Genomic DNA, 101,787 nt, shown 5'->3' with positions numbered 1-101,787 from the left:
AATTTTTAATAGTAGATCCGACTCTTTTTTCAAAATGACTGCATGACGCTTACGTATTCTACGATTATATATAATATTACTCATTATTTACAAAAATATATAAAAATTAGCGTCAGTTCGAGTTTGATTGATTTCTTTTGTTGGATTTGACCCTCATGGCCAATGAAAGGTATATGATAGATTCCTTAGTAGATGGAATTTATGTAAAGGGTCCCCCAACCAACTAAAACAGAATATAAATGTAGCCTTGAATGACCTCCACTAAAAAGATCAAGAAAAAAAAATAAGGATTTGGTAAGAAGCAAGCTTAATATCTCAGCTCACGAGTGTAAAAGTTGTTTGTATGCAACCTTATAAAGTGATTATCATTTGCCCCATCTTAGTAATGATCGATTCTCAGATGTTTGCTCGTGATAAAACTTGCCACATGATGTGAAATTTTAACCTGATGCATTAAACAAGCATGTGATCATATATACCCTCAAGTTTGACTACTTTGACCTCAAGTTCCAGCCGTGTCGATCCCCCCGGCCTGCCTTCTTTTGTGCAGATATGTTGGGCCTAAGTGCCGAGTCTGGTTGTGTTTGTGTTGATCCGATTTGATGACCCAATCCGATAAAGATCAGTTTATTTTTTATAGATTTCAACACGAGGGCCCAGCGAGAAACCAAAGACTCCATAGACAGAAGTACGTTGCTGAACCATGTAAATATTTTGTGAGTGTGTAATTGATTGTACTTTTGGTTTTACTTTTTCTCTTATCGTTCTTAACAAAATAATCTAAGGGAGTATCATTGTGTATACACTATACATGGGTCTGCATGTGATTTTGCAAGAGAAAAATATCACAATATGGCTTACCTGACAAAGAACCCCAACATATTTAAAGTTGTCAATGCTCGCAAAAATATATTGGAGTTATAGTAAGATAGCACACGACCCATAGACAGAAAATCCTTACATTTACGAAAGAAATACTTCTAGAATCAACCGTAGTCGAGATCCTATGGAATTTCAAACGCAAGCACTGCATATAGGAGGCTAATGTGTACTAGTACCAACTCAATAACGAGGAAAAAGTGACTCGAAAAGAGATGGAGGATTGGGATTTAGGAACATTGAATGCTTTAACAAAGCAATGCTTGCTAAGCGGTGCTGGAGAATGTTGAGTTCCCCTTCCCTTTTGGTGGCTAAGATTATGAGGGAGAAATATTTCTAGACTGGAAACTTGTTAGATGCAAAGGTGGGGGGCGGGGGGGCGCTGGTCCTTTTATTTGGAGGAGCCTGTGATCTTCTTTAGACTTGGTGAAAGAAGGCTTGATGTGGAGGGCTGAGAATGGAAGTAAAATCAAGATTCGGAAGGACAAATGGTTGCCGACTCCCACTTCTTACTGTGTACAATCCCCTATCAAGAATCTGCACTGTGAAGCTAATGTGCAACATCTTATTGACATTGATACTGCCAGTTTGAAGGAAAACCTGGTCTATGACACCTTCAATGATGTTGAGGCTGAAACAATTTGCAGCATCCCTCTAAGCAGGTGGGGATCATAGGATAAATTGGTATGGGGTTCCTCAAACAATGGGAAATATTCAGTTAAAAGAGCCTTATATTATCTAGAGAAGGAAAGAATGAAAAGGTTGGAAGGGGGGAAACATTAGCTGTGGACAACTTGGAATTTGTTTGTAATCTGATGTGGGGTTTGAATGTTCAGGGTGCAGTGAAGCATTTTACGTGGAAAGCTGTACATGACTTACTCCCCACCAAGCTCAACCTTTTTAAGAAGCACATCATAGACTCCACCTTATGCCCAATATGTGAAAGAGAGGTTGAATCAACCATCCATGTTTTGTTGAATTTTCCTGCTGCTTCAGATGTGTGGGCTGAGGAGGATAGCCTTGTGCACAAATGGAGTGGTTCAGAAGTCGATTTCTTGGGGCTATGGAGAAGAATGAACATGTTCTTGAAAGTGGAGGATGTGGAATTGGCGGCCTACACCTCGAGGAAGATCTAGTTGAGGAGGAATTCATTGCTATTTGAGAAGAAGTATGATGGCCCGAGAAGTATCCTTAAAGTTGCAAGACAATCTATGAATGAGTTTTCTATAGCTCAGCAACTCCAACAGAAAGGCCAATTGAACAGAGGCAAGAATAGAAAGGGGTTCAAATGGGAGAAACCAGCTAATATGGGTTTTAAAGCAAATTGGGATGGCTATGGATGTTCATGCAAAGAAAGTTGGAATTGGTGTTATCATCAGGGACTCAAATGTGTTAATCACCTAATGAAACCAACTGCAGTAGAAGCTCTGGCTTTAAGAAGAGCAGCAATGTTTTTGTCTAGAGCTGGGAATCTCAAATGTGGTATTGGAAGGGGACTCTCAGGTGGTAGTGAAAGTAGTAAACAGTGATAAAGAGGTGTGGACTGATCATGAGAATGTGATAAAGAATGCGAAAATGATTCTTCCTGGGAATTCAAATTGGAGCATTAGGTATGTGTACAGGGAAGCAAACAACATAGCACATAAACTTGCTAAACTTCCTTCTGATTTTTCTGAGGAGAGGGTGTGGATTTGAGGATGATCCTCTACAGATTTCTAACTCTATTCTTAGTGAAAAATACTGTAATGAGTAAAGTTTACTGATTATTCAATAAAGGAAATACTTTTGACTTCAAAAAAATAAATAAATAACGAGGAAAAAGGAAGATTTGAGAGCACCCAGATGGCATGGATGAAGATGAGTTGGTTATGAACAGAAACCAATGACTCCTTCCATGGAAGGGGCATTATGGAACCAATGGGTTGGGCCGGGTCAAACCCGACCAAATGGGAAATCTCAGATGAGGCCCAACTAACCACATTCCACCCGCCTTAACTCTTGATAGCTAAGGCTTTGTCTACCAAATCACCCACGACTCTAGCCCATAATCTGCACATTGTCCATCGTTCACAAGTGATTAACACGTCACATTATATCATTACAACTCTTATAAAAATTGAAAGCATTTCCATTCTTTGAATGAGCTCTACAAGAGGGACGTTAGGCGCTCGAGAGTGTTTCATCTTTGCTAAGTAATTATTTATTTCAAAGTTTATACTGATAATTTAATATTAATATTTTTTCTCGTGGAAATGCTGGATGAAATGTAGAGTAAGGATTCAAACTTAATATCTTTATTATAATATAACGTCAAATAATCATTTATTCAAAAAGTTTAAGAAAATGAAAAAAAAAAATTATTTATTTAAATGATAGCCTAATACTCCACCATTACCAAGCCTCTCGATCTTCCTTTTTGTAGAGACACTCTATTGGGGATTTGATTCATTTGATCCACATGACCAATTGTTCAAAAAACAAGAAATAAGAAATCCAAGTTTAAGTGGGAACAAGTGTAGGCAAAATGCTTCTTTGTTTATATAATTATATTATACATGGGCATTGAATATCAAATGCTTCTTTGTTTAAGGCTGTTTCTTTTTTAGAAAAAATAAATATTTTAATTACATAAAATTAATTTTTTATAAATTACTGTAGTTATAATTTATTATATTATAAAATTATTTTTATTATAAAATAAATTTAAATTTATGACTTATAGTACTCGTCTTTCTAAAATACATGTCAATATCAGCTTCTTTCTGGTTGGTATTCATGTCAATGTCAAAGTACGCCTCATAAATTTGACAAATGCTGCATGTTTCGCCATCTCGGGAATCGTTAGATATCTCTTATTGTTACAATATTATATTTTTCTATGCGATAATAATTAAAAGAAAAATTATATTCCTAAGTCTCATACACCACACATCATCATTTTTATAATTTCTTTAATTTTATTCTCTTATTAAATATATGGTATATGAATTATGAGTAGAATAATTCAATTATTTTAAGAATAATAAAACCAAAAAAAAACTTTAAAAAAATAAAAAAAAATTATGATGTGTGGTGTATGAGCTTATGAATAGCAATGCTATAATTAAAAACTCTTTAACGACAATGTTCATAAAGACAATTCTGTGCATACGACTATTTGTTTAGAATTGTTTTTTGGAATAATATTTAGAAATAGGGAATAATTAACGTAACAGAGCATGAGTAATGCCACGTACAATAAAATTTACTATGAAAAAAGTTGAATCTGTTATAAATAAATAAATAAATAAAGCATTTTTTTTTTTTTATGTGAATCCCAAAATTTCCATACTTATTCTAAAAAATATTATAGGCAGAATTGTACAAATTATTTTTAAAAAAGTTCCTCTTCGAATCGGTATCATCTAAAAACCTCATTTAATGAAAATCAATTAGAAGCTACCACGTAGGTATTCCTTTGTAAACCAAGTAGGGCGTATGGCAGGGGATCACGAAAATCCTTTCCCATTCGTCTCTCTCCAGACCAGACCGAAAACTCATCTCTTTCGTCTCTCTCTCTCTCTCTCTCTCACGAAAACCCTAAGACAAAAAGGTTCATAATTTCAATCGAACAATGAATCTATGCAAATGCTTCGTAGTGCTGTTATGGCTCTTCCCCTCTTCATTTCTTTGCAAATGAACAGAGGTAAAACCAAATAATTTTTTCTTCATAGCTGCCATCGATGGACCTAGAGGAGGTCATAGAGCTCTTTGATTTTTACTAATTCGGTCTCAAAATCTTCAAGAAACAACTTCCAAATGTACAGAAATTTGTCGGACTTCAAAGCAAACACACATCATCAAATTCAAAAAAACTTGCAAAAACCAGAGATTTCTCGCATCCACAAGTGGGAGACAAAAAACAAACGAAATGAAAGCGGGGAAATATCTAGTTTGCCTTTGTTTATTTGCAGAAAAATCTGGTTTTGCCTTTGTTCATTGCTGATGCGTGAGGATCCCTAAGTACAATTTTAGCCCTGTTTGGTTGCTGAGAAAACCTCAGAAATGAAAACAAAATCGTGATTTTTCTCCCAAATGTTTTTCAAGATATGGAAATGAAAAAAAAAAACAAATATAAGTGTATATGAATATTTTGGTGAGAGAGAGGGAGTCTTGATTATTCAGAGAGGGAGGGAGAGCAGAGAGGGGGATCGAGAGTCAGAGAGCAGAGAGCAGAAAGGGGGATGGAGAGTCTTTTGGCTTCAGAGGGAGGAGGGGTTTCGATCTAATGCGCCTCCTTAGTTCTTTCGTGTACCGCACACGTGGCAAGTTTTGATTGGCCTCCGATAAATGAGGATTGCCGGTGTCACCTGCAGGAAGGTTTTCTCTTTTAAAAAACCTCAAGAACGGGATCTCAGAGTCAAAATGTATGAGCATCCACAATATTGATTAATCAAAGTTAAATGACATATTTTATGAATATAAAATAAATTTAACTTTTGGCTAATCCATTCACACAAGTCCCTATATTGGAAAAACTATTTTTTCTTTATATAACAATAAAATAATATAAGATGAATTTGATTTATCTATTCACATCAAATCTCCACATTAGATTATCTATTTATTCATTATATAGTAATGAGTAATTAATAATTAAAAATAGATTTAATTTTTTAATTATTAATTTATTTAATTTTATCATTTTACCTATTATATGTTAATTAGTAATTATATTCTAATTAATTTATGTTAATTAGTAATCATATTCTAAATAAAAAAAAGAAAGTCTGGTACCATGCGAGCCCCCAGCACATGAGCCGTGCATTACTGGTTTTTTTTTTATATAAATAAAATGAAGTCATGCATTAATAGTTATTTAGAAAATATACACATTTAGTTGAAAGTAGTTAATTTATTTAAAACCGTGCCCCTAAATATTAGAAATAAATGATAAAATATATATTTTATATATCTATAGTAACTAGCAAATTGGAAAATGATTTTGATGTTCATTGTAGTTAAAGTTAGGTGGTTTGGATTTAGAGATGAGTTGAGATGGTTTGTGAATAGTAGAATAAAAGTTGAAGTATTTATTATATTTTGTGTGAGAATTTGAGAAAGTTATTTTAGAATTTGAAAAAATTTGAATTGTTTATTATATTTTGTGTAGTAATTTGAGAAAGTTGTAATTATGAGTTGAGATGAGTTTTAAATGCAAACGAATATTTGGATTTTAGCTAATCTATTATGATAATATTTTAAAATCTAATAGCTAAATATATTATGAATATAGCTTTTAACTAATCCGTTAAGGTGCTCATAGGAATCCATCCGGTCATATATAATAAGCCAAGATCAGGATTGATTTATATATAATAAATGCAGCAGCACAATTAAAAAGACAGCTTAGAAAAACTACTAAAAAAATGAAATCTTGTCTTGATATACAAGTAAGTAAATGAAGTTATTTACCTCAATTGGATGTTCAAATTTAAAGAAATATAAGACCGACAGATATATAACCTACAATATATATTTAATGCTATGTTAAAATTTCAAGCAATGTTAATCGATTTAGAATTTAATACCATGTTAAAATTTCAAGCAATGTTATTCTATTTTAGAATTTAATACCTTGTTAAAATGCTTGAATATGGAAGTTCGCAATCTCTGGTACGTTTGGAAACTAAACCAAACTCAACTCATCTCAATTCATCGTTATAATTTTTTTAAATTTTAATATAAAATATAATAAATAATTAAATTTTTTTTAAATTCTAAAATAATAATAATATTTATTATTTCAACTCAACTCAATTTAATATCTAAATGCACAATCGAATATAAAGATAAAGCAATAATACATTAAACACAACACAAATACGGGGAATTTAACCCGAGAGTGGTAGCTTAGTTGATACGAATTGATGTTTTATAATTTCAAGGTTAGAAATTTGAATCCGAACATAAGTTGAAACCATAATAATAAAATCTGACATTTGGAGAATAGATTTTAAACCAGCTGAACACTTTGAATGTATTGTGATGACAGACTCGTCTAATTTAATACAATAACTATAGCTCAAACCGGATAATCCACGACTCCATAGCGAGAATGAGTTTCTATAGTCACGTCAGAATTACGAAATAAGAAACAAAAAAAAAGTAAAGGGAAGTTCAAATCGGACAAGCGAAGAATCAGGGATTCGGGATTACATATTTTATTTAATTCCAGCTTAGGATTTAGGAATAATATAAATAAATATACAGCATGCACATGATGACAACACCCTATCGTGTAAAGAACCCCAATTAATGTGGAACAAGACCCTCGTAAACTGTCTTTAGCCTGTGATTGGTTGTCGTACTTTGCGTGATTTGGTTGGCCTTGCAGTTGACTGCTTTCGCAAGCCTCCTATTTGTAAATGGTAATAAAAACAATAGTAAAATAATAATAAATAATAATCATAATAGTTTAAACTCAAATATGCTTTAACTAATATAATTTTATAAAATCTCTTGTTAAAAATAATGAATCCAATTTTGAAAACTAAATTTAAACTGAAATAGGATAAGGGAATTTTTTTTTTTTACACCATCTCATACTAAAAATATTCGCATTCTCTATTAAATAAAAAAAAAAAAGACCTTACATCTTGTTAAAAAGGTAATGTAGGGTTTGGGGTGTCTTGATATGCAGAATTACTCAGAAAGAAATCGAATAAATGTGGGAAAAGAAGGAAGATATCACTGCCATATCTCTGTCTATCAGATGGATTTGATTCAGTAAGCCAGAACAGTAACAAAATCTGTGAGAATAATTGCCAAACATGCACCCAAGCTAGTCTCCATGCAGTGAAACCTGAGAAGAACGTACCCGGTACCCTTCCTTCCTACAAAGCTTTATCATGAGTCCCTAGCATCATGAACCACTACAACACCTAAAACACCCATCCACCTCAATCAAAATTTTATGTATTTCACATGTTGGCAATTGGCATGGGTGTTTTTTATACAAAGAAAAATCAACAACTTCCGGCGCCATTATTGTCGGTGCTAGTGATGTTTGTCTGGCTTTGCTTCTTTGAAACTGGGTATTTGATGGCGTTGAGTTTGACCTTTCGAAGTGCGGCTCTGCCAAGATCAATGCCACAGATGTCAGAGAGCTGCACCAGGTAGAGCAGAACGTCTGAAAGCTCTTCACCCAGGTGCACTTTCTCCTCTTCTTTCCAATCGGGCAGTCCCTTTGGAACCTCACCTTTCCACTGGAATATCTCAGAGAGTTCTCCAACTTCACCCACCTGGGAAATCCATTCAAAACAGCAAGACCATAATATTACAGTTCCCATGAACAAGAAATAATCTTTGACCGTTAGTTTGGTTGTCATTCGAACCACCTTACGACGTATATTACAAAAGCAACAGGAAAATCAGGTTAAAGTGGGTTCCAAAGATCGATGATAAGGCAACAAAAAAGGAGGAGATATCGCTTTTGCGAAGTGGGTTAAGTTTGACTCTGGTTCAAAAACATTAACCTTGATGAATTTATGATTAAAAAAAAAAAAATGGAACCCAGCCCACTTGCAAATTACCATATTAGAAAATTAAGTGGTTGAGACAGGAAATCATTAGAACTTCTCAGTCAATCCAACCAGTTTCAGCTGTATTAATTTGTTTGGTCAGATCTTCCAAAGTTAATAAACAAAAGGAAAAAATATGCATGCCATAAGCAAGCTGAGTATTATAAATGATACGACAGACATGAATAAGAAGAAGAGAGGAAAACTCATCAAGGGTTTGGTGTGCAAAAATATAATACCAGAGCCAAAAGGAGGTTTCGAGGGCTGTGGTACTGCTCCCAATCTCTTTCTCTGGCGAACTCAGTCATCTTCTTCTTGAGAAGATCAAGGGTAACACTTTGACCTTCTGGAGCCGCAGTCATCTCTTAAGAAAATATAATTTCTTCTCAGTTCTCTCCAAGAACAAGCAGCAAAAACTAATTAAAACGATAAACAACAAAGGAAATGGAGAACAAAACGCGGGCCAAGACACAAGGAGGAGGAGGAGGGAGGGGCTGATCAGGGACAGCTAGCTCAATCCCAGAAAAAGACGAAAAAAAAAACTTCTCTTCAAACTTTCTTCGGGCTTTGAATATCTTCGGGCTTTGAATATATTGAGCTAATATAATAGTTGCGGAGCAGCAGTATTATAGGGGGGAATCGAGTGTACCTGTGCTTTTGGATTCTACTGCCTACCGGCCATTGCCAGTGCACTTTCCTTACGTGGAGAAAGACAGGTGTCAGTTTCCATATATTCTCGTCCCCATCCTAGGTGGTCAGTCGGTGAGCCTCGTGGCTATGTAGGGACCACGTGTTCTGCTTCTTCTACCCTAGTTTTTGGTTAACTAAATAATTATTTATTTATTTTAAAATAATTATACGATAATTACAGATTAAAAGTATATTTTTTTATAATATAAATTATATATATATATATATATCTCTTTGAGAATGTATTATGCCTATAATTTTTGTGATTTGTGAATGGTGAATATGTGATTGTGATTGTATTTTGAATTTTGAATTGTTGTGATTCGTGATGGGTAAATCCGAAATAAAGTTTAGGATTTTTAATTTAAGATTTCAATCGTTTAAGATTTCAGATTAGAATCCTAAATTACATTTTGGCTTAAAAGTTACATTATTCAATTTCATTTGTTGTAAGACTTGTTATACTCTTTTTCATTAAAAGACATTAGGAATTAAAAGGCTAGTTAAAGCATTTTTCATGTGTTACTATTTGACATGTCAATTTTCAATTAACTGATGATGTGGATATTAATACCATGTGGCAGCCAATACAGACTGACATATGGCCTATTATTTTTCCAACAAAAACTTTAGGAAGTATTTAATTGAGAGTTTTTTTAAACTTCTTTATATCTTATCTGTAAGCTTTTGTTTTATGCTTTGGACATTTGACAAGATTGAAATTATTGGGGAAAAACCAAGCCCATATGTCTGTCATTCAATACCAATAAGGAAATAAAATCTCTCATCAGCTGCATACTTGTATATTTCAGGATACAAAAGCTGGGGGGGCTGGAGAGGAGGAGATCTCTGATTCTCTATAATCTTGTGAGAGGATTGCCCAAGATTTCTTCTATAGCAATAAGTGGCGGCTACGGGTATTAAAAGTTATATTCTAATTGAGTATTAAAAGTAATGCTATTTTCTACTATTTTCAATCCAAATAAAATCTCAGTGTTTTGTTGACTCACGGGTATACATTTTTATTCCTTTTATTATTATTATTATTATTATTATTATATTGTAACAACCACTAGAAAAATAAAAGGATAAAAACTCAAAATTTGATGAATATACCAGAAAAATCAAAACAAATTAGAGAACTGTGCTCCATGTGATGCATTTAGAAATATAGAAAAAAAATTCTCAAAAATTTAGAGTTGATTCATAATTGTGCATGCTTATAATATGATGTATATTTTCATTGTGTATGCTTATTTTATAAAATAAATTATAATAATAAAAAGGTTAGTGGCACGTTAAAATTTGATTGTGCATACTTATTTTATAAAACAAATTATAATAATGAAAATGTTAGTGGCATATTTTGATTGTTGATACTTGATCCCTATGACCCTATGTGTTGATTGTTGATGTTAGTGGCATGTTTTTATTTTAATTTCAGATTTATTGCTTGTTTTGGAGAATGTCTTCCTATACTCCCACATATTTTAGTGATAGCTGTCCTACCTCTATTGGGCCTACCTACCCCAACACCTAACCCTACACCCAGTACTAACCCTAGTGACAGCTGTCTTGCCCTCAAGCCCACACAAAGCAAGAAATATATTTCCATAGTTTGGTCTCACTTTACCAAACTAGATGGTAGTGACCCAATAACCCTCAAGCAAAGTGTAACCACTATGGTAAACTTTATGAATGTCACTCTAGGAAATATGGTACATCACAATTAAATGTGCATTTAGAACAACAATGCAAGAAGAGCTCAATATTGAAATCCTTACAAGAGAAGAGTCAATATAGACTAGAGATTAAAAAATAGCAGATGAGAGTAGTGTGGGTTCTACATTGAAGAGGTATATTAAGTATGACCCCGATGAGTGTAGAAGAAAGTTAGCTCATATGGTTATCATGGACGATCTACCTTTTCAGTTTGTGGATGTGAGAGGGTTTCAAGAATATTCCAGTTATTTGGAATCTAGGTTCAATATTCATTCTCGTCACATTGGGGCAAAAGATATTAAAAAACATTACCAAAAGGAGAATGATTTGTTAAGGGGCCAATTGGCGGGTCAAGTTGTAAGCCTCACTACCGATACTTGGACATTCATCCAAAATTTTAATTACATGACTTATACTGTACATTTCATTGATTGTGATTGGACACTACATAAGAAAATTATGAATTATTTATCTACTTTTCGATCACAAGAATGAGACAATTGAAAAGGCCTTGGAGGCCACAATAAAGGACTTGGGATTGGCACGGGTTTCGACGGTTACAGTTGATAATACCTCGTCTAATAATATCGCATTGGGATATCTTGAAACCTATTTTAGAGAGGCAAATAAGACAATCTTAGGTGGTGATTGTTTGCATGTTAGATGTGCTACACATATTTTGAATTTAATTGTGTCTGATGGCTTGAGAGACGTTGATGACTTGGTTGCACGAGTCAGAATGTCTGTGAGATATTCTCTTGCTAGATTGAAGAAATTCAAAACTACTGCAAGGAATGCGGGCATAACATCCAATAATAGCCTTTGTACTGATGTTCCTACAAGATGGAACTAAACCTCCTTATGTTGGAGGTGGTCCAAGAATATAAGACAGCTTTTGAATTATTGGGTGACGAAGACATCCAATATGTCAGATATTTTGATGAGCACATGGGATTAAGAAAGCCTATTGATGATGATTGGGAGGTGGTTGCTATATTTGTAGGTTTTTTAAGACTTTTCTACGATGTGACATTGAAAATATATTGTTCTTTGTACCCTACATCCAATGAGTTCACTCAATAAATATGTAGGGAGAAAGAATAATTAGGTGAGATGCGTATGAGTGACCATATTAGGATGTGAGAGATGACATTGATGATGAGAGTCAAATATGACAAGTATTTGAAGGATTTGATTAGGCAAAATATTTTGTTATATTTGGTTGTTGTTCTTGACCCCCAGCTCAAGATCAATGGCATGGTGTATGGTTTGAGACTTGTGTACGGGCCACATAGGCTGATCTTATTGGGGGCATGGTTAGAGCAACCTCAGTAGATTATTTGATAAGTTTACCGTGATCAAGGATGGTAGCGCACCTACACCTACACTTACTCCAGCGCCTCCTTCAGAAATCGGGATGGAGAAAAAACGTAGGTTGATGTGGGCCCAAAGCCTCTCACAGAACCCCTAACTAGTCCATCAATCTATAGAGGTGAAGTCAGTCAGAGGTAGACCAATATTTGACAGTGCTTCCATATATGGAAGGGTTTGATATATTCACTTGGTGGAAGATTAATGCCGTGAAGTATCCCGTTCTTGGAGATATAACATGCAATATTTTGACCATCCATGTTAGTACCATAGTTTCAGAGTCGGCCTTTAGTATCGAAAAACGCATATTGGATCAATTCCGGAGTTTTTTGTCACCTACCTCTGTGAAGGCATTAATTTGCACATAGAATTGGATCAAAGGGACTCAAATTCATGTTCCAGATGTTCTTGACTTTAATAAAGCCGACAAAGAGGAGGGTGGTGATCAGCCTGGATCTGGTAATCGTTGATTTCAATGTTTCATTTTATTATTTTGATTTATTTTATTTATATTCATTTCATTGGTATTAATTTCAAATTTAATTGTTGTAGCCATACATGATATGAAGTCTACCTCTGCTACAGTATGACTTCACCATATTGGACCTCGACCCACCATTGCCATTTGCCATAGGATTGTACAATTTATATTGTCTCTTAATTTTTTTCATATTTATATAATTTTTGGTATCTAATATTTTTATAATCTTATTATCCTATGCGAACCTCAAGCCTCAATCCTAATTCCAAGCCGAAATTCAAATGATATATTCTTAATGTCGCATCTTAATCCTTATCTCATCTTGATTAGTTAGGTTTTAATTTGTAATTTGTAATTTGTTTCTTGTTTAAAATTCTAATTTATATTCTTATTCAATTGTTAATATTTCAGATTTTATGAGATTCACGACTCACAGCAGACAGCACTAAATTCTATTTCCACCCGCTCCAAATGTCAAAGTCAGAGTTCAAAGTTTCCAATTGTCACTTTTATCATTTATGTTCAACTCACAATTGTATTTAGATTTTAAATATTCAATTCTTTATAATGTTGATACAATCACAATGTCCCTTTTATGTTTGTAATTTTGTAATTGTTTTCTCTAAATTTGTATTATTGTAATAGTTTAGTTATTATAATTTTATTATGAAAACCATTAGGTGAGTGTGCCTCATGCGAGTGTGCCTACAAGCACTTCTATTCATCTTTTACTAGAACTCGTATGTGTCAGACGTTTATTGGAGGGTGTAAATCAAGCTTTATCACCATGTCTAGCCCCTAGCGTTTCCCAGTGTTTTTGTATATATATATATATATATATATAAACTAGTTGTAGAGTGACGTGCAATGCACATTTTTCTAGTGACTAATATCTAGAAAATATAAAAATAATATGTTTTTTTAAATAAAATTAATTAGTCAATAATTTAATGCACAAGATCAGAAAAATAAATTTTAACAAGTATCATAATGATAACAAAACGTTACAGTAATATGAGTAATATGAAAATTAAAAGATTTTGGATATTCTAACAATAGTTTTCTTAGCAAAATAGATGAATTGTAGAATTCAACCACACTACTCAATGACCTAGGGAGTACTAAAAAAATACAAGTTTTTTATTTCTATATTGCTCTCACTTTTTTCCATCATTAAAGTAAGTCTATTCTATTTTGGAAATTCCAAAAATATTATAATGGTAGAAAATCATTTTATCTAAATGATTTTAGTTAATTAAGAATATTATGAGATTTAAATTATATTAAAAATTCTAATTATTTATATGATTTTACTATCTTAAAAATATTTAACAAAACTCTATCATTTATTTAATGATGAAATATTAATATTTTATAAATTAAAGTTGAATTTATATTTTAATTCTCTATTTTAAGTTAGTTTATTTTTAATGTTTTAATATCTACTATTTGATCAATTCTGAAGATTCAAGATGAATGGTTGAGATTTAAAATCTAAAAACCTAACTTTTCCCCTCTTCCCTCTCTCTCCTCCCTCCCTCTAGCCGCACGCCCCTCTCCCTCTCGATCTCTTTTCTCCTCGGCTCCTCCCAGTGTCACTGGCTGCCTCTACCGCGCCACCACCAAGCCCAGTCATTGGCGACCTTCCCCACGTCGATCTCGTCCCCATAGACCTCTCTCTCTCTCTCTCTCTCTCTCCCCCGCAACAAGCCGAAGCCCGTAGCCCTTTCTCTTCCTCTACACGCACGAGTTTCTCCCCGTAGCGCCGCCGTTAGCCACCCCTACGGCACCGCACCACCACCACCACCACCAGCCCTCTGATCTCGTTTCCACAGACCTCTCTCTCCCCCCGTAACAGGTCGAAGCCCGTAGCCCTTTCTCTTCCTCTACACGCATGAGTTTCTCCCCGTAGCGCCGCCATTAGCCACCCCTACGGCACCGCACCACCCCCAGTTGCCTCGTCCTTCGCCGACGACCCCTCCACTTCTTCCTTTTCTCCAGCCGACGATGCTTGATTTGTGATTTGTGTAGAAACTTGTGTGGTGATTCGTGTGTAAACTTGTGTGGTGATTTGTGTGGTGATTTTATGATTTTGTGGTAATTTTACTATGATTTTGTGGTATTTTACTATGATTTTGGTATGAGGATGTAGAGAGAGACGCAGATGCAGATAATGACGTAAGGGAAAAAGAAAAGCATAAAATTGTTTATTACTATTCACGTATCACTGTTTATTACTGTTCATATTTATAATGACTTTTAAGTATAAGGGGAGAGAGAGAGAGAGAGAGAGAGAGAGAGGGAATATACACGGGAAAATATCCCATTGTATCATATATGATAGAACCCCAATGAAAAGTGACCAACCTAATGCAAAAAAGAAGCCCAAGCCAAATACATTCGTAAGGCCCAAAGATTTGGAGTTCCCAAACTCGCAAGAAGGCCCCAAATGATTGGTCCATATTTTGTTTCAATGTTTTAAAATTCAAAGTCCAGAGAGAACCCAAAAATTCAAAGTCCTCAGATTCAGCCACAGAGTCGATTTTCCCTTCCTGTTTTTATTTTTATTTTTCAAAAGAAAAATTCTATACATAACCCCACACTCTTTATACCCACTTAAAAATATGTGATTTCAATATGAAATATAAGGATAAAAAAATAAAATCACATATTTTTAAGTAGGTGTGCAGGATGTGAGGCTTCTGTGTAGCACAACTCTTTTCAAAATATTGCTTGCTCGTCAAAAAATGAATAACTGCGTAGAAAAAATAGAAGGAGAAAAGTGGGGTATTATGGATACTGAGTTGTGTTGGTTTCATTGTGAATGGCGTTGTGGTCCAGCTCGATCCCAGATACGTCAAGGCCTTTTCAAGAGACAGATCGATGAATTCTCAATTCATCATGGGATTGGAGACTCTAGATCAGGAAAAAAATGGGTCAAAGGGAAAGCTACCTAGCTAGAGATCGATCAGACTGTTTCCTTGCAGATCACTTTTGCAGCAGCTTGTCGTGTGCAGAGGGAGAGAGAGACAGAGAGAGATTCCCTTGCCCTTCCTTCTGGACCGCCCCTGCATCTATGAATTTTTTCTTTGCTAAATGCCGACTTGAGGCTGAGCATTACCTTCCCAATCTACCTTTCTTTTCTTTTCAAGACACTCATGACTCATCAACAGCCTCTTAACATTTTTTCAATAGCCAGTTATTTTATTTTCATGTAATGAGATAGATTTAGTTATTTGAATTATATTTCAATAAAAGAAAATACAAAAATATTTTTCTTTAAAATTTCATCATTTGAGTTACTTCGAAGTGCATGCATAACTCTTCAAGTTGGTAGATTGTAGAATTCTTTTTTTTTTATTGTGAAAATCATTTCAATCTATGATTATTTATTTATATTTCAAAAAATTTCCTTTGTTCTCGTGCGTATATATATATATTATATTATATGATATATTGATACTGATCTGCATGCGTTATATATATATATTATATGTTTATTTGTGGTCAGTTATTTTATATAAAAATAATTATTTTTTGTTAAAATGAATTTATTTTATTATAAATAATTATTTTTTTATAAATAATTTGTCATAAATGTTTATTTTTCTTGTAGATATTTGTTCATGTTTCCAGTTAGCTCCTATTGAATTCCTTTAATGCCCAAGAAAGAAAGAAAGAAAGAAAAATATTCTGGAGAAATAAAGAAGAGTATGGGCGGGAAGTCCAAGTGAAATTAAGCATGCAGAGTAATGTTGCAGTGCGTGCTGGTAGCTTTGCCTGTCTTACTCTGAAATTGGGACCCCTATGCTCTCGTTTGTCTCTGCCTATGTTAAATTCAGATTTGCCATTTTGTGCAAGTGAATGGTTACCCATGTGATTCCTTGCTCCTTTTATGTCTATTTTGTAGGGTCCACTTCCCATGTGCCCACTTTCAGAGCCCTCCCTCCTCTCCTCACTTTTCTCACTCTACAATCACTTACCATCAAGATTTTTGGGCTACTTATATGTCCTGACTAACAAAAATCTTGACTAAAAGCCATTCAAATGTTTCATACTGTGCTTAATGATGAAATGAATTGAAATAGTTTATGAATAATAATGATATTATTAATTGAAATTAGATGAAATGAGGTAAAACACCTTTATATTTATCAATATAGAAGCAAGGTTTATAAATTATATTTTGGTGTTTTTTTAATACTAAACAGTCAGACAAGAACAAGAAATGGGTAGGATTATTGGCATTCTAAAAAACCAAGAATAATTACTAGTAATAGAGTAGAGAAAGTTTCAGAAAATGGGATGTGGGGGGTTTGCATCAAAATGTGGATAGCTAAAATAAAGATGTAAACTTTTTGAAGTCTGAAATTAGTTTGACTTTAAACAAGTCTGATGTGAACTTTTGTTGATTTCATGCATTTCCGAGTTTTAGAAACACAAACAAGTGCATAAAATGCTGTCTCGAGTTTAGATAGTGATTCTGGGGAACCAAAAAAAATCTTAGAAATGGAAAATAGTTGAAAACGACCAAGAAAATAAAATCTTGCAGCATGATATATAGTAATGGAGTACTCTTACTTTTGCTGGATCGAGCATGAAATAATAAAAAAAATACCATCTGGGCTCAGATATTCCTCAACCAGATTGATGCCTTGATTTCTGCTATATATATGGAGTTACTGTTCCCGAAAGAATTTGACAGCTTAATCGGAGAGAGAGAGAGAGAGAGTGGCAAGAAGTAATTCTTTTCTAAATAGAATCATATGATACATGACAATTAACAAATTCATGCAGTTTCTTTTTAGCATTCAAAACTCAGAAAACAGCACCACAACTGCTAATTTTGACACCCATGGAAATGGCTGCACTGAAAAAAACAGTGTTCAACCTATGTAGAGACAGCAAAACTAGGAGCTCCTTGGATACTGACAATTTGACAATCAACATGAAACCCCACCCCACGAAGCTCAACTTCAATATATATAGATATATGTCTGGATAGATTTACCTATGACACACACATCTGTAGTGGTATGGACTGTTGATTGGGTCATCCCCCTCTACTGGAACTTGCTCCGCTCTGCACCTGTACTTGCATCCTCTACATTCATTGTAAGTGCAGGTTGGTGCTGTGGATCCTATCATCAATCTCCTTGAGTTCCTCCTCATCATTCTTTCACTGCCAGCCTAAAGGCTCCGAAAGGTATAAAGCAAGAGTTCAGCATAAAAGAAGAATACTGAATATTTCCTAACATTCTAAATGAAAAGTTGAGCAATTTGTAGCAGAAAATGCTAGCCAGTCTCTTTCACCTTCAAATATAATGCCTTTTGTAGTCCGAACGGATGAAGGACCCTTGGACGTTGAAGTTCTGATTGATTTCTAGACCCTGCAAGACTAGGAAATTAAGAAAATGTATCTAAATCTGGCAAAAACATGGAATAAACAGTAGAACAAAACCCTGGGAGGAGAGAAGCAGAAGACAGTTACTTAAATTATATCTTAGGCAACTGTACGCAAGGTAAAAATACTAGCTAGCCAGGCCTGTGCCTATCTCTTCATGAACGGGTGTTTTTGTGCAAGGAAGAAGGAAAACTTGATTTGGAAACACATTACATATATGCAGCTGTTCCCCTAGTTGGCAAGGTAAGAGAAGCATCTCTTACATTGGGAAACTAGCCAGGTTTTGCTAAAACTGTGGCATTTGACATGGTAAAGGAGAAAACTACAGGAAAATAGAGAAATAATGTACGATATCTGGAACACACTGACCTTGTATAACACATGCTGCCAGGGTAAAGGTCATGAAGAATAGCAACACTATGTTGCTTAGTTTCATGCTGGCCATTTTTGCCTTTGTATGGGGAATAACTCTGAGGGGGAGATGAATTGGTGTTCATTCAATATGCTTGAAGGATAAATAAATATATGAGAGAGAGAGAGAGAGAGTAGAGAGAGAGAGATCTAAAAGGTGTGGTCAATTAATGACCATAAGAGATAGACTGGCAAAATTTGCAGGGACTCAGAGGAGCACACCTAAGAGGTCCCCAACCGACAGATCGCGTATTTTGGCTAACTCATGAAACTTCTGGTATTATTCATTGGAATTCCAAGAATGCCCACTTCTTTTTCAATCATTTTTGTATGTGAACAACAATCCTTGATTCCTTACTACTTTATGCGAATATATTTCAGGGTTTTAAAGGGAATTTCAAGTAAGAAAATCATTTTGCAGAGCCCTTTTGATTCTTTCTGGGTAGATACATCTCACCCACCAAAACCAGCACGCGGGGCTTCCAGGCTTAGAAAGTTAGACTTGTCTGTAGGATTCCACGAAAAGATCTCGAATGAATTTGGTGAGGAAAAAAAATATATATATATATAAATTGAGGAGACTGAGATTCTCTTACAGAATATGGTCAATGTACATGCATTTCCAAACCCAAGCTCAATTCTCAAACAGATGGTAGACGTAGGAAATGAAGATTCGGGATTTGGTTCCTTCTACACACGAGTCATAGGCCCTAGGCCCCAGCACTCAGTCCGGCAATCACGAGTTAGAATAGTAAACTCGTGATGCTGTAATGGTACTACAAAACCAAGGAAACATCTTTTCCATTGGTCAGGAAAACTTAAAGCTGTGGTGAAACCGAGGGAGATATAGTCATATAGGTGTACGTACGCGTCATTTATAGTTGTAGTACTCGATCCCAGTGTGGCAGTCATACGTACTCTGATATATCTTGAGCACGGGGAACGACGACGGGCGTGCAGGAACGCCCAACTTGGCTTCAAGAGAAAAGAATAGTAATCTCGTGATATTGCAAATGCAGGCCGCACATGCTGTAATCTTCCTGATCATGCGCCCTCTTTTTTCCGTTGTAGGTTTAAAAATTTACAGAGCATAACACTTGCATTTCTCTTTGCAAGTTTGCATGCTTTTGATCAGGGTTTATAGTGTTTTGTTTTTGTTGAGAAATTATCTTAGTTATAAAAATATTTCATAAAAGGAAACTCAAGAATTGATATGATTTTATATGATCCATTAAATCTATTTTATAATAAAAATAACTTTACAAACTGACGTATTACATTAAACAATATCATTTTATGAATTTAATTTTATGAAATATTACAAATTAAAATATTTCTCTTTTTTTTACATCCTCAATTAGGAAGATATTAAAGTTAAATAATATTATACATCAAACTCTCATCTCACTATATAAAATATGATATATTTATCACTATTAAATGATCTTTTATTTTTTTAAAAAATAAATATAAAGATTAATAAATAATATCACCTCATCATTCTGGATGAGGGTATAATATATAAAATCTTCATTCTTCTTGGCTTAATGGGCAATAGTTGGGGGTTTTGTTTCAGGTCAAATCTAGCAGTTTATATTTTGCAAAATTTTCCCGCCTTCGAAGTTCTACACCTATAATGGGCTGAATTAACCTGTAAATCCCTAAAAAAATAATAAATACCAAATACACGAGGAAAATTAGTTTTCAGGCCGTTCGTATCTTGATTTATTCTTTTTTGGAAGAAAAATTATGATGGGTTTATATAAAGTTATATAAATATATAAAGAATAAATATAAATAGAAATTATTATTAAGAGCATCTATTTTGTACACGTGATGTGGTATTATCTAGATCACACATCTTCTCAAATGAGTGTTTAGAACAATCAACTAGAAGCAACCACGTAGTGAGTATAAAGTGTATACTATTATAGTGACTTTTCTCTATCATTACTCATATATAAATATTAATTTTTAAAGACATTGATTAGAGTATTTATGATCTAAATTCCCCTTATATTTAAGCCTAAAAAAATGTGAATAATGTGTGTTTGTTCTGATTCTGAATGATGATGCCTTCGCAACACTTTTGACTTGGGAGTTGGAACTCCCGCGACTGCCCAACCTTTGAAGAATACCAAACTGAACTTTTGGCATTTGCCTCTATCCTCTTGCGTCTTTCTCCTCCTCCCACCTTGCACAAACCGAAACTCGGAAACTATCCCTTTCCCTTCTCCCCCAACCTTTCTCTCCTCAGCGTCACTGCCCAAGCAAAGCATCCAGTTTCTCCCTGCTGATCAATATCACCAAATTCCATGTCTTGTCTAACACACAAAGCTGAACTCCGGGAACCCACCTACCATATTCTTCTGTTTCTCTGTTTTTCTCTTTTTACACCTTGGAATGGCCACCGAAAAAGCGGTTTCCATGCCGGTGGGGGTGACTCGTTTGAAGTACTCGAACCGGGTGGTTTTGAAAACTATATTGGAACGTAGTGATGGAGGGTTGGGACTGGTTGGCGAGAGAGTTGTAATAGGAGGATGGGTGAGGTCTTCGAAGGAGGTGATGGTGAAAGATCCTTTGCCGCCGTCACCGTCACCATCACCTCCACCAAAAACGGATGCTGGGACGGGTGAAATGGGGCCGAAAGATGCGAGCTTTATGGAAATTCTTCAGTCTCGGATACCCTTTTTCCGGTCGATTATGAAAGTTTTAGGTGGTGGAAATCACAACCATCTTCGCGAAAATTCGGAACAGGGGATTCCCAGGCCGCCCCCGCCTTCGATTGCTTTCTTACAAGTTAGCGACGGCTCATGTGTTAGCTATCTTCAGGTACCTTCAATTGGTATTTGAGAAATGAAATTTGCGGAGAACGCTCAATCCATAAAAATGAAGAAACGCTTACATTAGAAGATTCCACGTTAGAAATTGCAAATAAACGCTTAGATTAGAAGATTTCACGTTCCTCTGGAATTAGCTTTCTTAAAATTGAAACCCCAAAATTATCCCCAGTAAAAGACTTGCTGACCGGCTGGGCCAAAATCTATGATATTACTCCATCACAGCTCATCTAGATTTTGAAACCCACAATTTTGAGATATTAAGTTCCACATTTTTATTTTCTTCTAAATTTTTTTGTGGGAATGATTATTCTGTCCTTTGCTGAAGGCACATCTTCATTTTTACTCATTTTCTTTTATTTATTTTTCATGAGGCTAGATACATCAAAGTGGAAAACATAGGCCGCCTCTAATTAGTTGGAAATATTTGAATCATGGCACTGGCTCTTAGGATTTATATAATTTTTCTGTCTGGAATTAAAATCTCTCAGGTTGTTGTAGCTTCTGCTATAGCTTCCCCGTGCCAGCTCCTGCGTACTGGAACATGTATACTGGTGGAGGGTGTATTGATGCAGCTATCAGAACTAGGAAAACATGTCATCGAGCTTAAAGTGGATAAAATTCGTCATATAGGGACAGTGGATCATGAAAAGTATCCGTTATCAAAGAAAAAGTTACCATTTGAAATGTTGAGGGATTTTTCCCAGTTTCGACCTCGGACAACTACGGTAAATTAAAAAAATCCTTTTGCCATGTTATTGTATTTATTGTAGTCCTTCCTGACCATTTCTTGTTATTTTCTCTCTATTTGAAGTTATCATATGCAGTGCCAGATAAGTTTTATATATAATCCAACTTTAACATGTTTTGAGGTGGGATAATTTTGTGTTTAAATTATTTGAAAATATGGGTCCTCGTACATGAACATTAGGTTGATGATAGAAACCAAACTTACTGAAACATCAAATAATTTCGTGACTCTTGCTATATTATACATTGCTAGTATACTTTTCCAGTAGTTCTGCGTGCTTGAAGGGAAGTTCTAGAATGATTTCAATGCTTCTTCTAGGAAAAAGAACTTGTTGGTGAGGCTCTAGATCTTGTATCATGCAAATTCTTTAGCAATACAGCCTGCTAGTGTTACCATCATACATTCTAACCCTATTAAAGAGGCTGCACTTACAATAGGTTTTAAATCACAACAATTAGAGCCGTTTCGGACACGTACCGTTTTTTGTTACCAGAATCATAGTAATGGGACTTTTTTTTGCTAATTCTGATGGCACGTTTCACATTATATAGGTGGCGTCTGTTACGAGAATCAGTAATGCCCTGACCTTCGCAACTCACACATTCTTTCAAAACCTTGGGTTCTTTCACATGCAAGTACCTATTATCACGACCACAGACAGTGAAGGATTAACTGAAAAATTCTCGGTTACGACTCTTCTTGGCAAAGCAGACAAGACAGAGAAGCCAACTACCATTAAGGACACTGAAGGTGTTAGCCTTGAAGTTATCAAGTCTGCTGCGAAGGAGAAAGCTAAGCTAGTTCAAGAACTAAAGGAAAGTGAAAGCAATAAGGAAGCACTGGCTGCCACACTTCAGGATTTTCAGAAACCAAATGAAGTGTCACAGTTAAAAGCAAGAGAAAAATCAAAACCAGGAACTTCACTGAAGGCCAATAAAGTTAACTTTTCTGAAGATTTCTTCTCCTGTCGAACTTATCTGACCGTTTCTGGTCGCCTACACTTGGAGAGCTATGCATGTGCCCTTGGAAATGTTTACTCAATTGGACCCCGATTCCGGGCAGATTGTGCTGAACAAGTGGCAGAGAAGTTAATGATTGAGATCGAAATGGCATTTGCACGGTTGGAGGTATAAGCTCGTTTTACTCCTGATTTTTAAGTATTTCTTTGATCACATATATATACCTTTTAACCGTGGTGTCCAGTATGCATTTCAAATCTAGTTTATAGGTCACCTCAAGAAACATTATTAAAAATGTGTTCAGGGCATCTTTTCTGGAACAGCATGTTGAGATTTATACCTAGAAATAACTGTCAAGGGAGGCCCTTGAGTTAGTTCCGTAATTAATATTCTCATTCCTATTGTGTTATTACTGCTGCATGCACAATTTTTAAACAGTTCACACAAAAAAATTAGAATATTACTTCCATTTAGCGAGTCTTGAAATCAGTTCCAAGAGGTAGATCATTTGCCAAGTCTGGTTCATTATTATCAAATATTGACTCCTTGATGCTAACTCTCAAAGCATGATTTAACTCCAATTCAATTTCATAGAGAATAATGCATAGCTAGCAAATCCCCTTTTCAATAACCTCCCCATATTGTGATAATATCACATGCTTAATTAGAGATTTAAACAATTTTTCAGATCTACAGTGTACCATACTATATATCCAAATGGAAATTGTTTGAACTTCTTTTTAACAGTCTTCCTTTCTCATATGTGGATGGACTCCCCTCTTTTATCTCATAGTATGTCCAAAATTTTCAGGATGCCATGAGCTGTGCAGATGACTTTTTCAAGTTCCTCTGCAAATGGGTGTTGGATAATTGTCCCGAAGATATGACATTTGTTTCAAAACGAATTGACAAAACCCGTATTGATCGTCTTCAATCAATGATATACAGTAAAGTTGAAAAGATCACCTACACTGAAGTTGTAGATGTATTAGGAAAGGTATACCATACTAAAAATTCCCTGGACATATCTTCTGATGATTGTTTTCACCTGAACAATTTTCGCCTTATAGATGTGTTTGTATCATTTCATCCCAGGTTTCAGACCAGAAGTTTGAAGTAAAACTTCAGTGGGGTGCTGCTCTCACAGCAGAGCATCTAAGGTATGCCAGTTTTTCTAACAATTGGGCATGCATATGTCTGAAAGGTAGGAAGTGAGGCCTCGCAACTATTTAAAGTATCTACCTTCTTTTAACTTCATTACAGTTATTTGGTAGAGGTGATCCACAAGAACCCTGTAATGATATACAATTATCCAATAGGAGTTAAGCCATTTTATGCTCGCTTGAATGATGATAGAAAAACTGTTGCAGCATTTGATTTGGTGCTACCAAAGGTGAGCTCAAAATGAGTTTTTTCATGTCCTTTTGACACTGAAGTGCTTTTTTTGTATAGAATCAGACTTGTAATTAAGCTGTTCATAAAGCTGGATGAATATTTTCTTTTGCAGGCAAGAATCTTAATTTCAGGTAGCCAAAATGAGGAGCGATTGGACATTTTAAGTTCAAGGTAATGAAAATCTTGCCCCTATCTAGCCATTTGTCAGGGCGTTATATCTTGGGGTTTGGTTGTATGAGAAAGCCATGGGAGTGGACAACTGGATCTATAAATTATACATCAACTAATTATTGACAATACCAGCGGAAGTATCAGCTGTAAAAGATGTCAGTCACACTATTCCATTTGCCCCGGATCTCAAAGGTCTCACAGACTATGGTGCCAGTGGCCCTCCGATGCTTATCCTAAAATTTGATAAGAATGGACACTAGGTAGTCTATGAACACATAGAAGTAGTTTCTATTTGGACTATCAAACTAACAAGAAATTTAGGGTAACAAAAATTCTGGTAGGACTTGATGGTTTTCTGTTTTGTCAGAGAATAATTCAGATTTATTGTACAAAATGACATAAATAAACAACTGAAGTCAAAGTTTAGCTGGACTGAAAACAAAAATAGACAAACCCTTACAGTGGACAATTATGTAATCTTCTGGTTCATTTTTGCAGCCTATATGGATGGTGATATAGTCTTATGGCCTCGAAGCTGTGAAAATTAACATAATTCTTTATTGCTTTTGTTAACAGAATAAAGGAATTGGGGTTGCCCAGAGAACAGTACGAGTGGTGCTTAGATCTTCGCAGGCATGGAACAGTCGAGCACTCTGGATTCAGTCTTGGGTTCGACCATATGGTTCTCTTTGCCACTGGGCTGACTGATGCTGTAGATGTTATCCCTTTTCCCAGGAGTTATGCCAAAGCCAACAACTAATGCTGTAGATGGTTTTGTGTCACACGCAGCGGGTTAAAGGGCCGGGTTTATTCGTGGACCAGGGACACGGGAAGCTTGGGCCAGATGGGAGGGAAGCGGACAGATGGGCTCGAGCCCGGTCATCTACAATAAGGCCGTAAACGGCATGCTTTTGTTGTCATTTACTATTTTACCCTTTTATGTTTGTTTTTCAGACGATTGTTGATTGGTTTAAGTCTCTGTCAAAGCTGTTAGGAAAGGGAGCACTATAAGTCACAGAAACGTGTAATAGCGTGGTATCGAATATTCTAACAGAAATATATTCTCTGAATTTTCCTTCTTCTTCGTCTAAACTTTTTCTCTCAAATTCTGGAGGATTCTCACCCTCTAAGTGAGCTCAAGAAACATTTATATTCCTTATTACTTTGTGAGTGTTACAATTTGGTATCAGAGACAGCTTTGTCACACGCAGCGGGTTAAAGGGCCGGGTTTATTCGTGGACCAGGGACACGGGAAGCTTGGGCCAGATGGGAGGGAAGCGGACAGATGGGCTCGAGCCCAGTCATCTACAATAAGGCCTTAAACGGCATGCTTTTGTTGTCATTTACTATTTTACCCTTTTATGTTTGTTTTTCAGACGATTGTTGATTGGTTTAAGTCTCTGTCAAAGCTGTTAGGAAAGGGAGCACTATAAGTCACAGAAACGTGTAATAGCGTGGTATCGAATATTCTAACAGAAATATATTCTCTGAATTTTCCTTCTTCTTCGTCTAAACTTTTTCTCTCAAATTCTGGAGGATTCTCACCCTCTAAGTGAGCTCAAGAAACATTTATATTCCTTATTACTTTGTGAGTGTTACAATTTGGTATCAGAGACAGCTTTGTCACACGCAGCGGGTTAAAGGGCCGGGTTTATTCGTGGACCAGGGACACGGGAAGCTTGGGCCAGATGGGAGGGAAGCGGACAGATGGGCTCGAGCCCAGTCATCTACAATAAGGCTTTAAACGGCATGCTTTTGTTGTGTCATTTACTATTTTACCCTTTTATGTTCAGACGATTGTTGATTGGTTTAAGTCTCTGTCAAAGCTGTTAGGAAAGGGAGCACTATAAGTCACAGAAACGTGTAATAGCGTGGTATCGAATATTCTAACAGAAATATATTCTCTGAATTTTCCTTCTTCTTCGTCTAAACTTTTTCTCTCAAATTCTGGAGGATTCTCACCCTCTAAGTGAGCTCAAGAAACATTTATATTCCTTATTACTTTGTGAGTGTTACAATTTGGTATCAGAGATTTCGATCTCTCTGTGCGTACAAGAACAAATGGTAGATGGTACAAGGTTGAGTCAATTACAAGAAGGCCTCACGAATCTCAACAAGGCTACTGATTCCCAATTTCAGACAGTGGAAACCGAGATGCTGACTTTGAAACGCCAATCCGATGCTATTATGCAGCAACTCACAACAATGAACGTGGAGCTACAAAAGTTGTCTCACAACTCTGGTCACTCAGAGTCCTCTATTCACCACCACCATCACCGCCGTGAGGAGCACCAAGAACCTGGAGGAGAAATAATACCAAGGTCAGTACGCATTGATTTTCCAAGTTTCAGGGGGGAGGACCCTACTAGCTGGCTTTATAAGGCCAATCATTTCTTTAACTTTTACAATACATTACCACAACACAAATTGAGACTAGCCTCCTTTCATATGGAGGGACAAGCCCTCATCTGGTTTCAGGATTTAGAAGAATCTGGGGGTTTGGATAATTGGGAGGGATTCACCCAAGCCTTACTAACTAGGTTTGGTCCTAGTTCATATGATGATCCCATTGAATTATTGACCCGGTTGAAACAAGTAGGAACTGTTGAGGAGTATAAATCAAAATTTGAAGCCTTATCTAATAGGTTGGGGGGCCTATCTGAATCTTACAAACTCAGTTGTTTTTTGAGTGGCTTGAGGGATGATATAAGGTTGTCTGTTAAAATGTTTAAACCAGAAAAATTGCTTACTGCCTATGGCCTAGCAAGGATACAGGAGGAACTATTTGGAGCTATAAGGAAGAATTCCAAGGGATTGCTGCCTCTACCCGAACCCACAAACCAGAAATATCCCTATCATAGTCCATCAACAGCACCTAAAGGACCTCCCAAAGCTCTAGTTCCTGTCCAAAAAATAAATCAAACCCAGATGAAGGATCGCAGGGATAAAGGACTATGTTATTACTGCGATTCAAAATGGAACCCAAACCACAAATGCTCCAACCCAAAACTATTCCTTATAGAGGAGACACAAGAGGAATCAGGGGAGGAAATGGGGGAAGAAGAACCCTTGGAGAGCCCAACAACCGAGACACAACCAGAAATCTCCCTCCATGCCTTGTTAGGATCCCAAAACCCGAAAACAATGAGATTGAGAGGAAGAGTGGGAGACCAGGAAGTGGTCATACTTGTGGACTCGGGGAGTACCCATAACTTCCTAGACCCCTTAGTAGTTAAAAAGGGGAATTTGGCAATAAAAGGAGAAGAAAGTGTGAATGTAAAAGTAGCTAATGGGGAGCTGCTCACGAGTGAAGGAAGATGTCCTGAATTAAGGTTTCGAGTGCAGGGAAATAGTTTTTCAACAGAAGTCCAAGTGCTGGTATTGGCGGGTTGTGACATGGTGTTAGGGGTGCAATGGCTAAGGGAATTAGGGTCAATACTCTAGAACTTTGCTGAGCTGACCATGGAATTCCAGCAAGAGGGTAAGGCCATCAAATTGAAGGGTTTATGCCCTACAAACAAGATTGAGTTTGGGGGATTAAATAAAAATCATAAACTGGAAAAAAGGGGACTGTTACTGCAATTACTGGAGAATGTTTCAGTTTCAAGAAAAGGAGGAGTTCTTGAGCAAATACAGAACTTATTAAACCAATTTGATGATGTGTTTGGGGAACCACAAGGGCTGCCACCTAACAGGACCCAGGACCATGCTATTACTCTACTACCAAACACCACACCTGTTTCGGTCAGACCATATAGATATCATTATTTTCAGAAAGAGGAGATAGAGAAGATTATTAAGGAATTGCTTAGTAATGGGGTGATTCAGCCCTCCCAAAGTCCCTATTCATCCCCTGTTTTGCTTGTAAGGAAGGCCGATGGTTCATGGAGGATGTGTGTCGATTATAGGGCACTCAATAAAGCCACTGTCAAGGACAAATTCCCTATACCAATAGTAGAGGAGCTGCTGGATGAGTTGTGTGGGGCCCAGATTTTCTCAAAACTGGATTTACGATCTGGTTATCACCAAATCAGAGTAAGAGAAGAAGACATTCCTAAAACGGCCTTTAGAACACATGAGGGCCATTATGAATTTTTAGTTATGCCTTTTGGGCTAACTAATGCCCCCTCTACATTCCAAAGTCTCATGAATGACATATTCAGGCCATACTTAAGGAAATTCATCTTAGTGTTCTTTGATGACATTTTAGTCTATAGTAAGACAGCGGAAGAGCATGTCCAGCACTTACAGCTGACCCTAGGAATTTTAAGGGAGCATAGCTTATTTGCTAAACCATCAAAGTGTTGCTTTTCTTGTTATGAAGTGGCTTATTTAGGACACCTAATTTCAGCAGAAGGAGTGAGGGCAGATCCTGAAAAAATCAGAGCTATGGAAGAGTGGCCTTTTCCTACTACACTCAAGGCCTTGAGGGGTTTCCTTGGCCTAACAGGCTACTATAGAAGATTTATAAAGGGCTATGGTGGTATTGCTGGTCCCCTAACTAGCTTGTTAAAAAAAAATCAGTTTGTTTGGTCAGCAGAAGCAAAAGAGGCTTTTATCAAGCTAAAAACAGCAGTAACCAAACCCCCTGTACTGGCCCTACCAGATTTCACACTACCCTTTGTTATTGAGTGTGATGCTTCTGGAAAGGCCATTAGAGCTGTACTAATGCAAAGGAACCGACCCATTGCTTATTTTAGTCAAGCCCTTAAAGGAAGAATTTTAGTTTGGTCAACCTATGAGAAGGAGTTGTATGCCTTGGTGGCTGCTATTCAAAAGTGGAGACCTTATTTAATGGGGCAAATCTTTACTGTTAAAACAGATCACCAAAGTCTCAAATTCCTCCTAGAACAGAAGATAGGAACTCCGATGCAACAAAAATGGGTCTCAAAATTGTTGGGGTATGACATAAAGGTGGAACACAAGAAGGGGACTGAAAATAGGGTGGATGATGCATTGTCTAGAAGGGATGAGGGCATTAAACAGGATTTAGAAGTTAGCATTTCTGCTTTGTCAATACCTACTGCTGAATGGTGGGAAGAAATTAAGGAGGGGTATCCTAAGGACCCTTTTACTCAAAATCTACTGAGCTTAGACCAGAAAAAGCAGTTACCTGTGAACTTTACAGCAAGGGAAGGCCTGCTTTATTACAAACAGAGGTTATGCGTGGCAAACCATGGAGATTCAAGATTGAAGATACTGCAAACACTCCATAGTGGGCCTTTGGGGGGACATTCTGGGTATGACAAGGCTCTACAGAGGATAAAGAGGGAATTTTATTGGCCTGGGCTCAGAACCGATCTTAAGAAGTTTATAAGGGAGTGTGAGGTTTGTCAAAAGGTTAAGGTTGATCAGTCCAAACCCAGTGGACTATTGCAACCCCTTCCAATTCCCTCACAACCATGGGTCCACATAACTATGGATTTTGTGGAGGGGCTACCAAGCTCACAGGGTTTCGACAGTGTGTGGGTGGTGGTGGATAGACTCACTAAGTACTCCCATTTTGTTCCTCTGAAACACCCATTTTCTACCAAGACAGTGGCGCAATTGTTTGTTAAACATGTCTTTAAACTGCACGAGATGCCCCAATCCATTGTTTCAGACAGAGGGAGTGTTTTTACAAGTATGTTTTGGCAGGAAATCTTCAAAATCCAAGGCATCCAACTAGCCTTCAGCACCTCATATCATCCCCAGACTGACGGACAGACAGAGGTCGTCAACAAGTGCCTAGAAAACTACCTCAGGTGTTTTGTGGGAGACCAACCGAAAACATGGGCAAATTGGGTTGCATTAGCCAAATGGTGGTATAATACCAACCACCATGCCTCTACCCGTACCACTCCCTTTGAGGCCCTCTACGGGTATCTCCCACCCAAACTCATCCAATACATCCCTGGAACTACAAAGTTGGAGGCCGTGGACGAAGATCTTAGATCAAGGGAAAAAATTTTACAACTACTCAAGCACAATTTACACAGAGCACAGAACCGGATGAAAAAGTATGCAGATTTAAAGAGAAAGGAACAAAATTTCGAAGTAGGGGAATGGGTCTACCTTCGGCTTCAACCGTATCGACAGATGTCGTTAGTGCAACGGCAAAGTTTGAAACTTTCTCCCAGGTTTTTTGGGCCTTATCAGGTACTGCAAAGGATCGGCGAAGTGGCCTACAGACTGAACCTTCCACCTTCTTCTTCGATTCACCCGGTATTCCACATCTCTCAACTCAAAAGAAAGTTAGGGCAGCAGACGATAGCAGCCCCGAACTTACCCCCTGTGGATGCGGACGGCGTGATCAAACCAGAACCAGCTGAAGTGCTGGCCAGAAGGATGCGGAAAACAGGGAACCAGGCGATTGCAGATCTGTTGATTCGTTGGCAGGGGCAGAACCGTGAAGATGCATCGTGGGAGCCCTTTCAGGAAATGAAGAAAACCTACCCACACCTTGTGGGCAAGGTGTTCTAAGGAAGGGGGCTTTGTCACACGCAGCGGGTTAAAGGGCCGGGTTTATTCGTGGACCAGGGACACAGGAAGCTTGGGCCAGATGGGAGGGAAGCGGACAGATGGGCTCGAGCCCAGTCATCTACAATAAGGCCTTAAACGGCATGCTTTTGTTGTCATTTACTATTTTACCCTTTTATGTTTGTTTTTCAGACGATTGTTGATTGGTTTAAGTCTCTGTCAAAGCTGTTAGGAAAGGGAGTACTATAAGTCACAGAAACGTGTAATAGCGTGGTATCGAATATTCTAACAGAAATATATTCTCTGAATTTTCCTTCTTCTTCGTCTAAACTTTTTCTCTCAAATTCTGGAGGATTCTCACCCTCTAAGTGAGCTCAAGAAACATTTATATTCCTTATTACTTTGTGAGTGTTACATTTTGTGCCATTTAAATCTCTGTTCATCACATGAACGTATAAATGTATGTGACATAGATTTATAATTAGAAGGAGAGAAACTCTTTGAAACAGCCCTGCTGCTGTTGGGCGAAAAACAGCCCACCAACGGACTGATTACACGTAAGATGATGGAGGTTGTTTACAATTGAAGGAAAGCAGCTGATTAGTACCCTTCCCCTTCCCCTGCACTGAATACGTTCCAGCCTTCCCCTCATCGAATACTCCAGCCCTTCCCTTCCACTACTCCGAAGTTGATTTTTAACAACTCAAAAATCACTATAAAATCACTGACCATAAAAAGTCAATCTTGCCGTTGCCTTTCACTCCTCCGAGATCCCTCTGAGAAGAAAAGCAGTTGATTTGGAAAAAAAAGTTGGGAAAAAAATTATATTATATTCTTTTCTTTTCTTTTTTCATTTGTTAAAAAAAAAAAAAAATTCTCAATTCTGTTTTCTTTTCATGAATGCTTTTTTGCTGCTCTTTTTTTGATCTTCAATGAAAGCAAGTTACTCTACAGGATTTTGAGCTTAATATATACAATCCTAAAGGGTTGTCAACGAGCATAAATGTTATTTGCAACAACAGTTTGTGTGCACACCGTAGTCGATGCATTGGAACATTCGACAATTGCTCTTACATGGTCTCTTATGTCTTAGCTGAAATATCTACATCTGGGATATTGGTAGAGAATGTTCTGCACTTAACAACAGAATATAGTTATCAGGAACTTGTTGAGGCATACATAAAAGGGTAGTTGCCGACGACAGGCAATTGTCGATTCTCTGTAGTCGGGGATGAGTGGGGTGCCGTCGAGTTTGGGTTGGGATGGAGTGGGGTGCTGTTGGGTGGTGGGTTCGAATAGGAAGAAAAGGGAATAGAGTGTGCTGTTCGGGTGTAGTAGGATGCATGGTAATGGTGTTAACATGCTGAAGTGTCACATTCTGATTGGAGGGCTGGCCTCTAGGTTTTCTCTTAGAAGGAAGTACTCCGCAAATGCACCTTCCCTTGGTATCTTGACCGTGCTTCAAAGGAAATTCTCGGAAAAATCATATAATGGATCCTCACTTTTAGGCCTCAAGTCTTTATTTCTTTTCTGATTCTTCTTGGGATCCAAACAAAAGGATTTTTCATAATTGCCAACCCACAAATGTGCATCTACCAGTCATAAACGCTTTACACAAGCCATTAGGAATTCTATTTAACCACTTCATACTTCATAGAGTTTATTGCATCATGACATACATAAAATTTTCCCCAGTGCTTCTTGTAAGTCATCTTTTTGGGTAAAATTCAAAGCAGTTTCATATTTCTTAGCAGGAAAATATTGACTATTAAACATTTAAAATTTCTTAGATAGTGCCCCCATATAGGCTTAGAATAGTTATGGATAAACTATGGCCCTTCCATTGTCAGCCACGGTACTGTTCGAGTCAAGTGGATAGAAAAATGGATAGAGCTCGTATCGGACATAACAACTACTATATAGAACTCGGCATCCCTTCCGGTTACTGCAAATGGTTTCGAAATTTCCAACCGCAATGGCCAAACACTGAGCACAATCTATCTGAGATAGGTCCCTTGTGCACTGCACCAATGCATAAAGTGTCACCAAAGATGACAATTTGGTGTCACCTTTCCCAAGACCTTCATTCTTAGGCTCAACAGCTCGTGCTCTAATTTCATCCATCAGAGCTCCTAGTTGTTTATTGAAGTTTTCAGGATCTGTTACAGTACCTACATTGAAGTAGAATATACCAACAGAAGTATCAACTTCTCCAGCGAAGCTCTTGTTGTTGTAACGCAGAAAGCAGTAGTCGTACCAAATTCTTGAGTCAGCTTGTTTCGGACAGCGTTGGCGTATCAGTTTTGCTGCATCTTGGATGCAACTTGAGCAGTCTGTGCTGCTCACATCTCCTCTGCATTGAGCCAGGCCAAAAACTTGGTCGTCCCCTCTACCGAAGGAAGTAGCAATATAACCATTGGAGGAGGTTTTAGAAACCAATTCAGCTAGCAAACGATCAATATTTACTGATATTTGGCTAACACGACTAATATTAGTATTTAGATTGCAGAAATTTCCCAAAGGATCTGCAGCATCTGCATTGCAAGAGCATAGAGCCAGTAAGAGAAGAATCTTGTATATCAAACTCATACTTCTCCTTTTGTAGCTCACATGCATGAAACTTCATTTCACGAGGTGGTTGTTTATAGACTTGAGGTAGTGGGTTTGGAACTAGATGTGGGGGAACACTCAGCAGACATTATTGACTGGTTTGCTCATCACCACCTAGATGAGTGGAAAAACCAACATGTTTCTAGAAAGTCATCGTAGTGATCTGGTTTCAATGATTTTGTTGAATGCTAAGGATTCAATGACAAAGTAATTATTATGCTGTGAAGATGCTGCCAACCCGCCAAAAAAAGAAAAGAAAGAGTATTATCAAGTTTTAACTGGTTTTTAATTGGCTGCCTGATGTAGTAAAAGAATCAATAGAGCCGTTCTTTAGCAGCAGCCAGCAAGGTAGATTTCTCCTGAGAAAAATAGAAAGCATCATTTTTATACAGATTCTGCTCAGCATTTATCATTTGTGTGATCTTAATTTGAAACTCTTGACCCATTTTCACAGCAAACGTGAGCTCCAATAAGGGCAATAAGCCTGCTATCATAATTGTTTTGAACTTACAAACAGCATTAAAAAAACTTGAGGAGGCCAATCTTGCCAGCATTTACAAAGACATTTTAGTTGGTGGTGACTGGATTCCATTTCTACTACTGGCCACAAAAGAGTACAAAATCTCGACCAAGAAAAAAGAAAAAAAACTACAGAAGATTGATATTTTGAGCGGTGCAGAATGCACAAGGGTCGTCAAGCACAGCTCTTGCTGCACAATACCAATCTGTCTGATTGGTTGACTAATAGTGCTTTCTTTTGGAATGGTTGACTTATCTCATTATTCCTTCATTCATAGTCTTTCTTCTTTGCCCTGTCATATTTCAATATTAGTTGCTGACAGCGACGGGCGAGGAGACCAGCCAAGTGGTAAATTTTGACTCGATGCTGCTACTCACTCACTGCTAGTCCTTAATATAATGTTTTAATTTTATCAAAATCGTTGCTTATTCCTTAAAACTTTTTGTTGCGTGATTGTTAAGGGCGTGTTTCCCAAGTCGTGATTAATAAAGGAGCTCATTCTAAAGTAATGAATTTTATACCAAAGATTGGATGGCACGACTCATGATGGAGTTAGCGTGTAGCCTAGTTTGTTTGTGGTCTGTCTAGGACCCGAATTTAGATTGAATTGAAATTAATTCAATTTACTTTAATTTTAAATTGAGTTAAATATCTAAATATCTAATTTTTAAATTATTAAACTCATTTCAATTCAAAATATCTTCACACAAGGAATCCATAATTTTTTTTCAATTCAACACCTCTTTACACGAGGGACACATAATCTTTTTTAACTTCTCATAAATGCATCTAAACTCATCTTATGTGAACCTCACAAAACTCACTTCATCATCTCAACTTACTATTATTCATAAAAATTTAACTCATCTCAACATTCAAATAGAGCCGTTGACCTGATTCCATAAAGATTCATTGTAGTGTTTTTGTAATTTTTTAGTTATATATATTATATTATACTCTTGTATTGTCGTCGGATTCTTTGGTTATCGTCTGAAATAAAATTCTGATCTGCAACTCTATAAACGTAGAAATATTGTCAAACCATGCAAATTTTATATCGTGTAGAATTGATTCTACTCTTTCATTTTTTATTTTTCTCTTCTCGTTCCTAACAAAAATTGTATAACAAGGAGTGATTTGGCAGGAAACTTGTAGATAATGTTTTTCTATTTATGAGAATATGAATTCTGCTTTTTATGTTTACAATCCGAAAAAACTAGCTCGTGGTATACGTTAGTTTTGGTTGAGGATAGTCATTAGAAAGGCTTACTAGAGATTGAAAATTCATGGATATATTGATGTTATAATAATGGTAATTTGAATGCTAAATCATGGTTTGATTATGTGCTTATCATTTTCTCAAAATTTTTGGACAATTATCTTGTGCATTTAGTGCTTTGGTTGAAAGTAAACAAATATTATTGAAGCTACGCTGCAGCTGACTCATCTATTATCTCATGTTTAAGAAAGTTACACTTTGGATTAGTTAAAGTTAAAGTATATTTTTTATGAATGTAAGATGAATTTAACATTTAGCTATTACATTCACATAAGTTTCTACATTGGAATAACCATTTTTTCATTATATGACAATAAAATAATATAAGATGAATTTAACTTTGACTATTCACATCAAATCTCCACATTAGATTATTCATTTATTCATTATATAGTAATGAGTAATTAATAATTTTGAAAATTTTTTAATTTTTTTAATTATGAATTTATTTTATTTTATCATATTTTACTATTCATAATATTATATATTAATTAATAATTGTATTCTAATTATATTTTTTCAATTGTCATTTAAAATAGAGAGATAAATAATTGATATTAAAAGGAGAGAGAAAAAAAGAATATAAAATAGATTTGATGAATGAATAGTTCCTTTCAAATTTGGAAATTATTTTAGATATTACTGTAGCTTTGGAATATAGCTATTTCAATGTGAGCTATTTTATAACTTAATAGCTAAATTCTCATTGGATTTAGCTTTTAGCTAATCCAATGAGAATGCTCAGTAGAAAAATGAAACACATATAATTTTTTACACAACTCTGTTTTAATTTAATGAGAGATATTTTTATAAAATAATTTTTAAAAGTAACATTGCTTCACAGAAATACCCTTAATTTAAAACGTGGTTGTATTTAAAAAATTATAAAAATGATTGTACATGTATCATTACTTTGTAAATATTATTTATACAAGCTTTGTTCATGAATCATACTCGAATAATTGAATTACATGCATGCAACTGAGAAGGTTTTTTTTTGGGATAACAAGAATTTCATTCATCAACAAAAACATTACAAACAATGTTTTTCAACCCATATAATAGGCTCAATAAACTGAGGGAAAGAACCTTCCCATACACATATCTCTTCAACATGACATGCATATCTTGCTAGCTTGTGTCCACCTTCATTGTTGCTGCGGCCAACATGTTGAATGCTACACTGGTTAAAAAGCTTAATTAACTCTTGAATTTCCTTGATGACGTTACCTAACAGAGACTTGGAAAAGGCTTCATGACTTGGAAAAGGCATCATGACTTTGAATGCTAGTAGCCATAATCAATGAATCTGTTTCTATCTCCAACTTGGGTATACCTCTATGCAAGCATAGTTGTAAACCTCTAAGAATGGCCAACAATTCAATCTCAAGAGGATCATTAACTGCCATTTCTTTCTTGCTTGCTGCAAGAAGTACATTTCCTTTCTCATCTCGTAATAAAACTCCCACACCTGCTCTTTGTTGATCAGAGAAAATGGCACCATCCACATTTAGCTTCAAAAATTCAACCTGAGGAGCAATCCATCTACCTTTACTCTTCTACCCACTAGACTTCACATTTTTCAGATCAGACCATAAGGCTAATGCATGGTGGACAACTGCCACATGAGAAGGTAAAATATGATTCACTTTTTCCACATCTCACCTGAAAGTAGTCTAATCAATAAGATCTTCAACAGTTTGGTGAGGATGCTGCATTACCTCAGGAGCAATAGAATTCAATTGTCTGAAGTTTGGGACCCAATAATCATGCCACAGATTAATAGTTGGACCATTTCCCACCCTCCATCAACAACCCATCTTTAAACTCTTTATTGTATCACAAATACCTCTCTATGCATAAGATGAGTTAGAACCCAACTTTGCTTAACAAAAAAATGTGAATTTGGAAAGTATCTAGCCTAATACAATTTATGCAACAATGTGCTCTCTTCACACATGATCCTCCACCCTTGCTTAGCAAGTAGGGCCATATTAAACAATTTTAGGTCCTTGAATCCCAAGCCTCCCTTTTTTTTAGAATCACACATTTTCCTCCAACTCACCCAATGAATTCTATTCTCATCTTTCTTTTGGCCCCACCAAAACTTAGCCATCATTCTCTCTAAATCCTTACACAACCCATCTGGTAATTTAAAACAACTCATTGAGTAGGTAGGGATGTACACATAGCAACAACCTTGATCAAAATTTCTTTTCTCCCTTGAGACAACACCTTTTTCTTCCAGCTCTTCAATTTCTGTCACACCTTGTACTTAATCTAAAAAAAACTTGAGTCTTTTCTTGACCAATCATTGGTGGTAACACCAGGTATCTATCATACTGCTGAAACTACTGGACACCTCACAAATTCAATAACTCCTCCTGCTAGGCTCTTGTGACATTCCTGCTAAAAACTATTACTGTCTTTGCCCTATTAACTTGTTGGCCAGAAGCTTGTTCAAAGACTTGCAACAAATCTTGTATCTTCAGATTTTCAACCATATCAGCTTTGCAAAATAGAATACAATCATCTGCCTGCCTTTTGCAGATGATTGTATTCTAGGAGCCCCTCAACAGATTTGAATGCCTCTATTCTGATTTTGAACAGTAGCTTGTTGTAAAAGACGTATAAGACCTTCAGTTCATAGCAAGAAACGATAAGGAGATAGAGGATCTCCTTATCTCAAGCCTCTAGGTGGAAAGATTGGTCATTTGGGCTCACCATTAATAAGAACAAAAAAAGAAACTGTTCTAATACACATCATAACTAAATCCGCTCATTTCTTAGCAAACCCCATTGTAAGCATTGAATGCTCTAAAAAAGGCCAAATAACCCTATGATACGCTTTTCTCATATCCAATCTAAGAGACATAAAACCCTCTTTCCCACCCCTTTCTTCTAAAAAAATAAATGAGTTCATAAGCAATAAGTACATTATCAGTAATAAGATGACCTGGGACAAAGACACTTTGAGAATTTGAAATAACATGAGAAAGTAAACCTTTTAGCCTATTTGCTAGAATCTTAGAAATAAGCTTGTAAATCACATTATAAAGGCTAATAGGTCTATAATCAGCTACATTCATAGGATTTTTCTTTCTTAGGGATCAAAGTGATGTATGTTTGATTAATAGCTCAACGGAATTGACCAGAGTTAAATGCCTTAGCACAACATAGATCACTCATTTGTTGCAAAGCATCAACAATTTTTTTCTCTTGTGAAACTATGCAGCATGTCCTAGTTCATCTCCTCAACCACTCGACCTTCTAATCCACTTAGGAACTCCAAATTGCCACTAATTGCAGATCTAGCAAACATATCATTGAAGTATTGTAAAATGACCTGGTCTTTAGCCTCCTTCACTTGCCATCTCCCATCTGAATCATTCACTCCCAGAATATGGTTCTTTTTCTTTCTTTATGAAGCTCTTCTATGAAAGAACTCGGTATTCAGATCCCCTTCCTTCAGTCATAAGGCTTTAGACTTTTGTCTCCACATTACTTCTTATTTTTACAACCATTTTTGCAATTCTTTTCGTGCCTCTCTCTGCTTGACACGGTTCAATCCAAAAGGATCCTGAATTTGAATCTGTTTCAACTTTGATCTTGCATTCTTTATGTTGGTTTGAACATGCCCAAAAGTGCTTTTGTTCAAATTTTGCAACTTCTCATTGTACTTACTTATCTTCCTCATCATCCCTTGTATATCATCCATACCTGGTTCATACTTCCAAGACTTAGAAATAACCAGTTCACACTCTTCACTGTTAGCCCACATTGCCTTAAATCTAGAAGGCCTTTTACCTCCACCTAAAATCCCTTCATCATTCTGAGATACGACAAATGGTGAATGATCAGAATGGGCAGCTATTCCATGATGTACTCTAACATTTGGAAACATATTGGAGCAATCATCATTTGCCAAAAATAGATCAATCCTCTCACTGATTAGTTGGTTAGCATCCCTACCATTACACCATGTAAATTTTGAACCTGAGTATCCCAAATCAAACACGCCACAATCATCTATAACATCTCTAAACTCACCCATTTGTCTCTCTAATCTGCTTCTACCCCTATCTTATCTTGATTATTCAAAATTTCATTAAAATTACCAAAGATTAGCCAAGCGGGCTATGAAATTTTAGCAAACGCATAAGGGCCCAAGACTCACATCTTCTAGCCACTTTAAGGTGACCATATATACCAGTTAGAAACCACTCTTCACAATCACCTTTCACACACGCATGAATATGAAATATTGAGTAACTCTGAATATGAATGTTGTATTCCTCTTTTCATAAAAGTGCAAAAGCACCACTCCTACCTACACTGTCAATAGCCAAGCATCCTTGAAAGCCTAATCTCCTTTTAACAACCTCCATCTTTTGAACAAAAAGTTTTGTTTCAATTAGGAACACTGTTTGGGGGACTTCACTTCTGATAAGGTCATGAAGCGCACAAATTCCTTGTGGGTTCCCAAGCCCACGGGAATTCCAACTTATAATTTTCATAATTCCTTGCAGAGCTGGGACCCAGCCTCCATTGATGAATTTTGGTTAGAACCATCCCTGGTCTCCTCAACATCTGTCAATCCTGCTCTTAATCTCTTACTATCATGCAAATGAGATTCATTAACAGAAACATCCTAGCAATTTGTTTCTTACAATCAACCCTACTTTTTGCTTCCCCACTGAGGGAGAGATGAGAAATCTGACATGTTGCACAAGCAGGATGAGAAATATGACGAGCTCTCCTCTTCCAATTTTCACGAGTAGGATGATCATCTTGCTGTCAAGACTAAGTTGCAATAGAGTTCTGTGTTGCTGTTGGAACAAGTGGATTAAACTTAAGGCCAATACCTGAGCCACCACTAAGCTTAGATGCATTAATGGGCTCTGTCCTTTTGTGACCCATATGAAGAAAAGCCCCTTTCGATGACCCATTTGGACTAGATCTCATTTCTCCCTTTAATGTCTCTAACCTTTCCCCCTTTTCTGCTTCAAAATCATCCATTACATATTTCATCTTTTCTTTCTCAATTCTAGGGCTATCAACATCAACATCGAAAACGTCTACCGTGTTTCGGTAATTGGCCCTATGGCCATCGGGAATTGCTTCGTCTTCTTCCTCTAGATTCTGAACAGACAACTGCTCTTCACTTCTCTTGCCAGTTCCACGCATTTGAGTTGCGTTATCGTGTTGCCGCCTTGCATAGACATCTGCACGTAGCCAAGTACCAAACTGCTCATTGACACCCCTCTGTTTTATATCTTTTAAGCAGGGTAGTCCTGAGTGCAGTATACGACCACACTCGAAAAATACCCTTGGTAACTTCTCATAGCAAATTGGGACCCAAACATTTCTACCATTTACTCGAACCGTACGACCTCTTGCAATGGGTATCCATTTTTATTTTCACACGTAAACTCTTCCCCCATCCAACATCGTCCTCGTCCTCATCCACATCCACCTCTTCTACCTCCCCCACTGTATTCCTAAGCCTTTCTCCAGTATGTCGATTCATGCACGTCAATGGCAAATTATGCAATTAAACCCATAATGATGTGTGATTGAAATCCATCTTGTGAGGTTGGATAAAACCATCAAACGACTTGAGAACAAATCGGTGATTATAAAAAAATCAAGGCCGTCTCCCTTCCATCCTCTGTTTATTAGCATGTGTTTAAAAAACAATAAAAAAAATATTATGTCCCACTTCTTGAAAGCTTGTCTGCTTTGTAAATTTCCACAATTTTGCTATTGTTGCAGTCACAATGGCTTTTGTAATCACGCGCTCCATGCACACTTTCCCAATTAAACACCTCCCCCCCTTGCGCTGAGCATTCTCACAGTCCTCTTCACCAATGTCAATTGGTTGATCTTCCTCCTCTGTAAGAGATAATTGTCCCTATCTTCCTTCAATTTCTTCCATTTTGAAAAAATCAGACCAGAATATTCAAACAACACTGACTCACTTTTACCACCTTTGCATCTCAAAGCGAGAGCAAAGAGGAGACTTGGTGGGTGGCATTATGATTCATAAAGACTAGGGCTAACTGGATCTTACAGTAATAACATACCTGCCCATTTTGGGAGGTCCAACTTTGATGACACATCGGTAGTACTGATGCTTTTGGTGAAGGAAAATAATCCAAAACAAAAAGGATGAACTTTGCAAGTATGCAAGCCCAAACTGTAGAAGATCTGCAGCAGAACATGCATGATTCATAGTCACAGATTTTGCCCCACCCATAATCACCATGACTGCTCTTCAGCCCATATGTGAATATGAGCAAAAAGGATAATTTGAAATGCCTTCTAATTTCACTAAAGTCTTTGATTTGACACTGACCAACATCAGGAGCATTGTTCAATCTAGGGCTCATCTGCATAGAGATGGATACCAACGAACCAACTTCCAACCAATTAAGCATTCAAAACACAAGCATGAAATAAATAATTCAATTTTTGCATACCATAAAGTTTAGATGCCCTTAATTAGTCTTTATCATAAACATGCATTTGATCATTAATTAGTTTGATAACATACGTGTGAAAGGGCTACATATAGATAGTCTGTAACACCATCAATATGTAGCCCTACTCACATTAAAATCACTCAACCAACTTATAAGAGAAGGGCAACATATTGATATATACCAATGGCCCCTCTTATCAATGTTGTTTTACCTATCTAACCGACATTATAAAACCCTTTCATGAATCCAATTAATGGCCACCAACCCATGACACGGCTTCCTCAAGAAAAAAAGAAAAAGAAAGTAAAACACTCAAATGGCTTGCTTAAATACACACACACAAAAGTATATGGGATCTACTTTCATTTGGGTTTCAATATATAATTCGTTTGTTTTCACAATCATTTTCATATTCATCTCATCTAATTATTGTAATTTTTTTAAATTTTCACACAAAATAAAATAAACAATTCAAATTTTTTAAATCTTAAAATAAAAATAATATTAAAAAAATATATTCTAATAATATTTTATTCAATTTTTAATGTTTATCTCATCTCATCTGCAAAAAAAAAAAAAAAATGACTATTTGAGTATTTAAATTTGTACAAAATTTTGACATAGATATTAATGTGAAACTCTCTTAATGTATCTATCTTTATTTCATTTTAGATCTTAAATTTAGACAAAAATTCTAAAAAAAATATTTATACACAAATGTATTTGTATGTATATACGCAGAAAGATATACCCAAAATTTTAAGGGAAAAAAAAAACCCCGCCAATTACGCAGCCTGTCTACATTTCTCCTCTCCATTAAGTTCCTTTCCTCCACTACGAAGTCATCGACCCCCACTACGAAGTCTTCGACCCTCACAAAAACGAGCCCACACGCAGAGAGAGGGGCAGTGAGAGGTTTGCAAATATGGGGCATGAGAACGAGGTTGGGGAGGAGTACTTGTACAAGATAGTGTTAATAGGTGACTCTGCAGTGGGCAAGTCCAACCTCTTGTCCCGCTTTGCTCGCAACGAGTTTGATACCAACTCCAAGGCAACTATTGGGGTGGAGTTTCAGACCCAGGTGGTGGAGATTGACGGCAAAGAAGTCAAGGCCCAGATCTGGGACACTGCTGGCCAAGAGCGCTTCAGGGCTGTCACCTCTGCTTACTATAGAGGCGCTGTGGGCGCGCTCATTGTTTACGATATTAGTCGGAGGACTACCTTCGACAGTGTCAAGCGCTGGCTCGACGAACTCAGCAGTAAGTTCTTCTATTTCTGTATTTCTTTTTTGTTCTGTTTGGTTGTTCATGAAATGTGTGACGACGACAGGATGTCAAAAGTTTTATGTCTGCAATTCTCTAGTGTTTGATGCTTTGTCATCGACTGATTATGGGTATGCTTGCTTTTGTTTTTAAGTTGATGATTTTGTCAATAATTTTGGTTGGTTTCTGAGAAATTGTGGGAGAAAAATGGGAAATCAAAGTTATGGGGCCTTTTGTATCATGGTTCTGGAAATCAAAACCATTATTAACCTTGTTCTTCTTTAATCATAGTGGAAATCACAATCGGTCAATTGCTTTTTTTGTACCATTCATGTTTTCTGAAACTGTAAAATGCCTTTACTTGATCGATGATGTCGATATTTACCCCTTGGAGATAGTCGTTTAGGCACAGAAAGGCAGATTCCCATTTTGCTTCCCTCTTTTTGTGTGGTGTCGGCTAGATGCTACATCATCAAATAATGCTTGTACTTAACCTGTCTGTCTATGAACAATGACCTTCCTGAAAAGTTTACATGGCAAGTTTGGCACAGAATGCCATGTCAACAGGGCTGATTCACTGCATTCCACATTTAACTGAAATCTAGGCATGACATATTCATTTTATGCCATATGGGGATACGTTTATTTCTTTATTCCATATGTGGCCCTTGATTTGTTGATAGGGAGGTTAGCTTCCTGTATGTTTTTTAAGGTGAACTTAATTGGATTGATGCAGCTCACTGTGATACGACAACGGCGAGAATGCTGGTTGGGAATAAGTGCGATTTGGAGAATATAAGAGACGTAAGTGTGGAGGAGGGCAAAAGCCTAGCAGAAGCAGAAGGATTATTCTTTATGGAGACATCTGCTCTTGATGCTACTAATGTCCAAACTGCATTTGAGGTTGTTATCCGGGAGATTTACATCAATATAAGCAGAAAGGTTCTGAATTCCGAGTCTTACAAGGCAGAACTGTCAGTAAATCGAGTAAGCCTGGTTAATGGTGCAGGCTCATCCAAGCAATCTTTCTCTTGTTGTGCTAAATAACCAATGTTCTTTCAAGTTTTACCTTACAATACTTCTATTTCTATAGGGTACCCACTTCCCTGTTATTTTCTATAGATAATTAATGCCTGATTCAGTCTCTCCAGTGACCAGTTTATTTTATTGGTTCTGGTGCTTTCAATAATAGATCTGTATCAGATAAGATTATACTTGGAAGTTGTAAACTTCTTTTATTGGTTTCTGTATTGTTGGGTTGAAAATATGAGCACAAGATTTGCAACAGGCTAAGAAGAATTTGGGAATACAAGAATTCTAATATATTCTTAGATATTTTTCTTTTTAAAAATCATTCAAATATAAATATTTTTTAATTTTTTTTATTTAATCATTACTTAATTATTACAATTTTCTCAAATTCTCAAATAAAACACAAAAATTATATTTAAATAATTTTTTAATTATATAATATTTGTATTCTATTTTTTCTTTTTATTTTTCAAAATTTAATAAAACATCTTAATTTAAATTATTTTACTACTATTAACAAATATTATAAGATATTCTAAATTTCCAAACGGAGCTAAATCATCCTGGAAATTCCCATTTTCATATTCATTGTAGATTGATCTCAAGAAATGGAACTCAAGTATCTGAAGGGTAAAGAGCAACTATTCTGTTGCTAATAAAACTGAAAAATACACAATTTGTACATCCAGGAAAGAAGGCACGGGTTTAGAAAAACACAAACTTTTGTTAGGACGCCTATCCTCCTTGCCTATAAATATTATATAAACAACGGACAAAAATGACTGGTCATCTGATAGTGGAACCTAAACAATGAACTCTACTGGGCCACTAATGGGAGAAAGCAAGGAGATATCGTGTACCCAAAGCTCAATCCTGGAACACATGCGGTCATGAAATATGAAGAGGCAAAAAATAAAAAAACATGATAGATGCTCAGGGCTTCCTCAAGGCAGATGCTGCACCCATCACAACAGCCAAGACAAGGGCAAGACCAGCACCAAGGGAAGCACCCACCTCTGCAGATGTTAGGGAGAACGCCTTGTCTTGGGAATCCGCACTTACATCCATTGTCATCGCACGTTCTCGTGCCAATTCCAACATAAGTCTATCTCTAGCAAGTTCCTTTAGATTGAAAAAGAAAAAAGAAAGTATCAGCCAAAACAAAACAGGAGCCAAAATTTTTGTTCATAAGCCTGTTCCGTTAAAAACAATTTAAAATTTAACAGATCCAGAGAGCATCAAATAAAATGATTTTTTGTACAATCATCTAAAGTTGAAACATGTCACAAACTTGAAAACCCGTGACCTCACTTAAGTATTCTTAGGGCTCGCTTGGACAGAATTATGTGAATAGTAATTAAATAGTTTAAATTAAGATCTTTTATTAGGTTTTGAGAAAAGAGAGAAAAGTTGAATAAAAATATTATAAAGTTAAAAAATTGTTTGAATATTATTTTTATTTGAAGTTTGAAAAAGTTTAATTGATTTTTGTATTTTGTTTTGAAGTTTGTAAAAGTTGTTTTGTCTTTCGTGTTTGGATAATGATTAGGTAATGATTAGATGAAAAAGTTGAAAATTTGGAACTGAAAAGTATTTTATGTTTAAGTGATGTTTGGAAATGAAATATGAGAAGGTTTGAGAATTTTTAATCTCTCATCTCAGTTCAAACGTCCCCTTAAAGTCTTCCATGTCCTAGAATCCAAACTTTATACATTATTACGTTTATACTGACTGTTTTGTTTCTTACAGTAGTCTTAAAGTTCTTCAATGTTCAATCCAACTTTATACTGAGTGCTTTGTTTCTTTCTCCACGGGTGTCTCCTAAATTTAGTACTTTCATCAGTCACTCATACTTCTTCTTCTGCCGTAACAACCACATTAGTTCTAAACAATATTATGCCAACTAAATAAGCTCTACTATTGAAAAAAACTGTTTATTATTTGATAACCATATGTCTAAAGCACTTTCAAACATGTTACATATGTTTGGAAACAATATAAAAATAAGTACTTTTTGAGATAGAAATGACATAAAAGCTGTAGTGTCGTGCTTGTGATAGATCAGGACAAAGCTGTAATTATCTGAAAATTGTATGGGTATTTTCATCCATAGAGAGTTTTTTTTTTCAAATTGAAACTACGTTCCGCATTATCCAAAAAATCACATTTGAGGACAATACTTTTTTTCAAACGTACTTTTTAACTTATTTGAGATTAAAATGAATTTCAATATATAACACCCAAACAACCCAATTTTAACATTATAGAGCTTTTAAGGCTATTTAAGTATTTTTTAAGACCCCTAACGCAACCCAAACAGGCCCTAACACTAATATCCTTGTCTTTTAGTGAAATATGAAGTTATATGTTACCTGGAAAGAGGCCTCTGCATGGCTCTGAAGCACACGGTGGACCAGCTGACAGAGTGACGAGACACCCTCCATTGGAAGAACGATATCTTTCTTCTGGAAAGGCCTCCGAACAAGACTTAGTGGGGCAAAAATAAGTTTTTGAGCATCCATCCTTCCATCAGATGCTCCACCAATTGCATCCCAAGAAGAAGCACTTGCAGCACTGGGTATAACATATGGACAGGAATTGATAACTGCAGTTGCACTTAAAGATACTTGGTATGCCTGTACAACAGCATCAACTGCAGCTTTTTGCTGATTTGCACTGACAGAAAATATATTTGTTATGGCGAGGACACAAGGGATTCCGAGTGATTGAGCCTCATCTAACATAAGTGAAAGCACTGGCTTCTGTTGTGACACGTCTGAGTGATTGTATCGAGGTATTTTATGGGACAAGTTATGCACAAGAACGATCAAATCTGTCTTCTGACTTAGGTCACGAATTCCCATCAACAGTTCATCCCTGAAACGAGAAATCTCCCCATTCAGATCCTGCAGCACCAAAAAACATTATGGGAAAGAAAGTAAGAACACAAAGTCCAGGATTATGCCAACAATACACAGGAGAGAGAAGATGACAGCAGCAAATCTTTAACACATGAGAGTTCCTTCTTAACCTAACTACCTCACTTGTAGAAGCAGGAACTATATGTATACTCTGCCCAAGTTCCATGAATTGGCAAACATCAATGCTTCAACTAGGTCCATTCACCGTAAAATAAAATTGGCAACTTCTGGTGGAACATTGATATTAGGAAAAATCAGACTGCTATGACATTGTGAACCTCCCCTCAGGTTAAGTAGGAAAGAATATCAAACATTTTATATAAAATATGTTATAAGAGCCAAAGTGCATGGGTCACCTCTCAATAGCTTGATCAGCTATAGCTACAATATTCTAAGCATTCAATAACTGAACGAAGATACCACGAAATGTTACTTAAAAATCTGATACCAAGATTGGGTAACAAAATTAGTCTTGAACAATGCTATCATCTCAGGTTCTATCTAAAACAATTTTTTTTCCATATAAACATAATTTTCACTTGGTAGTTTTCTCCATAATTGAGAAAACAGCACAATTTATTGAAGTCTCTATAATTTCTAAAGTGCACATATAAATTGATGAGACCCCAGGAACGTGATTTTCAATTGCTCATTGTAAGTGGAAATAAAAAATATACCAGCAGTTTCACTAGAGAACGTGAATGAAAAGAGTCAAACAAGGCTTTCACTAAAATCTTGACATTAATTTGCATGATTACATTGAAACTAAGGGTATATTTGAATGTTGAGAAGTAGAGAAAAAGTTTGAGAATTGGAGAGAAGAGGTTTGAGATTAAGTTTTATGGGTTTTAGTGAAAGTTTTGGGTCCCACTTCAAGATATGTTTGGATGGTGAAAATTTATGAAACAAATTTGTGAAAAACCTTTTACTTATATAAAATGAATTATGGGAATGTGAAGTGAAAATATGGGTGAAATAATTTTTGAATGAGATGCCTTTGAGTTTTGTATGCTTGGGAATGAAGTTAAGAGAAAACTTGAGAAATGGAGAGAAAATACTCAAAGCTTGAGTTGTCAAACATGGACTAAATCATGCATTCTTACCTCAAGTGGAAGATGGTTCCCATTTGCCTCCTGTGGTGCATTTGGACAGAAAGGAATGATCGGAATTTTAAAGATTGGGAATGCTCTCTGGATTATCTAAAGAGTTTTTTTTTTTTTTTTTAATCTTATTTCTTTGGGCCTTACCAGTAGATTTCAATGGATGCAGTTTCCATGATTTCCATGTATTCATCTCTAGTTCTTAATTAGGTGCATTCTCTTGTATATGTCTTGTGTACTTGCTATGCCAATTTTTGGTATTAATAAAATTTGTTTACTTACCAAAAAAAAATTAGGTGATAATAAATAGAGCGGCCACACAAGTGATTGTGTGATTGGCCAGTACTATGCATATTTTATTTTCCTACATTTAGGGGGGGAGGCAGCACTGGATGTAGGCAACTTAAGTGTTTCTTCAGTTTTTATTTTTTTCTAATACAGTGAATAAAAGATGTTAAGTGGAAAAGAGTTGGATAAGAAATGCCCCATAAAGAGGAAACATCAATTACAAGTACCAGATGAATACCTGCAAATTTATCCCCGCTGTGTCGTAGTAGCATAACCCACCAACAATACCCTCTTGAACATCAGCCTCGGGGAGCATGTTCTCATTATTGGAGATAGTGTTCACTTTTCTTTGACAAAGTATTGACTTAAGAAGAGCAGTTTTACCAGCACCCTACACAGGACACAGGTCATTTAAGTTCCTGCATAATTTACCAAAAACAAAGCAAAACATATTTAGCTAATGCATACATTATATTTATCACAATACCTCAAGGCCAAGTAGCCGGACCCTACGAATTCTGACTTGAACCTCCTTAGATACAGTAGCAAAATCACCGGTGCAGAATATGCGAAAATCACCCAAACCTTCAGCATGGATGATTTTTTCATCATGAAAGAATCCTGAAGTATTTACATGAGTGAGATTGGCAGCATCTGAATGAATAGAAGGAAACACAGGCACCAATGTATCTGCCACTATCTGATGCTTTAATGGCTGTCTCAATGGTGCTCTAACTACAACCCGCATCGTTTGCAATTCTGGCTCCACTTCATAATTTGAAGAATAAGCTGGAACCGAAGGAAACAATTCTACTCTAGTGGAACACCTGGATGGAACAGAGACATAATCAGGATGCATCCCATACCAAAATACACCTATGTAAATTGGGGAAAACAAGCCACATAAGGAAGGCCGGGTATGTTATTTGCCAAGTAAGAAATACAGTCAAATTTATATTGGCTAAATGCATGGCAATTAGAACACATGATGCAGTACAAGTATTGACTATTTTGCACGAGAAATACAGAAGGTAGCTCCTATCAATGATGTTTGTCTCAATAGCGTATTTTATACATATATAATACAATGACCAACTTAGCCATGAACTTATAAAAAAAAATGACCAAATTAGCCATGTAGCAAATGCATATTTGGCTTAGAATGAACACTCGATAATACCACTTCATGAAACTGATTTGGCCACAAATTCCACTATTGTGAAGTAGAAGGCATCATTTGTCAAATGAGATGTTTATTACCAGCAATCTCAAATGAATTGCGGCTCTGTAGTGTTCCCTTACTAAAGATAATCTGATCCAAGGAACTACTCTCAAGTCCCCAGCTTAAAAGAATAAAAGACAAAAGTTAAAATTGAAAAGAGAGAATAGAGTACTGTAGATATAATTGAAACAAAATATTGAACAAAGAGATAATGTACACTTCCTCAATGGCATACTAGTGCCTCAGTTTTTCTAATGAGCGTAGCAATTGGCAGTTTGTAATGATACAAACTGATTTGGCTCAAATTAAAAGATCCTCTCAAATAAATGGTCCCAGCAGAATGCTTAAAAGAATATATATATATATATATATATAGCCAACCCAATTAGTGAAAAGGTTCAAGAAGCTTAATCTAATAAGTTGGAAAGACTTTGCTTTGTCCTATTAAGTTGAGAAATTGAAGTTTCTAATGCTAAAACATAGTTTTTGTTTCTCTGTGTCTGCTAAAAAGGCACCAGTACAAAGTGAAGAGCATATTGGTCAGGTCAAAGCTCAACAGGTGTAGCAAAAACAATGTTTTATCAAGACTACTAAGAAGCATATATTCAAAAAATAAAAAATATATGACAAGAACCACAACCATTGAAAATTAGTTTGCAAGAGTCAGTGTAGGATCCAAAAAAGACACCAGTCACTGAAATGATTGAAGACAAGGATGTTACCAATGACCAAAATATTGCTCTTGCAGATCATCTTGGAAGCACACAAGGATTGGAAAATTCAGTGAAAAAACAAAAACAAAAACAAAAGAGAGGCTGAGGCAGGGTTATAAGAAGGACAAAGGACAATACCAGTTACCGTTCACTTGAGCATGAACAAGTGTGCAGAGATGCAACCTCAATCCAGTGATATCAACTTTTAGAAGATCTCCATTCTTCTCATCAGGTACTCCATTCCATCCAAGAGGAGCGATTGAAGTAGCTGTGTGAATGACTGGAGACTCTACAATATGCCCAAGCTCAACAGAACCTGCAACTGAAAGACCAAGCCACTGCTGTAGATGTGGAAACTGTGGCTGTTGCTCAATTCCAAGGAAAGATGTAGGATTATCACTCATGCATAGGTCATAGATTCTGCACAAAAGATAATTCCATCAAGAATGAGACTTGCAATTCCTGAATTTTCATTTTAATTATGTCAAAAAGGACCATACAGAGTTTGCAAAATTTGGATGTTTTATTAGTTGGCCAGTCTAAGGAGATGTATCATTGATCATCCTAAAATTCATAGCTCTGAGAAAATCTTTCCAAGTGGACAATGGAATAAACCACATCACCACTACAGGATCTTAGTTGTAAAATTTATAGAAGTTGCACAAAGAAAAAAGAATAAAAGAGAAACTATAGAAGCTCAGATAAATTAATACTGTTCTATTTCTTTAAATCACAGAGAACATGTCGGTCAGTAATTTCAGAAAAAATTTTAACCCGCCTAAGAAACTTTCTTTGTCCAACAACAGTGTCCACTGTCCATAGATCCAACACATAATTTGAATTTCAAAAATCTAAAAAGGATTTCATTGGACAAATTGCAGATAAACTAAATTAGTTCAGAGCTAAGTTTTTTAAGATAATAGAAAAATCAACGACATTCAGGAACCTGGCAACCAATGTAACCACTGACTACCAATTTTGGGGCAAAGGGTATACAAGCATAACTGAATGGCAAAACTGTCAAATATAATATGTACACTTTCAGTAATACAATAATTCACACCTCTGAAATCGAGATCTATATGACTTCATGGAATGTGACTGAAATAGTTCCTTTAACTCCGTAATAACAGATTTGACCTGAAAATGTCTTTGCCAGAAGAAAGTAAACAAAATGAGAGATCCCAGGAGATACTACAACCAACTACCACCCATAACCATGACAGGCTGTCAAGAATTTAAGATTTATCCACAGAAATATTAAAAAGCTCGCCAACCCAGAGAGAAGACCCAAGAAAAAGATGGCTAACCAAAGGAAGCACATACCGAGGTTGACTTTGAATACTCTGCACCTGACAGTGATTCCACTGATGAATTCCCCAAGAGATAAAGCTGGAAGGAAAAATAATAGTTCCAATAAAGTCACTAAGATAAAATAGACTCACAAAAAAAGACTAATTTATATGAAAATAAGCATGTGAAAAACAGAAACCTCAATAAAAACAAATTATCATGAACAACAGAATGTAATGATGTCTATCATATTTAGAAAAAGCAACACAGAGGTGCACACACTTCATTTGCAAATGGATTTGGTTGCTGATAAAAGAATTGGGACCTCTCAGATCATTTCACAAGCTTATCATTCGAGGCACAGAAAGGGAATAGCCAGGAATTCAAATTTACCAGCAAGTCAGTGATGTCAATATACAGTAAACAAACGGTCAGGGGACCACCACAAGAATCAATAGACTACAACAAGGCAGTCTAATGACAACGAAGTAATTAACATAAACCACCAAAGAAACAACAAAACATAGATTGCTGGCAAGTAGCAACACCATCAACATCAAAACTTTGATAACATCAGCTACTTTTCCACCTCTCATGCAACTATGTGATTATAAACCATTATAAAACCAAACAAAACATGAGAAATGAAGCATAATTTCCTTATATACACCTGCCCAAATGGTACATAAGAAGGTAAATAAGGCACCCTGCGCCAGTTCCCACCATCCCCAGCTTTAATGTTCCCTTGTTCTGCTAACTTTCCACTTGTTGCTACATCTGGTAGCACTTTATCAGTATCAGAAATTGGCTCAAGAGAAATGCCATCTGAACCCTCCTGGATTTCAAGAGACTGTGGTTCAACTACATCATCTTCAACCCAATTTGCTGCAACAGAATCAGCTGAAGAAGACGTTTCTACAGAGTTAACTCCTTTTTCTCTGTATTTGTTCAACTGTCTCCTCACACTCTCCAAAGGAACAAGCCTCGAGAGTCTCCAAAATGATCGCTGTACAGGACCCAACCCCAAAACCAACTGCTCCCCTTCATTGTCTTTTAGCTTCTCTATCCCCTCGTCATGTTTTAACATTGAAAAATTAGAAGATTCAGCTTCAGCAGGCATCGGTTGAGCCTGATCATTATAATGATGAAAATATGCTGGAGAAAGTATGCGGGGCACCAGATCTTCTGGAATGCAGTAACTCTTGAAATAATGCTGCCAGCCATTTCTATTAACATAACTGAAATAAAATACCAAGATATAAAAAACATAGATTTGTCACCTCGAAAAAAAAGGGGGAGAGGAAAGATATTTAGGACTCTCATTATTCAAAAATAACATATTAGCCAAGAAGATTATTCGAAACTTACTCTCTTAAAGCAGCATTTCCAACTGGTGGCTGGGAGAATGTTATACATTTAATTAAAACTTTATCACCTTCCTTTGACGATGATGCAACGGCTATAACCCTCAAAATGGCGAGGGTAGCTAAAGCTGCAACCTAAAAGGAAAACATGGGAGTACATGACAGATATATCAAGGAATTCTATCAAGGAGACAAATTCATAGAAGAGGTCAGCCGGTTGTAGCAAAATTATACTACATCAATTAATCACACACAAAGAACTAGCAAAACTATAGTTTTCAGTTCCGTTCCGGTGTAGTACCAGGTATATTATACCTCCTCGTTCTATTCCGTTATAAATTCCGACCGGAATTGGCATTCTAGGCCCTATTCCGTTCCGAACTGTTTTAATGGCAGTTTTGTAATTTTTTTGAGTTTGGATGACATTTTTGTAAATTTTAAATCTAGATGGTATTTAGTTAATTCTAAAATCCAAAAGGTATTTATACAATTTTTATTTTTTTATAATTTTTATTTATATATATAGTTAATTCCGAAATGTTACATAGAAATGCACCAGTACTGAAATATTCCGTTCCAGTACTTAAATCAGAATGATCACCATAACGGAATTTAAAACATTGGAAAAAAACTGAAATTAGGACAATCAAACTCACTGCTCCACCAAGTGAATGTCCGCATAATACAAGTTTCCTCTTCTTCTTCTGAGCAAGTTTGTATAGCTCCAAAGCAGGTATCCCTTTAGCACGAGCCAAAAAGCCCTAAAGACAATTGGAAGAAAAAATAATTAGAAAAACACAATACAGATGAGTATGCTACAAGGACCATCTCTAGGATAGAGGAACAAGAAACCTACATGTTAGCATACAAAAACATGAGTGAAATTTATGGTAATTAAAAACAGGACTAGCTGGGGGAGGGGGTGCGGAGCTAGATTTATGTAATCTAATTGCTATAAGACAACTATTGTTAATGGTTCTAGAACAGTCAATGATCAGTGAATTTAGAGATCAATTTACAACTCAAAAAAAAAAAAATACTGCCTGAATGGTATTTCTTTAACATATTTCAAATATTTTGTACAGTGCATCAACACGAGCGTTTGCATGGAAAAGAGCTGTTAGGAAAATGAGAAGATGTCATTTTTTTTTTTATAAGAAAATGAGAAAATGTTTGAAATATACTGATAGAACATGACCAAATGGACCATGAAACTATTAACTGGTATCTTACCCGATGGGCAGCAGGTTTAGATTTATCTTTAAGTTGCTTAGATTTTGTTTTTTCAAGGGGATTCCCTAAGTATTCCGAATTTCCCGTTGGACTTTCATGTTGTTTAGATTTGACAGCATCAATTTCCTCAGCATCTTCCACGGAATCATGAAAGATAGCACCTTGCAGTATATTTGCATCAGCCATGACATCCCTCAATTTGTACAAAACAAAATGAAATAAAAATCATAAAAATTAAAAATACTAATAGAAGCTGATAAATACATTCTGCCATGCTTACTTGTACTGCTTTGTTCCCACAAAGGAAGCAAATAATGTGTCACCTGCTTCTGCCAATAAGTACCTGCAACAAGCAGGATACAAGGAAGGCTATTAAGAATTTAAGAGTATCTATATATATAAAAAAAAACCTAAAATTCTCCTCATCCCCCTTCGAATCCAAAAGATTATTACTTAACAAAATGAAGTAGTAATACGTTGGCAGAAGAGAAATAACTTCAAAGAAAATTCAGGAAATATAGAGCCGAACACACCCGTGTGGAACATGATCTGAAGAAGGTTGCACACGCTCCAAAGAAACAACTTGTCCTCCAAAGTCAGCCTTGAATTTATTTACAGCTCGAACCAATTCATCAGCAGGCCTCTTCATGCAAGAAGGATGGAAACCATTAGCTAAAGCAAAGTCATTTCAGTGTCTAACTAGCATTAATTAAGAACCATTCCACAACCAAACAGACATAATACGGGTCCCAACATTGTCACAGTTTTATTGCATTCTTACTTTGTAAACTGTCAAGATGAACACCATAGACAATTAGCACACATCTGTACGACTGACAGAAATATTTACCATTACATACTACATAGAGCCACCTTCGAATCCACTGAGGGAAAACAAAGTTAAAGGCAATCCACTGATTGCCTCGCGAAAGCCCGAGATAATTATAAATGACAGGTGTCTATGTCGAAAGAAAATGCAGAGACAGTGGACCTTCGCCTTCTTCATTGTACCTGACTGTGGTGGAGAGGAGAGGCCATTTCAAGTGACATCTATTTTGTGTCGTAGAGTAGACGTGCTTTATACCGTTGACATGGGAAAGACTTGATTTGTAAAAGATTTGAGGATGTTTGGAAACAATTTACATTTCAACTCATCAATCTTATTTTTTCTCAAATATTATTCAATTGCAAATATTTTCAAAATAATCATTACAATTTTCTCAAATTTAAAAAAAAAAAAAAATTCAATTTTTTCAAATTCTAAAAAAAAAAATAATATTAAAAAAATTAATTTCATAATATTTTTTATTAAACGTTTTCTTTCTCCTTTCTCAAAATTTAATAAATATTTAATTCAAATTATTTTACTATTATTTTCAAACTATCTTTCTACTATTTATAAAATTTTTATCCCATTTCAATTTCTAAACATCCCATTAAATTTTAAATCTCTCTTATAAATCAAGTCTTACCAGTTGTCATGTCAACTGTATGGAGAGTATGCTTTAGCTTACAAATAAAATTTTTCAAAAGTAAAGGCATGTAATCTCTTTGTATTTTTATTTGGGTCCAGTTCAAGATTTTTCTTTGTTTTTATATTTTATCTTTTCTATGCATGATTTTTCCTTTTTTTTTCTTAAATTTATTTTAACATCTTTCTTTATAATTAACCTTAACCATATATTTATGAGTCGTGATATACCCACCGAAGGTGTAGCTCGACAAATTTTTTTGAGAAGGCGATTTGACCTTTTTTTTTTCATTTTTTTATGTATTTAGATATTATTTTTTTTAAAATGCACATCATTAAAAAAATATTTTCTTAATCGTTAACTAAAAAAAGAAATCTTATCTGGACCCACTTGGCTTTATTTGAATTTAAAATCTACCTCAACTCATCTCATCATTACAACTTTCTTAAGTTCTCACATAAAATATAATAAATAATTCAATTTTTTTAAATTCTAACAATATTTTATTTAACTATTCACAAATCATCTCAAATTATCTCTGAATTCAAACGAGACACATTTTCCTATATTTATTTTGTTAGAAAGGAAAAAATCACAACATCACTAAAAAATACTTCTTTAATCACTGAAAAAAAAAAATTTCCGAACTTACTCAGAACCCAACATTCAATGAATCTAGCATTTTTGTTATTGGTTATTATGAATGTGCGTGGTATATTTCCAAAAATGCTACTTTCTTCATTCAACTTGTCCTCTCATTTTAACATCTCATATATTTTAATTTTTTCTTTATTTAATAGTTAAAAAATTAAATATTAGTATATTGATATATTTTTAATTTTTAAAAAATTTTAAAATGATAAAAAAATATATAAATAAAAAAAAATAAAATTACTAATTTAACCTAACGGTCGCGAGCACCGCTCATTTCCATATCGATAAATATATATATATATATATATATATATATATATATTTAATCTCGAATTATTTTATAATACCTGTATATTATACACAAAAACACAATCTTCTCCAAATCCTCGTTTTCCTTCCCATTTTCTCACCTCTCTCGTAGACCCAACAATCAATTCTCACTGGTTTAGTTAACCCATTTTATTGTATAAAAGAAAAAAGATTCGAGACCACTATTATAGTCTATCCCCTTATAGTTTTATGCTAATTTTTCATTATTCAAATTTCAACCTATCAAAAGCTTCTCCAGAGTCCCATACCGTGTAAACGCACTCGGAGAGGACCATGCAGCAAAGAATGTCCTGCAAGTCCGAGACGGACTCGGCCTTGAGGGCAAGGCAGAGATCGTCGAGCTGCTTCTTGCGTCGCTCGTACTCTTCTGGGATTCTCTTCCTTTGCTCCCTGTCGTCGTTATTCCATGGCCATCGCATCGGTCGTTGCAGCGGCCCCCACGAGGCCTCGAGGATCCTGGCCCGCTGGTTTCTGATCCACGAACCCCCCCTGCTCAGAATGGACTCCATTGGTGCCCGTACGAGAGTAGAGACTTGGGGGATCGAAGAAGGAAGACGAGTGATCCGGGATTGCGAATCTGAGAGTGTATTATTCCAATGCCAATGATCTGGGATTGCGAATCTGAGAGTTCGAAAACTCTGGTAGTAATAGTCGAATCAAAATAAAAGTCGAACTAAGATTTTAAAAACAGAAATGCTAAAGCGACCGACAGTCCTTTTTTTTTCTTTTACTTTTTTTTTTTTTTTTTTCTGAAAAGAAGCTTTCATTCATAAATCAAAGAATACATGATCATTTGTCAACAAGAATAAAGGGAGTAACCTCAGAAGGTTCCTCTCTATCCAGATCAATACAGGCCCAACTTTGCGGCAGCTTCAGCTGCTTTTTTTTTTCTTTTACTAGCTATTAAGAAATTGTTTTTTTTTAATATTTAAAAGAACTAAAAAATTATATGACAAAAAAAATTAAAAAATTTGTAGAGCCGCTCTTTAAAATGAGTGGTGCTACTTTGTAGTCTATTTTTTAATTTTTTTCTTTTTTTCTTTTCACGTTTTTGTTATATATTTAAATATTTTTTAAATTTATATATTTAAATATAAAAAATATATATAAATAAAAAAATATATACTTTCTTAATCATTAAGTTTAAGTTTAGGATTCCAAAAGAAAGGTCATCAATCCCCATTTAGAAGAAACTTTGAGTTTGCAGTTTTGTTGATACAGTACCTATGCACAATCTATAACTTTGGCAACCGCTTTGAAATCAAGTAAGACCTTTGGGACTGTGAAAAGGGCTTTTAGGCGCTGAAGCCACTAGCTGATCAAGAGGAATCCCTTTTCAGTATTCTGATAGTGATGGGTGCAATCTAGAAAGTTTCATCAATCAAACCTCTGGAACACAAGAAATCTATGGCTGAAAGATTGAACAATCTTTACGTGTATAATATCCTAGAGAAATCAAGCTGTTATACACAAACCAACAAAAGTTTGGAAGAGAAAGTTATATCACAAATCAGGAAGAGAAGGATATTACAAAATCAGTATCTGCCATGAGAGAGCGGCACCAAATGTATTTGAACCTAAATGAGCAACTAATGCCTGCCTTCTTCATTGTTGAATCCATCTAGCGCTTGGTGGAATTGCTGGAATTCCTCTTCAAGACTACAATCCATGTAATCGCTTCCAACAAGAAGGCAATCGCACCCAATACAATGATCACAATTATGTAAGCTGATTTCCATCTCTTTGCAGGTTGCAAGATGTCATAACCTTTAAAAATATTGAGAATGCCAAGGACAAGTATGGTGTATCCAACGGCATGGTGGTAGATATTCCAATACAAGCGGTACTTGTGGTCCTTCTTTGGCCTCAAGAATAAAGCAAAGAGCTGTAGAAGCCAAACAAGGATGTTCCATCAGTAGAAAATTAGGCATCACAGCATGTTGCCAAATTATACAAATTCCACCATTTGAAGCCCAACAAGAAGTATAAACAAACAAAAACAAAATACAGCAACATTACTCAACACAACCTCAAACGTGGAGCCCTAACATTCCACAGTTTCTTTCACTTACAAATATCTTTTGAGGCAAAAAACAAAGGCCGAAAACTCTTTGAACTCCAACATTAATTAAGAAAAGAGAAAGTTGGGGTCGACCAAAAGGTTTAAGTCCCATTGGCAAATATAGCATACCTAATTCCTCTTCAATATTTTGAGCATCTAGCAACTTCAATATCCGAAAGCTTGACTAAGGCTTTGAATAATAATGTCAAACATTCGGATAAGAAATCCAGTTTAATACATAAAGAAACAACAATCACCAATGAGTCACTGACAAATTTTTTATGGAGCTTACGACAACATACAAAACAAGCTAATCACCAGATAGCAAAAGATACCACGTTTGCACATTTTGTGAAATGACATTACCTGCACTGTGGCGAGACAAAAGAGGGCTATCCCGATATTGCGGTGATTAGTGAATTGGATTCCCTCTGACTCACTTCCAAGCTTAAGACCAATCCCCCAGCCAGCCACTCCGATTGCATAAGCAGATACTTGGCACAAAACATGAAGATAGAACCATGCCGGATCCGCAGACTCAAAAGTCCTCATGTACCTCGCAACGATAGCCCCAATAGGAAACAGAATGCCCCAACTGACGACATTCAGTATTCCATGTATCTGGCAACCAAGAGAAAGACAAGGCACATTCAGCAATTTGTTAACAATCCACAGAATCGATTAACATAAATAAGGATAAAGCAAGCGTGCCAATAAAAAAGGGTTAAAGCAAGCTTTGTATGTTCTCAAAATTGCAGCAAAAACCTATACGAGATATCAACAAGAATAATAAATATAGCACTTGTTTTATAATCGATGTGAGACTTCCCAATGATTATATCTCCTAATATTCAATAAATATTTGAAGATGAGTTTTCTCTAGAACTTTATGCAAATTAAAGATACTTTCCTCTTATTTTTGAAGTTTTTCCTAAGGGAGAAAAGTAAGAGAGAAAATAACACAACTATTAGACATCCAATCTAAATGTACTCCCACAAACTATCCCTAAAGGCTAAAAGTCTGCAGCTCCTGGGCACGCAGAACCCCCTAACCGTGGAATTTACAGTTCCCAAAACACTGAAAAAGAGAATCCGTTCCAATAATAAAAGAAATGGAAAAAAATGGAAAAGAAATGAAGTAAGAGGGAAAACAAAACCCACATTTTTCATCTTGGTCCTGGAATCCCCTCCGGAGGGAGAGGCCATCTGTTCCCCAACCAAACTTAGCGTGGACTTGGCGTTCAAATTGGCCGTTTGCAACTCATGCTGGTTCGGCAAGCCAGCGGTGATGGAGGGACCCACCTGCCAGACCTGGTTAACCGTTTGTGCATTGCCGGGGACCTTCACCTTGGCAAAGAGCCTCATGACGCCGCCGTCAGACTCGGCACTCAGGTCCCAAACCTCGAAGGAGATCTTAGATTCCGTGATGGGGCCGATTTCCTCTATGTTGTAGGTCTTGACGGTCATGGCGTCGCCGTCGGACTTGAAGGCAAGAAGGGTCTGGGCGCCCTTCATGCCCGTCCCAGTTGGGTTGATGGCCCACGCGATCCAGCCATCGGACTTGGGCGGAGGGGCAATGAAAGCGATGGAGAGGGAAGAGTTGGACTGGTCGTAGGTCCAGTGGAGGTAGGAAGAAAGCCTGGGGAGGTCAAGGCACTGTTTGTAGACGGCATTGTTGGTGAAGCTCTGGGAAGTACAGGTGAGTGAGTAGGCCGGAGAGATTACAAACAGAGCCGAGAGGGAAAGAAGCAGAAAAGCCGAAGCAGAGGATGGATGAGAAGCCATTGATGAAGCTTCTGCACGAGACCAGAGGAGAAAAGCAAGAGAACAGGTGGCGAAGAGAGAGCAGAGAATGTCGACGCCGACGGAGAGGCAAGGACTATTTTATTAGTTGAGAAGAAAAGGCCAAAAAACGCCCAGGTCGCCGATTTTGCAGCGGCAAAAAAGACGAATGACAGGGCGGACACGTGTCTTGTTGATGGCCCCAGTACGGAAGGTCATGCTATAATTAAAATATAAGAAATTCTATTTACAATCTTTTAAGTGGGGACTGCATGTGCAAGCACATTATTAAATGAGATAAAACATCATTTTAGGAAAGATAATTTTATAATTTTAAAAAATTTTAAAATTAAAATAGTCTAAACTTGCATTACAGTTCTCAAATGAATACTATATCTAGCATTGCTCAATAAATATTAGATACACTCGGACAGGCGTTGCATGGTTGTAGTGTATACATAACATATTTTGTAAAATAAAAAATCTTCACAACCTTTTAATACTCCACATTTCATATTATTTTTAATTTTTATTATTTTTTTATTAAATATTTATTATATGAATAATAAATAAAAAATTTGAAATAATTTAAAAAGGATAAACTCAAAAAAAAATTTAAAAAAAATATTAAATTTTTTTTAAAAAAGTATGGAGTGTGGAATGTGGTGGAGGTTGTGTAGCAAAACTCATTTTATTATCTATCTTATATGACAAATTCTATTTATAATTCTTATTTTTTATACATATAATATTTTTGATGTGGAATATTTTCATATTAATTATGTAAAAAATTATTGATATTTTTATTTAATTTAAAATTATAATGGGTCTTACTATGTTAATATACCAGCTTGTATGTAGCAAAAATCAAAAGCCACTGATATTTTTTTTCTTTATGCCTTTTGATTTTGTCTTTTAAATGGACGTTTTATTTTTTTTTTCCTGGAATATATTTAAGAAGTTCATCTCTTATCCAAAATATTTCATCTCGATCAATCAGAATCAAGCAGTTCTTTGCTTTCTCTCTATAATTTCCAACAAAAATCCGATTTCCAATTGTAACAGACTCATAAAATTTCCAATTATGTAAAATTTCAATTTTACTGGATTATGTGTCGATCCTCACTCCATTAGGCCCAAATTGAAATTAATAACCGCCCATTAGAAAAACAAAAGGAAAACAAACCCAAGAACCGGCCCGCTTCAACTCATTAGGAGAGATTTAAGGGTGGGGAGGATATAAAATCCCATCTGGCCTGAGTCCCCACCTTATTTGTGTTGTAGGTGTCTAGATCCAATACCGAGTGTGTGAAACATGTCGTCAACAAAGGGCTTGTTTGGGAGTGAGATGATTTCATCTCGTCTCATCTCATAATTTTTCATAATTTTCTTCTCAAACATAATTTAAATACAAATACTTTTTAATTACAAATTTTTAACTTTTTTATCTAATCATTATCTAATAATTACAACTTTTCCAAACTTCTAAAAAAAATACAAAAAATAATACATTTTCAAATTTAAAATAAAAATAATATTAAAATATTATATTATAACAATATTTAACTTTATAATATTTTTATTCAACTCTTTCTATATTATTTTCTAAAATCAAATAAAACATCTTAACTCAAATCATTTCATTACTATTTATAAACTATTTTACTACTATTCACAGAATTCTTATATCATCTTACTTTCCAGACAAGCCCTAAAATGCAAGGTGGGATGAACAATCGACCTCAATGGTTTTCTTATGATCAAAGCTTGAAAAATAGGAATCAAATTTGAACGAGTAATGTTATTTATTATGATAATATTATCCCTTATGGCTTTCATTATTATTCTCTAGTCATCCCATTATGTGATTTTAAAAAATTATTTATTATATTTCACCTGAGGATAAATCATTTGATATTGCATTAAAAGATGTTAAGAGGATAATAATAAAAAAAGATAGTGAATATATAATTTCAATTTGAAATGGGCATATGATTGATTCAATTTGCTGATTAGAGCTATTCACGACAATTTTAAATCAAATATTTATTTAAATCATATTAAATATATATATATATATATATAATGCCATTCAAGCATTTAAATTAATTTATACAATAATTTTAAGTATGATTTCATTTACAAATTTCAATAAGAATATATTATTAATTTAAATAGTTTCAATAAGCATACAATCTATGTATTTGACCCCATTTATCATCATTTTTGCCTCAAATACTCTTGTGTACGAAGAAGATCAATATTTTTAAGTTATAAGGCCATGGGAATGGTAATATTTTGTGTAAAACCACAAATTAAATAAAATACTCATCCTCCCCTATTTTATTTATTTATTTTTATATTCAATTAAGTAAAAAAAAAATACCCCGTGTTTTTATCTTTCAAAGTTGCTACCTTTTTTCTTTATTGAGTACAAGGATTAATAAAGTAATATATGTTTAGTTCTCTTGTATTTATGTACAAGAAATATAAAAAGGAACTCATTTCTCAAACAAAATAATAATAAAAAAGAGCTTTAAATGAGTTGAAATTTGTTCAAATGGGCTTGAAATGAGTTAGAATCTGATTGAATAGGCCCATTGGACTATGAGCGATTATTAAAATGTACTAACATATACTCGGTTTTCAACTGATTCAAAATTGATTTATTATTTATTTATTTATTTATTTTTAATTTAATGCACAATACTATTTATTTTTAGACATGATATTCATATAATGCCATCTTAAACTATGCATGATATGAGGCAGATAAGGATGAACCTAGCATATAAACACAATTTTCGGCAACATCTTTAATCTGCATTTTAAGCTGGATATGGACTGATGTCTAGGCCCAGGGTCACGCTCAGGAACCGGGGTTAAGGATAACGGTAATAATAGAGATACAACATTTTTCACAATTATGTTTTAAAATAAAAATATTTTTTCAAATGAAATACTTTAACGTTTAACCTTTAAGAGATTCTGTAAAAATAAATTCACAAACTAATATGATTTGATGTGGTACATTAGATCGTAAAACTTCTTTGATTGTAAAATAAATCTAATGTATCATAAGAAATCATATCAGTTTGTGAGTTTATGTTATTATTATAAGTTATTTTACAAAAATACATTTTCTAACAATCTAATGGAAAAATGAATGACCTAGCCTGAAGATTAATGGACGAAGATGTAACAAAATTGGGGGTTAACATTTCAAATTAAGGAGATTATCTTATGTGATGCGCACACTATTGGAATTAAATGAGAGTCTACATGGCAAGTAAATATTGAGGCTTTAAATCTGACCGGTCTGAAGATTTTTTCTAAACGTAAATGTTGTTTTCCACGGGTAGTTTTGCCTAGGCTTGCTACATGCCAGATGCGGGCGGCAGGCATTCATTCTGCAAACGGACGGTAGGTGTGATATATAAGAATATGGAAATGTGTGGTGTATGGTGTTTTATATTATTTGAGAATGAAAAGTTATTACTATTTATAAAGTTTTAATGAGATTTTAATTATATTATTGATTAATTTTTTTAGAGTATAGGTCATGTGATTTAAACCTTCTATTAAGACATTATAAATGATATTAAAGTCTATTCCAATTAAAAATGTGAGATTTAAACCGTGTTACTTATAACAGACTGGCCCAACGAAGACTTCATAAATTTAAACGGTAGATTTTATCATTTGTAACGCCAGGGGCTAGAACCCCATTCGCGGGCCTAGTTTTGAACGTAGAAATCTTGCACATGATTACTTTTCTTCTTTGACTTTTTTTAGCCTTTGCAAATCCCAATTCTCCTATCATTATCTTGTTATGGTCTTCAATTTATGTAATTAATGTGTTATTTAGGTTTCTTCAGCTCTTTGCTATTATTTTGATGATGTTGAGTTGGTAAGCATGTTAGCATAATTTAACATATTTTTTTTTAAATTATTATATAATTATAAATTTGGATTTTCAGGAATCTTATATTTATATTTATACTTATAGTAGACCATTTCTTTTGAACATCTCGAGCTCATTCTCATTTTCTTGGTTTTACAATTATATACATATATTGAATTTTTTAGTAGTTCTGGTGAATATATTATATAACTCATAGAAAATATATTTTTTGGCCGCAAGTGACTATTTGCGGTGAGAAGAGTTATTCGCAAAATAGACATTTGTGATGAAACTCTTAGCTGAAAATAGTTATTTTTGACTATTTCTGATATGGTTTTTGACATTTTGTGACCAATATTTAACTTCTTGAAAATATTTGTTGGAAAATTGAACATTTGCGACGAAGTCAATTTTGTTGCAAAAGGCTTTTTATTGTTAGTTATTTTCGATAATATTGTGACGATAAGTTTTTGTCAGAAAAAGTGTTTTACAAAAAAAAAAAATTGATTATTTGTGACTAAAATATATGATCCACAAAAGTTATATTTCTTATCGCATCTTTTATAAATTATTTTATATAAATATCCATAATTTAAAATATGATAGCGTAAAAATAATTGTGAAAAAAAGATACGTGTCATTTTCCTTTCTTCTCTTATGCGCACGCTACTGGAATTAAATGAAAGTCTACCTGGCAAGTAGTTATTAGGGGCGGTGCAAAGAAGGGTTTTACAGCCGACCGGTCTGGAGGTTTTGTCCAAAAATAATCGTCGGTTTGGATATGCACTTGAGATTAGATGTTTTAAATAGTAGTATTATTTTTTTGAGTCAAGATGAGATGAGATAATTTATAAAAAAAAATGTACGTTTAGATAGTGAGATGAGATGATATAATATAATTTTAAATTTTTGGAATTTAATATGCTTTTTATTGTTTATGTCAAGAATATTTGAGATGAATTTAAAAATTTATAGAGAAAATAGAGATGAAATAAAGATAAAATACTAACTGTTTAGATATCTAAAACCCTCTCGTCCGTACAGACCAATAACTATCTCATTTGGACATCCAAACCGACAGTAAATGTTGTTTTCCAGGGTTTTGCAGTAACTTACACCTTTGTTTGCTTTCTTCCTTTAAATGGTACTTAGAGCATTGGTAATGAATTAGACAGAGTCAAATTTTGGCTAAACTTTAACTAGTTCGCTCAAAAAATAGCTACATCAAATTAGCTAAATCTACAGTAAATTTGTCTATCATTTTCTTGGCTGGCTAAATCTAATCTGCCCAAATTGCTGGCCAAATTATTTTTTGACCTTAAAATAATCTTTCAGCCTCGTGGGAGAAACGAACTCAGTAACTCATGAGTTTGCTATTCCAGAATAAAGAGAATAACTTCGTTTGGAAACTAAACTCATCTCAACTCATTATTACAATTTTTTCAAATCCTAACACAAAATATAATAAATAATTCAACTTTTTCAAATATCAAAATAATAATAATAATAAACAATAATATTCTAACAATATTTTATCATCTCAACTCAACTCAATTCAACTCAACTCAGTTCAACATCCAAACGCACCTTAAAGGAAAGTCTTATACGGTATACGTTTGGCTATTCTAGAGTTTAGAATTTTGGTTTCCCAATAAAATAAAATAAAAACTAAAATACCTTTTTCCCATTTACAAAATTCTCTAATCTTCAAAAAGACTGTTAAAAGATTATATCAGTTGGAATAATATGAACATCAGAAAATTAATGTATACTTTTGTAATAATGAATAAATATTTCAATATTTTAATATAATAGTGATAGATTTGAAAAATTTATTATTTGATATTGTTAAAAAGTGGTTAGCTAGCTAAATTTATAAAAATGAATTTCTTAATCAAAATTTGTCCAAACTTCCAGGCCACTACTAGTGCTCACTTTTTTTCTCTGATATTTTTAACTAGTTGAAACTCAAATCCTAATGTTACCTTTCTTTTATTGTTTTTAAAAACACAAATTGTTAGTAGAGAAGACTTTTGATTTCCAAGGAAAATTTTGAGAGAAAAAATTATGCATATATTTTAAAGTTTCTCAACAAATTTAAAACACAAAAAGATATATTAAGTATTTATTTATTTTTACCAACTTTTTACATATCCAAAATATGTGTTTTTCAGTATTTATCATTGTTTTTTTAAATATATACATTTACTCAAATTGATACACTAGTTAATTCAAAAACTCCCTGAGTTTCTGGTATTCTACCTCTGAATCTCAAAAAATGTAATTTTTCCTTAATCCTGATTTTTTAGTAATAATTTCTCAACGCAGAATGATATTCGTTAATCAATTGTGCTATTAAAAACATTGAGTCAAAGACATATTAGCCCCCAGAAAACTGAACATAAAAAAAATAAAAACACATTTACCTTCAAAAGTAAAGAATCAATGATCCTTAATGGTCCATACTGATTTGAACAAAATACTTTTTTGTGGAAGAACATCTAAAGAGACAAGAGTAAGGGAACCAACTGTAATTATACCTCCCTTTCATTTTCCTGACACCCAAAAATTTTGGAAACCAACGACCAACTTCTTTTCGAGATTTATTATGAATTGATTACTATTCACTCTCATATTTTACATTTATAATTTTTCTATAAGAAATGAAGATATTTTTCATAGGATATATGAATATTTTTCATAATGTGAAATGATAAATAATAGCTTGCTTTCAAATACCTTGCTTTTATTCGCCGGCTTCAAAAAGTTGCGAAAATCAACCCTCCAATACCTTGCTTTCATTCAGCAACATCCAAAGCAAAGGTAAAAAGTGACCCCCTTTGAAATCCCCCCTAGCTTGCTTTCATTCAGCAACATCGCAATACCTTGCTTTCATTCAGTAACATCGCGAATATACCTTGCTTTCATGATTTGACGACATAAAAAAACGAAGGAATAAATTATTAATTTTTTTGAATCAGAATAAATTATTAATTAGTGTTTACAGATCTATTAATTAGTTTGTCGAGAAGATCATGTCAAAAGAAGTACTTTTTATATGTTTACATTTCTTTTTATATTATTTTTTTCACAGAAAAGGATAGTATGATTATTAAATATATTCATCAAATATGTCTATTTATATATTTTTATTTTTATTTATTTTTTCTTAATAATTTATAAAAAAGTGACTATTAATGAATTTATATTTTATTTATATTTTTTTAATGGTTAAAGATATTTAAAAAATGATTAAAGAAAAATAAAAAATAAAAAAACTCATTTGTACTAATGTACACATTTAATGTGCACATTTAGTAGTCACCCTAACATTGTCCTTTTTTCACTAACTTAATGCAAAAACTAATGTTTTGTGTAGATAAAATAATACGTACGCAAGTTGCTCTTAATTCAAAGCTCATTTGGATAGTGAGATGAGATGAAATGATTTTAGATGAATTTAATAAAATATTATTATAATATTATTTATTATTATTATTATTATTATTATTATTATTATTTTGAGATTTGAAAAACTTAAATTGTTTATTATATTTTATATGAGAATTTAAAAAAATTAAAATTATAGAAATGAGAGAATATAAATCAGATTAAGAGTGTTTTTCACTCCAAATGGGGTCTTAGTATATAGTGACAGACCTTGTTCTTCGGTTCCTTATGTGCTGTGGCCTGTGGGTATATATCTAACCATCCGGCCTCTAGGTTCGTTGACTACGAGTGTGCAGTGGGATAATTTGCATTTTGCAGCGGCAGCTTTGGAACAGCACGCGTCATCCATCGGCGATCGTAATTGTGAGTATGATCATCTACTTCGACCGTTGTTTGCATCAGGTTCATTTTTAATATCCATGCATCAATGTAGAGGCGAAGGTCAACTTTTAATTTGATCACCTAGCATTAGGTAACTTTTCTCGTCACACGAGTCAGATCACTGGAATCGCCATCGTAAGATGATCTTTCATATCTGATTTTTGTATTTAAAAAGAGATAAGTGTGGTCCCTTCACAAGACGTCACAGATTCTAAAATTTACTAGAATTAGTCCAAGACTTCAAACTGTAATCCGTCTATTTTCATATTTATCTTACTGCTTTCTTTATTGTTTTCCTTATTGTTTAGTAAAAATTAAAAAAAAAATGAGTTCGTCTCTTGGACGTTTATCTGTAGAGGTTGAGCCCTCTCTTTCCATGAAGGGTGAGGTTAAGTCTCTATTTAGGCAAAGTGCTGTTTTTTAGACGTTTGTCTGTAGAGGGTATCAGTAATAGTGAAGACTAAACCAGTCACAAAAAAAAAAAAAAAAAATAGTGTAATGATAGTACTCCAAATACATTAATTAATTTATAAGATAATGGTTGATACGAGTATATCTATACATATATCTATACACCCCTCCCGTGTGCAAATAGAGTTTCTCTTTACATTTTGGAAGTACTCTCTATAAAGCATAAATTTCTTTTTGGATAAAGAAAAGCATAATAAGTGCTTGGTAATAAAATTAGTTAGTTAGAGAGATCGTCTCCACATTTTGCTACCAAAAATATTTGAAAATATTTGAGATTTTTGGAAATTCATTTGAAATTAGGTTTTGAAAAATGAGAGGGAAAAAATTAAATAAAAAATTTTTTTAAAATAAAATTTTTATTGGAGTTTGTTGAAGTAGATAGATAAAGTTGAAAAGTTGTTTGAATATAATTGTTTAAAATTATTTTTTATTTTAAAATTTATAAAAATTGTATTAATTTTTGTGTTTGAGTAATGATTAGATATTTGATAAAAAGATGAATATTTGAAATATAAATTTTTGCTGAGATGTTTGGTTTGATTTGGAAAAAATCTTGAAAAGGAAATTTGTGTGAAACCAAATATGGCCTAATTCAGTTTTCAAAGTCATAGAAATTTAATTAATTTTGTCAGTTTTCAAAGTCAAAGAAATGTTATCTTTAGAAATAACACAAAAAATGAAATATATCACAATGAGTAATATTATATACAGTCATAAAATACACATATGCCATGCAATCGCTTTAAAAAAAAGTGGAGTCTACTATTAAAAAATTAATTTTTTTTCATGTGGGTCCCATATTTATTCACTTTTTTCAAAGCGACTACACGGCGCTTGCCTACTCACAACTGCAAATATCATTTCTCTACAATAGTGTCTATTTCTATTCTGAGTTTTGACTGACATATGCACTTCATAACTTGACAGATAACATGGAAATAAACATTTTTCCTCTCGAACTTCTTAGAAATGATAATTATGCGGATTGGAGTGTCAAGATGAAAAATAATTTGTTGGCTCAAGGTCTTTGGGACATTGTTGGAAAGGGCTCAAAACCTCCAAAACCAGATGATGATGCGGTTGAATTCGAGGCTTGGAGAGAGATGAATGATGCAGCTTTACATGCAATCCGAAGTTCGTGTGGGATGGACATACTATCTCAAATCAATAAAATTAGCTCTGCCAAAATTGCTTGGGAAATTCTGGGTAAAATGTTCATCGAAAGTAATGGACAGAACAAATTAATACAGATTGAAGATGATAATTCAAGTTCAAACAACCCAGGTCTCTCTCTCTCTCAATATCTCAATATGCACAAACATTATTGAAAGAAAAAAAATAGGCTTATAATTGTAGGGAAAATTGGGAATTTCTCAGTACCTTAGCTAAAGTTAATATTTTCCTCGTTTGTTTTCATAATTTATCTCATCATTATAACTTTTTAAAATTTCTACACAAAATAAAATAAACAATTCAACTTTTTCAAATTTTAAAATAAAAATAATATTAAAAAATATATTTTAATAATATTTTATTCAACTTTCATCTTAACTCATTTCATCTGATCTGATCTCAAAAAACAAACGAGTTATAACAAGTACAAGTGACTTATTTTATTCTTCTTGTCATTGAAATTTGAATCACCATGACAACAGGTACAAATAAGTTATTTTAGGTGATTTAATACGGTATTTGTGAAATCTACATCAATTAGTGCTGAGTACCAGTACTGGACATTGGGTCTAATACGGTAACACCCTCTTTAACATACAATATATATTGACATGCATCCATCGTTTGAAAGTATTTTCGCCTGCAACTATTATTTATCTTTTAAAAATATCTCGGCTAAGTTTTAAAAAACTTTAGACAAGTCATGTTTGCTGCCAAAAAGTAAACTTAATTTTCACTAATAAGGCTTTTAGTAAAGCTCTGCAATTGAAAGCTCTACTACGCAATCCAAAACATGTTAACCCAATCCCTAACATGCACTTAGTAGAAGAAATTAAAAATCATTTTTCAAAGTCAAGATCGAAAATAGAAATAATAATATTAAATTCTTGATTTCAAAAAATGAGATATATCACATTATTAGTGTCTCTTTCTATTCTAAGTTTCCACTAATATATGTACTTCATAACTTGACAGGCATCATAAACTTGGACAAACACTGTCGTTTTTTAGAACCGGCAAAAGTGAATAGAATTAATCAAAGAGTTAAGAGTGGAAACTCTTCAAAGAACCAAAGTCGTTCCAACTCATCAAACATCTCAGGTAATGGACATGACAAGTGGTTGATCCAATAATTAATGAAGGAAACTCTTCAAGTTCACACAAACCAGGTCTCTCTCTCTCTCTCTAGGAACATTAATGGAAGAAAAAAATAGGCTTATAATTGCTAGAAAACTGAGAATTTCTCATGAGACATGATAATCTAAAGCTAATATAAAGCCCTTGTAACTTAGTTGTAGACTTGTAGTACCTCTTGACATTTAAACTTGAGAATTCAAATTCACATTCGAATCACATGCCAAAAACCTGTAGCCTGATTGACATAATCCATAGCCTCCAAAATGGAGGTCTTGGATTCGAAATTCCCCTCCCCAAATGTATCAAAAAATAAAAAAATCAAATCACCATGATAAAAAGTACAAATGATTTATTTTAGGAGGGTTATTTTAGACATGATATGATTTAATTTGTAATAAAATTTTAGATTTAAATATTAAAAATTAAATTGTCATGTCAAGTACGTGAATAATGTATACTCCACACTAGCTTAAAAATAGAAAGAATCAACCACAATAAATAAATTAGATAAAGATAAAGAATTTGGAGACTAGGTTTAACATCCTTTTCCTTTAACTCATGGACGGATCTCGATCGCATTTGTTGGAAAGCACATTTGGATATCGACCAATTAACCACAGTACACAAATAAGTTGAACGTAGAATATGATAGTAAAATAAAATAATAGAGAAATTACACTTTGATCATCTCCTCAAACTACCAGTACTTATTTTACAAGGTGACCATCAAATTACTAATCCAACTTTATCTCGCAAACTTCTCCTTTTTGCAATTTGCCTTCTCCCACTAAGACCCAATCTTTTAAATCATACCAGTACATTACTTATTTTTTAATTATCAATTATCTCGAAGTCAACAATATTATATAGGATTTAAACAAAGGGTTAAATTACTTATATAATTTGGAGGTGAAGTGATAAATTGGTAGGTGATTAGCTTTATAAGTAATGTTAGATACAGTAATGAGTTGCAAGTATTGCGTACTCTTTTTGAAAAAAAAGTTGGGTCTACCATTAAAAAATTTAATTTTTTCATGTGGATTCCATATTAACTCACTTTTTTAAAATGAGTGTATGGCATTTGTGCACTCTATAACTGCAAATATCATTTTTCTTACTTTATTGCCATTTTACAAAATAAGTGACAATTTCACGAATAATCTGTGATTTTTCTTCAAAATAATAATACGTTAAAAATCGATAGGGATTTGATTAAAGATCTTATTGGGTTTGAATATTTGTGAGTGGTAAGTTGTATGAGAATGACTGGAACAAAGCCCACATCGAACACTCAGTTCGTTGGGTTGCATCTTCATATATAGAACATAAATAAACTTATGAGCTTTGCCTGTGGCTAATTAATTGGGCTATTTTATACTGACAAACATTCGACTAAAGCCTAATCCATTAAAAGAAGTGACACTGTCAAATTTACTAGTTATAACATAAGTTGCATTAATATCATTACGTAGTAGTAGTTTGTTTGAAAGTACGTACGTGCCGAAGACATTGTTTCGTTTAATTTATCTCATAATTGATAATTCCATGTATAATATGACAAATATTGGAGATAAAAAAAAAAAAAAAGAAGCTTATATATATGCGTGGCAGGGCCAGATCAGAGGGATGACATTGATTATGCGGCCTTACTCAAGGCTGTGTCGATGGGTGATTGGAACCGTACAAGAGAATTCCTTGAGCTCCACCCCCATGCATTGACAGCAAGAATGACTACATTTCTGGGTGGGACGGTTCTTCACGCTGCTATTGATGCTGAACAGGAAAATATAGTGGAGGAGTTGGTGAATATGATTTCAGAACAAGACTTGGAAACAATGAAAGACGATTTCGGGAATACAGCTTTACATCAAGCAGCTATTAGTTGTAATTAACGGGTGGCAGAGTGCCTGATTAGAAAGAACAAGAGGTTGGCTAGCAATTCTAATGCTTGCAACGAACTTCCAGTTACTCAGGCTATGGGCTATGGGCATAAAGAAATGGCTCGCTATCTCCATTCTCAAACTCCGTTACAAGATCTGGAGGCAGATCATGGCTGTCGTGGTGCTTCACTTCTTAACTACTCTATCGAAACCAGAGATTCAGGTAACAATTACTGTTTTGTTTTCTCTTCCAACCATTTGTTGGCCGCAATTTCTGGTGTTTATTGGATATTAATTAATTGGATACGTACGGTACAACAACACGTGATCATGCAAGATATGGCTTTGAAATTAATGGAGCGTTGTCCTCGTTTGGCTTTTGCCTTGGACCGACGAGGTGTCACCCCTTTTGAGGTACTGGCTGTTTCGACTGATGGGGTGGGGTTTTGGAAACAATGGATCTACAATCACTGTTAGTATAACCAGTACTCTATTTTATCTCTTAACTTTTCCATTAATTGGGGTCTTTAATTTACGTAAAGAAGAAATTTCTAAATAAATCATTCTTACTTTTATATATACATCTTTTATAATTATATTTCCTATCTCTCGTACGTACGTAATTAGTTGAGTAAATAATTATATTTATACATTAATTCACAGCTCAGTCAACTAATATGATAGTACTGCAACATCATCAACAATACTAGCTAGCGTACATATTTGAATTTCAAATTTTGTCATAACCATTGTAATAATATTATAAAAGAGTAATGCTACATGCAGTCGTGAAATGTGCAAACGCCGTGCAGTCGTTTTGAAAAAGAGCGGGATCTACTATTAAAAAATTAATTTCTTTTCATGTAGGTATCATATTTATTCACTTTTTTCAAAGCGACTGCACGGCGCTTGCACACTCACGACTACAAATATAATTTCTCATTATAAAATAATTGTAAATAGGTAATTTATATCTAATCATGATTTGCATTAATTGTTTTCGTGGTTTAAAACAAAAACACAAAAATTAAGACAAGCTTTCACAAAAACTTGTCCCTGCAAACATATCTCAAAACACTTCACTATCTAAGCATACTTTTTCACACTATGATATAAAGAACATATCTCAAAACACTTATCGATCCAAACATGCATTGCTTTTTATGAGCCCTTTCGCTTTCACCGAAACCTAGCTTTAAAAGTTTTCATCTTGATTATATCGTAATTAAGAAGCCTTATAGGTAATAACAAGATTTCATCTTAATATATAGTTTCAAAGGATGGCAACTAATTCATGGTGATAACATAATATATATTGAACCCTCTTCCAACTAAGCCTGTTAGCTGTAAACAAATCTAGTCGACAAGTCGCTAGAAATCACTTTAATCAAACTCAAGTTCGACTTGATTCGTTTATTAAATGAATTGATTATTAAATGATACAATCAGTATAAATCTCAATTGTACTTGTATTAACTCAAATAACTTTCATATTTATTATTTTATGTTATTATTTTTTCCTTTATAATAAAAATACTTTTAAAGTATTTAACAATATTATAAGAGGAAATCAGAGTCTTAATACTTCGAAGATATCTACAAAAACTCAAAGTTTATTTGTTAAAATTTGTACACTAATTACAGTTATAATATAAATAAAAATTCTAGATATAAGTCACACACTCTTGCATACCACTTAAAAATATGTTATTTTATTTTTTTACCCTCGTATTTCTTAACATGTGAAATATGAAATATGAGGGTAAAAAAATGAAATCACATATTTTTAAGTGGTATGAAGGAGTGTGAGACTTCTGTGTAGCACGTTTCTAATATAAAATAATATATATCCAGCTAAGAGAAAATGCAAACTTTGTGTATCATATACTTATTTATTAATTCTCTTGTTTCAACTCAACCGAATAATAGCTTCTTCTTCTTTTTTTGGGGGAAGTTATACACATTAATTCAAGTGCTGGTGCTACCGATCATGTCCGTTTGAACATTAATCAAGATGGTCGAGAAAAAACTATCGGATCAGGTACGTACGTACGTTAATGCCGGCTAAACTTAATTTCTTTGCCTCGAATTTTTTTTACTCCTGACATTGTCAATCAAAATTTGGGTGGCTTCATTTTTCTGCCGGAATAATGACCTTTTCAATGAAGAAACAAATTAGATTAGTTTTTTATTCTCCATTTAGTAATAAATATTTTGATCTAATTGATGAGAAAGTTTTGGTTTTACTTAATTTGCAGTGGGAGCTGATCTATGGCGCCAACTAGTTTCAAGTCTCTTCAACCTCTTGGGTATAATATTAATTGCATCCATATACTTTTTTGAATAATGTTTTTAAAAACTGTTATTCTTGACCATCATTTATTGTTTCATCCAACTTATAAATTAACCCGCATGAATTAATGTTTCGTAATTTTCAAATGAGTCCTTCTATATAGAATCCACTGTAGTGGGTGCACATAATGCACTCACTACGTGGATGCTTTCTCTTTTTTTTTTTTTTTTTTTTTTTTTGAAATTTAAAATCAAAACGTGCCAATTTGAAAATCTGAATGTATTTTCATTCCCCCGCGAAGCACCCTGCTCCTTCGCAACCCACGTCTGCTTCCACAACCCAGCACCTCCCGGCGACGCCGTCTCTCGTCAGTGCCACCGAGCGGCGCTCCTCCGTCTGCCCAGCGCCTCCACTGTCCCTCGAGCTCGTTGAACGGAGCAAACAAGATTTGAATCATGCGAACCCTCCTTCCTCGCCACGAACCCACGTCCATCAGCTTCCTCTTGCCAGTGCCAGCTCACGACTGCGTCTCTCTGTTCAGGGCCAAATCGCGACGCTCGTACGTCTGCCCAGTGCCACCACTCCCCGCGAGTTGATTGAACGGACCAAACCAGCGACGGGACTGAGTGCTCTGTTTCGCCAAATGGTTTGCTAGGTAAATATTGTAGTACCATTTTCCCATCCGTACATGCTATGTTCTTCATGTGTACATCGAGATGTGATTTTTGTGTTTTCTGAGATGGGTATGCTTTTCCAGAAAATTAGGGTTCGTAACTGCTCTTGTGCGTGCGCATTGCTATTATTGAGGCACATTTTGTGGTAAGTTAATGGACATCATTTTTTTTTTTATGTTTTTATTTTCAGAAACATTTCCTATCTCTCAATGTTTGTTTTCCTTGTATGATGCAAGCAAGCATTGTTTACTAATGGCAGTGTACAAGCTAACATAACTGGAAAAAATATGTCCCATGTTCGGGATCAGTATACCAAAGTAAATGGTTCTCCAACAAGTTTAATGGATTGTATTAATTCGTATCCCAAAGTAAATGGTTCTCCAACAAGTTTAATGCAATTCTCCACCATCTAACCACTTCAGCGTAGGCACAATCTTGACCAAAAATGACTTTAATTTTTCATCAGCGACTGCATTCCCCACAATATCTAACTGTGTCAAGCTCAAGCCTCTAAATATTACAAAAGCTTCCCAATAATTTGCCAGGTTGACATCACCAGTCACCATTTCATCACGAACCCAATCAATTTCTTCTGTATGACACAAAGGCGATGAACACAGATACCATGTTCATCAATCGAGTGTGAACCTAACTGGTTGCATGAAATATCCAACACTTTATCCAACTCAAAAGAACCTCAAATTTTTTATTTATTTAATTTTTTTACTACTCACAGCCCGCTTGATTTTCTCTCTTCCTCTCCCTCTGTTTCCATTTCAAACTTCCCTGGTTTTTTCTCTTCCCCTTCCCTCGCCAAGGTAATAGTTTAGAATGAAAGTTGAAGATCCTCAATTCACTTGTCACCTGCAAATGAGTCTTTTTTTTTTTTTGGCAGAAGAAAAAGAGAAATTCCTTAGGAGGTGGCCAATGAATTGAGATGAAGTGGTGGCAAATATACGATACTTAATGAACTAGTATTGGCAGACTACTTTTAACAAGATGTTCACATTATATGGTGCGATAAGTTTACATATTTTTTAGACAAGTAATTTTATTGAATGCTCCTATTGATTTTTCTCGTCAGGTTTGTTTTCTAGTTTTCATACAGAGTAAAATCTAAGTAGAGTTTTGTGCTGATCATTCGGTGCCTTATCCTTTATACTTGGGATTTCCAGTATGGTCCACATTCATTAATTCCAAGATGAACTTCACGTTACAGGTATTTGGCTCTTCTTGCAAAGTATCCTGTGTCAACAAAAGCTCTAACATCTGCACTTTTAACTTTAATTGGAGATTTAATCTGTCAGGTACACTTTCAACCAAACAAAACTATAGATATCTGGTATTTCTTTGTGAGGTGTTTTAAAGATTAATGACTTTCTGTACTCATATCTTCCTAATTATCCAACTAGAAGTTAGGATAGAAAACTTTCAGTTTAGCTTTCGTAACTGCCTAAAATGAGTCTAGGATGCCACGTCCTGGATGAAAGTAACAGTAAGAGGGATTTCTATGTTATGGTTGTTGGGGGATTTGCAGGGAAGGAAATGAAAGTTTTTTTTCCTGTTTCATCAAGCCAGTGATTTTGCTCTTTTTCGATAAATCTGAAGTGGCTTTCTGGGTTTTCATTTGTTATGTAAAGTGTTGATGTTGTCTATATATATCTAGTGTTTGGTTGATGAGAGTTTTAAAAAATAATAGAGAATTTATTGGCTGAATGATCTAAAAATGTATAAGCTTAATCTATCATGCAATTTTCTTTTCTTGGTTGGGTTGGGAATTTTCATCTGTAGAAAATGGAATTCCTTCATCTTTCAATATGGCTTGGGAGGGTAAGAATGTTGTGACAACTGGGTGAAAGATTATTTCTGGTGCTGTTATTAATGTTTATTATCCACTTGGTTTGGCTCTGGTGTCAACAGATTTTTTCAACTGTGGTTGTTAGCCTAAAGAAATGAGGTAGCAAGTACTGTTTTGGATGAGTTATCTACTAGTCACAATTATTTAGAAACACAGATTATGAGTTGAAGAGCCTCTGTTTTCACTTTTTGGTCACAACACTCTATGCCTAGTTTCCTATTTCTTTTTAGTATCTTCGAATGAATTGTTTTCAACCATGAAAAAACCAATATGCCGCAAAGAAATGGAAAGTGAAAAATGACCGATTCTATGCTAATAATTGATAATGATACTAGGGGATTTCTAAATATCTGATGTTGAAGCTACGTTGTTTGCAGGAATGTTATTTACGAAAGTTATTGGGTTGGAAGTGCAAAGAAATTGCTCTTTGGTTCCCCGAAGGCCCTGCTAACTGGGGGAGTAGCCTACACCCTTGGATCTATGAGTAAATGCTTGATTAAGTTGCTTGATGCCCATCGTCCTATTTTCATTTGTTGTTAGACTATTTTGAGAAGCTAGTTATGAAGTTTTGACCTGGCTGGGTCATACCTATTTCCTTAGAACATTAGACTTGCTGCTTATCATTTAATGTAACGATATTTATTATATAAAGTTGGATGTGGGTTTGCACGGATGGATGGATGGATTGATTTAACCCATTGGATGATAACAAGACTTGGGAGAAATGTGGACATGCTGTACGGATGGCACCAATGTGTCATCTGGAGCTTTCCAACAAGCCACTTAAATTCTCATTCATTTACCATTGCAGATGACGATTTACAAGACAATCTCACTGAGAATAGTACATATTTCTCAAAAAGAGAACAGAGGACTCGAATTTCATACACTGGCTGAGAACATCCTAACCATAATTTAGGTGCCCAAAAACAATACATGTAAAATGAGGTTTCTTTGCATTTTGGTGCCCAAGAAGGCACTAAGAGACCGCCATTTATTCAAAACAAATCCCACATTGGTGCCCAAACGTTCTGAAATTGCAAAAATGTTTTAGGGAAGTCAACTGTGGAGAAATATACATTCAGCATTTAAACTTCCTGCTTGAAATAATTTTTTGTACTTCTCAGCCTTACAAACTCTGGAAACCTACCCTTTGCGAAATCAAATGGTAACATGCTGTGGTGAAATCAAGCAATATTTGAAACGAGAAGCAATATACCATATACAATATACCATATACATAAAAACGAGTGTCTCCAACGATGCGATAAATCTTGCCGTCACAAGAACAAGTGTCTCGAATGTTGCCGTTAAATGCCATTATGTTAAATCTGAGAACTGTAACACTATTGGGAAAGAAGGCTGTATGATGGCAATTGTTCCAACCTTGTTATCTCTTCAAGCAATAACTCTTGTTCTAGCTGATGACGCGTCGATTTCATCACCGCCTGTAAGCGGAAAAAATAACAACAATAATCTCAATTTGGTAAATCTTCTGTTCCACCATTAAGCAAATCAAAGAAATGTCTCACAAGCAAGATGACCGTAAACTACAAATTCAATCAACAAATTGTCACATACATAACTCTGTAAATGAACATCATGAACACAATAACTGCAGATGAAATTTTCAAAGTACTGGTGGGATTGTGGCCCCAACCGCCCAAATGATTGATCATTGGACAGTCTGAATGCACTTGTTATTAATGTATTTAGGTCAATGCACCTCTACAACTACTAATATGGGCTGCTGCATGGCAAGGAGATGGTCAACTAAGTACCTAATTTTGTTACTATTTCCACATTTTCCTGAGTCCAGCTCAGTTTGAGTTTTCATAGCAAAATTGATCACAACTATACAATAAACATTGGACCACAATGACATTTGTCACCATTTGGGAACCTAAGAGGTTTTGAATAAAAAACAAACTTACTGTTAGCCCAAGGATTGGCAGCAAGAAGCACTTCTATCTGCAACAGACGTGCACTGTGAGTACTCGCTCATTGTCCCTAATCCTGGATTCGTCGCCTCTTGCTCTCTTCTTGGAATTTGCATGCTTTCTCTGTTAACAATGTTTGTATTCATATGGATTAACTAGTTAATGGTGTTACTTATTACGGGAAAACAACAGAAGAAATGACAAATTGGATTAGTCAAAGGGTGCACATTTCAAAAATTGCAACCATTCCCAAGTTAACAGATTGTAATTATTCTCAGCAAAGTCATCAGGACGTAGAAAGAGTGCAAATTTCATGAAAAGTGCAGCCAACTCATGTCATCTGCATGCAGAGAAAGCCCCACTCTGACCATTTTTTTCCTTTTTTGTTATCATATTTGTCCAGAAAAAGGGAGAATAAAAAAAGAAACACTAGCCCCATGTTAACAGAATGATTAGTTGCAAAGCATGTTTTGAACAAAACTAGTTTTAGCAAGAACTAAAAAGACCCAGCTACTTTGAATTTCAAGAACAAAAATACATAAACATACAACCGAGCGATACATTTTAAACAAAATCCAAAGGAGAAAAAACAAGCGCACACACCAACACAATAGACAAACCTTCCACCCACCAGACACCAGAGGGAAGAAAAAAAAAAAGAACCCAAAATCAATTCCTTTTGAATAAGATAAATTTGAACCATATTTCGCAAGTGGTGTTCCCCTTCTCATTGCACCACCTTTGTATGCAATCTCTGTGTGCAAACTGAAAATGAAAAACAAAATTTTTTTTTTTGAAAATTAAGCAGAAACAGAACATAATCACATCAACAAAACAAGCAGTAATATATAATTGTATGACTAAACCCAGTAATCTAAAACTAGCCAGGATAGAATGCAACCTTTAATCTCTAGCTAATACTAGATATGCATCATCCAGAAACAACCTCATTAATTTCTAGCAAAATACCATTAACTTACAGCTCATTTAACTAAACCCTAGAGGAAAAAAGAGATGCTGTAAACACAGAGAAAAAAAAATAAATGTATGACTAAACCCTAGAATCACAGAGAAAAAATGAGTAATAAATGGAAGAACTTGAAGAAGATTATTTACAAGAAACTATACATTACCCCTCCTGCATATCCGAGGGCTTCGCGTCGGTGAATTGAGGGCTTCAATCTGAGTGTGTCGAACTTGCAGAGAAGAAGAAGAAACCTTAAAGAAGAAGAAAAAATCATAGAGAAGAAGAAGAAGAAGAAATCACCTACGAACTTGAAATTGCACTGCAGAGGAGCTCGAGGCTTCGGGGGAGGAACTCGAAATCTCAGGACAGAGGAACTCGAAATCACAGTGCAGGGCTTCTCGAGAAATCACGTTGCAAAGGAGTTCCGGGGGGTGGGGGAGAAGAAGGAAAGAAACGGGAAAATAGAAGAGGAAGAAAGAAACCGGGAGGGAGGAAGAAAGAAACGCGGGGGTTGGAGGGAGAGGAACGAAATGGATGAAATGAAAATTCAAAATGAAAATGGCTGCTTCGTAGGGGAAGATTTATGCCATTTTGCAAAACAAGCTTCTACCAAGATTTATTCTTTTCAAATTAATTATATAGGAATCAAGCGCTTATATGAAATGAAGTTGGTACGAGCTCAATTTCAACAACTTCTGTCTCGTATGTGTGAAGCGATACCAACTAATACAAGTCCAGAAAATCGATATGAGACTATTTCGCCAGTAATCGTCCTTGGTATCAGTAGAGGGAACTTTGAATTTATTTATCATATAGTCAAAGCAAATTTAGATCTTTTGCTGATCGGCGATGTCACTAATGGAAGAAGCATATTCCATTGTGCCGTCCTACATCGTCAACATAGGATCTTTAGCCTTATATACAGCTTAAAAAAGAAGAATGTTATGCTAAATATGGAAGATAGCTCCAGCAATACTATATTGCATATGGCAGGGATGTTAACAGAACATACTCCTATCGATCACATAAGAGGTGCAGCTTTGCAAATGCAAAGAGAAGTTCAATGGTTTAAGGTCAGTTCCATCCATCTCTCCCCCTCTATTATTTCGTTGTGGGCTATACACTCTTTAAACTGATCTAGATATAAATTTTCAAAGAGAGAAAGGAGAACAACAATAGAACCAGGTAAAATAATAGGTTTCAAAAACTTCCAATTTTAGGCAAGAAGTCACCTTGAGCCAAGGCTTGAAAAATCGGACTCGGACTCAGAATCGGATAAGGACCGATTTAATGAATCGGATGATTCAACAAATTGAATTGGATGATTGATGACAATTTTGAATCGGTTATTTTAATGTTGATAAAAATATATAATGAAATTCAAGCATTTTATACTGAGTCTGTTTTTATCCCAAATGGTCATTCTGGTCGCAAATAATTTGTTACAAATGTCCTTTTTTTTGTAGTGTATATCATGTATAAAAGAGTATAAAATATAAATTTATTGACTAGTTTTAATAAAAAAAAAATATTATATGAATATAAATAGGTTCAATAAATATGTAATTTATGTATTTAATTTCAATTGTCAACATTTTTTTGCATCATATAGGAAGAAGATAAATTAAGATCATTAAGTTATAACTTATAAGCACATGACAAATGTAGTATTTTATGCACAACCAAAAAGTTAATATAATATACTCACTCATCATCTCCTAATTTTTTTGTTCAAGTACTAAAAAAATAAAGAATTATATGTTTTATTTTTCAACTTTTATGTGATTCTTGTTGAATATAATGACGAAAAAGTTAATATATGTTCAATTCTGTCATATTTTTGTACAAGAAATTAAAAAAAAAAAAAAAACTCAATTGTTAGACAAGTTATAAATACTACAATTTTGAATTAGTTGGAATCGATGGTAGGTAGAGAAATTACCATGACAGCATTAATTTGCTGCCATCTTTAAAAACGTTTTCTTTTCTTTTTCCGATTCTCTGTCTGAAATGTAGAAATGTGGGGTGGAAAAATCTGTATCCTTTAACCTCAAAACAGTGATTTTAAGAACTCTACTATGGAATGATACATCTTAATTAGAAACTTCAAGGACTCTGGAAGTATTATATTTATATATATATATATAGAATAAGTTTAATCATTACTGATAATCAGATTCTTTATTAGTATAAGAAAGCTAAAATTCTCACTCTCAGATTCTCGTTATGGAAATATGCAGATAAAATTATTAAATTTGAAAAATTACAAATTTGAATTGAAAAATAATATACATATGATTTTTTACAATATTTTGCATAATCCTATTTTAAATGACGAGTATTTTTATAAAATAACTTATAGAAATAATAAATTTTATAAAAATATAAACTCAATTTAAAATATGATTGTACAAAAATAAAAAATCACGATTCAAAAATCCAAAAGATTCAAATGATTGTGCACAAAAAAGCCAGGGAGAAGAGTTACAGAGAAATCTCAATGATAGTCTTAGTTTGTTGAATATTGATGGAGAATTCTTTTGCAATATTCTAGTTGTGATTTTTTCTTAATATTTTATTTAATAAATGCAGGAGGTAGAACACATTTGCCCTCTCTCTTGTAAGGAACGTTTAAACAGAGATGGGTTGACTCCCAAACAATTGTTTACTGCGACTCACCAAAAATTGAAAGAAAGGGGAGAGAAATGGATGAAAGGCACAGCAACTTCTTCAACAGTGGTAGGCGCTCTAGTTATTACCATTACGTTTGCAGCGGCATTTACTATTCCCGATGGTAACAACCAAGATACAGGCTTGCCAATCCTTCTGGATAACAAATTGTTTAAGATCTTTATGGTAACTAATACCATGTCACTCTTTTCTTCCTCAACTTCAGTATTGACATTTTTGGGAATTCTCACTGCACGTTATGCGGAAGAAGACTTTCTTACATCCTTACTTAAAAGGATGATAATAGGCCTCTTCACCCTCTTCTTCTCTATTACAACAATGATGATAGCCTTTTCTAGTGCTCTTTTACTTATATTACGTGGACAAATATGGTTTGTTGCTCCTATCATTGGTTTGGCAGGTGTTCCCATAATCCTATTTGCATTGATGCAGTCTCGCCTTCTTTTTGACATGGTTGTTTCAACCTATGGACCAGGCATCTTCGATAGGAAAATGAAGGCATGGCTTTAACTTTTTTCCTCTTTTTTTATAATGTTTCTTTAATGTGGCATACTAACCAGAAATTGTGAGTTCTTTTTTAATGGGACAAATGAGTAATGAATTGTCAACCAACTTATGTTGTGTATGTTGTTATTTTTCCTATTTTAGACTAAAGTTCACTCAATATAATTTTACGTTCTTCAATTCTTTTATAATTTAGTTAGTTATTTTGACCATGGAAAAAGATTCAAGGCTAGTTTCCACTCAAACTCAAAAATTTAGAGTGGCCGAAAAGAGACAAATACAAGAAGTGTCCCAATTTTTGTTGGAAAGCACATTTGGATATGACCAATTAAGCACAGTACCCAAATAAGTTTTTTTTTTTTTTTGAATCATGAAACGTCTACTTTTATTCATGAAAATCAAGCAATACATGACATCTCATAATCAACTATGTTGACTATATCCACAAGTCCATCCTCTACCCAACAATGAAACCCCTCCATAGATAAAGCCAGTTTAGCCAACTGGTGTGCTACCCAATTTCCTTTTCTCCTAATAAAACTTATACTCCAGTTAGACATGGTTTTAAAGACAGATTTTACATCCTTAATAATATGACCATACCAGGTCTAATTTTCTACTGGGTTTTATTACTGCATTTACAACAACTTGTGCATCACCTTCAAACAAGACTCTGTTAAATCCCAACTCAGAACACAGCTTAGCTGCTGTCCTCAAAACAGTACTTTCTACAACTACAGCTTGAGTGATCATTTGAAGTCGATCACAGCATGAAGCCATAAGTTTACCCTCACTGTCCCTGATGACAACTCCCACACCCACTCTCTGATTTGCTTCATCAATTGCTGCATCAAAATTAGCTTTAAGGGTTCCCTCTGTTGGCATTTTCCACTGTTGCTGCTCTTGCCTTCTTTCCCCACCACACTGGTTTACACTCTTACTGCCTTGTGCCGCCTTGTATTCCTTTAGAGTTGATAAAGCAATTTTAATAACCTGTGAAGGACTAACAAAATTGTCATCGAAAACTACTTTATTCCTTCTGTGTCATATACCTTTGAGTATAGATGCAGTTTCCTCTAGTTTTTCCTTATCAAGATTGTGGCATAACTTATCCCACTACACCATGAAATCCTCTCTAGTCACCACCCATTTCTGCAATGCACTCGCTGCCTCCGCCCATACATCATTTGCCGCTAGGCATTTCCACAACACATGCATTATGGTTTCCTCTTCTCTTAAGCAAATAAGGCAGTTTACAACATCACTAATCCCCCTTTTGAAAAGTAAAGATTTCATTGCAAGAGATTCATTACCTGCTCTCCATATAAAATGTTTGGTTGCACCTGGGACATTTAAGTTCCAGATCTTCTTCCATCTTTCATCTGATTTCCTTGTTGTAGAGCTTTCCCCTAACAACTTCCTTTTTCTGTCTTGAGCAACATGGTATACACTACGAACTGAAAATCTGCCATCTTTACTAAAGTCCCATATTAACTTGTCTTCTAATCCACTGCTACTAATAGGTAACCTACAAATCAATTCAGCCTCATCACAGTTAAAATGTTCTTTTACAGTAGCTTCATTCCAAATCTTCAAATCTTCCATTATTAAGTCACTAACTCTTGCACATGTCCCCAGTGAAGTTATAGGAGATTGAACACAGTAGGCTGATGGCTTTGACAACCATTTTTGTCCTCATATATTGATTTGTTGTCCATTCCTTACACGCCATATCAGTCCCTCTTTCATTACATCTTTAGCCATCCACACACTTCACCAAATTAGTGATGGAGAAGTTCCTAGTTTGGCTGTCAATATATTTTCCTTACTGAAATATTTTCTTTATAAACCCTTGATAGTAAAGATGTAGGATTATGTAAGAACTTCCAACTATGTTTTGCTAGCAAAGCCAAATTAAAACTTTCTATATCTCTAAATGCCAGCCCTACATTACTGTTTGCCTTTCCCATATAATTCCACCTCTGCCAATGAATCTCCATCATATCCTGCTTATTGCCCCACCAAAACTTTGCCAACATAGCTGAAATCTCATTGTAAAGTCTCTTAGGAAGTTTAAATACTTTCATGGTATAAGTAGGCACAGCTTGCAAAATAGTCTTGATAAGAACTTCTTTCCCTGCCTTAGACAAAAAGCTATTTTCCCAACTATCTATCTTCCTCCATATTCTTTCTTTAACTCCTCTAAATGTATTATACTTAGATTTACCAACTATTGATGGCAAACCCAAATATTTTTCATAATTCCCACACACTATTGCCCCTACTGCATTCTTAATCTGATCCTTAACCCCTACACCAGTATTTGTACTGAAGAAAATAGAAGTCTTGTTTCTATTTAATTTCTTGATACATCTAAAGTACTTTCTTCAAGTTATTCCAGTCAGCTTGTCTAGTCCTACAGAAGATAACACAATCATTTGCAAACAACAAATGATGTATTCTTGGACCACTTCTTGCTACTTTCACTCCTTTTTATCAATCCCTTTTGTTCTGCTCTATTTATCAAAGAACTCAAACCTTCAGCATATAAAATAAATAGATAGGAAGATAGAGGATCTCCCTTTCTCAAACCACAACTAGGCACTATCTTTTCACCTGGATTTCCACTTACAATCACAGAATGTCTTACTGATTTTACACACAACATTCTGCTTAAAGCCTAACTTCCTCATTAAAGCCTTAAGATAGTCTCATTCCACACGATCATACGCTTTATACATATCCAGTTTCAAGGCCATACTACCCTAAGAACCTTTCTGTTTTGAATTCATAGTATGGAGAACCTCAAAAGCTACCATGATGTTATCTGATATTAACCTATCCGGTATAAATGCACTTTACTTACATGCTATTATATCAGGTAGTATTTTCTTCAGTCTATTTGATATGGTCTTTGAAACTATTTTGTAGAGTACGTTACAAAGACTAATTGGTCTAAAGTCCTGCACTACCTTAGGGCTATTTACCTTTGGGATCAGAGTAATATATGTAAAATTCAGAGTTGGTGAAATAATTCCATTATTTAAAAGATCAAGAACTACAGAACACACCTCATTCTTCACAGTACTCCAATGCTGCTGATAAAACCCTGCTCCAAATCCATAAGACCCAGGTGACTTGAGAGGGAAAATTTGATAAAAGTGTTTGTTCTACCTCCTCTGTTGTAAACATACTGCCCAGTTCATCATTTATCTGATCAGTGACTTTAGTCTCTACAACTTCCAACACAGCTTCAATATCCTCAGTTGAGGGAATTGATGAAGAAAATATACCTTCAAAGTAGTCTCTGAAAGCTTTTTCTTTCTTTTCCCTTTCTGTTTGCACTTTATTAGAAACATCTCTAATCTGCTTTATATAGCTTTTCATTTTTCTTTCAGTTGCACAAGCATGAAAGTATTTGGTATTCTTTTCCCCCTGATGATACCAGTGCATTGTTGCTCTTTACCTCCATCTAATATCTTCCTGCTCTAGTAAAATTTCCAACTCTCTTCTTAAAATTTTTATTTCCTCTACATTTGTGGATTCTTCATTCAGCTGTAGCTGTCTTAGTTGCTCAGTTTTAACTTTGAGTAGATGGAGCAGACAACCTTTAAGGGGAATGATAGTAAAATGAAATAATAGAGAAATTACACTTGATCATCTCCTCAAATTACTAGTACTCATTTTACAATGCGACCATCAAATTACTAATCCAACTTTATCTCTCAAACTTCTCCTTTTTGCAATTTGTCTTCTCCCATTAAGATCCAACCTTTTATATCGTACCAGTACATTACTTATTTTTAATTATCAAGTATCTCGAAGTCAACAATATTATATTGGATTTAAACAAGGGGTTAAATTACTTATAAAATTTGGAGGTGAAGTGATAAGTTGGTTGGTGATTAACTTGACGAATAATATTAAATACAGTTATGGGTTGTGCAAGTGTTACATACTCTTTTTAAAAAAGAATGGAGTTTACCATTCAAAAATTTAATTTTTTCATGTGGATTTCATATTAACTCACTATTTTTAAAATGAGTGTATGACGTTTGTGTACTTTATGACTGCAAATATAATTTCTTTTAACTTTATTGCCATTTTGCAAAATAAGTGACAATTTCTGGGATAATATGTGACTTTTCCTCAAAATAATGATGAGTTAAAAAGCAATAAGAATTTGATTAAAGATCTTATTGGGCTTGAATATTTGTGAGTGGTAAGTTGTACGAGAATGGCCGGAACAAAGCCCACATCGAACACTCGGTTCGTTGGGTTGCATCTTCAGAGAACATAAACAATTAGTCGGCCGGCTATTTTAGACTGACAAACAATCGATTAAAGCCTAATCCATGAAAAGAAGTGATACTATCAAATTTGAGGCATAATCAGTAAAAGTCCCGTCATAGCATAATACTTTTGTAAAGATAGACCAGACCACACATTAAAAAAGTGTAAAGAAAATATATATTTTTTTTAGTGAAACTTATTTTTTTACAAAAGACCTATACGATACTTGCTAGTTGCTACATGGGATAGCTTGTTCCTAACATTATTCACCAAATTTACTAGTTATAATATAAGTTGCATTAATATTATTATATATATATATTAATATACATGCATACAAAAGATGATATCGTTATGTACGTAGTAGTTTGTTGGAAAGTACGTAGGTGTCGGAGTTGTTTCGTTTAATTTATTTCATAGTTTATATTTTCATATGTCCCCTTTGGAGGTATTGGCTGAAATTTCGACTTAAGCATTCGAGGGTGTAATAAGGGCCGGGATGGTGTTTTGGAAACAATGGACCTACAAGCACTGTTAGTACCACTGTTTTTTATCTCTTAGCTTTTCCATTAATTATTAGGGTAAAAAATAATTCTTACTTTTATACATCTTTTATAATTATATTTCCTATCTCTCGTACCTAATTAATTAGTTGAGTATATAATTATATTTTTACATTAATTCACAGCTTATTTTACAGTCACAATAAGAAATAGATCGTATCCCAGCGAATTAAATATCGTTGCTAATAAAATCGCCGCAATAACAAAAAATTGCAACGATTATGTTTTCGCCGCTTACTTTTAACAACTTGCAAGAAATACTCGGAGGCTTTATAAACTTAGTTTTTGCAGCGACCTTTATCCATATCGCGACGGAACGTAGCGCCGTAAGTAAGTTAATACATGTTGCGACGATTATATCCTTCGCTATTGAGTCCGGGCTCCAAACCACCCGATTACTTTTTATTTTCCCGCCCGATCTCCGTGGGTACAATCCCGAGCTCCCCTCTTTCTACTTCTCCGTTCGAAAGCTACCTGCAAATCAACCCCTGAGAGCTTCTTCCTTTGGCATACATGGCTAATCCATCCTTTAGATTCCATTATTAATAGACTTAGTGATTGTGGGCAAGCTGTATTACGTGCGTTCACGAGAGAGAATGTTCGAGAGACAGAGAGAGGGGAGGGAAGTGCACTGCCATCACACCACTGTGCAATTTGAAGATTGGGGGAACCCACCATGGAGAAGGTACACCAACGACGTTTCCCACTAAAATGTGATTCTCAAACTCTGTTTCTTGGATTGTCTCTACTTAGCTTCGGATTTCTCTCTTCCATGCTAAATCCCACAGCTTTTCTGAATCTTTTGCATTTCTTTGATTTCCAAAATTGGGTTACATTTCGTTGTTGTAGAATGCTGTTTTCCACCGCTTTTTCTTGATTGTCCTCTCTGGGAATTATGTGTTTGTATCTCTGCCTTTTTCCTGCGTGGTGCTCTAAGCTGTGTACGTTGTGCTCTAAGCTGTGAGATGTTGATATTCCTGTACTTTCCTTCCTTTTTTGTGGTCATGGCAAGGATATACTGTCTGAGCCTGATTAATATAGTAGCTTGGGGTTCTAAATTAGAAGGACAATAGTGAATCTGGCATGTAGAACAGACACCTTATCTTTATGGTTTTATCCTTTAGGGTGAGTCATAAGTAATTATATATCAATGAGAAAATGTACAGAAAAATTAATGAGTTGTCTAAAAAAGACAACAAAGAATAATCATTGGGTTTTACGTTACATTATAAAAATTGATTTAACTTCATATATATCCATCTATATGTAGACATATATATATATATATATATATAATATTGATCTCTCAGATATATGTAATACCTGACAGATGTTAAAATGCTAATAATTATTAGCTCTCTGCCATTTTGAGTTTAAAGATATAGGTAGCAACCTGATGTGCACATATAGTTAGTGTAAAATCTAACTTCATAACCAAGTACATCGAGCCATCTAAAGTACTTTACTGTAACATCTTTACAGGAAAAATGAAACCCATACATACCCTGACGGCTGACATTGCTTGAAAATGCCTTATTTTGTCATTATCATCTATGTAGAGGAAAAATGTTTATATTAACACAAATTAATTGAAAAACAAGTAAAAACATAACACTAAGGCAAACAGATTCTTTTTTTTTTTTTTTTTTTTTGGTGAAAGGAAAGATTTCATTGCATAAAAAATCAGACCATACAAGACTTGTCAAAGGAAATAAGAGGAAGGACTATATCAGGACAGTCTTCCATCCATACAGTTTCAACATCAACAGACAAAGCAAATTTTCCACCATGAATTGCAGCTCGATTTGCAACTCTACCAATGAATGAAAGCAGCCAACCTGAATGACCAAGCTGTCTTTTATTCAAGAAAAAGAAGGGGGTGGGCCGGTGGGGGATGGGAAACACGGTAAAAAATTTTAGTGCTATTATAATCTCTCATTTTTTGTTCATGTTTTTGCTTAACCTTAATATCTGCTTGTTTGGTGAAATGCTTTTTTCCTGCATTGCAGTTTGAGTGTAACAAAATGGATTCATCTTAATTGGGGTGATGAAGGATTGATTACATTATTTTCAAAGATTTGGAGATTGCTTCATCCAGTAATTGTTATTTATATTTTCTTATTATGCACATTTTTTTCTTTGAATTATTGATGGGGCTTTATCCGACGGTAATTCTGATTTTATGGTACTTCCACCTTGTCATGTAAGGTCTATTGAACCATCTATTCAGAAAATGTTCTTTTCTTAAGCAGGGTGGCATTCTTGTATTGGAACCTCAACCTTGGAAGTCGTATGTAAGCAACTGTCAAGTTTCTGAGGTAACAGTTATTTTGCACTAATGTTAATTGCTGATAGCTTACTCTACAGTCTACACAGTATACATGACAACTAATTAGCTATCATTTTTTGAGTAGTTTTATTAGAAAAGGATGATGCACACCCTTCTTTTGCATAAGTCCTATACAATATTTATGACGAGAAAATGTGGTAGGAGGCTGTATATCACAGGATCCTCGCACCTCTCAATGTTCACCCGGCCCGAAAACCATTTCTTCCGACCCGACCTGAACAAGCAAAGCTTCCGTTTGGCCGTTGGCCTATTGACTAATTGGCCAACCCGATTATTCTATCGGAAGAAACGGGTATTCCCTGAAAGTTAATTAGTTATCAAATTAAAAAAAGTAATAATAATAATAAGAAAAAGAAGAAAAGCAATGATAGCCTTACAAATCTATTACACTTTATTTACAACTTATCAATAAAATAATATTTTTTTAAAAATTTTAAACAGATCAAATTAAAATTAAAACTAAAATAAATATTTTTAAGAAAAATTGTAAAAAAATAGTTATTTTATCATTTCTCATATATAAGGGAGCTCGTATTTCATTTTACAATAAATTATAAAATCTTGTTTTTAGGCTAGTTGGGATAAGATGTAATATTAGATGACAAGTTTATAAATAAAATATAATAAATAATTTTTAATTATTTAATATTATTTTATAAGATAACGAGAATATAATAAAAATTAAAATAATGAATAGTATTACTGTGAGGATTAACGAGTATTAAATTATGACACAGGCTTTTTGGACGTGCGGAGGCCACATGCGGGTTGTTTGTCAGAGATTCAGAGACAACACGAGGCAAATGGCCTTCCCAAGGTACAAAAATAATTTTTTTAATAATAATAATAATAATAGATCAAGATGGTAACTTTTTCTTCCTCTACGGAAGCTAATCATAAAGCATGAAAGTACAAAAATCTTGTGAAGGAAAATGATACTTGTAATTGAGTATGTAAATGCCGTGCAGTCATTTTGAAAAAAATAAATAAATATAGGATCCACATAAAAAGAAATTAATTTTTTAATAGTGGATCTCACTCTTTCTTAAAATGACTTCACGGCGTTTGCGCATTCCACGACTGTACGTAGCATTACTCTTTTCTGAATCTCACTCCTGTTACCCTTCTCCAGATAGTGTTTTTTTAAAATAAAAAATCTTCACAACTTCTTAATTCTTAATACTCTATTCTCTACATTATTTTTAATTTTTTTTTCTTTTATTAAATATTTATTATATGAATAATGGATAAAAAAATTGAAATAATTTAAAAAGAATAAACTCAAAAAAAAATTTTAATATTAAAAATTAAAAAAATTTAAAAAAATATGGAATGTGGAGTGTGATAGAGGTCGTGTAGCAAAACTCTTTTTGAAAATCAAGGGTTACGAAAGTTTCGGGTAACGGGTAATTACCCAACACCGAACCGTTTTATACGGAAAAAGTGGAAACGGAATTGTTTACCCGTTTTTCATTTTCGGGTCGGGTCGATAATTCGGTCTAACCGATTACACGGTTAAATTGTTCAGTCCTACCTCTCATGAAGTGTTAGGTCTCTTTAGGATCCTTGAGAAGAGAATTGAAAAAGAAATAAAATATCACTTTTGTATTTCTTATCAACGTGAACAACAAGCAAAGGTTACAAGCTGTATTTAAACAGAAAGACTGACAGAGTTGACATTATACACTAGGAAGGAAGGAGAGTATCGTGGACAATTAATAATAAATGGAAGGTGCTGGGATATAAAAGGACACTTTGAATATTTCCCTTGATTTCAGACATAGATCTTCATACTGGGATTGAGTCCGTGAGCTGTACTCAAATCTGGCCTGACATCCGAAATTGTCTCCATGGATTTGTGCTGATCGTGAGGTTTCCTTTATTACTCTACGTGCTCTGTTTGAGCTGGCTGATGTGCCTTAATACCTTGCACTTTTGCATGTTCCTTGGTTCTAGCCAAGGAAACTTTTGTTTAACTAGTAGGGACATTTTAAGGGATTTGTATCAACTGGCACCCACTTTAAAGAAAAAAGGACTTGCCTTTTTGCGTTTTGAAAACTTATTATTGTTGAACTACTTTGAACACTCTCATGACTTTGCTTCGACTGTTTCTGCTAAAATATATACTGAATGGTAAAAGCCTCGGATTTCCAAGCGCAATAAGAAGATTTTTATTCTTTTATCAAATGGCATGCCATTTTAAAACACTCATGTATTGTGGGACAAAGAGAATAATGGATGAAGTGTTATTTTGCATTTCCAGACAAATAGTATTTAACAATGTATTCCTTGGTGCTTTATTTTCCTTTATGTAGAGTTCTAGAAACTGGGCAGGAGGTCACCAAGTGAATACTCCTTGGAAATTGAGGACTGTTGCATGTTTGTAAATGTTTTAAGCTGGCATCCTCTAAAGCTAACCATATGCTGGCTAGTACTCCTCATTTTGCTAACCATCAGTAACTCATCCAAAGAACCTGATGTGGAAGGTACCTTTGTCCTTTGTTCTGTTTGTAACTTAGTTTTGTACTCTGTCGATTAACATATTTTCCCAGAACTTCTCTAAACACATTTTAGAATTAGAGGGAGCAGACATAGAATCTTATGAAAACATGATAAACTGGTCCAATTTCCAATAGCCTCAAGACATTGTTAGTCACTAAAAATAACTTCTCTAAACACATTCTGTTACTGAGTTTCCCTTTATTTAATTTTTAGTAGAAGATTTTATTAATAAGTGCAATGGTGCAACCCCCCCATACACAAGTAGTGTACATGAGACCATTACTTGGGGTGGTGTTATCATTTCATTCAATCAAGAGGAATCACTTGCGTCAAATTTGAGCATACTTGGAAGAACCGTTTGTGAGCCTTGATCCAATCACAGCATGGATTTTGGTGCAGTTTATGGAATGCGGAGGGCATTTAGTGAAGGTGACATGCTAAAGGTTAGCCTTAATTAATTCACTGATTTTTCTGAAATGTTTATAATTTGAGGTTGAGGTTGATATACAGTTTATTATTTGCTTCCAACAATGAAACGGCATTTAATTTATTTGGAGAGATTAGGTTCAACAAGAGTTTATGCATGGATTTAAGAAAAGTGATAAGATAATCTGATGCAAAGAAGAATATATGACACAGGATGCTAAAATATAGGAAGCACTTTAGTTCTTTGCTGTGGAGTTAACAGGATACTCTTCTATGTGGTTTTAAGACTCATATATTTGGGATTAATGCTTAGTTGAGTTGAGTATGTTGTATTTCAATTTACCAAGGACCACATTTATATCATTAGTATTTCATAATACTCATAAAACGCATGCTAGTTTCATGTAAAGTGAGTTAGTTCTCGGTTACCAAATAAATTTGATGGACTTTCTTTTGGTTAGATACTACAACTGGATAGACTTTGTATTTGCAATATTTCAGCCAAAGTGACATGTTTTGTATTCTAATGTTAAGTTTGGAAATGGCATGTATAGTGGATTGGATTTACGTTCTCTATTGTTTTAAATTTGCACTGAGTTTGAAAATGGCATTTATAAGTTTTGTATTTGCACTAAGTTTAAAAATTACATGTTTTGTATTCTAATGTTAAATTTTATTTTTGCACTGAGTTTGGAAATGGCTATTGTTTATATTTGAGTACTCTTGAAACTTTGGAAGAAACACATGTTTTTTAATGGGCTCTTGATCCACGATATCACCTTACATTCTATTTTCACAAAAAGGAAGTGTATTTTATCTGAATGTCATTTGCTTCTAGTGTGATTTGTATATAATCTTGGCTGCAACAATATCAGACTGCATAAGGATTATGGCATTGCCACCTCCTGCAACTGAAATAATTAATTCTCATATTTGAACAACCATTAAAATAGCCCAAACGCTGCCCAACAAACCTCCAAAAACAGAGCACAATTTCTTCGTAGCACCACCACCGATAGCAGCCAGCACTACCGTAACACACAAATCTCATTTTTTTCATACCAAAAAAAAAAAAAAAAAAGAGTGGTGAATGAGGCAGTATCTCAAAATCAGTCCGTCGTCACCATGAAAATAGCCTAGATGCCGCCCAACAAACCTCTGTTTTTGCTCCTCAAAAACAGAGCACAATTTCTTCCACCATCGCCGATAGCACCTAGCACCACCTTAACACACAAATCTTATTTTTCTATACGAAAAAAAAAAAAGAGTGTTGATCACCCTATGAAAACCACACTGCCATTTTTTCAGATTTGCAATGCTCAGCTCGCTGCCATTTTCTCGCTGCCTTCGACTCCACTGTAGGTCGCTCTCTCAGTCTCCGTTGCTGTCGAAGGCCAAACGAACCAAAAAGAAAAGAAAAAACTCAGCTAGTGAATGGGGCAGTATTCTCGAATGGGACACTTCAAGACCCTTGGGTTTGGGATGGGTGCTTGGGGGTCGCGAGATCAGTTCGTCTCGGTTCGGGGGGACGATCTCCGTCCTTCTTGGCTCGGAAGGAAAGAGCTTGTCTCGGCTCGGCAAGGTGTTCTCTGGATTTGGTCAGGGTGGAAGACGAAGGGGCACGACACTTGGTTTTCTCTGGGTTTGTCTCTCTGGTCAGGGTGGAAGATGAGGGCACATAAGTTTTTGTGGAGTTTGTGATCTTCTATAGGGTGGATGCAGGATACATAAATTGAACCACTTACGTGTATGGTTATTATTTGGGGCTGTTATTTGGGGATAGACAGCCGGACCAGCTGTAAGGTATTCTCTTGAAATTAACATATTGTTGCTGCTTTTCTTCACAGGTTTCTGACCACAAATAAATGGAAGAAGAAGTGTTAAGACTAAGATTGTTCATCCGGGCCGAATTTTTTCCCTGCCCGGTCCAGAACCTGGTTATCCGAATTCTGGTTACGGGTTCTGGCCCGGAATACACCCGGGCCGGTACCCGCTTTTTAAAACTCGGGCCCATCTGGCCCGGATGCGGTTTTTAACACCCGTATACCGGTTTTAAACCCGGTACTCGGGTTTAGGTATAAGAGCATCGTAAATTATTTGGGTGAAACCCTAGCCCCCGGAATCACACTCAACTCTCATATGGTCTCTCTCTCCTCTGCGAAGTGCGATGCCCTACGCCTCCCTCCCCCTGATTCCTTTCTCTCATCTGTTCTCTCTCGCTCTGCTCTACGCCTGCGCTTGCATCTGCGATGCCATAGCCCATCCCTAAATCACTCTCTCTGCTATCTACGATGTCGAACTGTGGAAGTGCTTAAGCTTGGGATCCAAGAGATTAGAACGAATTTTCGTTTGGGTATATTTTCTTTCTTCCCTCTGTTTTGTTCTCTTTTTGTTATTTTGGGTTTTTTTTTTTTTTAGAATGTTTGAATGTTTGAGGAGTATTTTTATGGATTAGATCTGTTTGAATGTTAGAGGAGTATCTGTTTAGATATATTTAGCTGCAAAATGCTAGAGCCGTGGGTTATTATTATTTGGAAGATTTGTTTAGATCTGTTTAGATTTATTTAGATATGTTATATCCGATAATATATATATATATATATAATGAAGATTTGTCATTATTTGGAAGAAATGGTTTTTAGAATGTTGTATCTTTGATTTTTCTAGATTTTTTTTTTTTTAACTTAATTGTGTTTCTGGGTGGAGTTTGGGAAAAAAAAATATGGGGCCTTTGGGTTCCAAAATATTTTTAGGAAAATCAAAGACTTTAGAGAGTTAAGACTTTAGATATTTTTCTTGTTAAATATCTAAAGCTTTTAAGTTTATGAATTGGAGTAGTCATCGTCTTTGCTAGAGAAACTATATATACATTAATGTTGATGAGATTTGCATGGCCTTTCGGTTTTATTTTCTTTTCTGTGGGAGCATGATCTGTTCACCTATGATTGGTCATTTCCTATATGACATGTGGTGGTGCTTTCTCCACTTTGAGGCCAACTTTGGGGATCAGCAACAATTTCATGTTTGGCTCCATATTAAAGATTGGTGCAATGCTTGGTGCTGTCACAAGTGATAGGATTACAGACTTCATCGGTCGAAAAGGGGTATGTTGAATTTAAAACTGTGATTTGGTAGTGCTCAACCTTGGTCATCTCTATTCTTACTAAACCGTGTATTTTAACATTTTGGAGTTTTAATGGAAGCAGGCAATGAGGATGTTAGCTGGTTTCTACATTGCAGGATGGCTTGCTGTATTTTAACTAAATGCTTAAGTTTTGCTGTCCATACCTTCCTAAATGACTCATTTGAATCCTTCTTAATATGCATGATTCAGTGAGGTTTATAGCTGGGGTCATCTTTAATATTGGGTTGATCAAATAACCTTTAGGCCAAGTTGCGCCTTATTAGCTATTGCTGTAGGTTTGGAATTTTTTAAAAGTTACTTGTTCAAGTACCTATCAATGATGAAGCAGCATAGGTGCATCAATAAGAGTCAGTTGAGGAGTGGAACTACAAGTTGGAATTTTGTTCTCTGTTTGTTGATTTTGGGTTTGTTTTGATGAGAATGTTTGAATGTTTGAAGAGTATTTTTATGAATTAGATCTGTTTAGTTGAACAAAGGAAAAATAAATAAACATTTTTCTACGTACTTGAAGATTGGATTTGTTGCCATGTACATAAAAGGAAAAATAAATAACAAATCTGTTTAGATCTGCTGCTCTTTAAAAATAATCAAAGACAATAATACAGTATTGCAAGAAGCAAGTTGTACTATCTTCAAAGCTTAAACATATCAAAGACTAGAACAGAGAAATCATCTTCCCCTTCTTTCTGTCTGGATCTCCTACCACTTCATTATATGTTCTTGTAATGTATTTGTAGAACAATATTGACTTTTTATTATTTACTTCAAGTCTTTCAACATATCTTTGATAATGTCTGCGCACTCATATGCAAGGAGACTTGAAGAACTTACATATTTTTATAGTGATGAACATTTTGGGTTTCTATTTTGTTGCTTTCAAAACTCATGCATGCAACGCATTCTTTTTTAATTTTGGCAATGGAGTAGTTTTTCTTGAACGATATCAAATAATTCTCATTTTTCAGGATCATATGCTATGGTTGTCATTTGTTTTCCTGAATGAATGTCTGTGTTGTTAGTATTACATTTACATTTGGGCATTAGTTCTTAATACATTCTGTAGCTGTTTATGATTTAATTAGTTTTCAATAGGCCAAGTTATCATTCAAATTATTTAGTTTTCAGTTTCCAAACTGCATGTAGAAAATTACTTAAATCACTAAACTCCTTGTCCATTTCCTCTCTTGCATGTGTTCATTTTCATCTCAGGTGCTACATGTGGTTCATATCATACTTAATTGATTGATTTCCCATTTGATATCTTGTTTTAAATTATAGTTGAATATCATATTTTGTTGTCCCCTGATCATGCATGCAGCACCTACTCAAGGTTGTCCCTGTGGTAGGCCTACTTGCTAGGAAAGGAGATTTCAGGCCTTCACTCAACACAGATGAAGTTGATGCTATTTTCGATGTTCTTGTAATTATCATATATTGTAATTTTGTGTTTTGTAATGTAATGTACAAATACCGAATAATGTAATATGTAGTGAATTGCATTATGTGTTGCATGCATTTTACATAATAAGTATTAAATTTCTTTTTTTAGATGCATTTAGTTAAAAATGTAATTAGTTTTATATATAAAAGAAATATGCTTTTCAACATTTTTTCTTGAAAAAATTGTAATAGTATATAGGCTTTTAAATACAAAAAGAATTATGCTTATCAGGATTACCTTTTTTTGGGGAAAAAAAAATTAATAATATAGGCTTTCTGCTTGTTTAAAAAAAAAAAAAAAAAAAAGGATCCGGGTACAGCTCAGAACCCAGATTTCTGGGTTGTAAAAACTCGGATTCATCCGGGTTTCGGCCCGGGTCATAACCCGGTATACCCGGTTTGGAACCCGACCTTAGTTTGAAATCCGAGTTCCGGATGAACACCCTGAGTTAAAGACTGCACAAAGATTCCCAAGCAGACACAGATTCCCAAACACGTGAAGTTACAGACATATCACATGCACATTGACAAAAAAATGTGAGCACTGTAACCAAGACTACGTTTGGGTAGTAAAATCTTCTCAATACTTTTTAAATATTTTCGTACTTATTAAAATATTTCATATGTTAAACAATTTAAAATACTCTTAATGAGATCTATAAATCCACTTCAATCTCTACTCATAACTATTCACAAACATTCTATAATATTTATTATTATATATAAATATAAATAAAATTACTATAATATTTATCACTATTAAATATAAATATAAATAAAATCACTGTAATATTTATCACTATTAAATATAAATAAAAAATAAAATCACTATAATATTTATCACTATTATATACAAATAAAAAATAAAATTACTATAATATTTATTACTATTATATATAAATAAAAAATATTTAGACTATAATATTTATCACTATTATATATAAAATAAAATAAAATCACTATAATATTTATCATTATTATATATAAATAAAAAATAAAATCATTATAATATTTATCACTATTATATATAAATAAATTATCATTAAAAAAAATCAATCATTGATGGGACCCACACATTTTTCAATTATCTATTCAAAAGTCAACAACTCAACATACTTCATATTTCCAAACAAATTAAAATATTATCAATGGGATCCATAAGTTGATTTCAATCTCTACTCATAACTATTCATAAACATTCTCAACACTTCTCAAGTATTCTCACTACCCAAACGTAGCCTTGTTACTAAACCTCTCTTAACTCATCTTAATTTATCATTACAACTTTTTCAAATCTTAATACAAAATATAATAAACAATTCAATTTTTTTAAATTCTAAAATAACAATAATATTAAAAAATAATATTCTAACAATATTTTATCATTTCAACTCAGTTCAATATTCAAACACAACCAGAATCCAACCACTTTGAGCCACTCAGGAGCCTTTTCCTTGCTATTATGCCGCCCTATCTTTACCGCTGACTATACCGTCCAGCGTAAAAAAAATTTATTTATTTATTTTTTAAAATATATTTAAAAAATAAAAAAATATATTAATATATTTAAAATTATTTCTTTAATTATTAAATAATAAAAAAAATATTTGACCAACAGTAAAATAGAAGTATTAAAAAAAGTGGGTATAATAATATTTTCTTTTCCTTATCCCTCTGGTGTTTCCTATTACGATGAATTATTAAAATATTATTTTTTTAAATTCTTTATTTGTTAATTTAATTTAAAAATTTTTAAAATTATAATAATTAAATAAAATAAGATAAGACAAAAATACGAATTAGATAATTATTTATTATCAGTTTATTACTCACAATTAAAAAATACATATAAGAATTATAAAATAATTTTTTATAATATTGTTGTGTCCTTTTATTTTTATTATTATTTATTAATTAAGTTTTGAAGAGATTGCACACGAGTTGATAGACTATCATTTTTCATCTCGAAGGATTCGTTTATTTTTAAAGAGACAAAATAAGATAAATTGATATTAAAGTTAAAAAATTAAATAAGATAAAATAAAACAATATAATTTTTGAGAAATGCTTTGGGTCCCGAATTCGGGACCCAAAACATGTCCCGAATGGGACTTTTTTTTTTTTAATTTTTTTTTTTTACTGAATGATAAAAAAAATATTTTTTAATGATATTATAAATTTTTTATTTTTTTTTAAAAATGTCTATGATGATTAAAAAATATATGAAAAAAAAAAAGAAAAAAAATTTGTCTTTTCGGGACATGTTTTGGGTCCCAAATTCGGACCCGTAGCAGCACTCTTTTTGTTTTTGACTAAGGATCGTGCTACAGCTCCCGCTGGGGGCTCCCGCTGGGACTGTAGCATATATTATATGTGTTTTTTTTTAAATTGTTTTTATATAATTTTTTTTAATATTTTTTAAAAAATAAAATAAATTTAGAACATCATTAAAAACACTTTCTTAATTAAGAAGTTAAAAAAAAATTATTAAAAAATACTTCCTTAATCACAAAGTAAAATAAAAAATTATAAAAAAATATTTTATATTTTACTTCGTGATTAAGCAAGTATTATTTAATAATATTATAAATTTTTTTATTTTTTAAAAATATTTAAAATTATTAAAAACATCTATATAAAAAAATATTAAAAAATATACATGATAAAATACACTAGAATTCCAGCGGGAGCTCCCAGCGGGAGCCCCAGCGGGAGCCCCCAGCATTATCCTTTGACTAAATCACGGCTAAAGTCGTACTTTCGTTTTCCATGACTCTCGAATCTCGATAGATCAGCTCAGTACTCCTAAAATCTACCAGAATTTAATAGCAATCTATCAGAATTAAATAACAACCAACCACGCTGGACTTCATAAATAGTAATCGCTTTCAAAACTTAATGCATCTGACAGAACTATTACCTGGATCACGTGCTCTCTTCTTCCAAGTTGCTTTCAAATCTGACCACAAATAAAAGGATGAAAAAAAAGGTTAAACTACACAAAAACTCCCAGCAGTATACGTCATGA

At 34.5% G+C, this 101,787-nt stretch overlaps 9 protein-coding genes and 2 long non-coding RNA genes across 19 annotated transcripts; 5 read left to right on the top strand and 6 right to left on the bottom strand.

Moving 5' to 3' along the window:
* Positions 1 to 7,609: 7,609 nt before the first annotated feature.
* On the bottom strand, positions 7,610 to 8,978 carry LOC108996200 (dCTP pyrophosphatase 1-like). The gene is made up of 2 exons (XM_018971970.2): positions 8,681 to 8,978; positions 7,610 to 8,162 (listed from the first exon to the last, which is right to left on the bottom strand). The coding sequence occupies exons 1-2, from the start codon at positions 8,801 to 8,803 to the stop codon at positions 7,887 to 7,889; spliced, it is 399 nt and encodes a 132-aa protein (XP_018827515.1). The 5' UTR covers positions 8,804 to 8,978; the 3' UTR covers positions 7,610 to 7,886.
* An 8,464-nt stretch (positions 8,979 to 17,442) lies between these two features.
* Positions 17,443 to 18,984, bottom strand: LOC108996093 (EPIDERMAL PATTERNING FACTOR-like protein 9). 2 transcript variants are annotated; one of them, XM_018971866.2, is made up of 3 exons: positions 18,479 to 18,984; positions 18,019 to 18,103; positions 17,443 to 17,895 (listed from the first exon to the last, which is right to left on the bottom strand). In XM_018971866.2, the coding sequence occupies exons 1-3, from the start codon at positions 18,604 to 18,606 to the stop codon at positions 17,713 to 17,715; spliced, it is 396 nt and encodes a 131-aa protein (XP_018827411.2). In that variant the 5' UTR covers positions 18,607 to 18,984; the 3' UTR covers positions 17,443 to 17,712. The 2 variants fall into 2 exon arrangements, with proteins under 2 accessions (XP_018827411.2, XP_018827412.2); XM_018971867.2 differs by having other exon boundaries at positions 18,019 to 18,095; positions 18,479 to 18,961.
* Positions 18,985 to 20,590: 1,606 nt separating this feature from the next.
* LOC108996386 (asparagine--tRNA ligase, cytoplasmic 2) lies at positions 20,591 to 31,849 on the top strand. 2 transcript variants are annotated; one of them, XM_018972259.2, is made up of 9 exons: positions 20,591 to 21,352; positions 21,852 to 22,088; positions 22,663 to 23,238; positions 23,882 to 24,067; positions 24,166 to 24,230; positions 24,334 to 24,463; positions 24,578 to 24,636; positions 25,213 to 25,409; positions 31,513 to 31,849. In XM_018972259.2, the coding sequence occupies exons 1-8, from the start codon at positions 20,924 to 20,926 to the stop codon at positions 25,394 to 25,396; spliced, it is 1,866 nt and encodes a 621-aa protein (XP_018827804.2). In that variant the 5' UTR covers positions 20,591 to 20,923; the 3' UTR covers positions 25,397 to 25,409; positions 31,513 to 31,849. The 2 variants fall into 2 exon arrangements, with proteins under 2 accessions (XP_018827804.2, XP_018827803.2); XM_018972258.2 differs by lacking the exon at positions 31,513 to 31,849 and having other exon boundaries at positions 25,213 to 26,142.
* A 770-nt stretch (positions 31,850 to 32,619) lies between these two features.
* On the bottom strand, positions 32,620 to 33,705 carry LOC109017915 (cysteine-rich repeat secretory protein 55-like). Its single transcript, XM_019000097.2, has one exon. The coding sequence runs from the start codon at positions 33,682 to 33,684 to the stop codon at positions 32,914 to 32,916; it is 771 nt and encodes a 256-aa protein (XP_018855642.1). The 5' UTR covers positions 33,685 to 33,705; the 3' UTR covers positions 32,620 to 32,913.
* Positions 33,706 to 42,771: 9,066 nt separating this feature from the next.
* LOC108996293 (ras-related protein RABA5b-like) lies at positions 42,772 to 44,550 on the top strand. The gene is made up of 2 exons (XM_018972105.2): positions 42,772 to 43,248; positions 43,988 to 44,550. The coding sequence occupies exons 1-2, from the start codon at positions 42,915 to 42,917 to the stop codon at positions 44,296 to 44,298; spliced, it is 645 nt and encodes a 214-aa protein (XP_018827650.2). The 5' UTR covers positions 42,772 to 42,914; the 3' UTR covers positions 44,299 to 44,550.
* A 304-nt stretch (positions 44,551 to 44,854) lies between these two features.
* Positions 44,855 to 57,691, bottom strand: LOC108996291. Of its 5 annotated transcripts, XM_018972101.2 has the most exons (15): positions 57,122 to 57,691; positions 54,951 to 55,060; positions 54,698 to 54,760; positions 54,418 to 54,610; positions 53,841 to 53,945; positions 53,189 to 53,319; positions 52,491 to 53,058; positions 51,854 to 51,919; positions 51,591 to 51,667; positions 50,666 to 50,947; positions 49,080 to 49,419; positions 48,831 to 48,983; positions 46,826 to 47,189; positions 46,656 to 46,765; positions 44,855 to 45,405 (listed from the first exon to the last, which is right to left on the bottom strand). In XM_018972101.2, exons 1-15 carry the CDS (start codon positions 57,380 to 57,382, stop codon positions 45,217 to 45,219), a joined length of 3,012 nt encoding a protein of 1,003 aa, XP_018827646.2. In that variant the 5' UTR covers positions 57,383 to 57,691; the 3' UTR covers positions 44,855 to 45,216. The 5 variants fall into 5 exon arrangements, with proteins under 5 accessions (XP_018827646.2, XP_018827644.2, XP_035546387.1 ...); XM_018972099.2 differs by having other exon boundaries at positions 46,656 to 47,189; XM_035690494.1 differs by lacking the exon at positions 57,122 to 57,691 and adding an exon at positions 55,429 to 55,517 and having other exon boundaries at positions 46,656 to 47,189.
* A 601-nt stretch (positions 57,692 to 58,292) lies between these two features.
* LOC108996101 (cytochrome b561 and DOMON domain-containing protein At3g25290-like) lies at positions 58,293 to 60,855 on the bottom strand. The gene is made up of 3 exons (XM_018971875.2): positions 60,097 to 60,855; positions 59,302 to 59,556; positions 58,293 to 58,758 (listed from the first exon to the last, which is right to left on the bottom strand). Exons 1-3 carry the CDS (start codon positions 60,718 to 60,720, stop codon positions 58,495 to 58,497), a joined length of 1,143 nt encoding a protein of 380 aa, XP_018827420.2. The 5' UTR covers positions 60,721 to 60,855; the 3' UTR covers positions 58,293 to 58,494.
* Positions 60,856 to 73,429: 12,574 nt separating this feature from the next.
* On the top strand, positions 73,430 to 78,611 carry LOC118348521. 2 transcript variants are annotated; one of them, XR_004801591.1, is made up of 7 exons: positions 73,430 to 73,585; positions 75,068 to 75,154; positions 75,372 to 75,422; positions 75,708 to 76,061; positions 76,164 to 76,225; positions 77,300 to 77,387; positions 78,316 to 78,611. XR_004801591.1 is itself a non-coding variant. In XM_035690422.1 (4 exons), the coding sequence occupies exons 1-4, from the start codon at positions 73,444 to 73,446 to the stop codon at positions 75,836 to 75,838; spliced, it is 411 nt and encodes a 136-aa protein (XP_035546315.1). In that variant the 5' UTR covers positions 73,430 to 73,443; the 3' UTR covers positions 75,839 to 76,078. The 2 variants fall into 2 exon arrangements, 1 of the variants encoding a protein (XP_035546315.1); XM_035690422.1 differs by lacking the exons at positions 76,164 to 76,225; positions 77,300 to 77,387; positions 78,316 to 78,611 and having other exon boundaries at positions 75,708 to 76,078.
* Positions 78,612 to 78,869: 258 nt separating this feature from the next.
* Positions 78,870 to 81,335, bottom strand: LOC118348516. 2 transcript variants are annotated; one of them, XR_004801587.1, is made up of 4 exons: positions 81,146 to 81,335; positions 81,007 to 81,074; positions 79,873 to 80,001; positions 78,870 to 79,386 (listed from the first exon to the last, which is right to left on the bottom strand). It is a non-coding gene; the product is annotated as an uncharacterized LOC118348516 (long non-coding RNA). The 2 variants fall into 2 exon arrangements; XR_004801588.1 differs by having other exon boundaries at positions 81,012 to 81,074.
* Positions 81,336 to 81,798: 463 nt separating this feature from the next.
* Positions 81,799 to 84,046, top strand: LOC118348410 (ankyrin repeat-containing protein ITN1-like). The gene is made up of 2 exons (XM_035690013.1): positions 81,799 to 81,918; positions 83,438 to 84,046. The coding sequence occupies exons 1-2, from the start codon at positions 81,799 to 81,801 to the stop codon at positions 84,044 to 84,046; spliced, it is 729 nt and encodes a 242-aa protein (XP_035545906.1).
* Positions 84,047 to 90,922: 6,876 nt separating this feature from the next.
* On the top strand, positions 90,923 to 93,697 carry LOC118348526. The gene is made up of 3 exons (XR_004801598.1): positions 90,923 to 90,993; positions 91,149 to 91,214; positions 93,562 to 93,697. It is a non-coding gene; the product is annotated as an uncharacterized LOC118348526 (long non-coding RNA).
* The last annotated feature ends 8,090 nt before the right edge of the window (positions 93,698 to 101,787 follow it).

This window comes from Juglans regia, chromosome 5 (assembly GCF_001411555.2).
Source record: "Juglans regia cultivar Chandler chromosome 5, Walnut 2.0, whole genome shotgun sequence".
In the NCBI taxonomy this organism is placed as follows: Eukaryota; Viridiplantae; Streptophyta; class Magnoliopsida; order Fagales; family Juglandaceae; genus Juglans; species Juglans regia.
Note: the sequence above shows the minus strand (reverse complement) of the source record. Positions and strands in the feature narration are given on the sequence as shown.

What these genes read in the sequence shown, in the direction of transcription:
- LOC108996101 (XM_018971875.2), bottom strand. Translation starts at nt 60,720, where the DNA reads ATGGCTTCTCATCCATCCTCTGCTTCGGCTTTTCTGCTTCTTTCCCTC. An exon ending in CCAGGACCAAGATGAAAAAT is followed by an intron (nt 59,557 to 60,096) that starts GTGGGTTTTGTT and finishes CTTGGTTGCCAG; the next exon opens with ATACATGGAATACTGAATGT. An exon ending in TTTGTCTCGCCACAGTGCAG is followed by an intron (nt 58,759 to 59,301) that starts GTAATGTCATTT and finishes TGGCTTCTACAG; the next exon opens with CTCTTTGCTTTATTCTTGAG.
- LOC108996386 (XM_018972259.2), top strand. Translation starts at nt 20,924, where the DNA reads ATGGCCACCGAAAAAGCGGTTTCCATGCCGGTGGGGGTGACTCGTTTG. An exon ending in TTCGACCTCGGACAACTACG is followed by an intron (nt 22,089 to 22,662) that starts GTAAATTAAAAA and finishes CACATTATATAG; the next exon opens with GTGGCGTCTGTTACGAGAAT. An exon ending in CTCACAGCAGAGCATCTAAG is followed by an intron (nt 24,231 to 24,333) that starts GTATGCCAGTTT and finishes ACTTCATTACAG; the next exon opens with TTATTTGGTAGAGGTGATCC.
- LOC108996200 (XM_018971970.2), bottom strand. Translation starts at nt 8,803, where the DNA reads ATGACTGCGGCTCCAGAAGGTCAAAGTGTTACCCTTGATCTTCTCAAG. An exon ending in GAAACCTCCTTTTGGCTCTG is followed by an intron (nt 8,163 to 8,680) that starts GTATTATATTTT and finishes TGGATTTCCCAG; the next exon opens with GTGGGTGAAGTTGGAGAACT.
- LOC108996093 (XM_018971866.2), bottom strand. Translation starts at nt 18,606, where the DNA reads ATGAACACCAATTCATCTCCCCCTCAGAGTTATTCCCCATACAAAGGC. An exon ending in GGCAGCATGTGTTATACAAG is followed by an intron (nt 18,104 to 18,478) that starts GTCAGTGTGTTC and finishes TTAATTTCCTAG; the next exon opens with TCTTGCAGGGTCTAGAAATC. An exon ending in AAAAGGCATTATATTTGAAG is followed by an intron (nt 17,896 to 18,018) that starts GTGAAAGAGACT and finishes CGGAGCCTTTAG; the next exon opens with GCTGGCAGTGAAAGAATGAT.
- LOC109017915 (XM_019000097.2), bottom strand. Translation starts at nt 33,684, where the DNA reads ATGAGTTTGATATACAAGATTCTTCTCTTACTGGCTCTATGCTCTTGC.
- LOC108996291 (XM_018972099.2), bottom strand. Translation starts at nt 57,382, where the DNA reads ATGGAGTCCATTCTGAGCAGGGGGGGTTCGTGGATCAGAAACCAGCGG. An exon ending in TCTCCGAGTGCGTTTACACG is followed by an intron (nt 55,061 to 57,121) that starts GTATGGGACTCT and finishes TCTTGCATGAAG; the next exon opens with AGGCCTGCTGATGAATTGGT. An exon ending in GACATTCACTTGGTGGAGCA is followed by an intron (nt 53,320 to 53,840) that starts GTGAGTTTGATT and finishes TTTTCCTTTTAG; the next exon opens with GTTGCAGCTTTAGCTACCCT.
- LOC118348410 (XM_035690013.1), top strand. Translation starts at nt 81,799, where the DNA reads ATGGAAGATAGCTCCAGCAATACTATATTGCATATGGCAGGGATGTTA. An exon ending in GAGAAGTTCAATGGTTTAAG is followed by an intron (nt 81,919 to 83,437) that starts GTCAGTTCCATC and finishes TAATAAATGCAG; the next exon opens with GAGGTAGAACACATTTGCCC.
- LOC108996293 (XM_018972105.2), top strand. Translation starts at nt 42,915, where the DNA reads ATGGGGCATGAGAACGAGGTTGGGGAGGAGTACTTGTACAAGATAGTG. An exon ending in CTGGCTCGACGAACTCAGCA is followed by an intron (nt 43,249 to 43,987) that starts GTAAGTTCTTCT and finishes GGATTGATGCAG; the next exon opens with CTCACTGTGATACGACAACG.
- LOC118348521 (XM_035690422.1), top strand. Translation starts at nt 73,444, where the DNA reads ATGCAAGATATGGCTTTGAAATTAATGGAGCGTTGTCCTCGTTTGGCT. An exon ending in AGAAAAAACTATCGGATCAG is followed by an intron (nt 75,155 to 75,371) that starts GTACGTACGTAC and finishes CTTAATTTGCAG; the next exon opens with TGGGAGCTGATCTATGGCGC. An exon ending in AAGTCTCTTCAACCTCTTGG is followed by an intron (nt 75,423 to 75,707) that starts GTATAATATTAA and finishes TCCCCCGCGAAG; the next exon opens with CACCCTGCTCCTTCGCAACC.